At 53.1% G+C, this 143246-nt stretch overlaps 2 protein-coding genes, 2 long non-coding RNA genes and 2 other non-coding genes across 7 annotated transcripts in view; 5 read left to right on the forward strand and 1 right to left on the reverse strand.

Annotated features, from left to right (window-relative positions):
- Window positions 1–617: 617 nt before the first annotated feature.
- Window positions 618–10221, forward strand: LOC119959025. The gene is made up of 3 exons (XR_005459134.1): window positions 618–711; window positions 4654–4902; window positions 9049–10221. It is a non-coding gene; the product is annotated as an uncharacterized LOC119959025 (long non-coding RNA).
- A 39476-nt stretch (window positions 10222–49697) lies between these two features.
- trnap-agg lies at window positions 49698–49788 on the forward strand. The gene is given in 2 exon segments: window positions 49698–49733; window positions 49753–49788. It is a non-coding gene; the product is annotated as a tRNA-Pro (tRNA).
- Window positions 49789–65151: 15363 nt separating this feature from the next.
- LOC119959028 lies at window positions 65152–69349 on the reverse strand. The gene is made up of 3 exons (XR_005459136.1): window positions 69244–69349; window positions 65567–65931; window positions 65152–65298 (listed from the first exon to the last, which is right to left on the reverse strand). It is a non-coding gene; the product is annotated as an uncharacterized LOC119959028 (long non-coding RNA).
- Window positions 69350–69462: 113 nt separating this feature from the next.
- On the forward strand, window positions 69463–113647 carry yif1a (Yip1 interacting factor homolog A (S. cerevisiae)). Of its 2 annotated transcripts, none has more exons than XM_038787453.1 (8): window positions 69463–69614; window positions 74405–74631; window positions 76209–76313; window positions 78241–78325; window positions 89746–89803; window positions 92125–92280; window positions 96661–96754; window positions 113256–113647. In XM_038787453.1, exons 1-8 carry the CDS (start codon window positions 69587–69589, stop codon window positions 113325–113327), a joined length of 825 nt encoding a protein of 274 aa, XP_038643381.1. In that variant the 5' UTR covers window positions 69463–69586; the 3' UTR covers window positions 113328–113647. The 2 variants fall into 2 exon arrangements, with proteins under 2 accessions (XP_038643381.1, XP_038643380.1); XM_038787452.1 differs by lacking the exon at window positions 113256–113647 and adding an exon at window positions 103522–105024.
- LOC119959036 lies at window positions 100444–100589 on the forward strand. The gene has a single exon (XR_005459141.1). It is a non-coding gene; the product is annotated as a small nucleolar RNA SNORA2/SNORA34 family (small nucleolar RNA).
- A 13808-nt stretch (window positions 113648–127455) lies between the features above and the next one.
- naaladl1 (N-acetylated alpha-linked acidic dipeptidase like 1) overlaps window positions 127456–143246 on the forward strand; it is a 38354-nt gene continuing 22563 nt past the window's right edge. The window contains exons 1-6 of the mRNA XM_038787345.1: window positions 127456–128138; window positions 130520–130692; window positions 132960–133081; window positions 135893–136012; window positions 141327–141519; window positions 142263–142356. Of these exons, the coding sequence (XP_038643273.1) occupies window positions 127678–128138; window positions 130520–130692; window positions 132960–133081; window positions 135893–136012; window positions 141327–141519; window positions 142263–142356 (1163 nt within the window). The 5' untranslated portion in view covers window positions 127456–127677. The remainder of the gene's footprint in view (window positions 128139–130519; window positions 130693–132959; window positions 133082–135892; window positions 136013–141326; window positions 141520–142262; window positions 142357–143246) is intronic.

Below are 143246 nucleotides of genomic sequence, written 5' to 3' on the forward strand. Positions count from 1 at the left end.
TGAGGAGCGCTGCACTGTCAGACGGTCAGTACTGAGGGTGTGCTGTCCTGTCGTAGGGCCTCTCAGATGGATGGAGATGATAAGCGGGGCTTCGCCTGCTCAGGTGGATGAACAGAGGCAACATTTGGAACGAGATGTGGCGAGTGTTTGTCCTTCAATCGATAAATGACGAGAAAGATATAAAGAGACGATCTGGGGCCATCACCTCCGTTGCTGCCTCTGGGATCTGTCTGTGCCCTAAAACTTCCCAAAGCGATTGACGCACTTGGGGAGGCCCCAGTGCCCGGGAAAGGCGGTATATAAATGCAAGTGGTTCTTTTCTTAATATGGAGGGGACCAATTACCCCCTATTAAAACATGGAGCTAGCTTGTAGTGAGGAAGGCCCCACGATGGGGAATGTTAATCAGACAGACTTGGTGAACCGTTCCCGTCAGTAAAGAGCTCCGCCCCGGTCTGTCCACGTTGCGGATGCCCATCGAGCCTGGTGCAATGGCAGAGTACTGCAATGTTGGTCGCGGGCGCTGACCCCTCTCCCGCTGGGGAATGAGGGGGTCACAGCGGGATCCTGGGTTGAGGTTTGTTAACTGACACTGTTAAATGTCTCTGGGATTCCTCCAGGAGGTTTGACCTGTCTGCACCTGGCGGTCCACGCTCGGAACGGCAAAATGGTGGATCATCTGCTGTCTTCAGGAGCGAAGGTCGATACCCAGGTCAGACCCAGTTACATCGAGGGTCCACATGGCTAACTATTCACATCCAACAGCACGTCAATCAATCCCTTCATATACCCCATTGCACACCAATATACACCAATATACCCCACTGCACACCAATATACCCCACTGCACACCAATATACCCCACTACACACCAATATACCCCACTGCACACCAATATACCCCACTACACACCAATATACCCCACTACACACCAATATACCCCACTACACACCAATATCCCCACTGTACACCAATATACCCCACTACACACCAATATACCCCACTGTACACCAATATACCCCACTACACACCAATATACCCCACTACACACCAATATACCCCACTACACACCAATATACCCCACTGCACACCAATATACCCCACTACACACCAATATACCCCACTACACACCAATATACCCCACTACACACCAATATACCCCACTGTACACCAATATACCCCACTACACACCAATATACCCCACTGTACACCATATACCCCACTACACACCAATATACCCCACTGCACACCAATATACCCCACTACACACCAATATACCCCACTGTACACCAATATACCCCACTGCACACCAATATACCCCATTGCACACCAATATACCCCACTGCACACCAATATACCCCACTGCACACCAATATACCCCACTGCACACCAATATACCCCACTGCACACCAATATACCCCACTGCACACCAATATACCCCACTGCACACCAATATACCCCACTGCACACCAATATACCCCACTGTACACCAATATACCCCACTACACACCAATATACCCCTCTACACAGCAATATACACCACTACACACCAATATACCCCACTACACACCAATATACCCCACTACACAGCAATATACCCCACTACACACCAATATACCCACTACACACCAATATACCCCACTGCACCCCAATATACCCCACTACACAGCAATATACCCCACTACACACCAATATACCCCACTGCACACCAATATACCCCACTACACACCAATATACCCCACTACACACCAATATACCCCACTACACACCAATATACCCCACTGTACACCAATATACCCCACTGCACACCAATATACCCCACTACACACCAATATACCCCACTGCACACCAATATACCCCACTGCACACCAATATACCCCATTGCACACCAATATACCCCACTGTACACCAATATACCCCACTACACACCAATATACCCCACTGCACACCAATATACCCCATTGCACACCAATATACACCAATATACCCCACTGCACACCAATATACCCCACTGCACACCAATATACCCCACTGCACACCAATATACCCCACTACACACCAATATACCCCACTACACACCAATATACCCCACCTCACACCAATATACCCCATTGTACACCAATATACCCCACTGCACACCAATATACACCAATATACCTCACTGCACACCAATATACCCCACTGCACACCAATATACACCAATATACCTCACTGCACACCAATATACCCCACTGCACAGCAATATACCCCACTACACACCAATATACCCCACTGTACACCAATATACCCCACTACACACCAATATACCCCACTACACACCAATATACCCCACTACACACCAATATACCCCACTGCACACCAATATACCCCACTGCACACCAATATACCCCATTGCACACCAATATACACCAATATACCCCACTACACACCAATATACCCCATTGCACACCAATATACACCAATATACCCCACTGCACAGCAATATACCCCACTACACACCAATATACCCCACTGTACACCAATATACCCCACTACACACCAATATACCCCACTACACACCAATATACCCCACTACACACCAATATACCCCATTGCACACCAATATACCCCACTGCACACCAATATACCCCCATTGCACACCAATATACACCAATATACCCCACTACACACCAATATACCCCATTGCACACCAATATACACCAATATACCCCACTACACACCAATATACCCCATTGCACACCAATATACACCAATATACCCCACTGTACACCAATATACCCCACTGCACACCAATATACCCCACTGCACACCAATATACCCCACTACACACCAATATACCCCATTGCACACCAATATACACCAATATACCCCACTACACACCAATATACCCCACTGTACACCAATATACCCCACTGCACAGCAATATACCCCACTGCACAGCAATATACCCACTACACACCAATATACCACATTGCACACCAATATACCCCACTGCACAGCAATATAACCCACTACACACCAATATACTCCACTGCACCCCAATATACCCCACTACACACCAATATACCCCACTGTACACCAATATACCCCACTGTACACCAATATACCCCACTACGCACCAATATACCCCACAACACAGCAATATACCCCACTACACACCAATATACCCCACTGCACACCAATATACCCCACTACACACCAATATACCCCACAACACAGCAATATACCCCACTACACACCAATATACCCCACTGCACACCAATATACCCCACTACACACCAATATACCCCACTGCACACCAATATACCCCACTGCACACCAATATACCCCACTACACACCAATATACCCCACTACACACCAATATACCCCACTGCACCCCAATATACCCCACTGTACACCAATATACCACATTGCACACCAATATACCCCACTGCACAGCAATGTACCCCACTGCACACCAATATACCCCACTGCACACCAATATACCCCACTGCACACCAATATACCCCACTGCACCCCAATATACCCCACTGCACACCAATATACAGCAATATACCCCACTGCACACCAATATACCCCACTGCACCCCAATATACCCCACTGCACACCAATATACAGCAATATACCCCACTACACAGCAATATACCCCACTACACACCAATATACCCCACTACGCACCAATATACCCCACTACACAGCAATATACCCCACTGTACACCAATATACCCCACTACACCCCAATATACCCCACTACACACCAATATACCCCACTGCACACCAATATACCCCACTGCACAGCAATATACCCCACTACACACCAATATACCCCACTACGCACCAATATACCCCACTACACAGCAATATACCCCACTACACACCAATATACCCCACTGCACACCAATATACCCCACTGCACACCAATATACCCCACTGCACACCAATATACCCCACTGCACACCAATATACCCCACTACACATACCCCACTACACACCAATATACCCCACTGCACACCAATATACCCCACTGCACAGCAATATACCCCACTGCACACCAATATACCCCATTGCACACCAATATACCCCACTGCACAGCAATATACCCCACTACACACCAATATACCCCACTGCACACCAATATATCCCACTACACACCAATATACCCCACTACACACCAATATACCCTACTAAACAGCAATATACCCCACTGCACACCAATATACCCCACTGCACAGCAATATACCCCACTGCACACCAATATACTCCACTGCACACCAATATAGTCCACTGCACACCAATATACCCCACTGCACCCCAATATACCCCACTGCACACCAATATACCCCACTACACCCCAATATACCCCACTGCACCCCAATATACCCCACTGCACACCAATATACCCCACTACACCCCAATATACCCCACTACACACCAATATACCCCACTACACACCAATATACCCTACTAAACAGCAATATACCCCACTGCACACCAATATACCCCACTGCACACCAATATACCCCACTGCACACCAATATACCCCACTACACACCAATATACCCCACTATGTACCAAGATGTAATCTTGTTTTCCATCTAATCTTTGTCCTCCCTCCCTCTCTCCCTCCCTCCCTCTCTCTGGTTTGGTTGGTAGGAGGTGACCAGCGGGCGGACAGCCCTGCACCTTGCGGTGGAGCTGGGCGAGGTGGGGCTGGTGTCGCGTCTACTACGCGCTGGCAGCAACGTGGACGCGCCCATGTACAACGGCTGCACCCCCCTGCACCTGGCCGTGGGGCGGCTGGACGCAAGCATCGCCACCGCCCTCTGCCGGGCAGGAGCCAACCCGACGCTGCCCAACCTGGAGGAAGAGACGCCGCTCGACCTCGCCGGCAACAATTGGAATGTACGTGGCTTCTTCCCGGGGAGGGAGTTGGCGAGGGGTGGAGTGGGGGAGATGGTATGGAGGGGGGGGGGGGGAGAAGGTGTGGAGGGGGGGGGAGAAGGTGTGGAGGGGGGGAGAAGGTATGGAGGGGGGGAGAGAAGGTGTGGAGGGGGGGAGAAGGTGTGGAGGGGGGGAGAAGGTGTGGAGGGGGGGAGAAGGTGTGGAGGGGGGGGAGAAGGTGTGGAGGGGGGGGAGAAGGTGTGGAGGGGGGAGAAGGTGTGGGGGGGGGGAAGGTGTGGAGGGGGGGGAGAAGGTGTGGAGGGGGGAGAAGGTGTGGAGGGGGGAGAAGGTGTGGAGGGGGGTGAGAAGGTGTGGAAGGGGGAGAGAAGGTGTGGAGGGGGGGAGAAGGTGTGGAGGGGGGGGAGAAGGTGTGGAGGGGGGGGAGAAGGTGTGGAGGGGGGGAGAAGGTGTGGAGGGGGGGAGAAGGTGTGGAGGGTGGGAGAAGGTGTGGAGGGGGGGAGAAGGTGTGGAGGGGGGGGAGAAGGTGTGGAGGGGGGAGAAGGTGTGGGGGGGGAGAAGGTGTGGAGGGGGGGGGGAGAAGGTGTGGAGGGGGGGAGAAGGTGTGGAGGGGGGAGAAGGTGTGGAGGGGGGTGAGAAGGTGTGGAGGGGGGGGAGAAGGTGTGGAGGGGGGAGAGAAGGTGTGGAGGGGGGGAGAAGGTGTGGAGGGGGGGAGATGGTGTGGAGGGGGGGAGATGGTGTGGGGGGGGAGAAGGTGTGGAGGGGGGGAGATGGTGTGGAGGGGGGGAGATGGTGTGGGCGGGAGATGGTGTGGAGGGGGGGAGAAGGTGTGGAGGGGGGGAGAAGGTGTGGAGGGGGGGAGATGGTGTGGAGGGGGGGAGAAGGTGTGGAAGGGGGGGGGAGAAGGTGTGGAGGGGGGGAGAAGGTGTGGAGGGGGGAGATGGTGTGGAGGGGGGGATGTGGTGAGGGGGAGGGTGGAGCGAGGTGGTGTGTAGGGTGCAGGATTTGGCATGGGGGGCGGAAAGGAGGAGGCGATGGTGTGGAGGGGAGGGGAAAGCTGGGTGTCTGTTAATGTGAGGGAGGAAGGGAGGTGGTGAGGGAGATCATGGATGGGAGGGAGATGGTGTTGAGGGTTGTGGGAGGGAGGGGAGGGAGGTGGCTAGGTGGGGAGGGAGGTGGCTAGGTGGGGGAGGGGGAGGGAGGTGGCTAGGTGGGGGAGGGGGAGGGAGGTGGCTAGGTGGGGGAGGGGGAGGGAGGTGGCTAGGTGGGGGTGGGGGAGGGAGGTGGAGAGGGCGAGGGAGGTGGAGAGGGCGAGGGAGGTGGAGAGGGCGAGGGAGGTGGCTAGGTGGGGGTGGGGGAGGGAGGTGGCTAGGTGGAGAGGGGAGGGAGGTGGCTAGGTGGGGCAGGGGGAGGGGGAGGGAGGTGGATAGGTGTGGGAGGGGGAGGGAGGTGGAGAGGGGAGGGAGGTGGCTAGGTGGGGCAGGGGGAGGGGGAGGGAGGTGGATAGGTGGGGGAGGGGGAGGGAGGTGGGGAGGGGGAGGGAGGTGGCTAGGTGGGGGAGGGGGAGGGAGGTGGCTAGGTGGGGGAGGGGGAGGGAGGTGGCGAGGTGGGGGAGGGGGAGGGAGGTGGCTAGGTGGGAGAGGGAGGTGGGGGAGGGGGAGCGTGGTGGCTAGGAGGGGGAGGGGTAGGGAGGTGGCTAGGTGGGGAGGGGAGGGAGGTGGCTAGGTGGGGGGGAGGGAGGTGGGGAGGGGGAGGGAGGTGGCTAGGTGGGGGAGGGAGGTGGCTAGGTGGGGGAGGGAGGGGGCATAGGTAGGGAGGGGAGGGAGGTGGCTATGTGGGGCGGGGGGAGGCTAGGTGGGGGAGGGGGTGGCTAGGTGGGGGAGGGGGGTGGCTAGGTGGGGAGGGGAGTGAGGTGGCTAGGTGGGGGAGAGGGAGGGGTGGCTAGGTGGGGGAGGGGGGGTTGGCTAGGTGGGGGAGGGGGGTGGCTAGGTGGGGAGGGGAGGGAGGTGGCTAGGTGGGGAGGGGGTTGGAGGTGGCTAGATGGGGAGGGGGAGGGAGATGGGGGAAGAGGTCACATTTTCTGACATTTAGTTTGAATTCTCTCATGCCCACCAATTAGGAGGCGTGGGTGACGGGCTGGAGGGATCGGCCGGCCGGTGGGGGACGTGGACCTGGTGATGGGCCTGTGGGATGGGCCGGGAGGATGGGCCTGGGGGATGGGCCTGGGGATTGGTCGACGGCGTGGTCCTGGGGATGGGCCTGTGGGATGGGCCTGTGGGATGGGCCGGGCGTATGGGCCTGGGGGATGGGCCTGGGGGATTGGTCGGCAGTGTGGGCCTGGGGATGGGCCTGTGGGATGGGCCTGGGGGATGGGCCTGGGGGATTGGTCGGCGGCGTGGGCCTGGGGATGGGCCTGTGGGATGGGCCGGGCGGATGGGCCTGGGGGATGGGCCTGGGGGATTGGTCGGCAGTGTGGGCCTGGGGATGGGCCTGTGGGATGGGCCTGTGGGATGGGCCTGGGGGATGGGCCTGGGGGATTGGTCGGCGGCGTGGGCCTGGGGATGGGCCTGTGGGATGGGCCGGGCGGATGGGCCTGGGGGATGGGCCTGGGGGATTGGTCGGCAGTGTGGGCCTGGGGATGGGCCTGTGGGATGGGCCGGGGGGGTGGACCTGGGGATGGGCCTGTGGGATGGGCCTGTGGGATGGGCCTGGGGATGTGTCGGCGGGGTGGGCCTGTGGGATGGGTCGGCGGGGTGGGCCTGGGGATGGGTCGGCGGGGTCTCTCCCCAAACCCTTTGATGCTCTTAAAATCTAAAAAGCATCTTTCTCCAATGGGTTGGCGCCCCGCAGCTTTCGGTGGTTGAGAATTCCACAGGTTCACAACCCATTGAGTGAAGAAATTTTTCCTCCTCCTGGTCCCAAATGGTCAAACCCGTATCTCGAGCCTATGGTCCCCGGTTGGGAAAGCATCCTGCCTGAATCCTCTGTCGGGCCCTGTTAGAATTTTATACCTTTCAATCAGACCTCCCCTCATCCTTCCAATTCCTGGGAATCTAGGCTCCTTCCAACCAATCTCTCCTCACAGGGCAGTCCCGCCATCTCCCGGTGAAGGCCGAGAATGGATATTCCTGCAACCTGACAGGAACCGGGATAGATTAAACATTTACTGGGAGAGCTGAGGGTTGGGTAGACAATCGGGAAAGCCAGTAAAAGATACAGGGCGGAATTCTCCGCTCCCCACGCCAGGTGGGAGAATCGCAGGAGGGCCGGGCGACTCACGACACGCCCCCCTGGCGCCCCCCGCGATTCTCCCACCCCCCCGCTCGGATGAATCGCCGCTCGCCGTTTTTCACGGCGACCGGCGATTCTCCGGCCCGGATGGGCCGAGCGGCCTGATGGTCCCGACTGTTCCTGGCCAGCGCCAACCCGCGCATGCGCGGTTGCCGTCCTCCCCGCGGGCGCCCCGCAAGAAATGGAGGAGTGCTCCTGCGGGGCGGCAGAGGAAAGGAGCGCGTCCTTCAGAGACACCGTCCCGCCGATCAGCGGGTACCGACCGCGGGCCCAGGCCCCCGATGCTCGATGCCCCCCCCCCCCCCACAGGCTGCCCCCGCAGCATTCCCACGCTGTTCACGCCGGCAGTGACCAGGTGTCGTTGGCGCCGGTGTGAACCCATCGTATTGGGCGGGCCGCTCGGCCCATCCGGGCCGGAGAATCGCCGCTCGCCCGTTACAAACAGCGAGCGGCGATTCTCCGAGCAGCCAGCCATAAAGCTTGGCGCGCCGTTTTTGGGGAGGGGGGGGAGAATCGCATGCGGGTGCCGGGGCGGCGTGGCGGGACTCGCCCGGCACCCCCGCGATTCTCCCACCCGGCGTGGGGGGGGGGGGGGGGGTAGAATTGCGCCCACAGATACAGAAAATAATTTTAAAAGGCAAATGGAACGTTGTTTTTTTCTCGCGAGGTCTGGAATCTAAAGGGGGGAGAGTTACGGTACAGTTTATATGAAGCTCTAACCAAGACCCCCATGGCGAAAGATATGAAGGGATATGGTGTGTTGGTAAGAGTCAAGATACTGGGTCAGCCCATGAAGGGGCAAAATGGCCGCCTGCCGTTCCTGTGACACTTTTAACATATTGACGTCCCTCGTTTCAGGTTCTCGACTTGTGTCCGTTTGACGACGTGCGGTTGCGAGGACGGCCGGTGGCGGTGTGAAGGGACAGGAGCAGCGGACATCCCGCCTGCACATCACGCAGCCGAAAAGCGAGGGGAGGCGGAGGGGGCGCGGTGAGGCCTTGCCGTCGCTCGGCCTGTGGGAGGCCCAGGCCTGCGTGGGGCCTGCGGACAAGCGCCGCGGTTTGGGGAAACTAGCCGCCGCGCCCGCCTCCTTCCACGCCTGACTCCGTTTCCCCGGCTCTTCCGGACAGTGGGGCCCGCTGAGGACGTTGCTACGGAAACAGAGGGGAGCAGTGTTCTCCTGGCCCCCCCCCACCCCCGCCTTCCCCCTTGCCATCCTCCTCCCCACCTCCCCGAGCCCGTGTGAAGAGGCTCCGTGGGGAGAGGCCGGCCCGTGAAGTATTGTTTTGACAGAATGAACTGAACTTGAGGAGAATGCTTCCGAAGGGAACGTGTGTGCCGGGAGTAGGAGTTGAAAGTTGGGGGCCGTTAATCTGTACATACTGACCGTTTTATTTTAACGTGTGGAGTTTAAAATGTTTTCCACCTCGCTACGATCTCCCTGGCTGAAAATGCTCCCCCCGGCCCCCCCGCCAAGCCCCAACCCTCACCTTGTATCCCTCGCCCCAACCCTGGGGCCATCCGTCAAAACTCTCTGGGCCTCCCTCGACTTTTTAACAACAATAACAGTGATCCCTCAAAACAACCTGACTACCTTGGCCCAACCTTTCAGCCGGCCGCTCCCGCCCACGTGCCACGATCGGGACGACGCCCCCCCACCCCTTCCAGCTGCACTGTCTGAGGTTCGGGGCGAATGGTGGCCCCTCTCGGACTCCTTCTGTGCCGCCAGGACTCTCGGGAGGGGAGCAGTGGGCCGAGGGGAGGGATGGGGGCGGGCGGAGTTTGTTCTCCCCCGGGCCAACATTCACCCCCTCAGCCGCCGTTACAAATAGGCCGCCTGGCTGGCAGGCCAAGGCCGGTTGTGGCATCTGGCGGTGCGGACATTTGGCCGTCGCGCTTTCCGTACTTACGCAGTGATTGCATTGCAGAGTTGGGAAGTTCCCAGAAGACCGAAAGTCGCTATATAAATGCAAATTATTTCTACCTGCTCGATAAGGATTTTCTTACATTAAAAGTGCGGAATGAATTTGACTTCTTGTCTTGCTTGGTTCTTCCTTGATTTGACCCTTTTTGGTTCCCCTGCACACCCCCCCCCCAACATTGGATTTCGGACAACGGACAAGAGATGTGAATGGGTACAATTGTAAAGAGGCACTGGGAGTGGAGAGGCGTCCTGCTGGCTCAGCGATCCTCAAAGGTGGCGGGGCAGGTCGAGAGAGCATTTGAAACAAAAGTCCACGGGATCTCTGGCTTCGTTAACGAGGGGGCTGACACGGTAGCACAGTGGTTAGCACCGCTGCCTCACGGCGCCAGGGACCGAGGTGCCATTCCGGCCTCGGGCGACTGTCTGTGCGGAGTTTGCACATTCTTCCCCGTGTGTGCGTGGGTTTTCTCCGGGTGCTCCAGTTTACTCTCACAGTCCAAAGATGTGAAGGTTAGGTGGATTGGCCGTGCTAAATTGCCCCTTAGTGTCCAAAGATGTGCAGGTTGGGTGGACTGGCCGTGCTAAATTGCCCCTTAGTGTCCAAAGATGTGAAGGTTGGGTGGATTGGCCGTGCTAAATTGCCCCTTAGTGTCCAAAGATGTGCGGGTTAGGTGTGGTTACGGGGTTAGGGCGGGGGTGTGGGCTGAGATTGGCTGCCCTTTTGGAGGGTCAGTGCAGACTCAATGGGCCGAACGGCCTCTTTCTGCACTGTAGGGATTCGATGAACTCGTTGGGCCAAGTATGCAAGCGAGGACCTTACGCTGACCCTTTTTTAAAAACGCCAGTTAGGGGGCAGCAGGGTGGCACAGTGGTTAGCATTGCTGCCTACGACCCTGAGGACCCGGGTTCGAATCCCGGCCCTGGGTCACCGTCCGTGTGGAGTTTGCACGTTCTCCCCGCGTCTGCGTGGGTTTCGCCCCCACAACCCAAAAGATGTGTAGGTTAGGTGGATTGGCCACGCTAAATTGCCCCTTAATTGGGAAAAAATAATTGGGTATTCTAAATTTATTTTTTAAAACGCCAGTTAGGCCGCAGCTGGAGTATAGTGTGCGGGGCCCAGATCGGGCCCACACAGGATTGTCAACGCCTCGGACGGAGACGGGGGGGAGGGGGGGGGGGGAACACGTTCGTCCCCCAGAATTGGGCCAGGAATTGCGGGGCTTGGGTCAATGTAGAGAAGCTGGGTTCGTTCTCCTGGGAGCAGGAGAAGGTTACGGCGCGGAGGGGGGGGGGGGGGGAGATTTAATCGAGGCGGGGTGGTTAGGAGATGAGGAGATTTGTTTGCAACGCAGCGAGTTGCGATCTGTGATCGCCTGAAAGAGCGACGGAAGCAGATTCAACAGAAACTTTCAAAAAGGGGGAACTGAAGAAATACTTAAATAGGAAAAATTTACAAGGCCGGAAATAATATTTAAATCACGGATCAGAGGTGTTGCTAGGATATGGGACAGAAACCCCAATATCTTGGGCGGGATTCTCCGCGAACCGGCGGGGCAACTCCGGCGTGAAGGGGTGGCGTGAACCACTCAGGCGTCGGGCCGCCCCGAACGTGCGGACTCCTCCGCACCCTCAGTGGGTAGGCCGGCACTGGCGTGGTTTGCGCCGGCTGGCGAGGAAGGGGCTTGGCGCCACGCCAACCGGCGCTGAAGGGCCTCCGCCGGCTGGCGCGAGTTGGGGCATGCGCGGGAGCGCCAGCATGTGGTGGCGCCATGCCAGCGCATGCGCAGTGGGGTTCACCTCCGCGTCGGCCATCGCGGACTGTTACAGCGGCCGACGCGGAGGAATGGAGTGGCCCCCACGGCACAGGCCCGCCTGCGGATCGGTGGGCTCCGATCGCGGGCCAAGCCACCGTGGGGACGCCTCCCGGGACCAGATCCCCCTGTTGTAATTTACGCCGGCGGGACCGGCCGTAAACGGGCGGCCGCTCGGCCCATCGCGGGCCGGAGAATCGCCGGGTGTGCCGCTGCCAGCGGCCGCCGACTGGTGCGGCGCAATCCCCCCCCCCCCCCGCCAAATCCCCGGCGCCGGAGAATGCGGCAGCTGGCGGGGGCGGGATTCACGCCGTGCCCCCCCCCCGGCGATTCTCTGACTCAGAGGGGGGGGGGGGGGGTCGGAGAATCCTGGCCCTTATTTTAATTTTGTAAGAGTGTCAGGAAAGTATACCTCGCTCCAGGAGTGATTTCACTTGGAAATAGGGATATGGCAACACGGTACTGACACGGTCTTAAAATATCTTCAACATCACACAAGAAAATAGCTAACAATTACCCCTTAAATAATGCTATTCAATGAGTTAATACGGTAACCCTTAACTGCTATCTTTACTTTCACTCAAACAGCAACAAATAAACCATCTCTGCTCTGGATCCACTGTTAAATACAGTTAGCACTCAGGAATATCTGCTTTGCAGAGATCTTTGGCTACTTGACTTTAAGACAAAGAGATATTTCGACACTGCGTTAAAGAAAAGATCTGACTCCTGTCAGAACCAGGCAGAAACTCTCGCTGTATTTCTTCAGGAGCTGCTCCAGCTGATTTGTGCCCACCTTCTCAGCATACTCTACTGAACTGCTTGGGAGGAAACTGCTAATCTAGCTTCAGATGTATCCTTTAACCGAACTGGGGTGCTTGACTTCTGCTCACACCTCCAGCTAACACTCAACTAAAACTGCCTTCCTGCAAAATGCCTGTTACCTTGGCTACTGCCAGTAATGACAAAACTGAAATCTCATTAACTCCACAGGGAATCCCCTTAATCCAAACAACATTCCATTAGCCCAAGCTTTTTAGGAGGCTTTAATTACACCTCTGGCTCCCAAACTCTTTCAAGCAGGATTTCTATGAAACCATGACTGCGGCAGTCGCACGCGCACACACTAACCCACAGTTTTAACACTTACTGCAACAAATACCTACAATGGCCGGGATTCTCCAGGGTGGGCGCGAGAACGTGCCACGCCGCCCCGACGACGGCTCACCAATCTCGGCGCCGATTTTTCGGGCGGCCCGTTGAAAGCCCCCCCCCCCCCCCCCGGCGATCTCGGGCCGATTGCTGCCGAGTCAGCCGAGTCCCGGCGGCGTGAGTCACGTATGGACCCACCCAGCGGGACCTCTGAGTTCTGTCCGCGGGGGCGTCTGGTATGGGGAGGGGGGGGCGGGGGGGATCCGACCTCGGCGGGGGCCTCCACGGTGGCCTGGCCGCCATCGGGGCCTACCGATCGGCAGGCGGGCTGGTTCCCGTGGGGGCCTATATCCCCTAGCTGGGCCACGGTAGGGCTCCTCCATATTGCCCGGGGTGGAGACGGGAACCCTCGCACATGTACGAACTCGGGTGCCGGAGCTGCAGAGACCACTCCGGCTCCGTACTAGCCCCCTGGGAAGGGGTGGATAGCTACCAGGTGAGGCCCAGGCGTCAGATCTTGGCCGCAGGATTGGAGAATCTCGTCCATTATATCTGAAATTCCTAAAGTCATCACACTAATGGGCCCACAAAGAGCCAGCCTCGGTACAGTGGGGCCGAATGGCCTCTTTCTGTGCAGTCATGATTCTATCACAGGCGCTGGGAAGGAGTTGGGCCACGGGGGTGTGTGTGTGGAGGGGGGGGGCACAAACAGTCTCTCAACGGGGACATGGGACTGTCAGAGGAGAGGATCATGAAAGGTCGCGCGTCATTGGGCGATCCATCCCCCAATCCGTGGCTAGATTTTGTATAAATCTGGCCTGGGAACAGCCGTAGGCCAGGGTAATGGGGGAGGGGTTAACCAGCCGAGATCGCCCCCCACCCGCACCCCCCCCAGCCAAATTGGAACGCGCATGCATCCGATGGGCAGGTTTTGGGCTCAGCTGCGAAGACCCCCCCCCCCTTCGTCAAAAAGCTCACCATCATGGGCCTGGTGAGGTACCAAAGGACTGACGTCAAGGCACTGGACAATGGTCCCTGAGGGATCGAGAGACCTAGAGGAGAAGGACACACCCCCCCCCTCCACATCCGCCCCAGACTCGATGGGCCAAATGGCCTCCTTCTGCATGTAAATTCTACCGCGGGGGGTGTCGCACTGGTTAATGCCTGGGCAGACTTACCGCCTTGGCCCCAAGACCTGACTACCCGCTCGCTCAACCGCCACCTCACTAACCCACCGACCCAGACCCTCAAAACCCACCCTTGGATTTATTGCCGCCTGCTTTCCCGAGTGCAGGGACGCTGTGTGGCCCGCCAAGGTGGTTCTTCCACGCCAGGTAAAGTAGACGAGCTAAAATGGAGGCCGAGGTGGGCCAAAGGGCGTGCCTGAAAATGTCGGGCGGCCCCTCCCCAGCCCTCTAGCCCTCATCCCACCGCCTCACGCTGGCGCAATTCATTTCCAACCACCGCCCTCCTGTTGCCACAGGGGTCGATCCTCTCTTCTGAGTGAAACTGCTCTTCTTAAAGCCGCAGCCAGCTTTATAGTTTCACTCCATTGCCTCAATCCGAAGACCCATTGCAGCCCAGAGGTTGTTTTTTTTTGTCAATGAATCGTGCCAGAGATGACGGGCTCCCCGCCTGCGGGAGCCTCGCTCCCCCCCCCCCCCCCCCCCCCCCCCCCCCCCCCCACCCCCCACCGCCTTGTCACCCGGCTCCTGTCGCTCACACGGAGAGCGGGCAAAGCCGGCCGGGCGTTGTCCAGACCCCGTTTGCTTCCCCGTCCATCCGTTCTGCTCTCCCAATCGGGTCAGAGTCAGACAGCTATTTGACTGCAGGGGGCATCACACAGAGGAAGCCAGTGCGGGACGCCCCGGGCAAGCGTCCCGGCTTCCTGGGACCCCCCCCCCCGACCGACCTCTGTATCCTGGAACCCCTGAGCTCTCTACCCGAGGACCCTCGGAGTTTACACCCTGCGACTTTGACAGGGCAGCACAGTGGTTAGCACAGTTGCTTCGCCGCTCCAGGGTCCCGGGTTCCATTCCCGCCTCGGGTCACTGTCTGTGCAGAGTCTGCACGTTCTCCCCCCCCCCCCCCGTGTGTCTGCGTGGGTTTCCTCCGGGCGCTCCGGTTTCCTCTCACAGTCCGAAGACGTGCGCGTTAGGCGGATTGGCCGTGATAAATTGCCCCTTCGTATCCAAAAAGGCTAGGTGGGGTCATGGGGATAGGGTGGAGGTGTGGGCTTAAGCGGGGTGCTCTTTCCAAGGGCCGGGTGCAGACTCGATGGGCCGAATGGCCTCCTTCTGCACTGTTCCAGTTACACACGTTACACACTGGATTTGCCCAGGCATTAACCAGTGCGGCACCTCCGGGGTAAATCATAGAATTTACAGTGCAGAAGGAGGCCATTCAGCCCATCGAGTCTGCACCGGCCCTTGGAAAGAGCACTTAAATATGTTGGTAAGTCCCGCTTACTGAGCTTCAGGTCGGACACATTCGAGGAGGGGCCAGGGACGAGGGAATTGGCCCATCGGAGGCTTAAACTCACCGGACAATTACACGCTCGCGTCTCCCAACTCCAGGCCGATCTCCGAGGACCCGGACACCAAAAGATTTTAAATCTTCTCAACAAACTCTCCTCTGAGAGTCAGGACATGGGGTGGAGAGCAGTTTCTTTCTTTTGGAAAATTTTAATCAATAAATCCACAGATACAAATATAGCACCTTCTCCATATATCCCATAGAATCCGTACAGTGCAGAAGGAGGCCATTCGGCCCATTGAGTCTGCACTGACCCTCTGAAAGAGCACCCAACGTGGGCCCACTCCATCCCCTTAACCCCACCTAACCTGCACATCTTTGGACACTAAGGGGCAATCCACCTAACCTGCACATCTTTGGACACTAAGGGGCAATCCACCTAACCTGCGTGTCTTTGGAGGAAACCGGAGCACCCGGAGGAAACCCACGCAGACACGGGGAGGACGTGCAAACCCCTCACAGAGTCAACCGAGGCCGGAATCAAATCCGGGTCCCTGGCGCCATGAGACATCAGCTCTGACCACTGCGTCCGTCAATGTTTTCCATGATATATTCACATTTGAATTGGCAATGGTAATTGCCTATGTAAACATGTCACGCGCTAATTCCACTCAGTTTCCTGTGTTGGTGAAGCAGCGCCTTCCCTGGTATCAATGGTCACTTAAGGACCTCCTCCAATCCGCCACTGAGATCTCACTGGTGCTGAGGGAGGCCAATGCCAAGGCGCCCAATAAAAGCTGCTGAGCTCTGTGAGCGACCTTGAGCAACCGGTGCCCACTGGAGCCCACCCCCTCCCTGCCTCCCGACAGGGTATACCCCCTGCCCTGGCTGCCCTGCACCCCCCCCATCTCGTCGGGGCCTGGCAACCAGGCCCCGGCGAGACCATGAACTCGCCGGGAGTCTGGTTCCTCTTCGTGACTGCTTGCACTTCCAGCAGTGGCCACCTCTTGTGGCGGCGCTCTCGGGCAAGGGTCAACTGATTGTCCAGCAGCTCTCGGAGTCAGGACCTCCTCGTGGATGTGGAGGGGTGGGGGTGGGGGGGGCAAATATCGGCTGCATGGTCAAGCCAGGCGGGCCTGGCCCTGTTTTACAACAGAGTCCCGCCCCGTGTAAAATTCAGCCCCCCCGTGTGCAACATTCCAGGAAGGGGGATCTGGGTCATTCGTCATGAGTATTGCTCGCTGAAACCGTGGCTTCTTCATCGGAAACTTCGAATGTCCCTCATTTCCCCCATTGGTACAGTTCACCAAGGGCGGGCTAGGGGGTGCTTACTGTCCACACCCTTGGCCATCTTTTTCAAACCCCCCCCCCCCCCCCCCCCCCCCCCCATCAAAATCATCTTCATTCGCCTGCCATTCATGCGGGCACCAGCTCCTACACCGGGGCCTCAACTGAGCGACCCGTCCAGTATGCGCGGGTGTCGGCAGCTATTCAACCATGGCAGGAATCATCGGCAAGACATCTACATGGGACCGTAATGGAATACTATCTCCACTCGCCTGGATGAGCGCGGCTCCCAACAACACTTGAGAAGCTCAACACCATCCAGGACAAAGCAGCCCCGCTCGATCGACACGCTAACCACAAACATTCACTCCCTCCACCCCCCCCCCCCCCCCCCCCCGACGCACAGCGGCAGCCGTGCGCGCCGTCTACAAGGTACCCCCAGCGTTCCAGCCGGCATGTATCCCCCGACGAACGTTGCTGGAACAGGTTATGTGGTTGTTCTGTTTGTGGAGCTGGGCTGTGCAATAATTGACTGCCACGTTTCCTACAACTGCGGGGGAGGGCAGTAGGGGAGAGAGTCCTTCCTTTGGCTGCCAAAGCCTTTGGGTTGTCCTGAAGTTGTAGGGGGTCAGCGGGGGAAGGGTCGGGGGGGGGGGGGGGTAGCTAAAGAAACGCAAAGGCCTCTCGCTCTTCCGAAAGGGTGGTTTGGCCAGCAGCCAGCCACTTCCCGGGCGTGAGCAGCGAAGGTGGTTGACTGTTCCAGGAAATCAAAGGAAGAGGTTCAGACAGGAAACGTGTCTTCAGCCGGAGGCCGTGTCCTGGATGTTGTAACTCCGTAACGCAGGCCCGCCTCGCAGGCCCGCCCGTCACCCTCCCGCACGACGACCCCACCGCAGGCCCACACGTCACCCTACCGTGCTAAATTGTCCCTTAGTGTCCAAAGATGTGCAGGTTAGTTGGATTGGCCGTGCTAAATTGTCTCTTAGTGTCCAAAGATGTGCAGGTTAGATGGATTGGCCGTGCTAAATTGTCCCTTAGTGTCTAAAGATGTGCAGGTTAGGTGGATTGGCCGTGCTAAATTGTCCCTTAGTGTCCAAAGATGTGCAGGTTAAGTGGATTGGCCATGCTAAATTGTCCCTTAGTGTCCAAAGATGTGCAGGTTAGATGGATTGGCCGTGCTAAATTGTCCCTTAGTGTCCAAAGATGTGCAGGTTAGGTGGATTGGCCGTGCTAAATTGTCCCTTAGTGTCCAAAGACGTGCAGGTTAGTTGGATTGGCCGTGCTAAATTGTCTCTTAGTGTCCAAAGATGTGCAGGTTAGGTGGATTGGCCGTGCTAAATTGTCCCTTAGTGTCTAAAGATGTGCGGGTTAGGTGAATTGGCCGTGCTAAATTGCCCCTTAGTGTCCAAAGATGTGCGGGTTAGGTGGATTGGCCGTGCTAAATTGCCCCTTAGTGTCCAAAGATGTGCAGGTTAGGTGGATTGGCCGTGCTAAATTGCCCCTTAGTGCCCAAAGATGTGCAGGTTAGGTGGATTGGCCATGCTAAATTGCCCCTTAGTGTCCAAAGATGTGCAGGTTAGGTGGATTGGCCGCGCTAAATTGTCCCTTAGTGTCCAAAGATGTGCACGTTAGCTGGATTGGCCGTGCTAAATTGCCCCTTAGTGTCCAAAGATGTGCAGGTTAGGTGGATTGGCCGTGCTAAATTGCCCCTTAGTGTCCAAAGATGTGGGGGTTAGGTGGGGTTGCTGGGATAGGCCGGGGGAGTGGGCCTGGGTAGACTGCTCTTTCAGAGGGTCGGTGCAGACATGATTGGCCGAATGGCCTCCTTCTGTGCTGTAGGAACTCAACGATTCTATGGTTCTGTCTCCCCTGGGCGCCCTGTCCTCCAACGACCAAGGGTGGTCCCGATTCTCAGCGGGAGGTCGCAACCCGGCCACTTGAGGGTCAGTGGCCGGGGTTGTGGTTGGTGATTTCACCCTGAACCTCCAGATGGCGCTGCCGGGAGGTGGTCAGTTTTTAGCAGGGGAGGGGGTGCGCAGTGGGGGGGGGGGCTTATGCTCCAGTCCGGATTGACAGGATTCCGGACGGGTGGGTAGGGTTTTTGTCCTGAAGCCCCATGTCGTTAGTGTTTGCACCCCCCCCCACTCTGCAGGAGTTGAGTGTGGGGGGGGGGGGGTCAATGTGTGCTAACGCAGGCCACCACTCAAGTAATGCTGATCTCCACCACCCCCTCACCACCACCCGGAAATAATCCTCATGTCTTCCCGGGGGGGGGGGGGGATATTGATGGAACCATCAATTCATGAGACACGTGCTTTCCGATAAGAATTGCGGTTTTAATCTACTTACTTCAGAGCCAGCCTGTTACCCGTTGAACTCACGATGAACTCAGGCTGGCGCTGGACACGGTTATTTATACAGCAGTCTAGGGGGAGGAGTCGAGGGCGGAGCCAAGGGTGGAGCCCTGTACAAACTCCTGAGCATTCCCAGAGCTACTCCCCCAAGTGGTCAGATAACGCTACTGCGCCTGCAATAGTATTGGTAAATACAGTGTGAATGACCAAGTTACATTCGCCACAGATATCTACCACGTTTGCGCGTCCCGTCAGCTCCTGTTGCCACCAATTCAACTTTAAAGAACAATGCTAATTGTTCCTTTCGCTTTGAGGTAAGTCGCATGGAACTAGGCGTTTGGAAGGATGAGCTGAATAACTTTGCAGCGTTTTTAAGGGGAAGCTGGATCGGTCAATGACGGGCAGCTGGGTGTGTCGATGGCCTGAGAGGCGGCTTGTATGGAATATAAACGCCAGCAGGAGCCAAATGGTCCCTTCCTGTGCCTCGGTGACGTCTCGGTAACCTAATCTTCTTAAACTGAGTCCCACGATTAAGCACCGATTTCTCACTCTCCGCCGAACAACAGCTGTTCTCGATCTCGGACCCAGCCGACTGAAGTGTTGGCTCGTGTAGACTTGAGAGATGAACAGACATTTCCAACACTGATGAAGGTTCAACTCAACTTTATTAACTAACTTCTAACTAACTAACACACGAGGACTGTGGGTCTAAATGATGCTAACTTAAACTAGAGACCTAAGCCTTGTCCGAACCAGTTGATTCTCTCAGCACGTGGTGTGAGTCTGTGCTGGGCTGGATGAGTTCTTGTTACGCTCAGAGGCAGCACCCAGAATGAGCAGGAACCGTGGTGCCCTCTGCCTTTATAGTGCGTGTATTCTAACTGGTGATTGGCTGCGGTGTTTGTACATGTTGATTGGTCCCTGTGTGTGTCCATCAGTGTGTGTCTGCACCTTGATATACTGGTATATATTATGACACCAACAGCGAAGGAACGGCCGATATATTTCCGAATCGGGATGGCGAGCGGCTCGGAGGGGGGGAACTTGCAGGCGGGGGCGTTCCCCGTGCGTCTGCTGCTGCCCTCGTCCTTCTAGACGGTAGAGGTGGCGGGTTTGGAAGGTGCTGTCGAAGGAGCGAGTGGCTGTGGCGCGTCTTGTAGACGGTGCGCATGGCTGCCGCTGTGTGTTGGTGGTGGAGGGTATTCCGATCCCAGACCCCAACAGTGGTTAGGATCCTGGATCAAACCCCCAATATTTTAGTTTATTTGGAAGACTGTGCGGAAAGAATGATTCGCTCCGGGACTGATTGCAAGAAAAAAATAGGGCTTGGTTATTGTTAAAGCAAAACTTTATTATGAATACAATATTAAACTCTTCAACTTCACATTGAAAAGAACGGCTGACAATTACTCCTTAAACAATACTACTCAATTTCCTATTAAACAACCAGAAAATAAACATACAGCTCTCAATCTATCTTACTGTGCGGGGATTGCGTAAACATACAGCTCTCAATCTGTATTGAGATTGCGGCTCAGCATCAGGCAGGTCAGAATTCAACTCCTCTCTCCAAAGTTCCTCCAAAAACCGCCTCTCCTTTTCTAAACGTCTCACTGCCCTCCTTGGCTCCGCCCAGCAGTGGCATCATCTCCCCAAGCTTGACAACAAATTAGCTCTGCAGGCAGCAAAGCACATTAACTCCCCCAGGAGCTTTCCCAGTCAAATCACAGTCCGTTAGCCCAGACTGAAAAACACATTGCTTTGTCAATTTCACCTTCTGGCTGCTGAACACACCTCGACACTGCAAAACTGAATTCCTTTTTTGAGAAAAAAAACATGACCACTGCAGTCGAACACAGTCGAACCCCCTGCTTTTAACCCTTAAATTTCCCAATACCTCGAATCCAATATTCCTAAAGTCTTCCGGTCATCGCAAGGGAGTGGATGTTTGTGGATGTGTGCCAAACAAACGGGGCTGTTTTGTCCTGGACGGTGTCGAGGTTCTTGAGCGTCGTTGGGAGCCGCTTTCATGCAGGCGAGTGGGGAGTATTCCCTCACACTCCTGACTTGTAGATGGTGGGCAGGCCTTGGGAAGTCAGGAGGCGACTTACCTGCTGCAGGAGGCACGTGGAGTTTGCACTTTCTCCCCCTGTGTCTGTGTGGGTTTCCTCCGGGTGATCCGGACTCCTCCCACAGTCGAAAGAGTGCAGGTTAGGTGGGATTATGGAGATAGGGCGGGGAGTGGGCCGAGGTAGGGTGTTCTTTCGGAGGGTCGGTGCAGACTCGTTGGGCCGAATGGCCTCCCTCTACACTGCAGGGAATCTACGGTGAGTTGCTCTCCGCAGGATTCCCAGCCCCTGACCTCCTCTTGTGGCCACAGAATTTAGATGGCTGGATCCAGTTCAGTTTCTGGGTCCCCCAGGATGTTGATAGTGTTGGGGGGGGGAGGAGGGGGCGGGGGATTCAGCGACGGTGATGTTGTTCAACATCAAGGGGAGAGGGCTCGATTTTCTCTTGTTGGCGATGGTCATTGGCACTTGTCGGGCTGAGTCTGGATGTTGTCCGGGTCTGGATGTTGGACATGGGCTGCTTCAGCGATTGGAGTCGCGAATGATACGGGACACTGTGCGGTCATCAGCGAATAACCCCACTCCTGACCTCCCGACGAAGGGAAGATTATTGACGATGACGATATGGGGCCTCAGACGCTACCCTGAGGGGCACCTGCGGTGACGTCCCAGGACAAAGGCGCCAGGCCGTTCGCATCCCCGGGGAGGACGTCCCAAAGTGCAAAGGCTTCAGCCAATCTGCGCGCAGCGGGATCCCACCGGCCAGCAACGGGGTCAAGCATCCCGTTCATCTCCTTCTGGGTGGTGGCAGGTCGGGGGGGGGGGAGGAATCTGGCAGCTTGCTTGAGCTCTTGCGTCATCCTGAGCTGGCGCCAGCACGCTGGTTCCGAAATATAAATAGCTCCCAGTTGCGGTTAGCCAGCGTTTAATTTAAGAAAAGGGTTTTGACAAGGGGGTTTTCACCTACTGCCGAGAGTCAATCTCGCTTTGCATGGGATCCGTGAGCAGCCTTTTCTGAAACTTTCTGACTGGTGTGGCCTGCAATTCCTCGAACGGTTGAAGGAATTTACAGTCAGATTTATTTCTGTCACGCATTGTGGACAGGCTGCGTCTACCAGCACTTTATATTACGGTTGACTGATTTCTCCCAGCTAGCGTCTCCACCGTAGGCATTGTTGTGCTGCGGAACCACACCTCCTATTGCTTCTCGCCGCGCTGCTTCCTGAAGGGCAAGGTTAACTCGACAATTTTCAATCTACCAGCCTCGGCAGGGGGTTCAGCAATTCCATCGACTCCCTACAGCGCAGAAGGAGGCCATTCAGCCCATTGGGTCAGCACTGACCCTCTGAAAGAGCACCCTACCTCGGCCCACCCCAGGCCCTCACCCCCCCCCCCCATCCCAGACCTGCACACGAAGGGACAATTTAGCACGGCTAATCCACCTGACCTGCACATCTTTGGACACTATTAAGGGGCAATTTAGCACGGCCAATCCACCTGACCTGCACATCTTTGGACACTATTAAGGGGCAATTTAACACGGCCAATCCACCTAACCTGCATATCTTTGGACACTAAGGGGCAATTTAGCACGGCCAATCCACGTGACCTGCACATCTTTGGACACTAAGGGGCAATTTAGCACAGCCAATCCACCTAACCTGCACATCTTTGGACACTAAGGGGCAATTTAGCACGGCCAATTCACCTGACCGGCACATCTTTGGACACTATTAAGGGGCAATTTAGCACAGCCAATCCACCTGACCTGCACATCTTTGGACACTAAGGGACAATTTAGCACAGCCAATCCACCTAACCTGCACATCTTTGGACACTAAGGGGCAATTTAGCACGGCCAATCCACCTGACCTGCACATCTTTGGACACTATTAAGGGGCAATTTAGCACGGCCAATCCACCTAACCTGCACATCTTTGGACACTATTAAGGGGCAATTTATCGCGGCCAATCCACCTAACCTGCACATCTTTGGACACTAAGGGACAATTTAGCACGGCCATTCCACCTGACCTGCACATCATTGGACACTAAGGGACAATTTAGCACAGCCAATCCACCTAACCTGAACATCTTTGGACACTAAGGGGCAATTTAGCACGGCCAATCCACCTGACCTGCACATCTTTGGACACTATTAAGGGGCAATTTAGCACGGCCAATCCACCTAACCTGCACATCTTTGGACACTATTAAGGGGCAATTTATCGCGGCCAATCCACCTAACCTGCACATCTTTGGACACTAAGGGGCAATTTAGCACAGCCAATCCACCCGACCTGCACTTCTTTGGACACTAAGGGGCAATTTATCACGGCCAATCCACCCGACCTGCACATCTTTGGACTGTGGGAGGAAACCGGAGCACCCGGAGGAAACCCACGCAGACACGGGGGGAGAACGTGCAAACTCCACACAGACAGTGACCCAAGGCCGGAATTGGACCCGGGTCCCTGGCGACGTGAGGCATCGGCACTAACCGCGGTGCCGCCGTGCGGACCGTCCTTTATCAGCGCCATTTTCCTTTCTCGACAGCGGGTGCTGTTGCTGTTTTCACCTCCTTTACCCGCGGCCCTCAGCCTCACCAGCTCCCGCTGTCTTTCACCCTTGTCCACTTTGTGTTCTCTCTCCTGCGTTCCACCCAACTGTGCACCTCCAACGTCCCTGATTTCCTCCGCTCGCTTTTCCCGCCACTCGGCTAGGCTGCGGCCTACCCAGGTTTGCAGTGGCCAGCAGCCTGACTGGATTCGCAGACCCTGGCGACGGCCAACAAACGCAACATAGCCTCGAGCCCGCGGCCCGGAATGGATCTGCTTTCTTCGGTGCGCCCGGATTTGCGGAGACAGGGGAGGGACGGGACTTGCCTGTCGCCTCAGGCAACCGCGTGGGCCACGTTCCAGTGAATGAAACCTGCTCCTGCAAAGGCGGGTTTTCCAGTTTCAGCCTGCAAGTGCTGGGGGAATCGCCAAGACAAATCTGCGGCTGTCGGAGGGTGTGTCACCTGCGTCGATAAGCTGTCAGCGAACCGAGGCCTGGTTGGGAGGCGAGGCCGATTTCTTTCCACCGGGACAGTTACCAGAAAGGCCGGTCCGCAGGGGGCCGGGTGTGAGGTAGTGTAGCAGTGGATGGGTCTTGACGCATTACTGGGGGGGGGGTTAAGATGCAGCACTGAGGGGGGGGGGGTTAAGACGTAGCACCGAGGGGGGATTAAGACACAGCACTGAGTGGGGGTTAAGGCACAGCACCAAGGGGGGTTTAAGATGCAGCACTGAAGGGGGGGTGTTAAGACGCAGCTCTGAGGGGGCGTTAAGACACAGCACTGAGGGGGGGTTAAGGCACAGCACCAAGGGGGGTTTAAGATGCAGCACTGAGGTGTGTTAAGACACAGCACTGAGGGGGTTGAATCGCAGAACTTGGGTGGGTTAAGGCACAGCATTGGAATGGGTTAAGATGCAGCACTGGGATGGGTTAAGATGCAGCACTGGGATGGGTTAAGATGCAGCACTGGGATGGGTTAAGATGAAGCACTGTTGGTGTTGAGTGCAGCACTGGGGTGGGTTAAGACACAGCACTGATGGGGTCGAAATGCAGAACTTGGGTGGATTAAAACACAGCATTGGAGTGGGTTAAGGCGGAGCACTGGGGGGGGGGGTTAAGGTGCAGCACGGGGGGCGGGGGCGATCAAGGCACAGCACGGAGGGAGGGTTGAGACGCAGCACGGAGGGTGGGTTGAGACACAGCACGGAGGGTGGGTTGAGACACATCACGGAGGGTTGGTTGAGACACAGCACGGAGGGTGGGTTGAGACACAGCACGGAGGGTGGGTTGAGACACAGCACGGAGGGTGGGTTGAGACACAGCACGGAGGGTGGGTTGAGACACAGCACGGAGGGTGGGTTGAGACACAGCACGGAGGGTGGGTTGAGACACAGCACGGAGGGTGGGTTGAGACACAGCACGGAGGGTGGGTTGAGACACAGCACGGAGGGTGGGTTGAGACACAGCACGGAGGGTGGGTTGAGACACAGCACGGAGGGTGGGTTGAGACACAGCACGGAGGGTGGGTTGAGACACAGCACGGAGGGTGGGTTGAGACACAGCACGGAGGGTGGGTTGAGACACAGCACGGAGGGTGGGTTGAGACACAGCACGGAGGGTGGGTTGAGATGCAGCACTGAGGGTGAGTTATGATGCAGCATGGGGGGGGGTGAAGACACAGAACTGGGTGGGGTTAAGATGCAGCAATGAGGTGGAGTTAAGACAGCACAGGGGGGTTATAGCACAGCACTGAAGGTGGGTTAAGACACAGCACTGGGGGGTTAAGACACAGCACTGGGGGTGGGTTAAGACACAACACTAGAGTGGGTTAAGACGCAGCACTGGGGGGGGTTGAAACGCAGCACTGGGGAGGGGTTAAGGCACAGTACTCGGGGAGGGGGGGGTTGAAACACAGAACTGGGGTGGGTTAGGACACAGCATTGGAGTGGGTTAAGATGGAGCACCGTTGGGGTTACGATACAGCACTGGGCGGTGAAATCTAGCATGGGGTGGTGGTGGGGTGACCCTGCCTTGTGGAGTGAGATGCTGCATGTACGTACAAATATAGGAATTAGGAGCAGGAGGAGGCCATTTGGCCCCTCGAGCCTACCCCACCCCAGAAAACATGATCATAATTGATCTACTTGTAGCCTCAAACCTCCAATACCCCGATACCCTTTAGCTCCCTCATCAATCAACAAACTATGTACCTCCTCCTTACGAATGGTCGCTGATCCTGACCCCATCACTCATTCGGGGTGGGCAATAAATGCTGGCCCAGCCAGCGAGGCCCACATCGGGAGGGAAGGAATTCTCTTCATTCCTCCGGAGAACCACCAGGAAGAATCCAGCACCGCGCGTGGATGCCACAACTGGGAGCTGAGCAAGCCGGCTGGGAGTCTTGGGATGGAGGTGGGATTGGACGGAATCAAGTGGGCGGCTCGCCCCCCCAGCTGCTCCCCCCCCCTCCCACCCGTGCACAGGGCACGTACGTCGGCACCAGGGGCCCAGAGGGACTGGGGCTGACCTGCGATGCTGCCTCGTTCAAGCATCTGAAAGATGGGCGCACGGGGCGAAGTAAGGGGCGGGGTGATGACGGAACTAGCTGCCGGGGGGGGGGCTGGGGGGCTGAAAATGGAACTGAAGGCCCAATATGATGGGGAGTGGGAGCCATGTTGCCACCAAAAGAGGCATCGGGGGCTGATATAAGACCATCAGGAACAGGAGGAGGCCATTCGGCCCTTCGAGCCGGCTCCGCCATTTAATAAGATCATGTCTGATCTGACACTGATTGGTGAGACCATCAATTCACGCGACACGTGGTTAGAAGCGAACAGTGGTTTTAATCGTCTTACAACAGAGCCTGCCTGTGACAAGGTGAACTCCAGGTGAACTGGCAGGCAGGCTCTCAGCATCAACCTTTATACTTCCGGTTAGGGGGAGGAGCCGTGGGTGGAGCCAGGGGTGGAGCCCAGTACAAACTCCCGTACACTCCCAGTGCATCTCCCCCTAGTGGCAGAGCAGCGCAACTGCTCGTGTGCCGAGCTTACAGAGACATAGTACAACATGTGTAATACAGTGTGAATTACGCTACTGTGATTCACCACACTCACTAAGGCCACGTTCCCGCATTCTCTCCGTAACTCTTAATTCACCCCCCCCCCCGACTGATTAAAAACCAATCGATCGCGGGCTTTAAAATGTTCAAGGTCTCGGCCTCCACACCTTCCAAAGAATTCCAAACTTCCGCCACTCATCAAGAGAAGAAATGGGGCGGGGTTCTCCCCTACCCGGCAGGGCGGGCGGTCCCGGCACCTTCAGGGGCTAGGCTGGTGCCGGCGGGATTGGCGCCATGGCAGCGTATGCGCAAGGGGGGGGGGGGGGGGGTTCGTCTCCGCACCGGCCATGGCGGAGGTCCACAGCAGCCGGTGCGGAGGGAAAGAGTGCCCCCCACGGTACACAGGCCCGCCCGCGGATCAGTGGGCCCCGATCGCGGGCCAGGCCACCGTGCAGGCACCCCCCCCCCCGGGGGCCAGATCCCCCCATGCCCCCCCCCCCCCCCCCACCCGAGGACCCCGGAGGCCGCCCGCAGAGCCAGGTCCCGCTGGCTAATTTACGCCGGCGGGACCGGCCTAAAACGGGCGGCCGCTCGGCCCATCGCGGTGGGGGGGGGGGGGGGGGGGGGGAGGGGGGATTCACGCCGCCCCCGGCGATTCTCCGGCCCGGCCGGGGGGGGGGGGGGGGTCCGGAGAATCCCACCCGTGTTTCCTAAAATAGAATTTACAGTGCAGAAGGAGGCCACTCGGCCCATCGAGTCTGCATCCTACCCGAGGTCAACACCTCCACCCTATCCCCATTACCCCACCCAACACTAAGGGCAATCTGTCTAAAATGAGCCCCCCTTTATTCTGCGATGGTGCTCTCTGGTGCTACTCTCCCGTGTAGTGGAAACGTGCCCCTGAACATTGACCCTGTCTGAATCCCCCCCCAGCCCACCGAGAATATATGTTCCAATCCTATCACCTCTCATTCATCTGAACTCCAAGAAGGACAGACACGACCTGTCCAATCTTCCCTCGTACTGCAGTTCCTCCGTGCCCGGGATCATCCTCGTAAACCTCCTCCGCACTGCCTCCAACGATAAGGTATCTTTCCTTCAATAAAGGGGGCCAAAAGTGTATTCGGTATTTATAATAATTTACCTCTCCGCCCCTTACCTGGGGAGCTCGTACTCAATGAGCCCCATTGGGAGATCAATGATTGTTTTCTCATGGGGTTTATAACAATATTCTAAATGTGGCCTCACTAGAATATACAGCATACAGTACAGAAGGAGGCCATTCGGCCCATCGGAGTCTGCAGCGTGACCCGCTTAAGCCCTCACTTCCACCCTATCCCCGTAACCCAATAACCCTTCCCGACATTTTTGGTCACTAAGGGCAATTTATCGTGGCCAATCCACCTAACCTGCGCGTCTTTAGACTGGGGGTGGAAACCGGAGAACCCGGAGGAAACCCACGCAGACACGGGGGAGAACGTGCAGACTCCGCACAGACAGTGACCCAGCGGGGAATCGAACCTGGGACCCTGGCGCTGTGAAGCCACAGTGCTAGCCACTTGTGCTGCCGTGCTGCCCCACTAATACCTCTCTCACACCAACGTCCCCTCCAACTAACACCACCTTGCCCCCCCCAGGCCTTCCTCCCCTCCCCCATCCGACCCCCCCCCCCCCCCCCCACCCACCCCCCCCACAGTTCCCCACCTCACTGTGCCACAGGACTGCCTACTTCCGCAGGGTGAGGAAAGTTTGCACTCTGCGTGCATTACCTTCAGCCACATCATTCAGCGTGGAAACAGCAAGCAGCCGGTTGCAGGAGCCCAGGGAACAGGTGACAGGAAGCCCTCTGCACCTGAAACCACAGGGCAGGCAAGCTGAGATGTTGCAGCCGGTCCCGGCAAACGCTACAGCAAAAAAAGCACTTTGCCTAACACAGAAACAGGCTGTTCGCCGCCCCCCCCCCCCCCCCCCCCCCCCCCCCCCCCCCAACTGCTCCCCTGCTGGTGTTCCTGATCCACACGGGCCTCCTTCCAACCCCCACCCCCACTCCCTCTCCCCCCACCCCCCCTCTTATCAGCCTATCCTTCAATTCCTCTCTCCCTAATGCGTTTATCCAGCTTCCCCCCTTAAATGTATCAACGTTTTCCACACTCTTCCCATTCCCTGCGGGAGCAATTTCCATTCTCCCCGCTCGCTACGGGAGTGAGTCCCACATTCTCCCCCACTCCCTGTAGGAGTGAGTCCCACATTCTCCCCCACTCCCTGTGGGAGCGAGTCCCACATTCTCCCCCACTCCCTGTGGGAGCGAGTCCCACATTCTCCCCCACTCCCTGTGGGAGCGAGTCCCACATTCTCCCCCACTCCCTGTGGGAGCGAGTTCCACACTCTCCCCCACTCCCCGTGGGAGCGAGTCCCACATTCTCCCCCACTCCCTGTGGGAGCGAGTTCCACACTCTCCCCCACTCCCCGCGGGAGCGAGTCCCACATTCTCCCTCACTCCTGTGAGAGCAAGTTCCACATTCTCCCCCACCCCCTGTGGGAGCGAGACCCACATTCTCCCCCACTCCCTGTGGGAGCGAGTCCCACATTCTCCCCCACTCCCTGTGGGAGCGAGTTCCACACTCTCCCCCACTCCCCGTGGGAGCGAGTCCCACATTCTCCCCCACTCCCTGTGGGAGCGAGTTCCACACTCTCCCCCACTCCCCGCGGGAGCGAGTCCCACATTCTCCCTCACTCCTGTGAGAGCAAGTTCCACATTCTCCCCCACCCCCTGTGGGAGCGAGACCCACATTCTCCCCCACTCCCTGTGGGAGCGAGTCCCACATTCTCCCCCACTCCCCGTGGGAGCGAGTCCCACATTCTCCCCCACTCCCTGTGGGAGTGAGTCCCACATTCACCCCCACTCACTGTGGGAGCGAGTCCCACATTTTCTCCACTCCCTGTGGGAGCGAGACCCACATTCTCCCCACTCCCTGTGGGAGCGAGTCCCACATTCTCCCCCACTCCCCGTGGGAGCGAGTCCCACATTCACCCCCACCCCCTGTGGGAGCGAGACCCACATTCTCCCCCACTCCCTGTGGGAGCGAGTCCCACATTCTCCCCCACCCCCTGTGGGAGCGAGTTCCACATTCTCCCCCATTCCCTGTGGGAGCGATTCCCCCCCCCCCCCCCCACTCCCTGTGGGAGCGAGTTCCACATTCTCCCCCATTCCCTGTGGGAGCGAGTCCCCCCCCCCCCCACTCCCTGTGGGAGCGAGTTCCACATTGGAGCGTTCATCCACTTTTGGAGTGGCAGTTAAGAGTTGACTGTCTAGGTGGGACTGGAGTCACATCGCAGCCCAGGGAGGTTGGGTCGGCAGGAAGAGAACCACTGGATTATCGTACCCTTTTCATCATTTCCAATTGTAGATTCCCACCTCCACACTCATGGGGGGGAGGGGGGGGGGGGGGTGGGAGGACAAGAACTGGCTGCTGCAATCGCATCCAGCGCCACCACTTGTGGGAGGGCGTAATCGCAGCGTTACGCGTTAACATGTCCATCATTTTTCTTTGCCAATTTAGCGTGGTCAATCCACCTAACACGCACATCTTTGGGTTGTTATGGGTGTGACCCACGCAGACACGGGGAGAATGTGCAAACTCCACACGGACCGTGACCAGGAACGAACCCGGGTCCTCGGCGCCGTGAGGCAGCAGTGCTGACCACTGCGCCACCGAACAGTTTCCATCATAAGTGACCGTGCCCAGGTACCAGCTGCATCGCCGCTCAAAGGCTAATCGATTGAGCCAATTCACCAAGAGGCTATTCCACCACAGACGCCATCGCAGTTGAGATCACACTCCAGTCCTGAAGTAACACGCCAACGGACAGCAAAATGGAGGTTGCAAATTAGCGGCCTGGTGTGGCTGACTTTTCCCCTCCCTTATCCCAAGGAGGTACTAAGGCCAAGAGTATTCACCCCAATTCCCCCCTGTGGTAGTATGACTAGGGGTATTACGGTACCTGGAAGTGTGGGCTGCCATTGGTGCAGAGGACTCACTGCCCATTGGCCCAGGTATGTCATGTGCCTCTCAGCCGATTGGCTGAGGTAGGTAGCTCCGCCTACGAGGCGGGGTATAAGAACTCATGTTCCCCGGCAGTCTGCCATTCTTCTGTACGTCTGCTGCCGGGTACACTTCTTGTGTATTAAAGCCTATAGTTCGGACTTTATCTACGTTTCGTGTCCATTGATTGTGCATCACCCCCCTCCCCACCACCACCAGCGAACCCCGGGAGGAGCTAGACAATGCTGGTCCGTGGGGGTGGGGGGGCGAAGTGCCTGAATGGGGACTCTGTTAACGGGATAAAGGATTAAACTGCAGACACCCCCCCCCCCAAAAAAAAGCAAGGACTTGGTGCACGAGGTAGCAAAGGACACAGGGGCTGGGCGCTGGTAGGGAGTGGGCACCAAATATATCCTGGTGGGGTGCACACCGAGATCTGGGGTCAAGCGAGTGTGGAGCAGGTCAGAGTGAAAGCGAGAGAAAGTTCATGCTGTGGGCGAGCGGATGTCTGAAAGTGTGTCAGCTTCTTCGTCATCCAGTCAGAAGGTAGAGAGAGAGAGAGGGGGGAAAAAATCCCTTGAAAGAGCAAACGTCTGAGCAGAAATTTCTGAGAATTGACTTTCTGGTTTCTCTTAGCGATGCGTTTCCTGTTGTCTCTTTCTCTCTCTTGTGAACTAGTTTCTTCTGAGGCTTTGAGAGGCCTGTGCAGCCTCAAGACTGTCTCCTGTTCTCCAAACAACATAATAATAATCTTTATTGTCACAAGTGTCATAATTAGGGACTGGTTTAGCTCACTGGGCTAAATCGCTGGCTTTTAAAGCAGACCAAGGCAGGCCAGCAGCACGGTTCGATTCCCGTACCAGCCTCCCCGGACAGGCGCTGGAATGTGGCGACTAGGGGCTTTTCACAGTAACTTCATTGAAGCCTACTCGTGACAATAAGCGATTTTCATTTTCAACATGAACTCACACACATCATGACAGGCAGTGACAGACTCCCAGTTTAGCCAATCAACACGCAGGACAGAACACAACCAATCACTAGACAGAACACTAGAGGGGGGGGGGGGCGTCCTACTATAAAACACACGAGGCATCAGCACTCCACCTCTTTCCACTGGTGACAACTGTAGTGACAGTCAGGGTGTATATATCAGTTAGCACCTTCTACACGTGGCTCAGAGCTAGTCTGGTCTAGTTAGTTAGAGTTAGCACACTTAGAGTAGTAGAGAGTCAACCCACAGCGAGCTGTGTGCCTTGTTACAGAAGTTCAATAAATCGTATTGAACCAACGTCTTAGTTTGGTGTCTGCTTTCCAGTCTAACTGCATCCAATTGCAGTCTGTGTTACCCCAGGGTGAATAACACGACGACAAGTAGGCTGACATTAACGCCGCAATGAAGTTACTGTGAAAATCCCCTCGTCGCCACACTCCGGCGCCTGTTCGGGTACACGGAGGGGGAATTCAGAATGTCCAATTCACCCAACAAGCACGTCTTTCGGGGACTTTGTGGGAGGAAACCGGAGCGCCCGGAGGAAACCCACGCAGACACGGGGGAGAAGGTGCAGACTACGCTGCATGGGGCCATTTATTCGAGCAGGGAGTACGAATTCTGGCTGACTTTTCCGCTCTGACCCAGTGGTGCTGAGGTCATCGAATCCAGTTTTAGGCCCAGGGCGGAGCCTGGCTGGGCCGGCCCTGCTAAGTCTGTGTGCGTGTGTGTGTGAGGTGGGGGGGGGGGGGTCACTCAGACATGCCGCACCAGTTGAGACCAGCGAACCGAGCGCTGAAGAGGGAGTCCTGGCGGGTGTCCGAACACAGGAAGCATAGCTGTGAGAGGCGCAAACGGGAGAAAGTCGCCCTCCACTAAATAAACCATCCAGCCTCGCTTCGCGGTGTTGCGAGTCTGAGCTCGGTTGTCCCTGGGTCAGGATGGGGAACGGGAGTCAGTGTTTTTTGCCCCTTTAACACTGCGCAGTGACAGCTGAAGGGGCACACACGGCGGTGAGAACCGAATCAAGCAGCGGCATGATGCCCGCCGCAGTTGAATAGTCAACAGAGCCCCACAGCACAGAAAAAAGGCCCTTCGGCCCTCTAATTCAATTTTCCAGCACCTGATCCAATTGTAGGCCTTAAATGTCACGGTCCATGCACTGATAACGATTTGCTAGGTCTGAATGGATTGCAAAGGGCTGTTCATCGCATTGTTCCCCGTCGGGAATACATTCCGAATCAAACTCTGGCCCCTGTTACTCCGAACAACCCGAGGCAGCTGAAAATTTCAGAGTTTCTGGATCCAACCTCCGACTGTAAAAGTCAGAAGCTTAGTTACCCGGTCCCTCCAGGGTGGCACGTTGGTGCAGTGGTTAGCACCGCTGCCTCACGGCGCCAGGGACCCGGGTTCGATTCCGGCCTCCGCCGACTGTCTGTGTGGAGTTTGCACGTTCTCCCCGTGTCTGTGTGGGTCCGGTTTCCTCCCACAGTCCAAAGATGTGCGAGTGAGGTGGAATGGCCGTGCTAAATTGCCAATTAGTGTCCACACGTTATGTGGGGTTATGGGGATCGGGAGCCGAGGTTAGGGTGCTCTTTCAGAGGGATGGTGCGGACTCGATGGGCCGAATGTCCCCCTTCTGCACTGTAGGGATTCTATGCCCTCTCTGCTCTGTGGCCTGCAAGACGGGAGGCTGATGGAATCCTCTCCACTTGCCTGGATGAGCGTGGCTCCAACAACGCCCCTCAGAAAGCTCGACACCATCAAGGGCAGAGCAACCCCGCTCGATCGGCACCCGTCCACCACCCTAACCATTCTCTCCCTCCAACGCCTGGTATGCGAATGGGAAAAGCTCCGTCTCCAAGGCCCTATCTCCGTACCTTCAGGCCTGGGCGGTTATATCGCCGTTCCTTCAACATCACTGGGTCAAGATGCTGCCACTCCAACGAGTTGTATTGCAGAGCACCTTGAACAGGGTGGATTAATGGGCAGCACGGTAGCATTGTGGATAGCACAATCCCCCACAATCAGCATCCTGAGGGCCACCATTGATCAGAAACTGACCTGGACTGCACTGCAGCACAGTAGCATTGTGGATAGCACAATCGCTTCACAGCTCCAGGGTCCCAGGTTCGATTCCGGCTCGGGTCACTGTCTGTGCGGAGTCTGCACATTCTCCCCCGTGTGTGCGTGGGTTTCCTCCGGGTGCTCCGGTTTCCTCCCACAGTCCAAAGATGTGCAGGTTAGGGTGGATTGGCCGTGATAAATTGCCCTTAGTATCCAAAATTGCCCTTAGTGTTGAGTGGGGTTACTGGGTTATGGGGATAGGGTGGAGGTGTTGACCGTGGGTAGGCTGCTCTTTCCAAGAGCCGGTGCAGACTCGATGGGCCGAATGGCCTCCTTCTACACTGTAAATTCTATGAATCATTGAAAGGCACTTCACAAGAGTTGTTATCAATCAATATTTCACACCAAGATACTTCAGGAGAGAATAAGGAAGATTCTTGCAGGAAACTGGCATGATTCTCAGTGTCTCCCATGCCTTCCTGTTTGGTAACGTTGGCAGATTTTAAAATTGCATTTGAGTTCCAGGATCCGAGTATTTTATTTCACTCGTTCATGGGCATTTGGCGCCTATCCCGAATTGCCCTGGATGGCCATTTCAGAGGGCGTTTAGAGTCAACTGCATTACTGCGGCGTTGTGTGTGGGCCAGACCAGGTAAGGATGGCAGATTTCCTTCCGTACAGAAGACAGAGAAGCAGTTGGGTTTTAATGACGATCGACAATGCCCTTAGTGTTGGGTGGGCCCATTAGGGGCAGCAGGGTAGCATGGTGGTTAGCATAAATGCTTCACAGCTCCAGGGTCCCAGGTTCGATTCCCGGCTGGGTCACTGTCTGTGTGGAGTCTGCACGTCCTCCCCCTGTGTGCGTGGGTTTCCTCCGGGTGCTCCGGTTTCCTCCCACATTCCAAAGATGTGCGGGTTAGGTGGATTGGCCATGCTAAATTGCCTGTAGTGTCCTAATAAGTAAGGTTAAGGGGGGGTTGTTGGGTTACGGGTATAGGGTGGATATGTGGGTTTGAGTAGGGTGATCATTGCTCGGCACAACATTGAGGGCCGAAGGGCCTGTTCTGTGCTGTACTGTTCTATGTTCTAATGGGTTCATGGTCGCTGTTAAATTTTTAATTCCAACTTTTTATTCAATTCGAATCCGGGTCCTCAGCGCCGTGAGGCACCAGTGCTAGCCACTGCGCCGGCATGCCCCCCCCCCCCCCCCCCACCCCCCCACTAGCGGGCAATGTTTAGAGGAGATGTGCGAGGGACGTTTTTTTTTTACACAGGGGGTCCTGGAACTCGCTGCCGGAGGAGACGGCGGAAGCCGGGACGATAGCAACGTTTAAGGAGCGTCTTGACAAATACATGAATAGGATGTGGGAGCAGGGGGATACGGACCCCGGAAGTGTCGACGTTTTGAAGGTTAAGACGGGCAACATGGTCGGCACGGGCTTGGAGGGCTGAAGGGCCTGTTCCTGTGCTGTACTTTTCTTTATTCTTTCTTCTATGAGTAGCAAATAGAACATAGAACAGTACAGCACAGAACAGGCCCTTCGGCCCTCAATGTTGTGCCGAGCCATGGTCACACTACTCAAACCCACATATCCACCCTATACCCGTAACCCAACAACTCCCCCCCCTTAACCTTACTATTTTTATTAGGACACTACGGGCAATTTAGCATGGCCAATCCACCTAACCCGCACATCTTTGGACTGTGGGAGGAAACCGGAGCACCCGGAGGAAACCCACGCACACACGGGGAGGACGTGCAGACTCCGCACAGACAGTGACCCAGCCGGGAATCGAACCTGGGACCCTGGAGCTGTGAAGCATTTATGCTAACCACCATGCTACCCTGCTGCCCCTAAATGTTACAGGAAGCATTGGCCAACAGCAGGCATCGCATCAAGAACTGTCTTAAAAGGCGGGGGGGGGGGGGGGGGGGTGGCTTAGCGGAGGAATTGCAGAGATCAGGCCCCCCCCTCAGGCAGCTGGAGGCACGGTCGCCAAAGGCAGAGCGATGCCAATCAGGAGATGTGCAAGAGGCCAGATCTGCAGGATGCAGAGATCGTGGGAGGGTGAGGGGTGTCGGGGGGGCCGCAGGAGATTAAAGATTTGGGGAGGGGGTGAAGCCATAGAGGGGTTCAAAAACAAGGGTGGGGGTTTTAAGAGCACCGACCTTCCGAAAGAGCTAGAAAAGTATAGGACTGAACGTAAACTTTCTGCTGAAGGCCCAGTGTGGTAATAAATAAACGTTTCTCCAGAAAGCCGCTGCCTGCAACTGAATGAATGACTCTGTAAGGAAGACCATTACCAGCTGTAAACCGAAGACTTTCATCTATAAACTTGCTGTGAGGAAAATGAGTGAAAGTGCCACCATCTGAAGCAAAGGTTCTTATCTTTTGACCTTCATCCTTATTATTTTCACCCCTTTCCACCCCTCTGTGTTTGTCTGTCTTGTGTGTGTGGGGAGAGGGTGGGACATTTAAAGGGGGTAGTAGGTTGGCTTGTTGTTATTCAGTTGTATTTATTGCATATTTCATGATCATTCTTGGTATTAAAAAAGGTTATTGTATTTCAACTTGTAAATCTGGAGCGAAATTCTCCCCTACCCGGCGGGGCGGCGGGTCCCGGCGTAGCGGAGTGGGGCCAACCAGTCCGGCGTCGGGGCTCCCCAAAGGTGCAGAATTCTCCGCACCTTTAGGGGCCAAGCCCTCACATTGAGGGGCTAGGCCCGCGCCGGAGCGGTTGGCACCACGCCGACTGGCGCCAAAACCGGCAACAACGGCCTTTGACGCCCGCCGCTGGCCGAAAGGCCTTTGCCGGTTCGCGCATGCGCCGGTGCGTCAGCTGCTGCCACCACCGGCGCATGCCGCTGGGGGATTCTCTTCCGCCTCTGCCATGGTGGAGGCCGTGGCGGCGGCGGAAGAAAAAGAGTGCCCCCACGGCACAGGCCCGCCCACTGATCGGTGGGCCCCGATCGCGGGCCTGGCCACCGTGGGGGCGGGCCTGACCACCGTGGGGGTACCCCCCGGGGTCCGATCACCCCGCACCCCCCTGTAGGAACCCGGGGGCCTGCTCGCGCCGCCGATCCTGCCGGCACAGAGGTGGTTCAAACCACGGCGGCGGGAGAGGCCTCTCAGCGGCGGGACTTCGGCCCGTCCGGGCCGGAGAATAATGGCAGCACAGAGACCCGTAGCCTCCCGCCGGCCCCCGCCATTCTCCGAGGCGGGCGGCGGGATTGGCGGCACGCTGACTTTTTCCGGGTGGGAGAATTCTGGACATGGCGGGGGCGGGATTTTCGGCGGCCCCGGGCGATTCTCTGACCCTGCTGGGGGTCAGAGAATTTCGCCCCTGGTGTCTGTAATTATCGGGCAAGCAAGGGCCAAAGATGTTGGGTATTTTTGTCAGAATTATTGGTTAATTCGCTTGTGTTCTGGCTCTGGGGCCTGTGGGGCTGCAATTGATCGTCCATTTGGCCAGGGTGTGATTAACAACAGCGAGAATGTGCAAACTCCACACAGGCAGCCACCCAAGGCGGGAATCGAACCCGGGTCCCTGGCGCGGTGAGGCAGCGGTGCTGACCACCCGGCCACCCTTTTCCCTTTCCGGATGACCCTCTACCAGGCTACAGCAGCCTGACCCGGTGGCTTTGCTCCTTGTTGTCAGCTTTTCCCTCTCCGCGCCTTTCTGGTATTGTGGGCAGATCTATTTCGACCAGATTGCTTCCAGGCAGCCAAGGTGAGCTCCGTGGTTGCTCGGTTAAGCTCTTACCGACATGCCCAAGAGGAAGCGCGGGTCCGTGGGCACTGATCCCTCCTCAATGCTCCTCGCTGCGGCTGTGTGTGACAGCCAAGTGAGTGTGGGAGGTCGTCGATGAACTGCACTGGACCCCGCAGATAATGAGTGGCTTTGAGCGTCAGGTAGAAATACGAAAAGGCATCGTGCATTTCTATAGCACCTTGCACAACCTCAACAAGTCCCGAAGGGCCTTTCCTGCCAGTGATATACTATTGAGATGTACTCACTGTGTTAATGTAGGAAATGCACCAGCAAATTATGGCAAGCAAGGAACCAGAAAATCAATGTGACAATGACCAGGTTATTTGTTTTCAGGGATGTTAATTGAAAGATAGAGATTGAGCCCATGACACCCAAGAGATCTCCCCTGCTCCTTTACTGAAATAGCATCATGTAAACAGGGGTTATTCGCTCTGGGGGCAATTCACAGCCGGCATCACTTAGACTGGGTGTCACTTACACTCGGCGTCATTAATGCCGTGTATCACTTACACCGACTTTATTTAACACTGGGTGGCACTTACTCTGGAATCACTAACACAATGTTTAATTCACTCCAGGTTTAATTTACACTGGGTTTCATTTACACTGGGTTTCATTTACACTGGGAATCATTTACACTGGGTATCATTTACACTGGGAATCATTTACACTGGGAATCATTTACACTGGGTTTCATTTACACTGGGAATCATTTACACTGGGTTTCATTTACACTGGGAATCATTTACACTGGGAATCATTTACACTGGGTAGCATTTACACTGGGTAGCATTTACACTGGGAATCATTTACACTGGGTGTCATTTACACTGGGTTTCATTTACACTGGGTTTCATTTACACTGGGTTTCATTTACACTGGGTTTCATTTACACTGGGTATCATTTACACTGGGTAGCATTTACACTGGGAATCATTTACACTGGGTGTCATTTACACTGGGTTTCATTTACACTGGGTTTCATTTACACTGGGTTTCATTTACACTGGGTTTCATTTACACTGGGTATCATTTACACTGGGAATCATTTACACTGGGTTTCATTTACACTGGGTTTCATTTACACTGGGTATCATTTACACTGGGTATCACTTACACTGGGAATCATTTACACTGGGAGTCATTTACACTGGGAATCATTTACACTGGGAATCATTTACACTGGGTTTCATTTACACTGGGAATCATTTACACTGGGAGTCATTTACACTGGGAATCATTTACACTGGGAATCATTTACACTGGGTACCATTTACACTGGGAATCATTTACACTGGGAATCATTTACACTGGGAATCATTTACACTGGGAATCATTTACACTGGGTACCATTTACACTGGGAATCATTTACACTGGGTTTCATTTACACTGGGAGTCATTTACACTGGGTATCATTTACACTGGGAATCATTTACACTGGGAATCATTTACACTGGGTTTCATTTACACTGGGAATCATTTACACTGGGTTTCATTTACACTGGGTTTCATTTACACTGGGTTTCATTTACACTGGGAATCATTTACACTGGGAATCATTTACACTGGGAATCATTTACACTGGGTATCATTTACACTGGGAATCATTTACACTGGGTATCATTTACACTGGGTATCATTTACACTGGGTATCATTTACACTGGGAATCATTTACACTGGGTTTCATTTACACTGGGTTTCATTTACACTGGGTATCATTTACACTGGGAGTCATTTACACTGGGAATCATTTACACTGGGTTTCATTTACACTGGGAATCATTTACACTGGGTTTCATTTACACTGGGAATCATTTACACTGGGAATCATTTACACTGGGTATCATTTACACTGGGAATCATTTACACTGGGTATCATTTACACTGGGAATCATTTACACTGGGAATCATTTACACTGGGAATCATTTACACTGGGAATCATTTACACTGGGTATCATTTACACTGGGTAGCATTTACACTGGGTATCATTTACACTGGGTATCATTTACACTGGATGTCATTTACACTGGGTTTCATTTACACTGGGAATCATTTACACTGGGTTTCATTTACACTGGGAATCATTTACACTGGGAATCATTTACACTGGGTTTCGTTTACACTGGGAATCATTTACACTGGGCTTCATTTACACTGGGAATCATTTACACTGGGTTTCATTTATACTGGGTTTCATTTACACTGGGAATCATTTACACTGGGTGTCATTTACACTGGGAATCATTTACACTGGGAATCATTTACACTGGGTATCATTTACACTGGGAATCATTTATACTGGGAATCATTTACACTGGGAATCATTTACAATGGGAATCAATTACACTGGGTTTCATTTACACTGGGAATCATTTACACTGGGATTCATTTACACTGGGAATCATTTACACTGGGAATCACTTACACTGGGAATCATTTACACTGGGAATCATTTACAATGGGAATCAATTACACTGGGAATCATTTACACTGGGATTCATTTACACTGGGAATCATTTACACTGGGAATCACTTACACTGGGAATCATTTACACTGGGAATCATTTACAATGGGAATCAATTACACTGGGTTTCATTTACACTGGGTTTCATTTACACTGGGTTTCATTTACACTGGGTAGCATTTACACTGGGTTTCATTTACACTGGGAATCATTTACACTGGGTATCATTTACACTGGGTATCATTTACACTGGGAATCATTTACACTGGGTATCATTTACACTGGGAATCATTTACACTGGGAGTCATTTACACTGGGTGTCATTTACACTGGGTTTCATTTACACTGGGAATCATTTACACTGGGTATCATTTACACTGGGAATCAATTACACTGGGAATCATTTACACTGGGAATCATTTACACTGGGAATCATTTACACTGGGTATCATTTACACTGGGTATCATTTACACTGGGTATCATTTACACTGGGAATCGTTTACACTGGGTATCATTTACACTGGGAACCATTTACACTGGGTATCATTTACACTGGGAATCATTTACACTGGGTTTCATTTACACTGGGTATCATTTACACTGGGTATCACTTACACTGGGAACCATTTACACTGGGTATCATTTACACTGGGAATCATTTACACTGGGTTTCATTTACACTGGGAATCATTTACACTGGGAATCATTTACACTGGGAATCATTTACACTGGGAATCATTTACACTGGGTATCATTTACACTGGGAATCATTTACACTGGGTATCATTTACACTGGGAATCATTTACACTGGGAATCATTTACACTGGGTTTCATTTACACTGGGAATCATTTACACTGGGAATCATTTACACTGGGAATCATTTACACTGGGAACCATTTACACTGGGAATCATTTACACTGGGTAGCATTTACACTGGGGAATCATTTACACTGGGAATCATTTACACTGGGAATCATTTACACTGGGAATCATTTACACTGGGTGTCATTTACACTGGGTATCATTTACATTGGGAATCATTTACACTGGGAATCATTTACACTGGGAATCATTTACACTGGGAATCATTTACACTGGGTATCATTTACACTGGGAATCATTTACACTGGGAATCATTTACACTGGGTATCATTTACACTGGGTATCATTTACACTGGGTATCATTTACACTGGGAATCATTTACACTGGGAATCATTTACACTGGGTTTCATTTACACTGGGAATCATTTACACTGGGAATCATTTACACTGGGAATCATTTACACTGGGAATCATTTACACTGGGTATCATTTACACTGGGAATCATTTACACTGGGAATCATTTACACTGGGAATCATTTACACTGGGTTTCATTTACACTGGGTATCATTTACACTGGGTAACATTTACACTGGGAATCATTTACACTGGGAATCATTTACACTGGGAATCATTTACACTGGGCTTCATTTACACTGGGAATCATTTACACTGGGTATCACTTCCACTGGGAATCATTTACACTGGGAATCAATTACACTGGGAATCATTTACACTGGGAATCATTTACACTGGGTGTCATTTACACTGGGAATCATTTACACTGGGAATCATTTACACTGGGTATCATTTACACTGGGTATCACTTACACTGGGTATCATTTACACTGGGTTTCATTTACACTGGGTTTCATTTACACTGGGTATCACTTACACTGGGAATCATTTACACTGGGAATCATTTACACCGGGAATCATTTACACTGGGTTTCATTTACACTGGGTATCACTTACACTGGGTATCACTTACACTGGGAATCATTTACACTGGGTTTCATTTACACTGGGTATCATTTACACTGGGAATCATTTACACTGGGAATCATTTACACTGGGTGTCATTTACACTGGGAATCATTTACACTGGGAATCATTTACACTGGGTGTCATTTACACTGGGAATCATTTACACTGGGAATCGTTTACACTGGGTGTCATTTACACTGGGAATCATTTACACTGGGAATCATTTACACTGGGAATCATTTACACTGGGAATCATTTACACTGGGAATCATTTACACTGGGAATCATTTACACTGGGTATCATTTACACTGGGTTTCATTTACACTGGGTATCATTTACACTGGGAATCATTTACACTGGGAATCATTAACACTGGGAATCATTTACACTGGGTATCATTTACACTGGGTTTAATTTACACTGGGAATCATTTACACTGGGAATCATTTACACTGGGAATCATTAACACTGGGAATCATTTACACTGGGTATCATTTACACTGGGAATCATTTACACTGGGAATCATTTACACTGGGTATCATTTACACTGGGAATCATTTACACTGGGTATCATTTACACTGGGTATCATTTACACTGGGAATCATTTACACTGGGTATCATTTACACTGGGAATCATTTACACTGGGCATCATTTACACTGGGTATCATTTACACTGGGAATCATTTACACTGGGAATCATTTACACTGGGTATCACTTACACTGGGAATCATTTTCACTGGGGAATAATTTACACTGGGAATCATTTACACTGGGAATCATTTACACTGGGAATCACTTACACTGGGAATCATTTCCACTGGGTATCATTTCCACTGGGAATCATTTACACTGGGAATCATTTACACTGGGAATCATTTACACTGGGAATCATTTACACTGGGAATCATTTACACTGGGAATCATTTACACCGGGAATCATTTACACTGGGAATCATTTACACTGGGTATCATTTACACTGGGAATCATTTACACTGGTGAATCATTTACACTGGGTTTCATTTACACTGAGTAGCATTTGCACTGGGTTTCATTTACACTGGGAATCATTTACACTGGGTACCATTTACACTGGGTACCATTTACACTGGGTGTCATTTACACTGGGCTTCACTTACACTGGGTTTCATTTACACTGGGTATCATTTACACTGGGTATCATTTACACTGGGAATCATTTACACTGGGTATCATTTACACTGGGTATCATTTACACTGGGAATCATTTACACTGGGTGTCATTTACACTGGGAATCATTTACACTGGGTGTCATTTACACTGGGAATCATTTACACTGGGAATCATTTACACTGGGAATCATTTACACTGGGAATCATTTACACTGGGAATCAATTACACTGGGTGTCATTTACACTGGGTGTCATTTACACTGGGTGTCATTTACACTGGGTTTAATTTACACTGGGAATCATTTACACTGGGAATCATTTACACTGGGAATCATTTACACTGGGTACCATTTACACTGGGTGTCATTTACACTGGGTACCATTTACACTGGGTGTCATTTACACTGGGAATCATTTACACTGGGTGTCATTAACACTGGGAATCATTTACACTGGGAATCATTTACACTGGGAATCATTTACACTGGGAATCATTTACACTGGGAATCATTTACACTGGGTATCATTTACACTGGGAATCATTTACACTGGGTCTCATTTACACTGGGAATCATTTACACTGGGAATCATTTACACTGGGAATCATTTACACTGGGTACCATTTACACTGGGTGTCATTTACACTGGGTGTCATTTACACTGGGAATCATTTACACTGGGAATCATTTACACTGGGTGTCATTTACACTGGGTACCATTTACACTGGGTGTCATTTACACTGGGAATCATTTACACTGGGAATCATTTACTCTGGGTGTCATTTACACTGGGAATCATTTACACTTGGAATCATTTACACTGGGAATCATTTACACTGGGTTTCATTTCCACTGGGAATCATTTACACTGGGAATCATTTACACTGGGAATCATTTACACTGGGAACAATTTACACTGGGAATCATTTACACTGGGAATCATTTACACTGGGAATCATTTACACTGGGTTTCATTTACACTGGGTTTCATTTACACTGGGTATCACTTACACTGGGAATCATTTACACTGGGCTTCATTTACACTGGGAATCATTTACACTGGGAATCATTTACACTGGGAATCATTTACACTGGGAATCATTTACACTGGGAATCATTTACACTGGGAATCATTTACACTGGGTACCATTTACACTGGGTGTCATTTACACTGAGTACCATTTACACTGGGAATCATTTACACTGGGTGTCATTTACACTGGGTATCATTTACACTGGGAATCATTTACACTGAGTAGCATTTACACTGGGTATCATTTACACTGGGTGTCATTTACACTGGGTATCATTTACACTGGGAATCATTTACCCTGGGAATCATTTACACTGGGTACCATTTACACTGGGTGTCATTTACACTGGGTACCATTTACACTGGGAATCATTTACACTGGGAATCATTTACACTGGGTACCATTTACACTGGGTGTCATTTACACTGAGTACCATTTACACTGGGAATCATTTACACTGGGTGTCATTTATACTGGGTATCATTTACACTGGGAATCATTTACACTGAGTAGCATTTACACTGGGTATCATTTACACTGGGTGTCATTTACACTGGGTATCATTTACACTGGGAATCATTTACCCTGGGAATCATTTACACTGGGTACCATTTACACTGGGTGTCATTTACACTGGGTACCATTTACACTGGGAATCATTTACACTGGGTGTCATTTACACTGGGAGTCATTTACACTGGGTTTCATTTACACTGGGAATCATTTACACTGGGAATCATTTACACTGGGAATCATTTACACTGGGAATCATTTACACTGGGTATCACTTACACTGGGTTTCATTTACACTGGGAATCATTTACACTGGGTATCATTTACACTGGGAATCATTTACACTGGGAATCATTTACACTGGGAATCATTTACACTGGGTATCATTTACACTGGGAATCATTTACACTGGGTTTCATTTATACTGGGTATCACTTACACTGGGAATCATTTACACTGGGCATCATTTACACTGGGAATCATTTACACTGGGAATCATTTACACTGGGTATCACTTACACTGGGAATCATTTACACTGGGAACCATTTACACTGGGCTTCACTTCCACTGGGTTTCATTTACACTGGAAAGTTGTCCTCTCTCCACACTAACCCGTAGGTCCACCCAGTGTTGGGCATGTTCCAACACTGCGATTGCCGAGTACTCAGTATCCACCACCTTCGGTATTAGCGCCCTGCTCAGAACAAAAAACTCGATTCGACAGCATACCTTATGGATATGTGATAAAAAGGAAAACTCCTTCATCCTCCGCCGTGCAAATCTCCATGTGTCTACTCCCCCCATCTGTTCCATAAAACCCTTCAATTTCTTTGCCGCAGCCCGCCTCCTCCCTGTCCTGGATTTTGACCGGTCCAATTCCGGATCAATGACTGTGTTGAAGTCTCCTCGCATGATCAGGTTATGTGAGTCTAAGTCTGGGATCTTACCTAACACCCGCCTCATAAATTCCACGTCATCCCAATTCGGAGCATATATGTTCGCAAGTACCACTCGCACAACCTACAGCTTCCCGCTCACCATTATGTACCTACCCCCCCTTGTCTGACACGATTCTCCCTGCCTTAGAACATATAGAACAGTACAGCACAGAACAGGCCCTTCGGCCCTCGATGTTGTGCCGAGCAATGATCACCCTACTCAAACCCACATATCCACCCTATACCCGTAACCCAACCCCCCTTTAACTTTACCTTTTTTAGGACACTACGGGCAATTTAGCATGGCCAATCCACCTAACCCGCACATCTTTGGACTGTGGGAGGAAACTGGAGCACCCGGAGGAAACCCACGCACACACGGGGAGGACGTGCAGACTCCGCACAGACAGTGACCCAGCCGGGAATCGAACCTGGGACCCTGGAGCTGTGAAGCTAACCACCATGCTACCGTGCTGCCCGTAATGCCACTTGTTTGCTGATCGAGATCGCTACCCCCCAGGTCTTTGAGTCCAGTCTTGAGTGGAACACTTGGCTAACCCACCCCTTCCTCAATCTCGTCTTGTCTGTAACCTTTAGGTGCGTCTCTTGTAGCATTGCCATGTCCGCCTTCAGTTCCCTCAAATGTGCGACCACGCGAGCCCTCTTGACCGGCCCATTCAGTCCTCTCACGTTCCATGTGATCAGCCTGGGCAGGGGGGGCTTCCAACCCCACGCCCCTGCCGACAAGCCATCACCCTTTTTAGGCCAGACTCGAGCCCGCCCCCTCCGCTTCCTCGAGTCCCCACTCGGGTTGTCACCGTTCCCGACCTCCCATTTATCCCCTAGTAACAGTTCCTCGCCTGTCAGCAAAGCAGCTCCCCCCTCCCTCTCCCCCCACCCCCACCCCCCCCCGAGCAACAACACTAAAAACCCAATCCCCCCAACTCAAGCTCCAGCTTAACACCTGCTCACCCCCCACTGCGCTTCCGAGAGTCAGCTGACCCATGCTGACTCGATAGCTCCCGCCCCTGGCACCAAGCAGTCTGTCTCCCTATTGTACTCTCCTATCACCACCCCCCCCCCCCCCTCATGAATAAACATTTCAAAAGCATCATATTCCCCAGTGAACAAACAACAGGAACAAAAACAGTGAAGAAACAATCAGTTTAGAAAAATAGTCACCCAAAAAGCAGAACTAAATTCAAAGCCCATCCCCCCCCCCAACAAGGTCCCTGCAACAGATCAGCCTTTAACCATCCACACAGCCCATTATTTCACATAGAGCTACTTAATTTTTTACAATCCAGCACCGCAAATCGCTGCCACAGTGCTTCTCCAAGGCTAAGTGTCTTTTAATTCGCCTCCAACTTCATTTCTTTGATAAACAACCATACTTGGTCTGGCATTTCAAAGTAGAAGTCCCGTTCCTCATGTGGGACCCAGAGGTGGGCTGCGTACAGCATCCCGAACTTCACCCGCTTCTTAAAGAGGGTCGTTTGTGCCCGATTGAACCCAGCTCGCCTCTTGGCCAAATCCGCGCCCAGGTCCCGATAAATGCGCAACTCACAGTTCTCCCGCTTGCTGCTCCGTTCTTTCTTGGCCCACCGCAAAACGTGTTCCTTGTCAATGAAACGGTACGTACCACCATGGCCCTCGGCGGTTCGTTCGCTCTGGCCTTCCTTGCGACGGCTCTGGGCGCTCTGTCCAATTCCAGGGGTCGAGGGAACGCCCCAGCCCCCATCAACTTCTCCAACGTGTCCGTCACGTCGGCCCTCGCATCCGATCCCTCACTGCCTTTAGGGAGGCCGACTATTCCGAGATTCTGCCTCCTGGACCTATTCTCCAGGTCCTCCAGCTTCTCCTGAATTCTATTCCGGCGGTCTTTCAGCATCCCCACCTTGCTTTCCAGCACGGTTATAAACTCCTTGTGCTTGGACAACTTTTGCTCGACCTCCTGGATCGCTCTCCCGTGGGTTTCCTGACTCTGAACCACTTGGATCAACCGAAGCCTTAATCGGGTCCAGCGTGTCCTTCTTCAGCTTGGCGAAGCAATCCCCGTAAAACTTCACCAGCTGCTCCGTCGACCACTGTGCCCTGTGCCCCTTGCCCTCGCCGTGCTGTCCCGTGTTACTAGCTCTGCTTACGTCTCCCTTATCGGACTTTGTCATCTCACGCGTCCACTTCTGGTCCAATTCTCCATACACCGGAGGGGGATTTCTCCTCACTGTCTCACTCTTCACCGATTTAGCCCATAAAATCCAAAAGAAAACAGGGGGAAAAGGGTCCAAAATTCCATTACAGGCGGGAGCTATCAAATGTGCGACCATGGCCGCCATCGGAAGCAGTCTCAACATGTATTCTTAGAACATAGCAGTAACAAGTATTTAAACTCTTGCTGAAAGCAGTGGCCGCAATGCATGATGGGATTTGAGCTAACTTGACCGAATTCTCACGATAGCAGAATTAGTGTGGTCAGCAATAACACAGTCAGCTCAGTAAAGAGTTCTTATCAGTGGCCCCAACATCCTGTCTCAGGCAATCCATGGTGTAAAGAGGAACCAGCTTCAACATCCTGCACCCAGACAAACAGTGAGATAGGCAGGAACTGGCTGAGATCAGCAACAGGGGAATCGGAGAGAAGAGAGAGAACAGCGGATACAAGGGTACTGGAATACAAGATGGCAGGATGGGGTTAAATCATGAGTTGATCAGTCACCATGTTGCCTAAAGTTAACTTCATTGGTCAAGGTAAAATTGACAGCTCCAAGGATTGGATCGATTCCAACTAGGGGCCTCACGGTAGCATGGTGGTTAGCATCAATGCTTCACAGCTCCAGGGTCCCAGGTTCGATTCCCGGCTGGGTCACTGTCTGTGTGGAGTCTGCACGTCCTCCCCGTGTGCGCGTGGGTTTCCTCCGGGTGCTCCGGTTTCCTCCCACAGTCCAAAGATGTGCGGGTTAGGTGGATTGGCCATGCTAAATTGCCCGTAGTGTAAGGTTAATGGGGGGATTGTTGGGTTACGGGGATACGGGTTACGTGGGTTTAAGTGGGGTGATCATTGCTCGGCACAACATCGAGGGCCGAAGGGCCTGTTCTGTGCTGTACTGTTCTATGTTCTATGTAGGGTGGGATTTTTGGAAAATTGTGTAACAGTTGCACATGTGAAATAGTGTAAAGCAGAGAGGTTTTGGCATTTATCCAAATCACGCTCCCTCGTACGTTGACCAAGCTTGGAAAATAAAGCCGCCTTGACCAGAGATGATGTGTCCGTGCAGGTCTTTTTTGTTTGGCTGAGCTATAACTAAGAGGGAGGAACCCCAGGTAAAAGTAAGCTCACCACTCAGTCCTTGAAAACACTCCTACACTGTTGACCATTTAAAAAACAAAATATCCTCAACTCTCAAGTGCCTCCTCGAAGGTACAGGTGCCATGTCTCAGAAGATGATTAGTGAGTGCATTGCATGTCCTGCAACCTCTGATGACTGAACAATGTACCGGTATTCGGCACCATAGAGGGTCCTGGGATGGAAGCCCTCATGGATTGTGGGTCTCCCACCTTCGCTAATTCCTGCCAGATGGAACTATGTTTGCTGGTGTGGATCCTGCGGAGTCTGCCCCCGCGTTGCTCGCGGCAGCCGAGGCGCCGCAGAAGGCAGCAACGACGACGCAGGCTAGAGACGGCACCCCAGATGTAGGGGGCCACCGCACACAATGAAGACCCGGCCGCCCATCAGGCAGAGGATGGAGCCAGAAGGGGAGGCCAGCGACGGCCCAAGGTGGACAGGGGTCGTTGGGTCATTCCAGCAGAGAGACAGTGCAGCACCCGTGCCACATCCTCGCGGACATGGCGCCCTGTGGAGGACACCCACGCTCGGTTAGCCGTGAAGGTCATCGCAGCCCTCAGCTACTACGTGTCTTGGATTACTCAAAGGGTTCTTTGCGATTTGGGCACGATGTAATTAAGAGAGCAATGACAGAAGTTTGTCTACTCTACTTTATTGATAAGAATCAATAAAGTCGGCTTGTTGGTCTAGGGGTATGATTTTCGCTTAGGGCCTTTCATTTACGGTAAAATGCGAGAGGTCCCGGGTTCAAATCCCGGACGAGCCCAGTTTCGGGGCAGCAGGGTAGCATGGTGGTTAGCATAAATGCTTCACAGCTCCAGGGTCCCAGGTTCGGTTCCCGGCTGGGTCACTGTCTGTGCGGAGTCTGCACGTCCTCCCCGTGTGTGCGTGGGTTTCCTCCGGGTGCTCCGGTTTCCTCCCACAGTCCAAAGATGTGCGGGTTAGGTGGATTGGCCATGCTAAATTGCCCGTAGTGTCCTAAAAAAGTAAGGTTGGGGGGAGGGGGGGGGGGTTGTTGGGTTACGGGTATAGGGTGGATACGTGGGTTTGAGTAGGGTGATCATTGCTCGGCACAACATCGAGGGCTGAAGGGCCTGTTCTGTGCCGTACTGGTCTATGTCTATGTTCTAATAATATGAGATTCACAAGAATCTCTCGCCCATCAGCTCGACGGGGACGCCGGCGTTGCCGGCGGCTTCGAGATTCGGCACCTGTCGCGACTCAGGTCAGAGGTGAAGTCCAACAAACGAGCAAAAAGGGCCTCGTATTTGTACAGTGCAGCAAACAGGTCCGGGAGAGATAAGCGGCTGGTAAAGTCGGCATGATGTATGAGAAAGCACGAGTCTGAACACGTTGCTTTATGTCCCAGTCAACGCCCTGGCCCTGGAAGGCTGCCCGGTATACTAACAGTGGACAGAATTAACCCATCCCTCACCAGCAGACGCACGGGGAACACCACCACCTGCGAGTCCCCCCCCCCCTCCGAGCCGCTCGCCGTCCCGACTGGGAAATATATCGGCCGTTCCTTCACTGTGGCTGTGATCAAAGTCCCTCCCTAACAGCACGGTGGGTGTACCTACACCACACGGGGACTGCGGCGGGTTCAAGATGGCGGCTCCCCCACCACCTTCCCGAGGGGGCAACTAGGCATGCCAATAAATGCTGGGCCGAACCAGTGACGTTCACATCCCGTAAATACATTTTTTTGAAAATCCTTTAATCATCCTAGATTAGATCACTGCTTAATCTGCTATCCTTCAGGGAATACCAGCCTAGCCTGTATAACCTGTTCTCATATGTTAAACATTTTAACTCAAGTATTATCTTGGTTAATCTGAGCAGCTGGGGATCTGCCGGCTGTCTCCTTTGACTCTGTACCAGTTATCGTTTGAGGGGCTAGGAGGGATTGAGAAGCTGATGGTCACAGTGCGGGACACCAACGGGGAAAAGGGGAATGATTGACGTCTCGGATGGAATTAGGTTTTATCGAGAGAGTAGCAGCTCTTTTCCACCCACTGCTCCATTGCCCGCCCCTGTCTGCCTTGCATGCATGTCCCAGATTAAAGATCCTGCCAGGCATGCCCAAAGGGGGCTGTGGCGGGTTGGGCAAGACTTGCACAGATTGCATCCATTAGCTCTAATTAGATAACTAAAGCTGGCATCGGTCCAGCTGCACGTATTAGCACACACACAGACATTCCCTACGTGTTGTTCCTGTCCAGGAGCAGACACTGAGACACACACTCCACACAGAAACACACGCGTATACGTACCCCCCACACACACACATATAAGCACACCCCACACACACGCACCCCCCTACACACACATACGCACCCCCCACACACACACATACGCACCCCCCACACACATACGCACCCCCCACACACACACATACGCACCCCCCACACACATACGCACCCCCCACACATACGCACCCCCCACACACACATACGCACCCCCCACACACACATACGCACCCCCCACACACATACGCACCCCACACACACACATATGCACCCCCCACACACATATGCACCCCCCACACACACATACGCACCCCCCCACACACACACACATACGTACCCCCCACACACATACGCACCCCCCACACACACACATATGCACCCCCCACACACATATGCACCCCCCACACACATACGCACCCCCCACACACACATACGCACCCCCCACACACATACGCACCCCCCACACACATACGCACCCCACACACATATGCACCCCCACACACATACGCACCCCCCACACACACACGCACCCCCCCCACACACACACATACGCACCCCCCCACACACACACCCACCCCTCACACACACGCACCTCCCCCACACACGCACCTCCCCATACACACACACCTCCCCATACGCGCCCCCGCCCACACCATACAGAAACATACACACACTCACAAACTCTCTCACCAACATACACACAGGAAGAACGGTACCAGATGGGAGTGAATCATTCTCTCACCTGCTGTGTAATGAACCTGAACAAGAGCTGACATTGAGAGACAAAGACACACACACACACACACACATGAGCGGCCTGGTTCCCCGTTCCTGAGACTAAGTGTTGAAGCCGGGGCTGATTTGTGGGCTTCCACAACAGCAAAAGTGGCGGCGCACCAGGACCGATTCAGCGTCTGTTAAGGGGGCTAGCACCGGGTGCGCCACGGAGAACACAATCGATTTCAATGAGAAAGGATGCCGGATTTCGGATTGACACTCAGGAAACCGACAGGCTGCGGCCGCACACTCTCCCCCCCCCCCCCCCTGCCCATCCCGCTGATGGGTCGGCTATGGCCAGACCGGGGGGGGGGGGGGGGCATCCATACGACCCGTGGCCCTAGGTTCAGAGCGGGCAGTCAGGGGAGTGCGCAGCTGAATGGCTGCCTTGCCGGCTGCAACAACGGTGTTCCGTTCCCGCCCACTCAGCCCACCTCCTGGCCACCCCCCCTCCCCCCCCCCCGGCCCTGGCAGACGCCCCCCCCCCGGGTCAGCGGCACAGCTGTCAGCACACTCATGCGATGCCGGGCACTTTCCGTAGCCCCTCTCTCTCCCTCTCAGCAGCCACGGCTCCAGTTTCACGACTTTGAAAAGCACAGGTGAACCTCGCTGTCGGGAAGTCTGCCCATTGCCGGCGGAGACCTCGGAGAATTCCGGGTCAGGCCCACTAATGACGTGACAAGGACGTTCACAGGGGCTGGTTTAGCACGGGGCTAAATCGCTGGCTTTTAAAGCAGGCCAGCAGCACGGTTCGATTCCCGTACCAGCCTCCCCGGACAGGCGCCGGAACGTGGCGACTAGGGGCTTTTCACAGTAACTTCATTGAAGCCGACTGATTTTAACATTTTTTTTTACAGTAGGTGTGTTCTGGGACACATTGACGCCGCTGTTGAGGCGGCGGAGAATTGCGATTTGGCGTGCAATCGGCGGCGCCCGCCGTGATTTCGGGGCCGGGACCGACTCTCCGCCCAATCGCGTTTCCCGATTCCGGCTTCGGCCGGCGGAGAATCCCGCCCATGTACGGTGCCAGATGGGAGTAAGCCAGTCTCTTTTGCCTGCTGCGTACGTAGACAGGAGCTGCCACTGATACGCACGTGAGCTGACTGAATAATGAAAGGCTGCTTCCTGAGCTCGGCAACATCTATTCGTAGCTTCCTTGCTGCACGCGGGGGTTGGGTTGCAGTCCCGGCCGATGGTTAGGTCTCTGCTGCCCTCTGCTGCTGCTACTCAGTCAAGTCTTCTGGACCATGCAGTGTTTGATGCAAGAAACCCCATTTGACACAATTGCACCTTTACTGTAGCAAACAAACCAAAATCAACGTCATTCAAGCATCGATTTACAGGCAAACGTGACACTTGAAACAAAAAATTACATTCCAGTTTCGACCCAGAGCAACACTGGAAGATAGGGGGCATCAAGGGCAGGTTCAGAGACTCGCTCATCTCCCCGGTATAATTTCACCACTCGACACACTGGGTGGAAAAGTCCAAGGGCCCCCACCAGCTGCTCCACTCCACCAGAGGGACGCCCTGATGAAACTCAGTCCCGACGCGCACATCTCCAGAGACTCCCTTTGTCCAGAAGCTTGACTGGACCCCGTTGAACTGCCTGGTTGGTTCTGAGACAGCCGCCCTCCGCAGGAAGATTGTTTCCTCTGCCACCCAGAGATGCGACGTCAATGCCTTTTGTTTCCTCCAACCGCCTCGTTGCCAGCCGAGCACCCGCTCCGAACTCAAAATCCCAAATGATTTGGCTGTTTGCCTCTGCTTCAGCCAACCATGGTTTCCACCGCAAGGTGGGCGCGTTGCAAAGATGCCAAGTTGCCAATTCGGGTGATGAATCTATTTCCGAAAACTTGGGTTTCACTCTGGGCTTAAAGGGACCTTCACAAAAAAAAAAGAGGAAAATGCAGGATTTTCTCCCCTCAAAACGCCAGGTTCTTCACAGTAGAACATAGAACAGTACAGCACAGACAGGCCCTTCGGCCCTCGATGTTGTGCCGAGCAATGATCACCCTACTTTAAACCCACGTAACCCGTATACCCGTAACCCAACAATCCCCCCGTTAATCTTACACTACGGGCAATTTAGCATGGCCAATCCACCTAACCCGCACATCTTTGGACTGTGGGAGGAAACCGGAGCACCCGGAGGAAACCCACGCACACACAGGGAGGACGTGCAGACTCCACACAGACAGTGACTCAGCCGGGAATCGAACCTGGGACCCTGGAGCTGTGAAGCATTGATGCTAACCACCATGCTACCGTGAGGCCCCGCTCCGGAATCGCTCCGTTCCGGCGCCGTAGGGCATCAGTTGGAGACAGAACCGCAAGAGGGCCCAAACTCAGCTGGTCAGTGCAGCAGATGTGAACAAGCTAACACTGGCCCGCGAGGAGACAGAGGAGGAACCGGGTGAGAATCCCCGATGGGTGTCGACCATTGGAAGTGAGAATCATAGACTTTACAGTGTAGAAGGAGGCCATTCAGCCCTTCGAGTCTGCTCCGGCCCTTAGAAAGAGCACCCTGCTTAAACACCCGCCTCCACCCTATCCCAGTAACCCCACCACACCTTTTGGACAGTAAGGGACAATTTAGCACGGCCGATCCACCTAACCTGCACATCTTTGGACTGTGGGAGGAAACCGGAGCACCCGGAGGAAACCCACGCACACACACGGGGAGGAGGTGCAGACTCCGCACAGACAGTCAGCCGAGGTTGGAACTGAAATGAAAAATGAAAATCACTTATTGTTTGAAAATCACGAGTGGGCTTGAATGAAGTTATGTGAAAAGCCCCTAGTCGCCACATTCCGGCGCCTGTCCCGGGGAGGCTGGTACGGGAATTGAACCGTGCTGCTGGCCTGCTTTAAAAGCCAGCAATTTAGCCCAGTGTGCTAAACCAGCCCCTCGGGACCCGGGAGCTGTGATTTAGCCACAAATTTAGCACAAATTTAGCCCTTTGGCATCCCAACGCAGGTCCAAAATCAGCTTTGACAAAGAGGCATCCAGACCCAGAAGCTGAGCTCCCGCCCCTGTCCACAGATGCTGCCAGACCTGTTGAGATTGTCCAGCGTTTTCTGCTTCTGTTCAAAAGTCACTTTACAGCCCATTTGGTTCTTCACTGTTGTGACGCGGGGAACCTGGCTGCCCAATATGGGCAAGGGCCCCACACGTAGCAGTGTGGCAGGTTAATACTGATAATATTTGAGGGGTGACTGTTGGCCAGGACGCTGGTGAGCACAGTCTCTGTTCTTCGGATTAGAGGCCAGCGGCATCCAACGAAGCGGTTCAGCCTGTATCACGCGCGATATGGTCTCTGGGATGGGTCTGAAAGCCATGACCTACTGACTCAGCGGAGAGGGAGTGGGCCAGCGCTGACACCTCAGCAGCCCCGCGGCACAGTGGTTAGCACTGCCGCCTCACGGCGCCGGGGGGACCCGGGTTCGATTCCAGCCTCGGGTGACTGTGCAGAGTTTGTACGTTCTCCCCCCCCCCCCCCCCCCCCCACCCCGGTGTCTGCGTGGGTTTCCTCCGGGTGCTCTGGCACCCTCCCGACAGTCCAAAGATGTGCAGGTTAGGGGGGATTGGCGGTGCTAAAGTCGCCCCTCAGTGTCCGGGGACGTGCAGGTTAGGTCACGGGAATAGGGCAGGGTAGACGGGGGGGGGGGGGGGGGGGGGACAAGGGTGGGGTGCTCTTTCGGAGGATCAGTGCAGACTCAGTGGGCCGAATGGCCTCCTTCTGCACTGCAGGGATTCTACGATTCTACAAAAGGCACGCTCCTTCCTTTACCTCTAGGTTAAATATTGTGGCTCCTTCGAACCACAATCGGACCCTGGACATGACCTAATCTCCTGGCTCGTCCACTCCTTGTCGAAAAGGATGACGGTGGCCACACCGTGAGAACCGGGCACCCGCACCCGCACCCAGCCGATGGTACTTGGTACCGGTTTCTGGCCTTTGAAACCGGGAGTGCAAAACCCGTAGCCTCTGCCCCATGTAGCTCCGCGCGTGGCGCCAGTTTCAGCGCGCAGTTCCGCGTTGGGGGGGAGGGGGGGGGGGTGCACGCACGTGGGAAATGTAGGTTTGAACAAGCTATTTGCGGAACTGCAATGCCTAAAACGTGTCGCGACATCCCCGGCCACATGGCAACCTGGGCAGAGGTGGTCGGAGAGATTCTGCTGCCTGTGGAGAAAGTTGACGCCAGTGAGTTGCGTTGCAGTGCGCAGCTCCAGGTACCAACGTGTGAGCAGGTGCGTTAGGAGCAGGCCACTCGGCCCATCGACGCCTGCTCTGCACATCGTGGCCCACCCGATTGTACATTCTTGCCGACCCCCGGTAACCTTTCACCCCCGCCCCCTTGCTTATCAAGAACCTATCAAGCGCTGCCTTAAAGATAGAACATAGAACAGTACAGCACAGTACAGGCCCTTCGGCCCACGATGTTGTGCCAACCATTTATCCTAATCTAAGATCAACCTAACCAGCACCCCTTCAATTTACTGCTGTCCATGTGCCTGTCTAAGAGTCGCTTCAATGTCCCTAATGACTCTGACTCCACCACCTCTGCTGGCAGTGCATTCCACACACCCACCACTCTCTGTGTAAAGAACCGACCTCTGACCTATACCTTCCTCCAATCACCTTAAAATTATGTCCCCTCGTGACAGCCATTTCCGCCCAGGGGAAAAGTCTCTGGCTATCCACTCTATCCAAGCCTCTCATCACCTTGTACACCTCTATCAAGTCACCTCTCTGCCTTCTTCGCTCCAGTGAGAAAAGCCCCAGCTCCCTCAACCTTTCTTCATAAGACGTGCCCCCCCCCAGTCCAGGCAGCATCCTGGGAAATCTGAAATGAAAATCGCTTACTGTCACAAGTTGGCTTAAAATGAAGTTACTGTGAAAAGGCCCCTGGTCGCCACATTCCGGCGCCTGTTCGGGGAGGCTGGTACGGGAATTGAACCGTGCTGCTGGCCTGCCTTGGTCTGCTTTCAAAGCCAGCGATTTAGCCCAGTGTGTTAAACCAGCCCCTCTGTATCTCCTCTGTACCCTCTCCAAAACATCCACATCCTTCCTATAATGAGGCGACCAGAACTGGACACAATATTCCAAGTGTGGTCTAACCAGGGTTTTATAAAGCTGCAGCAAAACCTTGCGGCTCTTAAACTACACCTTAACAATCCTATCAACCTGGGTGGCAACTTTGAGGGATCTATGTACGTGGACCCCGAGATCCCTCTGTTCCTCCACACTTCCAAGAATCCAGCCTTTAACCCTGTATTCAGCATCCAAATTCGACCGTCAGATGCTCAAAGACTCTGCTTCCGCCGTCTTTCGAGGAAGAGAATTCCAGAGAATCGCGGCCCTCTGGGCAGGAAATAATTCTACCACATCCCCACTTCCGAGGGAGGACACACCGGAGAGCAAGTTTACCGGAATAATATCTGGGCTCCGAAGGTCAAACTGAGAGGCGAGATTACGCAAGGTGGGGTCATTTTTTTCACCGGGTTTTCGAAAGTTCAGTGGCGATTTGGTCAAAGTTTTCGAGATAGGAAGGGGAACAGATGGGCTGGTTTAGCACACTGGGCTAAAGAGCTGGCTTTGAAAACAGACCAAGGCAGGCCAGCAGCACGGTTCAATTCCCGTACCGGCCTCCCCGAACAGGGGCCGGAATGTGGCGACTAGGGGCTTTTCACAGTAACTTCATATGAAGCCGACTTGAGCCAATAAGCCATTTTCATTTCTTTTGTTTAGATTGAGAGGGGGAAAAACTGCTGGTTGGAAGTGGGGGTGGGGGGGGGGGGGGGGGGGGGTAAGAGTCTAGGACAGGCTGGGGAGGGGTGGGCAAGGGTAAGAGTCTAAAAGATTAAGAATCAGGGGCGAAATTCTCCCAACGGGAGACAAAGTGCAGACGCCGGTATGAAACCCGGAGTGTTTCACTCCGGCATCGGAGGCCGCTCCTCGCCCCCTATTCCACCCCCCCCCCCCGGGGGGCTAGGAGCTTCGGCGCGTAAATCTCGTGCGCCGGGCCTTGCGCTTGCGTCAAAGCGGCGCCACCTGAATGACGCGGCCGGCGGCGCCTGAATGACGTCACTCACGCATGCGCGGTTGCCGTCTTCCCCTCCGCCGCCCCGCAAGGCATGGAGGATTGATCTTGCGGGGCGGCGGAGGGAAAAGAGTGCGTCTTTCAGAGACGCCGGCCCGACGATCGGTGGGCACCAATCGCGGGCCAGACCCCGCCTGAGCACCCCCTGGTGCTCGATCCTCCCTCCGCCCCCCACAGGCCCCACACGCAGTGTTCGCTCGATGTTCACGCCGGCAGCGACCAGGTGTGGTTGGCGCCGGTGTGAACCGGTCGGATTCGGCAGGGCGCTCGGCCCATCCGGGCCGGAGAATCGCCGCTCGACCGGAGCGGCGATTCTCCGAGTGGCCTATCGCAAAACGCGACACGCCGTTTGGGAGCGGGGGGGGGGGGGGGGAATCGCGTGCGGGTGCCAGGGCGGCGTGGCGTGATTCGCCCGGCACTCCTGCGATTCTCCCACCCGGCGTGGGGGTCGGAGAATCGTGCCCCAGACCTTTCAAAAGTGAGCTGAGGAGACACTTTCACATACCCAAAGGGCAAGAGGGGTCTGGAACTTTGTCCCGCAAACAGCAATCGGTGCTCGCGCGATTGTTAATTTTAAATCTGAGACTGATGGATTTTCGTTAACCAAGGGGATTGAGGGACAAGGGGCAAAGTGGGTACGTGGAGTTAAGCTGCACGTCCGCCATGATCGCACTGAATTACTTCAAATAAACAAGGAATCAGTCAGCGCCTCGAGAGAGAGAGAGAGAGAGAGAGAGAGAGAGAGAGAGAGAGAGAGAATAGATCAGCTACTGAACAAAATGATAAGATCGCAGGAGGATCGTGCTGCCCGTTAAACTGAGTTGGTTTCCGGCAGCATATATTGGTGACATGGAACCGAGTATCCAGGATCCTTGAACTTCTAAGGTTTCGCTTCACGCTCCCGGAGGACGGCCAATCCACCTAGCCTGCACATCTTTGGACACTGAGGGGCAATTTAGCACGGCCAATCCACCTAACCTGCACATCTTTGGACATATGGGGCAATTTAACACGGCCAATCCACCTAACCTGTACATCTTTGGACACTAAGGGACAATTTAGCACGGCCAATCCACCTAACCTGCACATCTTTGGACACTAAGGGACAATTTAGCACGGCCAATCCACCTAACCTGCACATTTTTGGACACTAAGGGGCAATTTATCACGGCCAAGCCACCTAACCTGCACATCTTTGGACACTAAGGGGCAATTTAGCACGGCCAATTCACCTAACCTGCACATCTTTGGACACCAAGGGACAATTTAGCACGACCAATCCACCTAACCTGCACATCTTTGGACACTAAGGGGCAATTTATCATGGCCAATCCACCTAACCTGCACATCTTTGTGCACTAAGGGACAATATAGCACAGCCAATCCACCTAATCCACACATTTTTGGGCCCTAAGGGACAATTTAGCACGGCCAATTCACCTAACCCGCACATCTTTGGGCACTAAGGGACAATTTGAAAAATGAAAAATGCTTATTGTCACGAGTAGGCTTCAATGAAATTATTGTGAAAAGCCCCTAGTCGCCACATTCCGGCGCCTGTTCGAGGAGGCTGTTACGGGAATCGAACCGTGCTGCTGGCCTGCTTTCAAAACCAGTGATTTAGCCCAGTGTGCTAAACAGCCCCCATTTAGCGCGGCCAATCCACCTAACCTGCACATCTTTGGGCACTAAGGGACAATTTAGCACGGCCAATCCACCTAACCCGCACATCTTTGGACTGTAGGAGGAAACCGGAGCACCCGGAGGAAACCCACACACACACGGGGGGAGAACGTGCAGTCACCCAACGCCGGAACTGAACATGGGTGGCTGGCGCCGTGAGGCAGCTGAGCTAACCACTGTGCCGCCCTATTTGGGTGTTTGCTTACTTTTTAGAGCCGGTTACTTGGGGCTGGGCTGCGTCGGTTGCTGGATCGTCTGAAACTGTAACCAGTTTGCACTCACCTTCCCTTTGGAGGTTCCACTGCCTCCCAATTCAGGATACTGTCCCGGCCGTGGGTAGGAAGCAGGAATCGGGAGTGGCCGGAGTGACTCAAATCAGTGCGTTTAAGTGGGAAACTGGATAAACCCCCAAAAGTTAAAGAAGGAGTATGTGGTGAGATGTTGGGGGGGAAGTGTCATGTGAGCAGAAACACCAGTGGCACAGTAGCATAGTGGTTAGCACTGCTGCCTCACAGCGCTAGGGAGTTCAATTCTGAACTCGGGTCACCGTCTGTGTGGAGTTTGCATGTTCTCCCCATGTCTGGGGCAACACAAGTGGTTAGCACTGTGGCCTCATAGCGCCAGGGTCCCAGGTTCGATTCCCCGCTGGGTCACTGTCTGTGCGGAGTCTGCACGCTCCCCCCCCCCCCCCGTGTCAGCGTGGGTTTCCTCCGGGTGCTCCGGTTTCCTCCCACAGTCCAAAGACGTGCAGGTTAGGTAGATTGGCCGCGATAAATTGCCCTGAGTGACCAAACAGGTTAGGAGGGGTTACTGGGTGGAAAAGAGGGCTTACGTGGGTCGGTACAGACTCGATGGGCCGAATGGCCTCCTTCTGCACTGTATGTTCTATGGCTGCGTGGGTTTCCTCCGGGTGCTCCCGTTTCCTCCCACAGCCCAAAGATGTGCAGGTTAGGTGGATTGGCCGTGATAAATTGCCCTTAGTGTCCAAAATTGCCCTTAGTGTTGGGTGGGGGTTACTGGGTTATGGGGATGGGGTGGAGGTGTTAACCTTGGGTAGGGTGCTCTTTCCAAGAGCCGGTGCAGACTCGATGGGCCGAATGGCCTCCTTCTGCACTGTATGTTCTACGTCTGCGTGGGTTTCCTCCGGGTGCTCCCGTTTCCTCCCACAGCCCAAAGATGTGCAGGTTAGGTGGATTGGCCGTGATAGAATTGCCCTTTAGTGTTCGAAAGGTTCGGTTGGGTGACAGGGATAGGGTGGAGGTGTGGGCCTGACTAGAGTCCTCTGTCCAAGTGCTGGTGCGGACTCGATGGGCCGAATGGCCTCCTTCTGCACGGTAAATGCTATAATTCTATGGCCTGTGGGTCTGGATGGGCTGTTTTTGCGTCCCGGTGGAACGTCCAAGTGATTGCCCCCTCCACCCCTCTCCAGTCAAGGTGCGGAATTTTACGGCATGTTTCCACCCGCCCAGCGCCCCCGCCGCAGTCTGGGGGGTCAAGCAGCACCTAAATACCCGGAACGTTCCGGAAATAGGAGATTGGCCCGAGGCGCCGCCAAGGCCGGATCAGTGTTTTCATCCAACCTGGAAGGCCCAGGGCGGGCGAGCGGGCGTTGCGGTCTTGCGAGGGGTGGGGGAGTGGGTTGCGGGGTCTAGCGAGCTGTGCGAGGGGTGGGGGAGTCGGTTGCGGGGTCTAGCGAGCTGTGCGAGGGGTGGGGGAGTGGGTTGCGGGGTCTAGCGGGCTGTGCGAGGGGTGGGGGAGTGGGTTGCGGGGTCTAGCGAGCTGTGCGAGGGGGTGGGGGAGTGGGTTGCGGGGTCTAGCGAGCTGTGCGAGGGGTGGGGGAGTGGGTTGCGGGGTCTAGCGAGCTGTGCGAGGGGTGGGGGAGTGGGTTGCGAGGTCTAGCGAGCTGTGCGAGGGGTGGGGGAGTGGGTTGCGGGGTCTAGCGAGCTGTGCGAGGGGTGGGGGGGTGGGTTGCGGGGTCTAGCGAGCTGTGCGAGGGGGTGGGGGAGTGGGTTGCGGGGTCTAGCGAGCTGTGCGAGGGGTGGGGGAGTGGGTTGCGGGGTCTAGCGAGCTGTGCGAGGGGTGGGGGAGTGGGTTGCGGGGGTGGGTTGCGGGGTCTAGCGAGCTGTGCGAGGGGTGGGGGAGTGGGTTGCGGGGTCTAGCGAGCTGTGCGAGGGGTGGGGGAGTGGGTTGCGGGGTCTAGCGAGCTGTGCGAGGGGTGGTGACCCTGCAGAGCAGCCGGGGAAGGGGGCGGGAGCCGAGAGTGGAGCGAGGACAAGCCTCCGATAACGTCCCAGGTTGCCGAACAACAGCAGTTTCACTGCGGTGCTCCGATTCCATAATTTCCGCGCCCATAGTTTCCCGATGTGCGCTCCGTATCGTGTGCATTCAGCTACCCAGGGTGTCTGCTGTTTGCACGCGGTCATTTAAGGAGACTGAGGTACAGCATGAGAATATCTTGCGTCTGGAGTTAATGGATAAGATGGTATTTTCTCGTTGTTTCAGTGGTACATCAGCGGTAGGCAACCTGTGGTCTGGGGTGGGGGGTTGGGGGGGGGGGCCTCTGGGGGGGGGGCCCATGAGATGGTCCCTTGACATGCGTTGTCGCCACATTCGGCTGATTTCCGCCGGCGTGGTTTTTTTTCCCCGACCGCTGTGACCGACGTGATTCGCGCGCAAAGCAAGGGGTCAAGTGAAGTTCGCTCATAACACCGACCACTTTCCGAGGTGCTGATTGGGTGTGTAGATGAGGGTATTGTGGTCGATGTAGTTTACCTGGATTTCAGCAAAGCCTTTGACAAGGGCCCCGCATGGGAGCCTGATAAAGAAGGTAAAGGCATATGGGAACCGGGGTAACGTGGCAAGTTGGATCCAAAATTGGCTTAGAGGTAGTGAGGAATTGAACAAACGAAAGTGATACGTATAAAATAGGATTATTAGTTAGAATAATGTAGATGATAGAGCCGGTCTGATGGTAGTGAGTTCACAGCCAAAGAACAAAGGAATTGAGCGAAGCATGGCCAGAAAGGGGGGAGGGGAGCCTCGTGCAGAGGATGGTGAAAAGGATGCTGGGTAACAAGAGGCCCAGGGTTGAGGAATGCGAAGTGAGCCAATCAGGATATGTGGCCAGGTCAGGAGGTGTAGAGGATGACCTATGGGAATCTTGTATGTGAAACTTGATGCCATTTGAATGATATGTGCAGAGATCTCTTTGTATTCAACCTCACTCGGTTCTGGGCCTTCAGGAGACTGTCTGTGTCCTGAATCTCTATAGAGCGGGTCAGCCTTGCAAGTTGTTTAAAAATAAATAATACCATACCTACAAATCCCTCTCGAGTTTTGTTGAGGCCAAACTGACAGCAAAAGAATCAGGATTATCAGTAGGAGACAGAGGGTGGCGGTAGAGAGAGGAGGCAGTGGCGTAGTGGTATTATCACTGGACTAGTAATCCAGAAATGCTGGCCGAGCCAACAACGCCCACATCCCATAAACTAATAAAGAAAAAGAAAGAAGGCTGTTTGTGTGATTGAAGGCCGGTGTCCAGCGGCGTACCACAGGGATCAGTGCTGGCTCCCTCATTGTTTGTGACGTATGTAAATCATACAGAATGAGAATGTGGAGGGGATGATAGGCATATTTGTGGATGACACGAAGATTGCCCGGGTGTTTAATAGTTTTTTGTTTGCTCGTTTTACGGGATGTGGGCGTCGCTGGTTAGGCCCAGCATTTATTGTCCATCCCTAGTTGCCCTTCGGAAGGTGGTGGTGAGCAGCCTTCTTGAACCCGCTGCAGTCCTTGAGGTGTAGGTACACCCACTGTGCTGTTAGGAAGAGAGTTCCAGGATGTTGCCCCAGCGACAGTGAAGAACATAGAACATTACAGCGCAGTACGGGCCCTTCGGCCCTCGATGTTGCGCCGACCTGTGAAACCATCTGAAGCCGATCTGACCTACACTCTTCCATTTTCATCCATATGTCTATCCAGTGACCACTTAAATGCCCTTAAAGTTGGCGAGTCTACTACTGTTGCAGGCAGGGCGTTCCACACCTCTACTACTCTCTGAGTAAAGAAACTGCCTCTGACATCTGTCCTATATCTATCACCCCTCAATTTAAAGCTATGTCCCCTCGTGTTGGTCATCACCATCCGAGGAAAGAGACTCTCACTGTCCACCCTATCTAACCCTCTGACTATCTTATATGTCTCTATTAAGTCACCTCTCAGCCTTCTCCTCTCTAACGAAAACAACCTTTCCTCGTAAGACCTTCCCTCCATACCAGGCAACATCCTAGTAAATCTCGGAGTCAGGATGGTGAGTGACTTGGAGGGGAACCTCCAGGTGATGGGGTTCCCTGGTATCTGCTGCCCTCGTCCTTCTAGATGGTAGTGGTTTTGGAAAGTGCTGTCTAAGGAAGCTTGGTGAGTTACTGCAGTGCATCTGGTAGATGGTGCACACGGCAGCCACTGTTCATCGGTGGTGGAGGGTTTGAATGTTTATGGAAGGGGGGAGCAATTAAGCGGGGCTACTTTGTCCTGGATGGTGTCGAGCTTCTTGAGTGTTGTTGGGAGCCGCGCCCATCCAGGCGAGTGGAGAGTCCCTCACACTCCTGACTTGTGCCTTGTAGATGTTGGACAGGCTTTGGGGGGGGTCAGAGGCGAGTTACTCGCCGTAGGTTTCGTAGCCTTTGATCTGCCCTGGTAGCCACAGTATTTATATAGAATCATAGAATTTACAGTGCAGAAGGAGGCCATTCGGGCCATCGAGTCTGCACCAGCTCTTGTAAAGAGCACCCTACCTGAGGTCAACACCTCCACCCTATCCCCATAACCCAGTAACCCCACCCAACACCAAGGGCAATTTTGGACACTAAGGGCAATTTAGCACGGCCAATCCACCTAACCCGCACATCTTTGTGACTGTGGGAGGAAACCGGAGCACCCGGAGGAAACCCACGCAGACACGGGGAGGACGTGCAGACTCCGCACAGACAGTGACCCAGCCGGGAATCGAACCTGGGACCCTGGAGCTGTGAAGCGATTGTGCTATCCACAATGCTACCGTGCTGCAGTGCAGTCCAGGTCAGTTTCTGATCAATGGTGACCCTCAGGATGTTGATTGCGGGGGATTCAGTGACGGTAATGCCATTGAATGTCAAGGGGCCGGTGGTTAGATCCCCTCTTGTCGGAGTTGGTCGTTGTGCCGCGAAGGTTTGAGGTTGCAGGAAGATGAAGAGAGGTGGTCAGATGGATCAGTGGAATTAAACTCTGAAAAGTGTGAGATGATGCAATTTGGAAGGAGTAACAAGACAAGGGAGTACTCAATGAATGCGTCCAAAGTACGAATATTTATCTTGTTTTTTACCATTTGAAGTTGGTGGTAGCTCTATTAATATGTAACTGATTAAGTATTTTCCATAACCAAAAGTGAAAATTCTGGAAAATGTCAGCAGGTCTGGCAGCATCTGTAGGGAGAGAAAAGAGGTAAGTTTGTTTTGAGTCCAGATGAAATGAAATGAAAATCGCTTATTGTCACGAGTAGGCTTCAATGAAGTTACTGTGAAAAGCCCCTAGTCCCTTTGTCAAAGTATTTTCTACAGCCCATTATGAAATATTCGGCCTGTATTAAATGTATTTAATCTTATTCACGGCGCCTCGGTTGGTGAACAGAGCCTGATTTCAATCTCGCGACACACCGAGATGAAGGGAGGGCCACTCACGCGGCCCACTCACCGGCCCAGGTTGCTCATCGTTAGTCTAGGTTCACCCCTGCAGGGAAGGTAGCAGCAGGACTTTTGAGGTGAGGGGCGGCACAGTGGCTAGCATTGCTGCCTCACAGTGCCAGGGAGCCAGGTTCGTGGCGTTTGCATGTTCTCCCTCGTGCCTGCATGCGTTTCCTCCGGGTGCTCCGGTTTCCGCTCCAGTCTCGCTCTCCTGTTTTTGTTTGGTTCGGTCACGAGCCTCATTTCACAAAAGGTCCCCCCGTTCATTTAGGCAGTGGGTTTGTGCCTGTCAGCATCTCTCAGCAGCATTAGGCGAATGTCAGCTACCTGGCAACGGGCTGAGGAGACTGTCATCCACGGGTCATGTGAGAGTACCTTTAAGAAATGGATGTTTAAGCAATGTACCTTTAAGAAATGGAGCAGCTCATATTACTGTAGTGATGTCAGAGGGTGGGGGGAGCTGAGCAGAGCTCACTTCTGCTTTTTGGGTATTTAGGTTTCAGTTTTGAGGAAAAGAGCTTGGGTGTGTCTGTGTTTGCAGTGAGCTGGATCTGCTGTGATCGCTGCCATGAAAGACTATCTCTGAATCATTTGGGTGATTTAAACTCAAAATAGTAATGTCTTTAACCTGAAGTGTTTCTGTTTAAAGTTGTTAAGTCTTTTGGAGGTTTGAAGGAACATTTTGAGGGATTATTTAGTGTATTATTTTTTAGGTTATCTTTGAAGTAACGGGATCCAATGTTTATTTAAAACGGTTAAGTTGAATTCATGGAATAAACATTGTATTGTGTTTAAAAACCCACGTGTCCATAATTGTAATACCACATCTGGAAACCAAGCCGTGTGCTTCGAAAGCAACAATCCATTAAAGGGAGAGGTTGGTTGAATTTCCTGATACATTTGGGGTTCTGAAAATGCCGCTCCCATAACAATGGGTCAAACTCCAAAGGCTAATGCATCCAGTACAACTGGCAATAACAAGATCCCTTTCCCTGGATCCCGTCATGCATTGAGCTGTCCCGTGCAGATGAGGAGAAAAAAAAGGGCCATCCTCCATTACTCTGTGTTACCTAGCAGGAGGGGCGTCTGAAATTGGTTGGGTCGGACATCAATCATCCATTGTTATTCAGTGGCTTCTACAACAAAGGTGCCTTTGTTGCTTTTTTCCTCTCTTGAGTTCTCTCTTCCATCACTGCCATTCCGTTCTTTCTCTCCCTGTGCTAATCCTTTCTCACTCTCTTTCTGCGTTTTCCTGACACACTGGAGAGCAGCCGAGACGAAATGGACCTGCTGAGGTCTCGGGGGGGGGGGGGGGGGGGGGGGGGGGGGGACATTTTTAGAGGCGGGGATGAGGGTCTTACAAACCAAAGTCAATACGGCTGCTGCAGGGTCCAGGGACGTGCAGGTTAGATTATGGGATAGGGCAGGGTGAGCGGGTGAGTGGGTCTGGGTAGGGTGCTCTTTCGGAGGGTGGGTGTCGATTCGCAGGGCCAAATGGCCCCCTCCAGCCCTGTCGGGATTCTATGATTCTGTTCTGAGGCTGTCTCTTCAATACAGGGTCAATACAGTGGGTCACAGGGCAGCACGGTGGCCTAGTGGTTAGCACAACCGCCTCACGGCGCTGAGGTCCCAGGTTCGATCCCGGCTCTGGTTCACTGTCCGTGTGGAGTTTGCACATTCTCCCCGTGTCTGCGTGGGTTTCGCCCCTACAACCCCAAAGATGTGCAGAGTAGGTGGATTGGCCATGCTAAATTGCCCCTTAATTGGAAAAAATAATTGGGTAATCTAAATTAAAAAAATTAAATAAATTTTTTTTGCTCTGATGCCGGCCTGGTGCCGAGCTCGGGCGGTCGTTCTTGCCAAAGGTTAAAGCGGGGTCCGGATTGTACCACGAGGGAGAGGATGCAAGATGCTTGCGCCGGTAGACAACAGTAAGAGCATCAGAGCCGGTGGACCTTTGGGTCTCCAAATATCACAGGGAGCTGTTAAAAGTGTCAGGTTTTGCGAATGGTTACACCTTAAACTGTCTATTTAATTCCAAGATGGAACGGAGTTGGGGGGGTGCATGTAAAGGACAGCTAATCAGTATTTCTACCTGGATACAAGGCCCATGTGATTTACTTGGAAATGGTCTTGGAGAGGGGAAGAGGCATAGAATCATAGAATCCCTACAGTGCTGAAGGAGGCCATTCGGCCCATCGAGTCTGCACCGGCCCTCTGAAAGAGCACCCTCGTAGGATTGGGTTGCAGGTTTGCCAAAGACCCTCACAGATGTGGTCAGTCAGGGAGCGAGAACGAGAGAGAGAGAGAGGGAGAGAAACGAGCAGTGGGTCTTGCTTCGCCACACAGAACGTGGCGAGTGTTCGACGCGGATTGAAGAGACCAAATTGATTTGAAGATTTAAAACAGGGCTGGAAAATTGACCTAGCTTTTCCCAGGAGGAATCACGAGGGTAACCTCGTGAAAGTCAGTTTGGGGATTCGGAGCCACCAGCTGAAGAAGGTAAAGGAACTAAGCCATCAGGAGGCGAGAGTAGTTATGGTCTGCTCCTTGCGCAAGGTCCAATGAAGGGACAGAGTAAAGCATAACAATGGAGGGGATGTTTGATTCATAGAATTTACAGTGCAGGAGGCCATTCGGCCCATCGAGTCTGCACCGGCTCTTGGAAAGAGCAGCCTACCCAAGGTCCACATCTCCACCCTATCCCCATAACCTAGTAACCCCACCCAACACTAAGGGCAATTTTGGACACTAAGGGCAATTTATCATGGCTAATCCACCTAACCTGCACATCTTTGTGACTGTGGGAGGAAACCGGAGCACCCGGAGGAAACCCACGCACACACGGGGAGGATGTGCAGACTCCGCACAGACAGTGACCCAGCGGGGAATCGAACCTGGGACCCTGGAGCTGTGAAGCGATTGTGCTATCCACAATGCTACCGTGCAGGTTAGATTACGGGATAGGACAGGGTGAACGGGGGAGTGGGTCTGGATACAAGGCCCATGTGATTTACCTGGAAATGGTCTTTGAGAGGGGCAGAGGCATAGAATCATAGAACAGGGGAGGGTGGGCAGTGGGTCCGGGTGAGGTTGGGAACGGGATTCAATCACGCCCTCCGGGGGGGGGGGATGATTTGCGCGGACTTTGCACGTCCTCCTCCCCCCTCCCCTGTTGTCCAACCCGACGGGGACTGAAGTGCCTCTTCCCTCACCGGCGGGATTCTACAGACCCGGCCAAGTTGAACGAAAAGATCCTTTTGGCCCCAAAAAGAAAAAAACTGGGGGAAAAAATGTGGCGGCCGGGGGTGGGGGGGAGGACAGTGAAAGAGCATAGCTCAATCGCACTTCTGCCTGGATACGGGGCTCGTGCGATTCACGCGGCAAGGGGCTCAAATCCGCCAAAGATATATAAATGGGCTGGGGTGCGCGGTTCCCGTCTGTGTGGGACCCCTTCCCAGTGAGGACCCTTAGTCGACAGGATGACCCCCCCCACCCCGTGCATCTTTAAAGTTGCATCATCCATTTTGCCACGGGGGCCAAAATAAAATGGCCACCTCCCCTTTAAGAGAGGGTCGCCCCCCCCCCAACATGTTTTTTTGGGCTGAAAGTGGGACAGATCGACGTTTGGTGAGGAAACATGAGGTAAAATGTGTATTTTTAATCCCTCCCCCTCATCCCCCTCACCTGCTCCGTCGACTTTGAGTTCGTGGCAACGGACGGACGGCCCGGGAGGCGGGGAGAGCCACTGCGCACGCGCACGGGATCAACCTACCCTGCTGTACCCATCTCCAGTGACGTAGGTTTGACGGACGTGGCCCCCCGACCAATGGGAGGGGAGACGTGCGGCAGAGGGGGGGGCGGGACGCTGACGTGGCGGCGGGCAGGCAGCAGGTTCGGGTGAGAGTGCGGGCGAGGCGGGAGCGAGTGGAAGCCGCGTCCAGACCCCTCACCGCCGCCAACTACACCCCCCCCCCCCCCGGAGACAGGGAGAGGGTCCGAGGGCCCCCGGGTCAAACATCTCCCCTCCATGGCTCAACACGTCAGCTACCGGCAGCGTGAGTGTGGATTTCATACCGTTCATCACCCCTCCCCCACCCCGTACAGGGGACCCCCCCACGGGGGTGAGAGGGACCCCCCGGTGAGGGGTCAGGGTGCAGTCGGACGAGGGGTCAGGGTGGAGGGGTCAGGGTGCTGTCGGACGAGGGGGTCAGGGTCGAGGGGTCAGGGTGCTGTCGGACATGGGGTCAGGGTGCAGTCGGACGAGGGGTCAGGGTGGAGGGGTCAGGGTGCTGTCGGACGAGGGGGTCAGGGTCGAGGGGTCAGGGTGCTGTCGGACGAGGGGTGAGGGTGCTGTCGGACGAGGGGTCAGGGTGCAGTCGGACGAGGGGTCAGGGTGCAGTCGGACGAGGGGTCAGGGTGCAGTCGGACGAGGGGTCAGGGTGCAGTCGGACGAGGGGTCAGGGTCGAGGGGTCAGGGTGCTGTCGGACGAGGGGTCAGGGTGCTGTCGGACGAGGGGTCAGGGTCGAGGGGTCAGGGTGCTGTCGGACGAGGGGTCAGGGTGCTGTCGGACGAGGGGTCAGGGTGCAGTCGGACGAGGGGTCAGGGTGCAGTCGGACGAGGGGTCAGGGTGCAGTCGGACGAGGGGTCAGGGTGGAGGGGTCAGGGTGCTGTCGGACGAGGGGGTCAGGGTCGAGGGGTCAGGGTGCTGTCGGACGAGGGGTCAGGGTGCTGTCGGACGAGGGGTCAGGGTCGAGGGGTCAGGGTGCTGTCGGACGAGGGGTCAGGGTGCTGTCGGACGAGGGGTCAGGGTGCTGTCGGACGAGGGGGTCAGGGTGCTGTCGGCCATGGGGTCAGGGAGCTGTTGGACGAGGGGTCAGGGTCGAGGGTTCAGGGTGCTGTCGGACGAGGGGTCAGGGTGCTGTCGGACGAGGGGTCAGGGTGCTGTCGGACGAGGGGTCAGGGTGCTGTCGGACGAGGGGGTCAGGGTGCTGTCGGCCATGGGGTCAGGGAGCTGTTGGACGAGGGGTCAGGGTCGAGGGTTCAGGGTGCTGTCGGACGAGGGGTCAGGGTGCTGTCGGACGAGGGGTCAGGGTGCAGTCGGACGAGGGGTCAGGGTGCAGTCGGACGAGGGGTCAGGGTGCAGTCGGACGAGGGGTCAGGGTCGAGGGGTCAGGGTGCTGTCGGACAAGGGGTCAGGGTGCAGTCGGACGAGGGGTCAGGGTCGAGGGTTCAGGGTGCTGTCGGACGAGGGGTCAGGGTGCTGTCGGACGAGGGGTCAGGGTGCAGTCGGGTCAGGGGTCAGGGTGCTGTCGGACGAGGGGTCAGGGAGCTGTCGGACGAGGGGTCAGGGAGCTGTCAGACGAGGGGGTCAGGGTGCAGTCGGCCGAGGGGTCAGGGAGCTGTCGGACGAGGGGGTCAGGGTGCTGTCGGACGAGGGGTCAGGGTGCTGTCGGACGAGGGGTCAGGGTGCTGTCGGACGAGGGGTCAGGGAGCTGTCGGCCGAGGGGGTCAGGGTGCAGTCGGCCGAGGGGGCAGGGTCGAGGGGTCAGGGTGCTGTCGGCCGAGGGGTCAGGGTCGAGGGGTCAGGGTGCTGTCGGACGAGGGGTCAGGGTCGAGGGGTCAGGGTGCTGTCGGACGAGGGGTCAGGGTGCTGTCGGACGAGGGGTCAGGGTGCTGTCGGACGAGGGGTCAGGGTGCAGTCGGGTCAGGGGTCAGGGTGCTGTCGGACGAGGGGTCAGGGAGCTGTCGGACGAGGGGTCAGGGTCGAGGGTTCAGGGTGCTGTCGGACGAGGGGTTAGGGTGCTGTCGGCCGAGGGGTCAGGGTGCTGTCGGACGAGGGGTCAGGGTGCAGTCGGACGAGGGGTCAGGGTGCTGTCCGACGAGGGGTCAGGGTGCTGTCGGCCGAGGGGTCAGGGTGCTGTCGGACGAGGGGTCAGGGTGCAGTCGGACGAGGGGGTCAGGGAGCTGTCGGACGAGGGTTCAGGGTGCTGTCGGACGAGGGGGTCAGGGTGCTGTCGGCCATGGGGGTCAGGGTGCTGTCGGCCATGGGGGTCAGGGTGCTGTCGACCGAGGGGTCAGGGTGCTATCGGCCGAGGGGGTCGGTGCTGTCGGCCGAGGGGGTCCGGGTGCTGTCGATCGAGGGGTCAGGGTGCTGTCGGATGAGGAGTCCGGGTGCTGTCGGTCGAGGGGTCAAGGTGCTGTCGGCCATGGGGGTCAGGGTGCTGTCGGACGAGGGGTCAGGGTCGAGGGTTCAGGGTGCAGTCGGCCGAGGGGGCAGGGTGCTGTCGGCCATGGGGGTCAGGGTGCTGTCGGACGAGGGGTTAGGGTGCTGTGGGCCGAGGGGTCAGGGAGCTGTCGGCCGAGGAGTCCGGTTGCTGTCGGATGAGGGAATGTGGCAAGGGGGTCCACGTAAGATTGGGAATGCGGGTGAAGGCATCCGCGTGCAATTGGGCACACGGGCGAGGGGATGTGAGAGGGTATGCAGGCGGGTTGGTCGGCATGCGGTTGGGAATGCGGGCAAGGGAGTGTGTTTGAATGTGGATGTGGGCGAGTGGGGTCTGTGAGTGATATTGCAGGCGGTGAGTGAGGATGCGGATTGTGGGGTTCGTGCCTGGGACGTGATGGGGGTGGGGAGGGGAGGTTGTGTACATTTGGAACATTTTATATTGAGCGATGAGAAAGTGCTTTTTATTCGTGTTTCGCGTCAGCTCAAAGATCCAGAATTGCCTTCAGCCAGTGATTATCCTGAAGTCAGCAGAGGTCCATCGCATCAACCACTCACTGTAGCTCCAGATGGTTTCATTCCATATGTCGCAGAGTTTCACCAGTGTGATCTTGCCAGGGTAGCAGAGGAGCGCCTTGCGATGATCTCCAATCTGGAGTGGATCCGATTTCCCCTGATCTCCGTTGCCCAGGTTTACACGCTCTCCCTCTCCGAGGTGAACCAAAGAGCGATGGGCGACGACCGCGCCGCCTTTCCCGTTGTGGCATCTGTGCTTCGTATGGACTTGCGTTGTTATCTCATTCTCAGCGAAAGCCCTGTGTTGAAATACAGTGGAGCTCTGTGGGCGCCAACCCACAAGTCTTCAGGATCGGGGGCCATGTACTGCGAGGCATTGAGCTCCGGGACCATCGGACCTGTGGCCGATAGCAGAAGCTGTCGCAGGATTCAACAGAGGAAGGAGTCACTCGGCAATGGGCTCAAATCACACGGCACAGACGGCGGCTGTTGTGGGAAGATGAATGATTAGGATTTATTAACAATAATCTATTGGGACAGTCAGCGTTTATTTTGAAGGGTTTTGAATCTATTCAGTAGAGCACAGAATACTAAAGCAATTTCAGCTGAAAGCACCATCTACAGCAGTCTGCAAAAGGGTCAAGCAAGAGATTCAGTGACCTTAAACAGTTTGTTCTTGAGACACAAGCTACATAAAGGTTAACGCATATGTTTTTCTACCTCGACCGAAGGACCAGACGCATTATTGGGTCTGGCACCAAGTAGGGTGGTTAGGGTGGGATCCGTATAAAGGTAGATAACACCCTGCCTGGGTGCTCACATGTAACTTGCTTCATGTAAATTTTGAAGCAGGCGTGATCTAATGTTAACAATACCCTTACACACACACACAACCTACACCACGTGTATAAACGTCACCTGATTCTGTGCGCTAGCAGAGTCAGCTCCGGAGTCTGCACGTCCTCCCCGTGTCTGCGTGGGTTTCCCCGGGTGCTCCGGTTTCCTCCCACAGTCCAAAGATGTGCGGGTTAGGTGGATTGGCCATGCTAAATTGCCCGTAGCGTCCTTAAAAGTAAGGTTAGGGGGTTGTTGGGTTACGGGTATAGGGTGGATACGTGGGTTTGAGTAGGGTGATCATTGCTCGGCACAACATCGAGGGCCGAAGGGCCTGTTCTGTGCTGTACTGTTCTGTGTTCTGTGAATCTGCTTCCACCGCACTTTCAGGCAATGCCTTCCAGATCACAACATTGTTGGTGTGTGTGTGTGTAGTGATTAATTCATTGCTTGTACAGCTCGCGTACGTTTGCGATGACCTGAGTTAAATCGCCCAGACAGCACCCTGGAGGGAGGGTTATCTGAGAGCAAAAAATGTCATATCAGACAGTGAAACATTGTGTTGGCGCTGTTTCTCAGAGGGTTGCCGAAGATATGCTTTGAGATGATGTTTCATGCTTAAATAGCATTTCATTTAAAGGGAGTGTGCATCCAGATGATCTTCCCCATAGCTGCTCAGTGTTTAACACAGGGACGTTTCTTCCTGTCTCTTTTAACAGCCTCGGGTTGCCATTTCGACGTCCCAGGGCAAGTGTTTTGAAAGAGTTCTCTCTTATCTGACACGGTGTCCTGTCCCAGCAGCTTTATGAACGGGCAGCGCACCAGCCCCTGCTGATGATAGCCACGGAAAGGGTAACTGGCAGGGCCGCGGTACCAAATGTTGCATCGAGGGGCAAAGTGGCAGGCAGCGGGAATGGGCGAGTGTCCTGTCGTTCGATATGGGTGGCATCCTTTCTCTTTTTAAGACCTGGAAATCTCTCCGTTCCGCAAGGCAGAGGGAATACTCTGCCTCCTGCTATTATCCAAGAGTCAAAATAGAATTAAGTGTGGGTTTGAGAATGTGCGGCCGATATCCGCTTAACGAGCAATGTTGGGATCGCGACTCTGGGTTAACTCCCTGACTTCTAGAATCATTTGTTCATCCCTCTGCTGTAAGCATGGAACCCAGATATACACCACCTCCTGTAATTGTGCCTGACACGGTCCCTTTTTGATAGATCTGTTGTGTGGACTGGAAACTCCTAACCAGCCTGCTCTGTTTCTTCCTCTAGCTCCCAAACAGAGAGTGCGGCCCCCCGCCCCCAGCACGATGGACCCCAACCAGCTCTTCGACGACACGAGCGCCGCGGCGCAGGCCCCCCAGCCCGGCAGCTACACCGTCCAAGGAATGGACATTGGGCTCCCAATTAACAGCTTCCTGAGCGAGCCCGTGGCAGACTTTGCCATGGCCTACGGCACGACGATCGCCAGCCAAGGAAAAGACATTGTCCATAAAGAGGTAGGTGGGCGCCTGTGTTACGGGGCTCTTGGCTATCACAGTGATGGCGAATTACATTTCGCTCTCTGGCACAATTGCCACCTTGTTTAGAATGAGCAATAGCTTGCCTCGGCCACAAGGCCAGAACTGCGATGCGAATTGGGGAGACGCCAACTCCAATGTCTGTTGCCGTACTCTGAAGCACTCTGGCTTTATTGGACAGGTGCAGCTTGCTTATTCACCCATTCGGAGTTTGTTAACGTGCACTGAATGCTGGAACTAACCTACTAGTACCGTGTTAATGTTGCACTCGAGCTTCCTCACACCTTTCTTCATCTCGCCCTGTCAAACTGCCTGACTCAACGGTGGGCAATCTGCGGCCCACCTGGGTGCAGCCCCCGCGAGACATTTTGTTGACCGCTGCCCGGCCCGCGGGGTCGCCACTGATTTCCGTCCGTGTCGTTTTTCTCCCTCCCGGTCTGACTGAAGCGATTCGCACGTCAAGCGAGGGGCGAGTGAATAGGTAGCACAGTGATTAGCACTGTTGCTTCACAGCGCCAGGGACCCGGGTTCAAGTCCCGGCTTGGGTCACCATCTGTGCGGAGTCTGCACGTTCTCCCTGTGTCTGGGTGGGTTTCCTCCGGGTGCTCCGGTTTCCTCCCACAAGTCCTGAAAGACGTACTCGTTGGGTGAATTGGCCATCTGAATTCTCCCTCTGTGTACCTGAACAGGTGCCGGAGTGTGGCGACGAGGGAATTTTCACAGTAACTTCATTGCAGTGTTAATGTCAGCCTGCTTGTGACGCTAATAAAGAATATTATTATTAAGTGAGGTGCGTGCTGTTTGCTCACAGCATTAACTGTGAGCCGTGCACCCCCTCTGTCCAAAGTGTAAATATTTATTTTGATTGTACCATTTCAAGTTGAATACAGTTCGATTAATATTTAAATGATTCAGCATTTTCAATAATTCATTATGAAATATTAGGCGTGTATTAAATGTATTTAATCTTATTCATGGGGTCGAGGTTAGTGAACAAGCCCAGTTTCAAACTTGCGGCTGACGGAGATGAAGGAGGGCCACTGGTGTGGCCCACTCACGAGCCCAGGTCGATCATCACTGCTCTGACTCCCTCCTCGAGTGGATCTGTACCAATCGCCTCAACCGCTCCCAGTGGGAATGAGTTCCGCATTCCCGCCAATTAATCTGGCCTCCCAATTATATTTATTAGTGACCATCTTTGATGGCAGAGGAGGGGAAGGTGTTGTGAAGAGGTTTATGATGGAGAAACATTTTCCACTGGAGGCACAATGAGAAGTTTTATTTTTTTGCTTTTCACAGCGAGGTGTCGTGAGCTGGAAGGCGCTGCCCGAAAGCAGATTCAGTAGGAACTTTCAAGGGGGGGGGGGAAGAGACGCAGAGTGGGCCTAACTGGATAACTCTCGAGAGCCAGCACGGGCGTAATGGGACCGAATGGCCTCCCTCTGTGCCATATCATTATGTGAGGGGAAGGGGGCACGCACTGGGTACGTGGTGCTCCATCAACCTCCCGGGCTCAGGCCACACTAACCACGTGTTCCTTTCTTCCCTTGTGCCAGCTGAACAGGTTTGTGTCCGTCAACAAGCTGAAATATTTCTTCACGGTCGACACCAGATACGTCAGCAAGAAGCTGGCGCTGCTCATGTTCCCGTACACGCATCAGGTACTGAACCCCCCCCCCCCACCCCGTCGCCGCGGGCAGGAAATAATTATTGCAGCCCCAGAACCCCGAGCCGAATCCACACTTGAACCATGGGCTTTGTCCCCACGCGGGCTGTAGGATTCCAAAGCAGAATCCGACCGGTTGCCTTCACGCCAATCCCAAGCAGGCATGGGGCGCACGCACACCATCGCCTGGCACTCTCTTGCCCGGCTCTCAAGAGAGACAGCAGCACGGAAATGCCAAGGGGCCATCAGACTGGCTCTGTGAGGCGCAGTTGTAAGCTCCGGGTTCGGGGTGACAGTTTGGGGGGATCTTTATGCTGGCCGGTTGGGGGTGGGTTACATCGTGTTAACAGTCATGACAAAATGTTGAAAAAAGATTCCTCCTTCGCCAGCTGAGGTACCTTTCACCCCTCACCCTTTGCCTGTGACGGGAAAATCTGATTTGCTCCAAGTTGCATCTTCCCGTGACTGGGTCGGTATCTCTCCCCATGGAACCAGAGGAGTTGCAGTGCAGAAGGAGGCCATTCGGCCCACCCTGCCCGTGCCAGCCCATTCCAAGTGAGTGTGTGCTGCGGTGCCTCTCTGCGCCAGCCGCTCTTTTTTTTAAGCCCACCTTCCTGCGCCCGGCCCCTCGCCCTGTAGCTTCCAGCACCTTCGGTGCAGATCTCGGTACTTGTAAAAAGAGTTTAGGGTCTCTGCCTCCACCACCAACTCGGCCGGCGGGTTCCAGGCACCCACTACCCTCTGTGTAAAGAAAGTTCTTCCTCTTGTCCCCACTCCACCTTCTGCCACCTATCTTGAATCTGTGACCCCTGGTTCTTCTCCCCGCGTGGGTCCAAACCTCAGTCTGGAGATTTCAGCCCCCAACCCAGGTTGAGACCCCCAATGTAGTATTGAGGAAGCATTTCCCTGCACTGCAACAATAACTGCGCCCCAATAGGACTTTATTGCCTGCCAAGTGCTTTGGGGTGTCCTGAGGGCAGGAAAGGTGCTATAGAAATGCATATTGGCGCCTTTTTACAGTTGTGGGTTGGCCTTGCAGGGCTCCACAGAAGAGCCGTGATTGCGGGCGTCGGGCAGTTTGACTCGGCACAGTTAAGCCCTCGCAAACGTCAATAAGCGAAATGACTCGGCATCTGCCCACCTGAAGGGGAGGCCCTCGTCTGGAAGATGGCGCCCCCGTCGGCGCAGGCCACCCTCAGTGCTGCACTGCAGGGGCAGCAGAGGTTGGCGACCAAGCCTCTGGGGTGAGGTGACATTTAAGGGAAGAAAGGTAGCTGCCTGGCACAGGAGCTCTCAAAGTCTGCTGGCGGGAGATTTCCTGCATGGTGCAGTAGGGGCGGCTCGGTGGCACAGTGATCAGCTTCACAGCTCCAGGGTCCCGGGTTCGATTCCGACCCCGGGCGACTGTCTGTGCGGAGTCTGCACGTTCTCCCCCCGTGTCTGCGTGGGTTTCCTCCGGGTGCTCCGGTTTCCTCCCACAGTCCAAAGATGTGCAGGTCAGGTGGATTGGCCGTGATAAATTGCCCCTTAGTGTCCAACGGGTTATGTGGAGTTACGGGGATAGGGTGGAGGCTTGGGATTAAGTGCGGTGCTCTTTCCAAGAGCCGGTGCAGTCCCGATGGGCGGAATGGCCTCCTTCTGCACTGTAAATATAAATGGACATAACGGTCTTTACAGTCGATGCGTTCTCCGCACTTCAGCCCCACACCACTCTGTCACGGGTTCCACTGTTTAGAACCATATCAAAAGGGGGACTCACCACTCACGTGCAGCGCGGGCTGGGCCGATTGTAAGTAATACTGTGGGCAGCTCTCGCCCATAAGGTTCTGATCCAGCCCCCCCCCCCAAGGCAAAGCAGCAGATTGCAGTTCGAATGGGAATCTCCGGGGCTCACGGGTATTTGTTTTCCTGTCTCGTCTCAGAACTGGGAGCTCGGATACCGCGTCGACTCCCGCCTGACCCCGCGAGAGGACTTCCACGCCAACGCTCCGGACCTGTACATTCCAAGTGAGTGTGTGCTGCGGTGCTTCTCTGCGCCTAAGAACCTTTTACGCGCCTTTGTGAAACCTCAGCGTTCCAGAGCACGTTACAGTTGCTCCGCGCTTTTGGGACTGTCGCAATGTCGGAAGCACGGCAGCCAATCTGCACACCGCAAGTTCCCACTGTTATGGGCCAGGATTTAGAGAACCACAAAGTGTATCATGGAGTTCACCTGACCCACAACTTTTACTAGATTGTGGTATGGGGAGCACACGGCCCACTCTACAGGTGTGGTATAGCAGAAATAGAAAAGTATTTTTAAAAACAAAACAATGTCTATTCTATGAATTTCAAGTTAACCTTTTTAAAACGTACAGTGAACATCTTAGCGACCATCAATTCAAATACAACCCCCAAAGACTACAACACTAAGTTATCCTTAAGCTGTCCTTTTAACATCCATAAGACTTATATAAAAAAAAAGACCTTTGAACAGAAGCACATCAGGTTAAAGTCACTACTGAGAGCAGTTATTAGGATCGATTTACAGTCTTTAGATTACAGAGAGAGATTCATACCCCTTCTGGCTGTGACTGCAGCTATCCAGCTATGAAAATGAAACTAAAACACACCTTGCAGCAAACAGCCTAAAACTAAAGTAAAAAGCTGACACACAGCCCAGCTTCACCCACTCTCTGACATCACTGCAGTAATAAACACCCATTTCTTAAAGGTACATTTCTTAAACACCCATTTCTTAAAGGTACTCTCACATGACACTACCTGCAGCAGCGTAGTAACGAGGAGAGTATTTCGGGTTTTTTTGAGTTGCAGATCAACGACTAAATATTGGCTGGGATGCCGGAAGTGTTTCCGTGCTCCTCTTCCAGATGGTCCATGCAGAATCGCAGAAAATACGGTGCAGAAGAGGCCCTTCGGCCCATCAAGTCCGAAGGACACCTGACCTGCCTACCTAATCCCACTTTCCAGCAGTAGACCACAGCTTTGAATGTTATGACGTGCTCATCCAGGTACGTTTTAAAGAATGTGAGGCAGCCCACCACTTCCACCTTCCCAGGCAGTGCATTCCAGACCGTCACCACCCTCTGGGTAAAAAAAGGTTTTTCCTTGCAACTCCACCTAAACATCCTGCCCCTCACTTTGAACCTGTGTCCCCTCATGACTCACACTTCAACTAAGGGGAACACCCTATCCACGCCCCTCATAGTCTTGTCCACCTCGATCAGGTCGCCCCCTCAGTCTTCTCTGCTCCAGCGAAAACAGCCTATCTAACCTCTCTTCACGATGTGGAGGTGCCGGCGTTGGACTGGGGTGAGCACAGTAAGAAGTCTTACAACACCAGGTTAAAGTCCAACATGTTTAGGGGCAGCAGGGTAGCATGGTGGTTAGCATAAATGCTTCACAGCTCCAGGGTCCCAGGTTCGATTCCCGGCTGGGTCACTGTCTGTGTGGAGTCTGCACGTCCTCCCCCTGTGTGCGTGGGTTTCCTCCGGGTGCTCCGGTTTCCTCCCACAGTCCAAAGATGTGCGGGTTAGGTGGATTGGCCATGCTAAATTGCCCGTAGTGTCCTAATAAAAGTAAGGTTAAGGGGGTAGGGGGGGTTGTTGGGTTACGGGTATAGGGTGGATGCGTGGGTTTGAGTGGGGTGATCATGGCTCGGCACAACATTGAGGGCCGAAGGGCCTGTTCTGTGCTGTACTGTTCTATGTTCTATGTTTGTTTCAAACACTAGCTTTCGGAGCACTGCTCCTTCCTCGGGTGAATGGAAGGTTTTCACCTGAGGAAGGAGCAGTGCTCCGAAAGCTCGTGTTTGAAACAAACATGTTGGACTTTAACCTGGTGTTGTAAGACTTCTTACTGTACTAACCTCTCTTCATACATAGAATATACAGTGCAGAGGGAGGCCATTCGGCCCATCGAGTCTGCACCGACCCATTTAAGCCCTCCCTTCCATCCTATCCCCGTAACCCAATAACCCCATCTAACCTTTTTGGACACTAAGGGCAATTCAGCATGGCCATTCCACCTAACCTGCACGTCTTTGGACTGTGGGAGGAAACCGGGGCACCCGGAGGAAACCCACTCAGACACGGGGAGAACGTGCAGACTCCGCACAGACAGTGACCCAAGCCGGGAATCGAACCTGGGACCCTGGCGCTGTGAAGCCACAGTGCTAGCCACTTGTGCTACCGTGCTGCCCATGAACCTTAAATGTTCCATCCCAGGCAGCATCCTGGTGAATCTCCTCTGCGGTCCTTAACTTCCGTCCCAGTGGGCAGGGTGCCTCTGACAGTGCAGCACTCCCTCAGTGCTGCACTGAAACGTCAACCTGCGTCATATGCTCAGGTCTCTGCCGTGGGGCTCAACAAGACCTTGTGAGTGAGGGCAATGCTGAGCCATGGCTGACACCAGTGAATTGGGCGACGAGGACTTGTTGAATACCCGTTATGGCCTTGTGTTCAGACTAGTTCAGGGATTAAGGGGAAGAAGGCAGGAGAATGGGGATGCGAAAAATATCAGCCACGATTGAATGGCGGAGCAGACTCGATGGGTCAAGTGGCCTAATTCTTCTCTTATGTCTAATGGTGGGGAGGCAAGTGGTTTTTAGCTGTCGACGCAGGACTTCGTTGAGCCAGGAAATTTAAGTCTAAAGTCCATCTTAGCTGTTTTGCCTTTGCCCTGTGATGGAACTGCTTAATTTTAAGCTGCCTCAAAGCGGACCAGGGAAAGTTCCGGACATGGCCTTGGTCTCCCCAGACCTAAGCTGCAGGGAAGTTAAGTTGACTCCAGCAGAGAGAAGAAAATCAACCAGGTTCCGAACAGTTTACAGGAGACTGCAATCTCTCCCAAGCTCTGCCGCAAAACGCGTATTGGCCGAGGGTAGGATCCAGATCAAGCCGTGTGCTGCCCCTCTTAGTTGAACGGCCTGCTGCTACCCGTGGTCCAGCCCCGCACGTTCGACATGGCTGTCGCGTTGAGGCACCCCCCTTGCACGCACACTCGGCGTAACCCAGTTGGGATCCACTGCTTCAGGTTGCGGTACAGAACCTGGCGAACCTTAACCTTTGCAATGCTGCAGTTTGGCAGGGCAGAGAGTCGGTGCTATCTTAGTGCTGCGGTTTACGGCGGCACGGGCAGGCGATATAGGTCTGCAGGCTTCCACTCTGTGGAATTTCAGATTCTCAGCCGTACATCCGAAGGGAGACTAAGCAAAGGGCGTATGTTTTAGAGGGAGAAACATCCTCAACCCTCAGTTTTAGGAGTGGCACTGATGATGCCCTGGGAACCGCTGCCTACCCTTGTGAGATGTGAGGATTCTTTCTTTCGGTTTCGGGGATGCTGGGCATCATACTGCTCTGGAAATGGATTGACCAGGAACCTGCCAGAAGGAAATTACTGTCTGTCTCTCTCTGCCTCGTCTCTCTCTCTTTCTCTCTCTCTCCATTTCACTCTCTCTGCCTCGTCTCTCTCTGCCTCATCTCTCTGCCTTATCTCTCTGTCTGTCTGTCGCTCTCTTTCTCTCACTCCATTTCGGTCTCTGTCTCTCCCTGTCTCTCTCCCTCCCTCTCTGTCAGCCTGTCTCGGCTCTCTCTCTCTCTCTCTCCCTCTCCATTTCGGTTTCTGTCTCTCTCCCTGTCTGTCTCTGTCTCTCTCTCTGCCTCATCTCTCTCTCTCTCTCCATTTCGTTCTCTGTCTCCCTGTCTCTCCCTCCCTGTCTCAGCTCTCTCTCCCTCTCTCTCGGTCTCTTTCTCTCTCTCTGTCTCTTTCTCTCTCTCTCTCTCTCCTCCATTTCGGTTTCTGTCTCTCTCCCTGTCTGTCTCTCGCTCTCCATTTCGGTCTCTGTCTCCCTGTCTCTCCCTCCCTGTCTCCCTCTCTCTCTGCCTCGTCTCTCTCTCTCTCTCAAGTTCGGTTTTTGCCTCTATCCCTCTCTATCTCTCTCTCTGAGTCTGACTCCGGGGCTCAGAAGGGAAGGGGGGAGCATAGAAAAGCAATAGTAATAGGAGATTCAATGGTTAGGGGAATAGATAGGAGATTCTGTGGTCGCGAGCGAGACTCCCGAAAGGTATGTTGCCTCCCGGGTGCCAGGGCCAGGGATGTCTCGGATCGTGCCTTCAGGATCCTGAAGGGGGAGGGTGAGCAGCCAGAAGTCGTGGTGCACATTGGTACCAATAACGTAGGTAGGACAAGGGGTGTGGAGGTAATAAACAAGTTTAGGGAGTTAGGCTGGAAGTTAAAGGCCAGGACAGACAGAGTTGTCATCTCTGATTTGTTGCCGGTGATAGCGAGGCTAGGAATAGGGAGAGAGTGCAGTTGAACACGTGGCTGCAGGAATGGTGTAGGAGGGAGGGCTTCAGGTATTTGGAAAATTATAGCGCATTCTGGGGAAGGTGGGACCTGTACAAGCAGGACGGGTTGCATCTGAACCGGAGGGGCACCAATATCCTGGGGGGGAGGTTTTCTAGTAGTCTTTGGGAGGGTTTAAACTAATTTGGCAGGGGAATGGGAGCCGGATTTGTAGTCCAGCAACTAAGGAAGCCGATATTCAGGACGCCAAAGCACGTAGTGATGCAGTGAGGAAGGTAACACTGACGAAGGAGAGTACTTGCAGGCAAGGAGATGGGTTGAAGTGTGTATACTTCAATGCAAGACGCATCAGGAATAAGGTGGGTGAACTTAAGGCATTGATCGGTACTTGGGACTACGATGGGGTGGCCATCACGGAAACTTGGATAGAAATGGGGCAGAAATGGTTGTTGGAGGTCCCTGGTTATAGATGTTTCAACAAGGTTAGGGAGGATGGTAAAAGAGGTAGGGGGGGGTGGCATTGTTAATTAGAGATAGTATAACAGCTGCAGAAAGGCAGTTCGAGGGGGATCTGCCTATTGAGGTAATATGGGTTGAAGTCAGAAATAGGAAAGGAGCAGTCACCTTGTTGGGAGTTTTCTATAGCCCCCCCCCCCCCCCAATATCAGCAAGAGATGTGGAGGAACAGATTTTGGAAAGGTGCAGAAGTCACAGGGTAGTGGTCATGGGTGACTTCAACTTCCCAAACATTGAGTGGAAACTCTTTAGATCAAATAGTTTGGATGGGGTAGTGTTTGTGCAGTGTGTCCAGGAAGCTTTTCTAACACAGTATGTAGATTGTCCGGCCAGAGGGGAGACCATATTGGATTTGGTACTTGGTAATGAACCAGGGCAGGTGATAGATTTGTTAGTGGGGGAGCATTTTGGAGGTAGTGTCCACAATTTTGTGACTTTCACTTTAGTTATGGAGAGGGATAGGTGCGTGCAACAGGGCAAGGTTTACAATTGGGGGAAGGGAAAATACAATGCTGTCAGACAAGAACTGAAGTGCATAAGTTGGGAACATAGGCTGTCAGCGAAGGACACAAGTGAAATGTGGAACTTGTTCAAGGAACAGGTACTGCGTGTTTTTGATATGCATGTCCCTGTCAGGCAGGGAAGAGATGGTCGAGTGAGGGAACCATGGTTGACAAGAGAGGTTGAATGTCTTGTTAAGAGGAAGAAGGAGACTTATGTAAGGCTGAGGAAACAAGGTTCAGACAGGGCGCTGGAGGGATACAAGATACCCAGGAGGGAACTGAAGAAAGGGATTAGGAGAGCTAAGAGAGGGCATGAAAAATCTTTGGCGGGTAGGATCAAGGAAAACCCCAAGGCCTTTTACACATATGTGAGAAATATGAGAATGACTAGAGCGAGGGTAGGTCCGATCAAGGACAGTAGCGGGAGGTTGTGTATTGAGTCTGAAGAGATAGGAGAGGTCTTGAACAAGTATTTTTCTTCAGTATTTACAAACGAGAGGGGCCATATTGTTGGAGAGGACAGTGTGAAACAGACTGGTAAGCTCGAGGAGATGCTTGTTAGGAAGGAAGATGTGTTGGGCATTTTGAAAAACTTGAGGATAGACAAGTCCCCCGGGCCTGACGGGATATATCCAAGGATTCTATGGGAGGCAAGAAATAAAAGTGCAGAGCCGTTGGCAATGATCTTTTCATCCTCGCTGTCAACAGGGGTGGTACCAGAGGATTGGAGAGTAGCGAATGTCATGCCCCTGTTCAAAAAAGGGAATTACAGGCCAGTTAGTCTTTCTTCGGTGGTAGGCAAAGTAATGGAAAGGGTACTGAGGGGTAGTATTTCTGAGCATCTGGAAAGACACTGCTTGATTAGGGATAGTCAGCACGGATTTGTGAGGGGTAGGTCTTGCCTTACAAGTCTTATTGACTTCTTTGAGGAGGTGACCAAGCATGTGGATGAAGGTAAAGCAGTGGATGTGGTGTACATGGATTTTAGTAAGGCATTTGATAAGGTTCCCCATGGTAGGCTTATGCAGAAAGTAAGGAGGCATGCGATAGTGGGAAATTTGGCCAGTTGGATAACGAACTGGCTAACCGATAGAAGACAGAAAGTGGTGGTGGATGGCAAATATTCAGCCTGGAGCCCAGTTACCAGTGGCATACCACAGGGGTCAGTTCTGGGTCCTCTTCTGCTGTTTGTGATTTTCATTAACGACTTGGATGAAGGGTGGGTCAGTAGATTTGCAGATGATACGAAGATTGTTGGAGTTGTGGATAGTGAGGAGGGCTGTTGTCGGCTTTAAAGAGACATAGATAGGATGCAGAGCTGGGCTGAGAAGTGGCAGATGGAGTTTAACCCTGACAAGTGTGAGGTTGTCCATTTTGGAAGGACAAAAATGAATGCGGAATACAAGGTTAACGGTAGGGTTCTTGGCAATGTGGAGGAGCAGAGAGATCTTGGGGTCTATGTTCATAGATCTTTGAAAGTTGCCACTCAAGTGGATAGAGCTGTGAAGAAGGCCTATGGTGTGCTAGCGTTCATTAGCAGAGGGATTGAATTTAAGAGTCGTGAGGTGATGATGCAGCTGTACAAAACCTTGGTCAGGCCACATTTGGAGTACTGTGTGCAGTTCTGGTCACCTCATTTTAGGAAGGATGTGGAAGCTTTGGAAAAGGTGCATAGGAGATTTACCAGGATGTTGCCTGGAATGGAGAGTAGGTCTTACGAGGAAAGGTTGAGGGTGCTAGGCCTTTTCTCATTAGAACGGAGAAGGATGAGGGGCGACTTGAAAGAGGTTTATAAGATGATCAGGGGAATAGATAGAGTAGACAGTCAGAGACTTTTTCCCCGGGTGGAACACAACATTACAAGGGGACATAAATTTAAGATAAATGGTGGAAGATATAGGGGGGATGTCAGAGGTAGGTTCTTTACCCAGAGAGTAATGGGGGCATGGAATGCACTGCCTGTGGAAGTAGTTGAGTCGGAAACGTTAGGGACCTTCAAGCGGCTATTGGATAGGTACATGGATTAGGGTAGAATAATGGAGTGTAGATTAATTTCTCCTTAAGGGCAGCACGGTAGCATTGTGGATAGCACAATTGCTTCACAGCTCCAGGGTCCCAAGTTCGATTTCGACTTGGGTCACTGTCTGTGTGGAGTCTGCACATCCTCCCCGTGTGTGCGTTGGTTTCCTCCGGGTGCTTCGGTTTCCTCCCACAGTCCAAAGATGTGCAGGTTGAGTGGATTGGCCGTGATAAATTGCCCTTAGTGTCCAAAATTCTATGATTAACCTAGGATAAAAGTTCGGCACAACATCGTGGGCCGAAGGGCCTGTTCTGTGCTGTATTTCTCTCTCTCTCTCTCTCTCCCTCTGTCCCTCTCTTTGTCTGTCTCTCTCTCTCTATCTTATCTCTCTCTCTCTCTCTAGCCCCCCCCCCCCCTACCTGAGGAAAAGGATAGAGGGTACTTCCGTCAATAATTTTTTTAAAGGATTGAAGGTTTTCAGTTCCATAAACCGTCCGGGGTTTGAGCCAATGCCCGGCTACTGATTTGTCACAAGCCCTTTCGTTCCCATTGCCTTCAGCTAGCGAGGAATTATCAGAGTTTGATACTTGGGTTGCAAACTCCATCATGTAGAATGGGCAGCACAGAAATAATCCTGTCAGCCCAACCCGTTAATGTTTGTGTTCCACGAGAGATTCCTCCTCACCCTAATTTAGTTGACATTTGTATAAACACGCACACTGAGGATTTTTATCAACTACAAACATAAAGACCCCACACAGCTACAATAATCTATGTACAACCCTTAATGAACTCCCCCTTAACTGTTCCAATTCAATAACAAGATCCCATAAACTAAAAACCTCTTTTTACCAAAGCAGCAGGTAACTATAACCATTGGGTTTCTTCCTTGGAATAACTCTTTAAAATTGAAAATAGAGAGGCCGAGTCTGCAGCAGCCAAATGTGAAAACGAAAGTAAAAACTCACAGAGCCACAGCCCAGCTCCACCCACAAAATGACATCACTGAAGCCATGTGATAAGACAAAAACCTTGCTTAAAGGGACTCTCCCATGACAGGCTATCTTTAACTTGACCCCTTCATACAAGGCACCGGCCGCAGGTGCCTTCGCTCCTTGTCTTTAATCGACGACCTTCAAAACAAAGCTGGCACCCCGACTATGCAGAATCTACAGCCCGACTCATCAACGGACAGGCTTTCCGGCCCTGTCACTGACCTCGTCCCTTTGATTTTACATCAAGTTAAATCTGCTCCCTCCTCACGTGAAACGGGTCAGAGTGATCTTGTGCATCGTTTGCACACCGCCCTGACTCGGGAATATATCGGCCGTTCCTTCGCTGTAGCTGGGGTCAAAATGCTGGAGCTCCCTCCCTAACAGCACTGTGGGTGTCCCTACACCGCGCGGGACTGCTGCGGGTTCACGATGGCGGCTCACCCGTCACCTTCTCGAGGGGCAGTTAGGGATGGGCAATAAATGCTGGGCCCGGCCAGCGAGGCTCACATCCCATGAATGAATAAAAAAATCTATTTAACTTTTTAGAAAGTCAAGAAAGTATCAAGAGGTCTTGCATTAGGTACTCACATCCTCACCGCCAAACTTACTTCCGAGAGTTTAGTCACACATCTGTCGACATCTGTGGGCAGCACGGTAGCACTGTGGTTAGCACAATTGCTTCACAGCTCCAGGGTCCCAGGTTCGATTCCCGGCTTGGGTCACTGTCTGTGCGGAGTCTGCACGTCCTCCCCGTGTGTGCGTGGGTTTCCTCCGGGTGCTCCGGTTTCCTCCCACAGTCCAAAGATGTGCAGGTTAGGGTGGATTGGCCGTGATAAATTGCCCTTAGTGTCCTAAAAAGTAAGGTTGGGGGGGGGGGGGGTTTGTTGGGTTACGGGTACAGGGGGGATACGTGGGTTTGAGTAGGGTGATCATGGCTCGGCACAACATCGAGGGCCGAAGGGCCTGTTCTGTGCTGTACTGTTCTATGTTCTAAGGACTGACAGACTGGGTCTCTTTTTGTGTGGTGAGCCAATAAAGGTGTTTAAAATTCTGAATGATGTGGAGATGCCGGCGTTGGACTGGGGTGAGCACAGTAAGAAGTCTTACAACACCAGGTTAAAGTCCCAACAGGTTTGCTTCAAACACTAACTTTCGGGGCGCTGCTCCTTCACCTGAGGAAGTGAAACAAACCTGTTGGACTTTGACCTGGCGTTGTAAGGCTTCTTACCGTAAAATTCTGAAGATAGAGAGATTTGGGGAGAAAACATTCTCTCTCTTGTGGGGGAGCACGCACCTGGAGGCCGTTAATACGGGATGGTCCCCCCCGTCGGGAATTCAGGAGAAACCTGGTTCACCCAGAGAGCGGTGAGAATGTGGAACTCAATACCACACATCCTCTGTGCTATTTCCCATGCAATCTTCCTATGTCAACTGTCACGATGTAATTGCTTGTTCTGACCAGTAGTTGGCTCTGTGGGGCGTGTGTCTGAAGTGCCTCTCCCAGCCGTGTCGCCGCCGTTTATATCCAAAAATAAATAATAGCTCCCTGGAAAGCACGAAAGTCAGTTTGCACATATGCCACATATTGTGATCGAAGCTGATAGAACGGGTTGCTGATCACTCACAAGTTTCACTACCCCATAGCTGATAGAATATCAGAGTCTCAGTGACGCATAGCCCACGGGTGATGGTCGCCGCAATTCAACAGAAACGCAACTTGTTTTACTCTGTGACCTTGGATCGCAGTTCAGGATGTGGTGTTTTCTCACCCACAGTTTGGCGGCTCTCTGACGGCCAATCCACAACCCCATGACCATCTGCACAATGTAGCATCACGGCACAATGCTTAGCACCGGAAGGATCACAATGGGGGGGGGTGTTGTTGGGTTACGGGTATAGGGTGGATACGTGGGTTTGAGTAGGGTGATCATGGCTCGGCACAACATCGAGGGCCGAAGGGCCTGTTCTGTGCTGTACTGTTCTATGTTCTATGATCACAGCACCAGGGACCCGGGTTCGATCCCGACGTCGGGTGACAGCCGGTGTGGAGTTTGCACTTCCTCCCCCCGGTGTCTGCGTGGGTTTCCTCCCCCGGTCCAAAGATGTGCGCGTTAGGCGGATTGGCCATTGATAAATTGCCCCCCCCCCTCCGCCTTGGTGAGGTGGGATAGGGGCAGAGGAGTGGGCCTGGACGGGGTGCTCTTTCAGAGGGGCGGTGCAGACTCGATGGGCCGAATGGCCTCCTTTTGCACTGTAGAGATTCTATGATCGGCCTCGCTCTGGTTATGGTAAATGGTACATTGCGTGTCCACAGTGAACAGTTTGCGGTACAGGGTCCAACTCCCCAGCACTTTTAGCACTACACCACTGGCGGCCCTGCCTTCAGCTGCCCGGGCTTTCAGCTCCCCAAACCTCTCTGCCTCCTCTCCCCCAAGGCGGTCCTTAAAATCTACCTCTTTGAACAGGCTTTTGGACATCAGCACAATTGGCTGTATTGTCGTATTTTAACAAAGAAAAGTACAGCACAGGAACAGGCCCTTCGGCCCTCCAAGCCTGTGCCTACCATGCTGCCCGTCTAAACTAAAATCTTCTACACTTCCGGAGTCCATATCCCTCTATTCCCATCCTATTCATGTATTTGTCAAGATGCCCCTTAAATGTCACTATCGTCCCTGCTTCCACCACCTCCTCCGGCAGCGAATTCCAGGCACCCACTACCCTCTGTGTAAAAAAAACTTACCTCATACATCTCCTCTAAACCTTGCCCCTCGCACCTTAAACCTATGCCCCCGAGTAATTGGCCCCTCTACCCTGGGGAAAAGCCTCTGACTATCCACTCTGTCTATGCCCCTCATAATTTTGTCGACCTCTATCAGGTCGCCCCTCAACCTCCGTCGTTCCAGTGAGAACAAACCGAGTTTATTCAACTCTCTCCTCCTAGCTAATGCCCTGCATACCAGGCATTTTGTTTAAAAGCGCTCCTGTGAAGTGCCTTAAGAATGTTTTAATACATAAAAGGCGCCATATAAATGCTAGGTGTTGCTTTAGAGCCAGGATTGACTGCTGTCTTTGGTTCTCTTGTTTCAGCCATGGCATTTATTACATACATCCTGTTGGCCGGGGTGGCACTGGGCATCCAGCAGAGGTTAGTATGGCAAAGGGCCAGCTGGAGGCATGGGGGGTGGGGGTGGGGGGTAGTGTTACAGAAGCAGAATACTGCAGGTGCGGAAAATCTGAAACCAAGACAGAAAAGTGCTGGAAATACACAGCAGGCCAGGCAGCACCTGTGATGTGAGAAAAGTAGCATTCGTCCATTGAGGTTGGGGGTGAAGATCAAAGGGAAATTAGTGTGATTAGAAGGAAGGAGAGACAATGGGGTTGGCAAAGTTGCGCGGCTGGAAGGTGCGGTGACGACAGTAAAGGAAGAAAAGATTGTACGTGACAACGGCAACACATTTTCTCTGAAACTTTTTTTTTGGATCCATTTTTACGGGATGTGGGCTTCGCTGGTGAGGCCTGCATTTGGTGTCCATCCCTAGTTGGCCCTTGAGAAGGTGGTGGTGAGCTGCCTTCTTGAAGCCGCTCCAGTCAACGAGGTGTAGGTGCAGCCAATGTACTGTTGGGGAGGGTGTTTCAGGATTTTGACCACAGCCGTAGTGAAGGAACGGGTGATATATTTCCGAGTCGTGATGGCGAGCGGCTCGGAGGGGGGGAAATTGCAGGTGGTGGTGTTCCCCGTGTGTCTGCTGCCCTCGTCCTTCTAGATGGTAGAGGTGGCGGATGTGGAGGGTGCTGTCGAAGGTGCCTTGGTGAGTTGCTTGAAGACGGTGCACACGGCTGCCGCTGTGCGTCGGGGGTGGAGGGAGGGAATGTTTGTGCTTGGGGTGCCGATCAAGCGGGGCAGCTTTGTTCTGGATGGTGTTGAGCTTCTCGAGTGTTGTTGGGAGCCGCGCTCATCCAGGCGAGTGGAGAGTATTCCCTCACACTCCTAACTTGTGCTATGTAGATGGTGCACAGGCTTTGGGGGAGTCAGGAGGTGAGTTACTCTCCGCAGGATTCCCAGCCACTGACCTGCTCTGGTAACCACAGTGGCTATATGGCTAGGTCAGTTCAGTTTCTGGTCAATGGTAACCCCCAGGATGTTGATAGTGGGGCTTTCAGAGATAGTCATGCCATAGAATGTCAAAATGTGATGGTTTGATTCTCACTTATTAGAGATGGGCATTGCCTGGCACTTGTGAGGCGCGATTGTTACTGAAGGGGTTTGGCTCCATTGACTGATCCATTGTGATTGTGTATAGCAAGAATGAATGGGAATGGGTTTGGATCCATTGGGATTGTGTTCAGTGTGAGTGAATGGGAAGGGGTTTGGATCCATTGGGATTGTGCTCAGTGGGAATGAATAGGAAGGGATTTGGGTCCATTGGGATTGTGTACAATGGAAGTGAATGGGAGGGGGTTTGGGTCCATTGGGACTGTGTACAATGGAAGTGAATGGGAAGTGGTTTGGATCCTTTAGGATTGTGTACAATAGAAGTGAAGGGAAAGGGGTTTGGGTCCATTGGCATTGTGTAAGTGGGATTGAATGCAAAGGGGTTTGGGTCCATTGGGATTGTGTACAATGGAAGTGAATGGGAAGGGGTTTGGGTCCATTGGGATTGTGCACAATGGGAGTGAATGGGAAGGGGTTGGGTCCATTGGGATTGTGTACAATGGAAGTGAATGGGAAGGGGTTTGGGTCCATTGGGATTGTGTACAATGGGAGTGAATGGGAAGGGGTTTGGGTCCATTGGGATTGTGCACAATGGGAGTGAATGGGAAGGGGTTTGATCCATTGGGATTGTTGACAATAGGAGTGAATGGGAAGGGGTTTGATCCATTGGGATTGTGCACAATGGGAGTGAATGGGAAGGGGTTTGGGTCCATTGGGATTGTCCACAATGGGAGTGAATGGGAAGGGGTTGGGTCAATTGGGATTGTGCACAATGGGAGTGAATGGGAAGGGGTTTGGGTCCATTGGGATTGTGCACAAAGGGAGTGAATGGGAAGGGGTTTGGGTCCATTGGGATTGTGCACAATGGGAGTGAATGGGAAGGGGTTTGATCCATTGGGATTGTTGACAATAGGAGTGAATGGGAAGGGGTTTGATCCATTGGGATTGTGCACAATGGGAGTGAATGGGAAGGGGTTTGGGTCCATTGGGATTGTCCACAATGGGAGTGAATGGGAAGGGGTTGGGTCAATTGGGATTGTGCACAATGGGAGTGAATGGGAAGGGGTTTGGGTCCATTGGGATTGTGCACAAAGGGAGTGAATGGGAAGGGGTTTGAGTCCATTGGGATTGTGTACAATGGGAGGGAATGGGAAGGAGTCTAGGTCCATTGGGATTGTTTACAATAGGAATAAATTAGATGTTCTATCGCAATGCGGTTGCCTGGTAACATGGCCTGTGTATTTGTGTTTCAGATTTTCTCCTGAGGTGCTGGGAATGTGTGCGAGCACTGCTCTCGTGTGGATTATTATTGAGGTTTTGGTCCTCGTCCTCGCACTCTACCTGATATCAGTACACACTGATCTTACTACGTTTGATCTTATTGCCTACAGCGGATATAAATATGTGGGGTAAGTGCCAGCGAGGTGAAGCTGTTCCCCTGTCTGTCTGTACCTGCCTGCGTACAGGAGCTATGTGTCAGAGTAATGGAGCCCGGCAAGGTGAGGTATAACAGGGGTGTCATAGCACCTGCCCTTCTGGATATACCACCCTGCCGTGGGGGTCTCATGTCACAGCGCAGGTTGCAGTATTGTAGGGTCTGGCGGCATGGCGCAGAGCAGGGAGGCTGCTGCAGTTACAGGGTGGTGGTGTGGGCCAGAGGTAAGTGCCAAAACAGAATGGGCAAGGAGCCTCCAAGATGCCACCTGGCTCACAGCCCCTTTGCTGGCTGCCAGCCTCGAAGCCGAAGTGCCCTCTGGCCGTCGAGAGACGAGTAAAAATGAAAATCGCTTATTGTCACGAGTCGGCTTCAATGAAGTTACTGTGAAAAGCCCCTAGTCGCCACATTCCGGCGCCTGTCCGGGGAGGCTGGTACGGGAACGAGTGGTTCTCCTTTCTGAAAGTATTCGGGGAGCGAACCTCGAAACGCGAAGCTCACGCTCCTGCTTGTTCACGGCAGCGGCCAGGGGTGCTGAAAAATGCACTTGCGCAAGTTTACTGAGCTACAAGTGTTCAGACAAAGCAGAAACGGAATTTCGCCCGTATTTGGCAGAGTGCGACGGCAGGCGGGCACAGCACCAAACGGCTGCTTTCTTCCCCGTATTGTTGGGAGCATGGGGGAATAAAAACTTCAAGGTGAGTCACCCACCCTGACATACGTGTACACACACCTGGCACTACAGTGCCCAGGCATGCCTCTCTCCCTGGGAACGATGCGCCCACCCGAGTTCCTCCTGGATGCCTGCTCGCCAGCTGCACGCCGCGGAAGACTTGTCGGGTTGACGTTGGGCGGGGGTGGGGTCACCATCCCGCCGTAGAGGTCTGGTAATGAGATTTAAATGTATTATAATGAACACGGATTCCCATGATGGCGCTGGCGGGCAGAATCACGTCACATTTTGGCGTGGTGTTAATGTCACCGGGTGCGTCGCCCAAAGACCCTGGGCGGATCCTCTGGTGTTGGGGGGGGGGGGGGGGGGGGGGGGGGGGGGGGGGAGATACGACACGGGTTCAAATGATTGAGTTTAAATTCAATTAATAAATCAGGAATGGAGAGTGAGTCTCATGATGGTGACCGTGGAACAATCACTTTTTCGCTATTAAAAACCCACCTAGTTCACTGATGCCCCTTTATTGAAGGAAATCTGCCGTCCTTACCGGGTCTGGCCTACAAATCCTCGCAAGTCACTTCGGGGACGAGTAACAAATGGTGACCTTGCCCACCCACCTACCTAAAAATCCCCGGCTCCCTCCTCAGTCCCTGCACGTCTCAGCGGGGTTGCGATGCTCAAATTGGCCAGAAGGCCGGGAATTCCGGCAGAGCTTCCGGCTCCTGACTAGTGTCCAGCAACGACCCCGCTGCCCCCCCCCCCCCCCCCCCCCCAACGCCCCTGACTGAAAGTTACCAGCAGCCACGGTTTTGAACCCCACCCCCTCTAAAGGAGGAGACGGAGGGAGGGACGACTACACAGGCAGAGGAAGCACATCAGCTCGAAAGACGATGGCGAGTGAATGGTTGTGGGAGGCTCATCCGCGTCCTCCAGCCGCCACCGCAGTCGGTCAACAGATGGCGCTGAACAACGTGTGTGTGGTGTGTCTCGTGGTGCGTGTGAGAGATAGAGAGACACGGGCTGCAATCTAATCGTGAGAACAAAGCTCGAGTGATTTATTGCCATCATCTGACACTGTGGATTGGGCTGCAGCCTTGAACCCCCCCTTGGACCTGCAGGATGTAGGTCGTAACTGTACAGGGCGGGGGCTGCCCGAACTTTCCATTCACACCGTGTACTTTGTGAACAATAGAACGGAGAGAGTAAAGGCAACTGGTACAAACGCGGCAGACCAAGGGGTGGAGAGTGGCTGTGGGGCCAAGGGCAGGTGATGGATGAAAGACCAAGAGTCCAGTGGCAGTAGAGCGAGGTGGCGGATATTGTCAGGGGGACATGTGGAAGCTGACCTGCAGATGGTGGGGCCGATCTAGGGTTTATTTAATAATGTGTTGCAGGAGAACAAGTTCAAATGTCACCCTGGCTAGGGTGCGAACTGGGCAACGGGCTGGGATCTGTCTGGCGCGATCCTGCCCACGGTGGAAAAGCACCCTTACCCAGAGAGTGCTCAGTGTTTTCTCATTACTGGAGGACTCCTGTACAGTGGAAACTTATCTGCTGGTGCCACGTAGATTACAGGGAGGCTTCACGATGCGTCTGAAGAAGGCTGAGATCTTGTATTGAACCACCCGAGCCGCGCAGATCCCACAGTCACTATCGTAGTATCCTCTCCGATATCACAGCGCTGGGTGCCAAAATTAACCAACGCCCGGCGAAAGCTAGCCCTAAGTTTGACCGGCTCAGTCAGACTTTGTAAAAGAGCAGGGTTTGCCTCAGAATGCATCGCTTCTTTATGGGTGCAAGGCCTGGGGCCACCTACCTGCATCGCGTAAAACAACAGGGGCATTCCATCTCCGCTGTCTGAGGCCTATTCGCGACGTCAATGCCCAGCGCCGAGGTCCCTGCAAAGCGCTGCGTGCCCGGCGTTGGGAGCACGCTTGTCGCAGCCCAGCTTCGCTGGGTCGCCCGCGTGGTTTGGATGGAGGATTGCCGCACACCCATGCCGGCACTCTGCAGCCAGCTGCGCACGGGAACCCGCACCACGGGACGTGGCGAGCTTGGATATAAAGATGGTGTCCGAACGCTGACCTCGCAGCCTGAAATCTAGTCATTTTGACCTTGAAGGGGAACAGAGTGCAAGTGCCTTCAGGGTAAATTGAGCGAGGCGCAAAGCTAATCCCTCAATCCATACCGCCAGCATTGACCTCGTCTGCAGCATTTCTTTTAATTCTTTCGCTGGCTGCACCAACATTCGTTGCCCATCCCTGATTTCCTTTGAGCTGAGTAGCTGGCTAGGCCATTTCAACTGTGTGGCTGGAGTCACATGTAGGCCAGACAGGGAAAAGACGGCAGATTTCCTTCCCTGAAGGATATGAGTGAACCAGATGGATTTTTACGACAATCGACAATGGTTTCATGGTCATCATTAGACTTATGATTCCAGATTTTTATTGAATTCGAATTTCACCGTCTGCCGTGGTGGGTTTCGAACCCAGGTCCCTAGGTCATTACCCTGGGTCTCTGGTTTGCTAGTCCAGTGATAATACCACCGCGCCACTGCAATGGGTTATGCAAACCAAGACGCGGTCTAACATCACACATGAGATGACATTAACCTCGACTGTGGCGGCACGGTGGCGCAGTGGTTAGCACTGCTGCCTCGCGGCGCCATGGACCCGGGTTCGATCCCGGCCCTGGGTCACAGTCCTTGTGGAGTTTGCACATTCTCCTCGTGTGTGCGTGGGTCTCATCTGCGCAACTCAAAAGATGTGCCGGTTAGGGCAGCACGGTGGCGCAGTGGGTTAGCACTGCAGCCTCACACCGCCGAGGTCCCAGCTTTGATCCCGGCTCTGGATCACTGTCCGTGTGGGGTTTGCACATTCTCCCCGTGTCTGCGTGGGTTTCGCCCCCACAACCCAAAGATGTGCAGGGCAGGTGAATTGAACATGCTAAATTGCCCCTTAATTGCAATAAATGAATAGGTTACTCTAAATTTATATTTTAAAAAAGATGTGCAGGTTAGGTGGATTGTCACGCTAAATTGCCCCTTTAATTGGAAAAAAATGAATTGGGTGCTCTAAATTTATTTTTTAACAACCTGGACTGTGCGAACTAATTTTCTCTCTACCATCGTCCCGACAGGCGAACCCTTTCATACGTTTCCACGGTGTTAGAGGTTGGTATGCACCTTCTAAAAATGAAATGAAATGAAAATCGCTTGTCACAAGTAGGCTTCAAATGCACTTACTGTGAAAAGCTCCTAGTCGCCACATTCCGGCCCCTGTTCGGGGAGGCTGGTACGGGAAGTGGTTCTGAAGGGGGTCAGTCTGGCCTAGCGCGCAACGCCCACATCCCATAAATTAATCTTTAAATAAAACCAACAAATTGGCTGCACTGTTTGCTGCAACAGTGATTATAATTAAATAAGAACTTCATTGGCCGTAGGATGCCCTACGGTTGTTTTGTTTTTTTTCTTTAAAGGCGCTAGCCTTTCTTTTACTGGCACTAAGTCACGCTCTCTACTTTTCCCTCCCCCGGTAATGCTGATGATGCGGGAGCCTAACCTGCTTGCGAGTTCAGACGTATCTCAATCTGGTCTTTTGTGTCGGGTGTGAATTTCCTGTCGCGCTATGCCTATCCTGTGACAGAGCGGCTAACAGCGATCTCTTCCCGTTTCTTTCTCAGGATGATAATCACCATTTTGGGCGGCTTGCTCTTTGGGCGGGATGGTTACTACGTGGCACTGGCTTGGACCTCCTGTGCTATTATGTTCTTCCTGGTAAGTGTGACTCACTCCCATTCTCCTCCGCCAGGACTGAAGCAGAAAATCAGGGCCCGGGTTCCTCACCCCCACAACCCAAAGATGAGCAGGTTAGGTGGAACGCTAAATTGCCCCTTAATTGGAAAAATAAATAATTGGGTGCTCTAAATTTAAAAACAAAATTGTACATTAGTGTACAGGGTGGGACCTCCCGAGCTGTGCAAAATATTATAGATAGCAGGGCGGCATGGTAGCGCAGTGGTTAGCACTATTCCTTCACAGCGCCAGAGCCCCAGGTTCGATTCCCGGCTTGGGTCACTGTCTGTGCGGAGTCTGCACGTTCTCCCCCGTGTCTGCGTGGGTTTCCTCCGGGTGCTCCGGTTTCCTCCCACAAGTCCCGAAAGACGAGCGTGTCAGGTGAATTGGACATTCTGAATTCTCCCTCTGTGACCCGAACAGGCGCTGGAATGTGGCGACGAGAGGATTTTCTGTAACCTCTACAGTCCGCATTCTTGGGACGTTTTCCAGATTATGGAATGACGTTGGAATGCCTTACCACTGTTTGAATCAGGAAGCGCTGCAGGTACATAACATTTACCTAAAACACAAAACGGCGATAAAGTATTATAAAGGCGGTGATTTTAAAAAATTGTTTGACATATCCACAACGCCCTATATTCTGCAATAAAAACAAAGAGGTACAGCTGGTCTGACAAACCTCTGGGGAGAGAGAAGCGAGAGCTACATTTAGAAATGCGGTGAGTTTTTTACTTTCGAAAAAGGGTGTGGTGGGGTGCCAGGCAGAATGAAAGGGGAAGGTCAAGGATAGAGGGCAGGGGAGATTAAACATAAAAATGTTCCAGCTAGGTGGATTGGCCATGCTAAATTGCCCCTTCGTGTCCAAAGGTTAGGTGGGGTTACAGGGGAAGTGGGTTGAGGTGGGGTGCTCTTTCGGAGGGTCGGTGCAGACTCGATGGGCCGAGTGGCCTCCCTCGGCATTATAGGCATTCCATGTCATGGAGCAAAAGAGAAACGTTTGGGGTAAAGGAATAAATCATGAGTCCAGAGTAAGAATTAGTAGCGGAATAAAGGACAGCTCTGCCTGTGAACGAGAAACATGAAAACACCCGGTGCGCTCCTCTGTCTGTCCTGACACTTCATCCCCCCCTTCCCACAGCACCTTCCCCGTGCCATCACAGAAGGTGGCAGCACCTGGCCCTTTTAGCCCCCTCCCCTCACTGTCCCCGTGCCTCGAAACAGTCGTTCCTGGTGAATCAGCGAGTTAGAAACATAGAAGATAGGAGCAGGTGGAGGTCATTCGGCCCTTCGAGCCCGCTCGGCCATTCATGATGATCGTGGCTGATCATCCAACTCAAAAACCTAATCCCGTCTTCCGCCCCATATCCTTTGCCCCCCAAGTGCTATATCGAACTTAAAAACATGCAATGTTCTGGCCTCGACTCCTTCCTGTGATTACGGATTCCACAAGCCGACCACTCTCTGGGTGAAGAAATGCCCCCTCGTCCCTGCCCTAAATGGTCCGCCTACCCGTATCTGCTTGCATTCCTTTCAATTTGACCCACTGTATTTGCTGCCCCTCCCCCTCTACGTTGCGGAGGCAGACCGGGTGGTGACCGCTTTGCGGAGTGACCCTGCTCAGTCCGCGGGACGCGCCGACTGCTCGCCGTTTTAATCCGCCGCCTGGCTCTCCGGCTCGCCTTTCTTTCCTCGGCTGCTGCCTTGTCCCACTAAAGCCCAGGGCAAGCTCGAGGAACGGTAGCTCGCCTCCCAATTACAGCCCTCTGATTCAACACCGAGTTCGACAACTTCAGACCGCGATCCCTGTCCTCCATTTTGATTTATTTTGTTTCACCGAGTGTATTCATGGTTTTGGTTTTTTTGCTTCCGGGCAGAGCTGTCCCTTCATTCTGCCGCTGTTGACACTTACTCTGGACCAGTGTTTCGTTTCCTTATTGCAAACACTAGAACATAGAACATTACAGCGCAGTACGGGCCCTTCGGCCCTCGATGTTGCGCCGACCTGTGAAACCATCTGAAGCCTATCTGACCTACACTATTCCATTTTCATCCATATGTCTATCCAGTGACCACTTAAATGCCCTTAAAGTTGGCGAGTCTACTACTGTTGCAGGCAGGGGCGTTCCACACCCCTACTACTCTCTGAGTAAAGAAACTGCCTCTGACAATCTGTCCTATATCTATCACCCCCTCAATTTAAAGCTATGTCCCCTCGTGTTGGTCATCATCATCCGAGGAAAGAGGCTCTCACTGTCCACCCTATCTAACCCTCTGACTATCTTATATGTCTCTATTAAGTCACCTCTCAGCCTTCTCCTCTCTAACGAAAACAACCTCAAGTCCCTGAACCTTTCCTCGTAAGACCTTCCTTCCATACCAGGCGACATCCTAGTAAATCTCCTCTGAACCCTTTCCAAAGCTTCCACATCCTTCCTATAATGTGGTGACCTTATATAATCCCGTCCGTCCTCTCACCCCATCCCCGATCCTGCTTGTTCTGCCTGCCCGTCCCCCACTTCTTCAGCAGCATGAAACCCATCGCGTTTCTGCCCCTCTTCAGTTCCGAAGGGTCACATTGGACTCGAGGCATTAACTCCGGGTCTCTCTCCACAGGTGCTGCCGGGTTTATCCGGCACTTTGCGCTTTTATCTTGCATTTAATAACAATAACCGCTTATTGTCACAAGTAGGCTTCTGTTTAGCACAGGGCTAAATCGCTGGCTTTGAAAGCAGGCCAGCAGCACGGTTCGATTCCCGTAACAGCCTTCCCGAACAGTCGCCGGAGTGTGGCGACTAGGGGCATTTCACAGTAACTTCATTAGAAGCCTACTCGTGACAATAAGTGATTTTCATTTCATTTTCATTTCAATGAAGTTACTGTGAAAAGCCCCAACTCTCCACATTCCGGAGCATCCGCCGCAGTCTGTCGCTGTTACCCTATCTTAGAAACATAGAAAATAGGAGCCACTCGGCCCCTCGAGCCTGCTCCATAGAACATAGAACAGTACAGCACAGAACAGGCCCTTCGGCCCTCAATGTTGTGCCGAGCCATGACCACCCTACTCAAACCCACGTATCCACCCTATACCCGTAACCCAACAACCCCCCCTTACCTTACTTTTATTAGGACACTACGGGCAATTTAGCATGGCCAATCCATCTAACCTGCACATCTTTGGACTGTGGGAGGAAACCGGAGCACCCGGAGGAAACCCACGCACACAGGGGGAGGACGTGCAGACTCCACACAGACAGTGACCCAGACTCGAAGGAGTTCCGGGCAGCTGGACTGGAGAGGTTCCTGTGTGTGTATCCAGTTCCCTGTCGGGAGGTTATTACCGAATCTGTTTCTCCCACCCTTTCTGGCAGCACGTTACAGATCGTCGTGGCTCGGTTCACTTCTAAAGCTAAATTCTTCGCATCTAATAACCTTGAGGAGAGCTTCTGGGGCCACATAAGTAAAAAACTATCTGTGGTAATTTTACCGGGCTACACGCATCACACACCGTGCTTCAAATCGTTCACGTACTGTATTCAAAAACGTTAGTATTTAAATAGATCAAAATCGTCTCTCTAGAACAAGGGGTCGCAGTCTCAGGGTACGTGGTAGACCATTGAGGACTGAGAATCGGAGAAGGAGGTTATTCGGCCCATTGAGTCTGCACTTGGGAGGCCCTGAATCAAGACCCGCGGCTTGGCTGTAGCCCAGGGTTTCAAATAGGAGCCCAAAGGAATAACCTGTGTCTTCCTGAGGTCTGTTGGCTTTCCCGGGTTCGCCCGCTGTGGGACTGCCAATTCATCAGGAAGAGACACGGCGCTTCATCTCCAAGGGCCCTCTCGCACTGCCTCCCTCACCTCTCTCGTTGCCTCCCTCTCATTGCCTCCCTCCCTCCCCCCTCATCTCCCCTCCCCCCTCTCATTGCCTCCCTCCCTCCCCCCTCATCTCCCTCCCCCCTCATCTCCCTCCCCCCTCATCTCCCTCCCCCCTCATCTCCCTCCCCCCCATCTCCCTCCCCCCGCCGTTGCCTCCCTCAACCCCTCGTTGCCCTCCCTCACCCCCTCTTGTTGCCTCCCTCACCCCCTCTTGTTGCCTCCCTCACCCCCTCTTGTTGCCTCCCTCACCCCCCTCTCGTTGCCTCCCTCCCCCCTCTCGTCGCTTCCCCTCCCCCCTCTCGTCGCCTCCCTCCCCCTCTCCTTGCCTCCCTCCTCCCCTCTCCTTGCCTCCCTCCTCCCCTCTCCTTGCCTCCCTCCTCCCCTCTCGTTGCCTCCCTCACCCCCTCTTGTTGCCTCCCTCACCCCCTCTTGTTGCCTCCCTCACCCCCCTCTCGTTGCCTCCCTCCCCCCTCTCGTCGCTTCCCTCCCCCCTCTCGTCGCCTCCCTCCCCCCTCTCGTCGCCTCCCTCCCCCTCTCCTTGCCTCCCTCCTCCCCTCTCCTTGCCTCCCTCCTCCCCTCTCCTTGCCTCCCTCCTCCCCTCTCGTTGCCTCCCTCCCCCCTCTCGTTGCCTCCCTCCCCCCTCTCGTTGCCTCCCTCCCCCCTCTCGTTGCCTCCCTCCCCCCTCTCGTTGCCCTCCCTCCCCCCTCTCGTTGCCTCCCTCCCCCCTCCCGTTGCCTCCCTCCCCCCTCCCGTTGCCTCCCTCCCCCCCTCCCGTTGCCTCCCTCCCCCCTCCCGTTGCCTCCCTCCTCCCTCTCCCGTTGCCTCCCTCCTCCCCTCCCGTTGCCTCCTCCTCCCCTCCCGTTGCCTCCCTCCTCCCCTCCCGTTGCCTCCCTCCTCCCCCTTGCCCGTGCCTCCCTCCTCCCCTCCCGTTGCCTCCTCCTCCCTCCCGTTGCCTCCCTCCTCCCCTCCCGTTGCCTCCCTCCTCCCCCCCGTTGCCTCCCTCCTCCCCTCCCGTTGCCTCCCTCCTCCCCTCCCGTTGCCTCCCTCCTCCCCTCCCGTTGCCTCCCTCCTCCCCTCCCGTTGCCTCCCTCCTCCCCTCCCGTTGCCTCCCTCCTCCCCTCCCGTTGCCTCCCTTCCCCCTCTCGTTGCCTGCAAGAGTCTGCACCTAGGCCCAACCCCCACCCTATCCCAGTAACCCCACCCAAACTTTGGACACGACAGAACAATTTTAGCATCACCAATCCACCTGCAGATGTTTGGACCGGAGGAAACCCATTCAGGTAAGGGGGAGTTTGTGCAGATTCCACACAGTCACCCGAGACCAGAATCGAACCCGGGTCCCTGGCGCCGTGAGGCAGCGGTGCTAACCCCTGTGCTGTCCTCCGGTGCGTTGAAACCTCTTCTCTCAGAGGGTGGCGGACCTGCGGAATCCTCTACCACAGCAGGCTGTAGAGGTTAAGTCGCTGAACATATTTAAGAAGTAGATAGGTGTACTGAACTATGCAAATCTTTACAAATGTTGATGCAAATGCCAATCAGTCGCTCCCCACAGAATGCGAACTGTTTGAGAATTTATCAGCTGCAAGAATGAGACACAGTTGAGAGATTTTATAACTTAAATGTAAGCTTTTACCTTGTTTTTCCTCTTAATCTAAATGGTTATGGGATGGATTCTTGGCCTCGTCATTCATTAAGACCCTAGATTACCCTGTCTCCACGCTGTCATCGGTCCGCACTTCAGGTCAAGAATATTCTGGCACCGAAGGAAGAGGCCTAACCGATATGACCTGGCGCGAAATGCCGCCACTCCTACCAACGCTGCGCCATTAAGATGTAAAGTGAGCAGATGGCGAGGCCGGCTCTTTCAGGCCGCGGCTGTGCTTTACCAGCCGATTGTTGTTATCCACCAACTGGATGCTCCCATCATGCCAAAAAGACACGCGCACATCAGCAATGTGGTACGTTAATTTCAGTGCCAGTGGGATGCTGGGGTATGCGGACCGTACATCCCAGTAACTGGCAGGTCGTATCGAACTGCACATCCCATGGTTTGCAGTCGGCCGCGTGCTGGCCACACTTTGGCTTGCCAAACGCGGAGCACGGTGTCTGAAGTGTTAGATGTGATTCCGTCATTGGACAGCACTTGCGGAAGACGTTTGCGCGACCATAGAATCCCCACAGTGCAGAAGGAAGGTCGTTTGGCCCATCGAGTCTGCACCTCTCAAAGAGCACTCTACCTAGGCCAATCCCCCCCACCCCGTAACCCCAACTAGGGGCAGTTTAGCGCGGCCAATCCACCTTACCTGCACATCTTTGAACTGTGGGAGGAAACCCACGCAGTCAACAAGCAAACTCCACACAGTCACCAGAGGCCGGAATCGAAACCAGGTCTTTGACGCTGTGAGGCAGCGGTGCTAACCACTGAGCCACCATGCCACCTAATTTGAGGGTAGCTGAGCTCGCAATTCAGCTTATTTATATTCGTACACAGGCACCTGTCCACTGCAGGCAAACATGTCCAGGCATTGCACGTTTTTGAATTAAATGAAAACCCGGGATACAAAAGTTCCCTATTGCGTTCTCCATGACAACACCACGAACCAATCAGCATCCCCTTTCTCGTGCATTATAAACGTTGCTCCTTTGAAATTTGGTATTCTTGCATCTGTCCTGATGATTCCAAGATGAAAAGCTTTGACGGCACGTTTCTTTTCCAGCTGTTCGATATGCTTGCACCCACCCTCTCCGCCCACTAGCGTGCCGTATCCGATTGACTCTTCCGTGCTCGCGTAACCGTCCTCCCAGAAGGCTGCCGGTGCTACCTTGCTCGCTCTGACTCTCTTTCCCCCCTTCTCTCCCCTTCAATCCTCACAGGTCCGCTCCTTGAGAATGAAAGTCCTGTCCTCCACCTCCGATGGCGTTACCAGCCACAGCTCCAGGAACCAGCTACGGATGTACGTCACCCTGGCGGTCGCCGCCTTTCAACCTCTCATTATTTACTGGCTGACTGTTCACCTGATTCGGTGAGGGCCGGGTTGGGGGGGGGGGGGGGGGGCATCCGGAGACGTATCGGTGGCCGGGGGGGGTGGGGGCGGCCACCACCAAAAGACTGCCGAGCTTTGGGGTCCTGTCATTCTCCCTCTCCCCCCCCCCCCCCCGGCTGTGTTTTTTGCACGAGGTTAGGCCGCTCCCCCACCCCTTTCGGAAGTGCTGCCACTAGCCGTTCTTCCTTTCTTCAAGGTGTGCCAAAAAGTTCCAGTTGTTTAGTTCGAAACCTAGTCCTGCAGCCTCAGACAGAGCTGAATAATATGTTCATGATTCACGACAGCCCCATCGTCTCTTATGCGGTCACGGTGAGTCGAGTGCGAGCTCACTGCGGTGACGACCCGGTGCCTTCCCCGTGATTTGCGCGGATCGGGGAGCTGCCTTGGCATTTTGTCAAGAGGGGTGCCATGGTGTATGGGGCAGCGTGAGAGGGCTGCCGCACTGTCAGGTCGTGCGTCATCGCTCGCCCACATTTCGGACCAGAGCTGAGAATACCAAAGACCCGAGAATCGGGGGGGGGGGGGGGGGGGAGTCCCTTCAGCCGGTATCCCGCTCTCCCCGCAGAAGGTCGCGGGTTCGAGCCCCGGCGCGGGACACCAAATCCCGGCTGATCTTTCAGCGCTGCACCGTCGGGGAACCCGTCTTTGAGTCGATGCATTAAACCCAAGGCTGCATCGGCCCTGGATATTCATTGCCCTACCCACTGCCCCCCCCCCCCCCCCCCCCCCCCCCCCATTATGATCTAAGTGCAGCTTCCGCAGAAGAAATAATAGACACTACATCGATACCACACCGTCACAGTGTGTTTATAAATCACGGATTGCCAAACGTGCGACGATTTGACTCAATTCTGAGTCACGGCAACAATCCCCCCCGCCCCTCCTCTTCCCCCAGTCATCAGTTTCTGCATCAGCCCGTTCCCTCCCGACGCCCGGGTCCCCTCCCACACCCTGCATTCTCCATGGAGGAGGATTGCAGCAAGACGGAAGTGCCTTAAAAATGGATCCTCGCTTCACTCCCAACCCTAACCATACGCACCGTATCCGGCTTTCAAACTGAACCACCAGACTTTTGTTTTTATCAGTTCGCAGGATGTGGCCGTCGCTGGCTTTGGGCCCAGCCTTTGTTGCCCATCCCTAATTGCCCCTCGAGAAGGTGGCGGGCATTGAGCCACCAGCGCCTTTCACCCCTATTTAATTGTCGTGGGATGGGGCGGCAGGGTGGCGCAGTGGTTAGTGCTGCTGCCTCTGGGTCACTGTCCGTGCGGAGTTTGCACATTCTCCCCGTGTCTGCTTGGGCCTCACCCCCACAACCCCCCAAAAAGATGTGCAGAGTAGGCGGATTGGCCACGCTAAACTCTAGCCCCTTAATTGGAAAGAAAATAACTGGGTACTCTAAATGAAAGAAAAATAATAATAATTGGAGTGAAATTTTAGTTCATAGAACATAGAACAGTACAGCACAGAACAGGCCCTTCAGCCCTCAATGTTGTGCCGAGCCATGATCACCCTACTCAAACCCACGTATCCACCCTATACCCGTAACCCAACAACCCCCCCCCCCCCCCCAACCTTACTTTTTTATTTAGGACACTACGGGCAATTTAGCATGGCCAATCCACCTAACCCGCACATCTTTGGACTGTGGGAGGAAACCGGAGCACCCGGAGGAAACCCACGCACACAGGGGGAGGACGTGCAGACTCCACACAGACAGTGAAGTCTGCACGTCCTCCCCCTGTGTGCAATTCCAAAAAACGGAGCCAGCGACACCTCGATTATCGATTACTGTGCCCTCTCGCTTGCAAGTGCCCCCACCACCACCACTACCACCCCCGTGAAGCAGTGTTCACTGTAACTGCAGGGCTGTTTGTAGGCACATTAAGAAATGTATTCTGTGATTATCGGGGTGGGGGGGGGGAATGAATCAGACCTGGATTCTCACCCAGGAATGCTCCTTGGCACCCAGAACCCATTATTAGATCCTTTGGAACAGCCAGTTCCCAAAGCTGCCAGCCTCTGGCAATGAACAGAGAGTCCCTACCCACCCCCGACAGTGTGTCCTGGAGCAACATTCCTGAACATTTCTCCCTGCACGCAGGTGTAGGAACAGTATTGAGAATGAGTGGACACCAGTCCCCGCGGCCCGGCGGGGGGGGGGGGGGGGGGGGGGGGGGGAACCCTCTAAGTGATAGACGTGGAACGTCAGGCGGTGTTGAACCACCTGTGATTTCTTGTTGGCCGTTTGGAAGGTGGAGCCCCCCTCCCACAGATTGATTTGCCGTGGTTCCCGACGCGACCCGTTCTAAGCCCTCGCCTTGCTGTGTTGCCTCTGTAAATAATAAATAGAATGGATAACACGTTGGGACGGCTGCCGTTTGTGTTCTTCATTACCTGGATTTTGGGCCCAGCTCCATCTGGGCTCGCTCTGTGGATCTTCAGGCCTGCCCAGGGCCGGTCACCATTTTCCCTGTGTCTCGTACGGGATGGAATTCCACGGACTCCCCTTTAGATAGCCTCGCCGCTCTGATCCTCGCCTTTCGCCCGGCCGACCATGAGTGGAATGGACCAAAATGTGAAATTGAATTCAATAAAACACTTCTGGGCAGGCGTCAGATAAAATGGCCATAAAAGCCGATTTTTAGGGGGAATAGTTTTTCACGGGGTGGCTGGGCCCAGAGTCTGATGTCCATCTGTAATTAGCCCTCGGGAATGGGGTGGGTGAGCCGGCAGCTTAAACCCACTGCAGTCCCGTGTGGTGTAGGTGCACCCACTGTGCTGTTAGGGTGGGGTTCCAGGCGTTGACCCCAGCGACAGTGAAGGAACAGGCGATAGATTTCATAGAATCCTGACAGTGCAGAAGGAGGCCATTCAGCCCATTGAGTCTGCACCCACCCTCAGAAAGAGTACTCTACCCAGGTCCTCTTTCCCCCCCCCCCCCCCCCCCCCAAATCCCCGCAACCAAACCTGCTCATTGCTGGACACTAAGGGGCAATTTATTCTGGCCAATCCACCTCACCTGCACATCTTTGGACTGTGGTGGACAGGCTTTGGGGCGCCAGGAGGTGGTTTACTTGCCACACAATTCTCAGTCTCTCACTTGTCCTTGTAGCCGCAGTATTAAGGGCGGCACGGTAGCACAGTGGGTAGCACTGTTGCTTCACAGCTCCAGGGGCACAGGTTCAATTCCCGGCTTGGGTCACTGTCTGTGCGGAATCTGCACGTTCTCCCCCCGTGTCTGCGTGGGTTTCCTCCGGGTGTTCCGGTTTCCTCCCGCAAGTCCCGAAAGACGTGCTTGTTGGGTAATTTGGACATTCTGAATTCTCCCTCTGTGACCCGAACAGGCGCCGGAATGTGGCGACTAGAAGCTTTTCACGGTAACTTCATTGCAGCGTTAATGTAAGCCTACTTGTGACAATAAAAAGATTATTATTATATGGTAGGTCCAGTTCAGTTTCTGATCAATGGTAACCCCCAGGATGTTGATAGTTGGGGATTCAACGATGGTAATGCCATTGAATGTCAAGGGGCGATGGTTTGATTTGCTTTTGTTGGAGATGGCGCTCGTGTGGCACAAATGTTACTTGCCACTTATTGGTCCATTCCTGAATGTAACCCATGTCTTGCTGCATGGTTGGACCAGGTCTGCTTCGGTACCTGAGGAGTTGGGAATGGTGCTGAACATTGCGCAATCATTAGCGAACATTCCCTCCCCTCCCCAACTTCTGACTTTATGATGGATCATTGATGAAGCAGCCGAAGGTGGTTGGGCTGGGGACACTACCCCGAGGAACTCCAGCAGTGATGTCCTGGGACTGCGATGACTGATCTCCAACAACCACCGCGCCAGGTCTGACTCCAACCAGCGGAGAGTTTTCCTGCAATTTTTCTGTCTCTGTCCCTTCGCCGCGTCGAGTGCATTGGTTCAAGAAGGTGGCTTTCAGCACCTTCTCAACAAGCAATAAATGCTGTTTCCCCCATTTCTAAAAATGATTTTGACTCGGGAATGGGAAATGCAATATCAAAATTCGAATACGACAGCACGTGGCCAGGCATATTTAATACTGGGGAAGAAGGTGGCGCAGTATAAGAATTGACAGGCTTGCCCAGTTGGCAAACAAATATTTACTAATTCCATACCACATTATAGGAAGGATGTGGAAGCTTTGGCAAGGGTTCAGAGGAGATTTACTAGGATGTTGCCTGGTATGGAGGGAAGGTCTTACGAGGAAAGGCTCAGGGACTTGAGGTTGTTTTTGTTAGAGAGGAGAAGGCTGAGAGGTGACTTAATAGAGACATATAAGATAGTCAGAGGGTTAGATAGGGTGGACAGTGAGAGTCTTTCCTTGGATGGAGATGACCAACATGAGGGGACATAGCTTTAAATTGAGGGGTGGTAGATGTCAGAGGCAGTTTCTTTACTCAGAGAGTAGTAGGGGTGTGGAACGCCCTGCCTGCAACAGTAGTAGACTCGCCAACTTTAAGGGCATTTAAGTGGTCACTGGATAGACATATGGATGAAAATGGAATAGTGTAGGTCAGATAGGCTTCAGATGGTTTCACAGGTCGGCGCAACATCGAGGGCCGCAGGGCCCCTACTGCGCTTCTATGTTCTAATGCACACACAATGATTGCGATCACGACAATTGCAAAATTCAAATACATCAGCATGTGTGGGTTGACGTGACGTTTGTAGCGAAGGAGAAGTCATAAGCGTAAAAATAAATGTCGCCCCAGCCGGCTCTCCCCTTTAAAAGCTAGAGCTGACCGGCGGTGATTTAACCTGAGGGTCACCACGCCTCGGGCCAAGTTGAGAAGGCGGGGCCTTAATGGGTAACCTCAGCCGGTACGGGCATTGAACCCGCGCTGTTGGCCTCGCTCCGCATCACGAACCAGCCGTCCAGCCAACGTACCTGGCAAGCACTTGCTGAAGCTCGCCTCCACTCAATGTAGATATAGGCGAGCTGCTGCGGTTGGCGGAGATCGCACGCTGCTTGGGAAGGTAAAACCCTGAATGGGCTGGAGGTCCAGGATGCAGATGGGGGCATAACACTTGGGAGTAGGCCATTCCGCCCTTCGAGCCTCCTCTGCCATTCAACAAGGTCGTGGCCGATCTGGTTCTGCTCTCAACTCCACTTTCCGGTTTGCGCACCCCCGCCCCCATTACCCTTGACTCCATAGCCCAGCAAAGACCTGTCTAATGCGGCCTTGCATATATTCAATGACCCGCAGCCTCCATGCTCTTGGGGGGAGGGTGCGGATCAGGATTCCACTGGACGACCACTGCACGATCCTCGGAGAAAGGAAACATTTCTCCTGAACTCCGTCTTCAACTGGGAAACCTCTTACTCTTAAAATGAATCACCTAGTCCTCACGTCTGCCACCAAGGGGGAAACATCCCGGTTTCCACCCCACCGGGATCGTGCAGGTTTCAGTTAGACCAGCTCTCATTATTCTAAACCCCAGTGGGTATCGGCCCAGCCTGCTCAACGTTCCTTCATAAGATCTAGTGTCAAAAGTAGTGATGCAAGGGCAGCACGGGGTGGCACAGTGGGTTAGCCCTGTTTCCTCACGGCGCTGAGGTCCCAGGTTCGATCCCGGCCCTGGGTCACTGTCCGTGTGGAGTTTGCACATTCTCCCCGTGTTTGCATGTGTTTCGCCCCCACAGCCCAAAGAGGTGCAGGGTAGGTGGATTGACCATGCTAAATTGCCCCTTAATTGGAAAAAAGAATTGGGTACACTAATTTATTTTTTTTTAAAAAGTAGCGATGCCGGGTAGAAAAAGGACTCGGGTTTAATTCTGAAGGGAATAGAATTGGGGGAGGGGGGCGGGAAACATGGGTGCACCAAGCCTTGAAAAGGGAATCCGATCTTTAATTCTTTTAATCCATTGGATGTGGATGTTGCTGGCTGGACCAGCAATTTTTTCCCCATCCCTGATTGCCCTTGAATCCAGGTGGCTACTTCAGAGGGCCTTTAACAGTCAACCACATTGCTGTGGTCCTGGAGTCACGTGGAGGCCAGACTAGGTAAGGACATTCACAACAATTGATGATGGTTGGGTGGATGGATGACGGTGGGTGATCGCTTTGCTGAGCATCTTCGGTCTGTGCGCATTCAGGACCCCCCGACCTTCCCGTTGCTTGCCATTTTAACACAAGACCCTGCTCCCATGCCCACGTGTCTGTTCCTTGGCCTGTCGCAATGTTCCAGTGAAGCGCAACATAAACTGGAGGAACAACATCTCGTCTTCCGGTTAGGCACGCTACAGCCTTCCGGCCTGAACATCGAATTCAACAACTTCAGATGATCAGCCCCACCTCGATCCATTTGTTTTCATTTCATTTTAACTGCCTTTTACCATTTCTTTCTTAATATACATTTAATCCCCCTCCCCCCCCCCATCTTATCCACCATTCCTGCGCCTTTCTCCTCTTTGCTTTCCCCTTCCCCTCCCCCCACACCTACAGTTCATCCTCTGATGTTCGTTTCCCTGCTGTTTGACCTTTCACATCTTTTTTCCTCTCTGGGGACTGCCATTAACACTCTTTCCCCTTGGTTTCTGTGGCCATTAGCACCAAGTTTCTGTGGCTATGACTCATCTTTCATTCTCACTCCACCGTACAAATATTATCCACTCTGTTAGCTTTGACAAAGAGTCATCAGACTCAAAACGTTAGCTCTTTCCTCTCCTTACAGATGCTGCCAGACTTGCTGAGATTTTCCAGCATTTTCCCTTTCGTTTCAGATTCCAGCATCCGCAGTAATTTGCTTTTATTAATTGATGACAGTTTCATGGTCACCATTAGATTTGAAATTCCAGATTTTTGTTTTTAAATTGGACTCGTATTTCACCCGTTCCGCCGTGGTGGGATTCGAAACCAGGTCCCCGCAGCAGCTTTGATTTTAAGAGTCGTCCAGACTCGAAACGTCAGCTCTGTTCTCCCTCCATCGCTGCTGTCAGACCTGCTGAGATTGTCCAGCATTTTCTGTTGATATTAGAACATAGAACAGTACAGCACAGAACAGGCCCTTCGGCCCTCAATGTCCGCCATTCGGTTGGATCACTGGCGAATCATCTATCCCAAATCCACTTTCCCACGCTGACCGCATTATTAGGACCAGGATGGGAGGAGTGTGCAGGTTATCAAGCCCACGCGTCGTACCATTTAATTTAAAAGTTTAATTTACTCATCAAAATGGCCAACTGGTACCCAGAATCAAAGAGACTTTAACCAGAATGTAATCAATAAACTGAGAAGGATTAATTTATTGTTAAACAAATTGTTATGGGCCAGGGTTTAGAGAACACCAAAGTATATCATGGAGTTCACCTGACCCACAACTTTTAATAGATTTTGGTTATGGGGACACAAGGCCCACTCTACAGGTGTGATGCAACAGAGATCTAAAGTAGTTTTAAGCAAAAACAATGTTTATTCTATGAATAAACTATGGATAGTGTTCAATTCTGGTCGCCACACTTTAGAGAGGGTGCAGAAGAGATTTACCAGGATGTTGCCTGGTATGGAGGGCATTAGCTATGAGGAGCGGTTGAATAAACTCGGTTTGTTCTCACTGGAACGACGGAGGTTGAGGGGTGACCTGATAGAGGTCTTCAAAATTATGAGGGGCATAGACAGAGCGGATCGTCAGAGGCTTTTTCCCAGGGTAGAGGGGTCAATTACTAGGGGGCATAGATTTAAGGTGTGAGGGGCAAGGTTTAGAGGAGATGTACGGGGCAAGAATTTTTACACAGAGGGTAGTGGGTGCCTGGAACTCGCTGCCGGAGGAGATGGTGGAAGCAGGGACGATAGTGACATTTAAGGGGCATCTTGACAAATACATGAATAGGATGGGAATAGAGGGATACGGATCCCGGAAGGGTAGAAGATTTTAGTTTAGTCGGGCAGCATGGTCGGCACAAACTTGGAGGGCTGAAGGGCCTGTTCCTGTGCTGTACTTTTCTTTGTTCTTTGTTTTTGAATCCAGTTTACATTTTATAAACCCACAGTAAACATCTTACCAACTACCAACACTGATAACCCCCAAAAAGATACAGTACTCTATAGGTAATCCTTAGTAACTTTCCTAACAACATCCATAAGCCAAAACATTTATTAACAAGGACACTAGGTTTGAATTCTCAACAGAGAACAGTTATCACTTTTAAATTATCAAGTGATCTAAACACCTTGTTTAACATACAGAGAGAGACCAGTATACATCTGCTTGGTTTGAATGCAGCTTTCCAACTGGTAGCAAAAGTAAAACACAGTCAAAAAGAGCTTCCAGTTCAAAAATGCAAGTAAAAAGCAGAATCACGTTTTAGCTCCGTGCACACATCTACAAATCTCATCTCCAAACTCTGTGGCCTTGGCCTCGGCTCCTCCCTCTGTGACTGGATGCTGAACTTTCTAACCCACAGGCCACAATCAGTAAGGATAGGCAACAACACCTCCTCCATGATCATCCTCAACACAGGTGCCCCACAAGACTGTGTCCTCAGCCCCCTACTGTACTCTTTATACACCTCTGACTGTGTGGCCAAATTCCCCTCCAACTCGATTTTCAAATTTGCTGATGACACTACCGTAGTGGGTCGGATTTCAAACAATGACGAGACAGAGTACAGGAATGAGATAGAGAATCTGGTGAACTGGTGCGACGACAATAATCTCTCCCTCAATGTCAACAAAACAAAGGAGATTGCCATCGACTTCAGGAAACGTTAGTGGAGAACATGCCCCTGTCTACATCAATGGGAACGAAGTAGAAAGGGTCGAGAGCTTCAAGTTTTGTGGTGTCCAGATCACCAACAACCTGTCCTGGTCCCCCCCATGCCGACACTATAGTTAAGAAAGCCCACCAACGACTACTTTCTCAGAAGACTAAAGAAATTTGGCATGTCAGCTACGACTCTCACCAACCTCTGCAGCTGCACCATAGAAAGCATTCTTTCTGGTTGTATCACAGCTTGGTATGGAGCCTGCTCTGCCCAAGACCGCAGGAAACTACAAATGATCATGAATTTAGCTCAATCCATCATGCAAACCAGCCTCCCATCCATTGACTCTTATCTATAATTCCCGCTGCCTCAGAAAGGCAGCCAGCATAATTAAGGGCCCCACGCACCCCGGACATGCTCTCTTCCACCTTCTTCCGTCAGGAAAGAGATACCAAATTTTGAGGTCACGTACCAACCGACTCAAGAACAGCTTCTTCCCTACTGCCATCAGACTTTTGAATAGATCTACATCGTATTAAGTTGATCTTTTTTCTACACCTTGCTATAATTAACATTATATTCTGCAGTCTCTCCTTCCTTTCCTATTTACGATAGGCGTTGTTTGTACAGTGTGCAAGAAATAATACTTTTCACTGTATACTAATACATGTGGCAATAATAAATCAAATCACAATGACATCACTGCAACCATTTGATAAAACACACTTTTCTTAAAGGGACTCCCTTGACAAAAAATTTTAACAATTTGCAAGAACTGATGTGAACACAAGTGTAATCTGGAATATTACTATCTTTCCCTTTTAAAATTCCCCAGCGTGCGCGTGCAAACAATGAACACGCAAGTAGCCTGCAGTGTTTCGGAAGAAACTTTACGCAAAGAGGATAAAGTTTGCATGGTGCGAAGCCGTCGATCTGGAACTCCCTCATGTGAAGCTGCACCTCTGGTCCCCGTAGATGTCTGGAGGTTCTCACCAGAGGACCTTCGGCGTGGAGGAATGTGTAAAGCTGGATCATTTATTTTTGTCTCAGTTTGCAGGTTTCCAAATGCAGACAAGTTTACACTCCAATGAGGATTCCTTCAAAACTCAAAAGCTCGTCTCCATCATAGGATTTCTACTAAGTCATGACTTTTTTTCGATTTCCCGTTCGATTGCAGCTCAAAATAAACAGCTCTTCCCCCTCAAGTACCATGCAGGTCAGGTGCTTTGTTAAAGGTGTCACGGTGGTGTAGTAGTTAGCACTGCTGCCTCACGGTGCTGAGGATGCGGGTTCGATCCTGGTCCCGTGTGGAGTTTGCACGTTCTCCCCGTGTCTGCGTTGGTCTTGCCCCCGCCCCAACCCAAAAGATGTGCAGGGTAGGTGGATTGGCCACGCTAAATTGCCCCTTAATTGGAAACATTTTTTAAAACAAGAAAAGACAGTGTTATCTCAGTCCAAATGTGAACTTATGACCTTTCTGTTAAATTAAAAGTTCAAATAATACGTTGTTCCAAATTTTAAAAGAAAAATCCAGCTCGTGCATCTCTGGTTTCTTCAACACCATGGCCCTCGATGTCATGAGTCTCCAGAAATCTCAACCATAAGGGCAGCACGGTAGCATTGTGGATAGCACAATTGCTTCACAGCTCCAGGGTCCCAGGTTCGATTCCGGCTTGGGTCTGTGCGGAGTCTGCACATCCTCCCCGTGTGTGCGTGGGTTTCCTCAGGGTGCTCCGGTTTCCTCCCACAGTCCAAAGATGTGCAGGTTAGGTGGATTGGCCATGGTAAAATTGCCCTTAGTGTCCAAAATTGCCCTTAGTGTTGGGTGGGGTTGCTGGGTTATGGGGATAGGGTGGAGGTGTTGACCTTGGGTGGGGTGCTCTTTCCAAGAGCCGGTGCAGACTCGATGGGCTGAATGGCCTCCTTCTGCACTGTACATTCTATGAATTTCTGTTTTGAACATGCTCAGCAATTGAACCTCCACAACCCTCCGAGGTAGAGAAATCCAAAGATTCACCACCCTCCCAGCAAAGAAATTCCTCCTCATCCCACTCAAGCGGCCTACCCCTTATTCTCAAATCACGTCCCTCGGCCTGATTATCCTGGTCAGCCTCCATTGCATTCCCTCTCTGGCACGTATATATTTCCTAAGAGCGAAAGTGTACACAGTACTCCAGGTGAGGTCTCGCCAAAATGCCATACAATTGCAGCAAAGACATCTGTACTCCTCTACTCAAATCCTCTTGTGTTGAAGGACAACATAGCACTTGCTCCCCCTTGTTTAAAAAAAATATTTTTGTTAAAAAGTTTTCCATTCATAGCCAACACGGTATCAACACAAGAGAGTGGATGTTACATCATGCAATCTTAGAAAAACACAGCCAACCACATAAATCCCACCCAGGAAATAAACACCCTTTCCCCAACAATAAGAATTAATCCCAGCCCCCAACAGTTGATGGTGGCTAATTCTTTCAAATCATAGATGAATGGCTGCCAACCTCGAGGGGTAGAACCCCTCGATTGATCCCCCGACAGAGTACCATGTTATGGGCCAGGGTTGAGAGAACCCCAAGGTGTATCATGGAGTTCACCTGACCCACAACTTTCAATAGATTGTGGTATGGGGAGCACACGGCCCACTCTACAGGTGTGGCACAGCAGAAATGGAAAAGTATTTTTTAAAGCAAAACAATGTTTATTCTATGAACTCAAGTTGACCTTTTTAAAACATACAGTGAACATCTTAGCAATCATTAATTCAAATACAACCCCCAAAGAATACAACACTAAGTAATCCTTTAAGCTTTCCTTTTAACATCCATACAACTTAAAACGCCTTTTACCAGAAGCACATCAGGTTAAAGTCACTACTGAGAGCAGTTATGAGTTTTAAATCACCAAAGGATCGGTTTACGGTCTTTAGATTACAGAGAGATTCATACATCTTCTGGCTGTGACTGCAGCTATCCAGCTCTGAAAACAAAACTAAAACACACCCTGCCCAAACAGCCTAAAACGAAAGTAAAAAGCTGACAGACAGCCCAGCTCCAGCCACTCTGACATCACTGCAGTAGTAAACATCCATTTCTTAAAGGTACTCTCACTACAGATACTTATATACACACCCATTTATAAACACCCATTTCTTAAAGGTACTCTCACATGACACTGATCATCTCCAGATGTAAACGCCGGCGCAGCCCCCGCCGCTTTCTCCACGGAAGAGCTGCGCGATGCCTCCAAATCGGTCGCCGGATTACCTTCTGTGGGGTTGGTTACTGCCTTTTTTCCGGGCATTGCAATGGCACAGGGTATCCTGTGTACTTAATCAAAGACGTTTTTCTGCAGGTTTCGTGGCGGGAGCTGCCTCGTGAGCGACCTCTCCTCACAGGCCAGCGCTGGAAGCCGCCATCTTCTCTCCTTATTGATCGTTGCGCCTGCATGCTAGCCTTTAGTGACTCACAAACGAGGGCACCCCTGGTTTTCTCTAGAAAGATCGCCCTGACAGAAGTCTTTGAAATTATGAGGGGGTTTGCGAGGGTAGACATTGAGAAAACGAGACTGAAACTAGAGACCATCGATTTAAGACTGTCACTGATGGATACAATGGGAAATTCCAGAGGAACGTCATTACCCAGAGAGTGTGCGACCCGCTATCGCAGGTATGCTGGGTAGCCACATGAAGGAGAAAGGGATAGAGGGGCGCATCATTAGGGAAAACCGAGAAGTGGAGGAAAGCGCGTGATGGCTTCCATGAACTGATTTCCATGCTGTAAAATTCTGTGTATCAGCAGTGTGGGTGTTCCTCCATCACATGGCATGTAATGGTTCCAGAAGATCCACCACGACCTTCCCACGGGCAACTAGAGATGGATGATTAGTGCCAGCCATGCCCACCTCCCAAGAACGAGTCATTTAAAGAACAGCCCGGGATGAGCTGGTGACCAGGTCGGAGGTGGTGAAGTGCCCCATGCAGCTCTGCTGGGCAGCAACTCGGGCAGTGGGAGAAAAGGCCCCATAGGTCAAAGTGCCTGTATTGACTTAACCAATAGCACCCTCATTTCAGAGTTACAAAGCCGTGGGATCAAGTCAAGTCCCCACTTGAGCCCAAAACTCAGGGCAACACTCCCAGTGCAACACTGAGGGAACGCTGTGCCGTCGGAGGTGCCATGTTTCAGATGAGGCCTGCATTGGGATCCACTTTGCCCTGTTATAATGTGGCCTTGATCTTGTGGAATTCCCAATTGTGCCTTGGCATTCTGGAATTCCTGCCGCTTGTGGTGTGCTCCTCCTGTGTATGCTTCCTGAAGAATAAACCTTCATGACATGTGGACAAGGGGCAATCTCTGAAGGTAGTGGGTGAATGCTGGGTTTTACTTTTCAAGGCCAGCATTTGTTGCGCCTCCCTTGTGGCCCTTGAACGGAGCGGGCAGACCATTTCAGAGGGCAGTGGGTCTGGAGTCTGCACCGCACCGGGAAGATTTATCCCGCGGGAGGTCCAGTGTCCCAGGAAACGGTAGACCAGTGAGCCCGATGCCCCATTGTGGGCGAAGCCATGAACTTCAACTTAAAGGGAAAGACGATGGGCATCTGAGAAGAGGCAAAAATGTAACATTGGCAAGAGGACGTAGAAAATAGGAGCAGGAGTAAGCCATTCGGCCCATCGAGCCTGCTCCGCCATTCACCGCGATCATGGCTGATCTCAACGCCATACTCCCGCTCTTCACACATTTCAAGTCTCAAAATATTAGAACATAGAACAGTACAGCACAGAACAGGCCCTTCGGCCCTCGATGTTGTGCTGAGCTTTGTCTGAAACCAAGATCAAGCTATCCCACTCCCTGTCATTCTGGTGTGCTCCATGTGCCTATCCAATAACCGCTTGAAATTTCCTAAAGTGTCCGACTCCACTATCACAGCAGGCAGTCCATTCCACACCCTAACCACTCTCTGAGTAAAGAACCTACCTCGGACATCCCTCCTATATCTTCCACCTTGAACCTTACAGTTATGCCCCCTTGTAACAGCTACATCCACCCGAGGAAATAGTCTCTGAACGTCCACTCTATCTATCCCCCTCATCATCTTATAAACCTCTATTAAGTTGCCTCTCATCATCCTCCGCTCCAATGAGAAAAGCCATAGCTCCCTCAACCTTTCCTCATAAGACTTACCCTCCAACCCAGGCAGCATCCTGGTAAATCTCCTCTGCACCCTTTCCAGTGCTTCCACATCCTTCCTATAATGAGGTGACCAGAACAGCACACAATACTCCAAATGTCGTCTCACCAGGGTCCTGTACAGTTGCAGCATAACCCCACGGCTCTTAAACTCAAGCCCCCTGTTAATAAACGCAAACACAATATAGGCCTTCTTCACGGCTCTATCCACTTGAGTGGCAACCTTCAGAGATCTGTGGACATGAACCCCAAGATCTCTCTGTTCCTCCACATTCCTCAGAACTCTGCCGTTAACCCTGTAATCCGCGTTCAAATTTGTCCTACCAGAATGAATCATCTCGCACTTATCAGGGTTAAGCTCCATTTTCCGGCCCAGCTCTGCATCCTGTCAATGTCTCTTTGCAGCCGACAACAGCCCTCCACCTCATCCACTACTCCACCAATCTTGGTGTCATCAGCAAGTTTACTGACCCACCCTTCAGCCCCCTCCTCCAAGTCATTTATTACCTCCTACTTTCTTAAAAATATTCAGTGATTTGGCCTCCGCCGCCTTCTGTGGTGGAGAATTCCACGGGTTCCCCACCCTCTGAGTGAAGACATTTCTCCTACCCCACATCCTGAGACTGCGACCCATCGTTCGAGATTCCCCTCCACCCCCTCTCCCCCACACCCCCGGCCCAGCCAGAGAGAAACAACATCCCTGCACCCAGTCTGTCCGTCAGAATTTCACGCGTCTCAATTCGATCCCCTCCCATTCCTCTGAATTCCAGTGAAGACACACCAGGTCGACCCAATCGCTCGCTCCTCGTGCGACGATCCCGCTATCCCAGGAATCCGTCCGGCGAACCTTCGCCGCACTCCCTCCGTGGTAAGTACATCCTTTCTTGGATAACGATTTGCCTCAGGAGCGAATCTGCCATCCGTTGGACGTGAGTTGCTGGAATTGCACATCACAGAAGGAGACCATTCGGTCCATCATGCCTGTGCTAGCTCGTTGAAAGTTATGCAATTGGTTCCCCCCCCCCCCCCCCCCCCACAGCCCTGCAGAACTTTCATGCAAGCATTTATTCAGTTCTCCCTTTTGAAAGTTCCGCGTGAACCTGCCTCCACCGCCTTTTCAGGCAGCACCTTCCATTTCACGTTCTCCCCGTGTCTGCATGGGTTTCCTCCGGGTGCTCCGGTTTCCTCCCGCAGTCCAAAGACGTGCAGGTTAGGTGGATTGGCCACGATAAATTGCCCTTGGAGACCAAAAAGGTTAGGAGGGGTTATTGGGTTACGGGGATAGGGTAGAAATGAGGGCTTAAGTGGGTCGGTGCAGACTCAATGGGCCGAATGGCCTCCTTCTGCACTGTATGTTCTATGTTCACAACAACTCACTGTCTCCTCATCTCCCTCTCTGGTCCTTTTACTGATTCTGTGTCCATCCTGCCTGGAAACTCCTGCTCATGATTTTGAACGCCTTAATTTGGTGGACTATCGGAAAGTGGCAGACTTATTAAAGACGGGATTTGCAACTGTTTTCACAGTGGAAGGGGAGATGGGTTACCACTGAGACTTGGGAACCTAAAACTACAGCAAGGGGAGGATTTAATTTCAATTATAATAATAATACAATAATCTTTATTAGTGTCACAAGTAGGCTTACATTAACGCTGCAATGAAGTTACTGTGAAAAGCCCCCAGTCGCCTCATTCCGGCGCCTTTTCGGGTACACTGAGGGAGAATTTAGAATGTCCAACTCACCCAACAAGCACGTCTTTCGGGACTCGTGAGATGAAACCGGAGCACCTGGAGGAAACCCACGCAGAGACGGGGAGAACGTGCAGACCCCGCACAGACAGTGACCCAAGCAAATGCAAATGGAGAAAATCATGGGACTTAAAAGTGCGTCAGATTTGGAGGACCTTCGGGCTGTCAACCCCAGCAGTGTGAACGAAACGGGTTAGGAATTTGCAAATGTGTAGTGAATCCAAAGAAAATAAATTTGTGGAATGTCTAAGAGATGGTTTTTTGAAGCAGCTTATGACAGAGCCTACTGGGGAACAATTCTGAATTTGGTGATGAAGCAGACTTAATTAGGGAACTTAAGGTGAAGGAACCCTTCGGGAGCAGCAACCATATAATAGAATTTACTCTGCAGTTTGAGAGGGTGAAGTTAGATGTAATGGTATTACAATTAAATATGGGTAACTACAAAGACATGAGGGAGGAGCTGGCCCGAGTTGATTGGAAAGGGAGCCCAGCAGGGAAGACAGTGGAACAGCAATGGCAGGAGTTTTTGTGGGTTATTCGGGAGGCACAACAGAAATTCATCCCAAGGAGGAGGAAACATGCTAAGGGGAGGACGAGGCATCCATGGCTGACGTGGGAAGTAAAGGACAGCATAAAGGCAAAAGAAGAAGCATACAAAGTGCCGTGAGCTACAGTCCTTGGGGTGTAGGTACACCCACTGTGCAGTTAGGGAGGGGGTTCCAGGATTTTGACCCCAGCGACAGTGAAGGAACGGCCGATATATTTCCGAGTCGGGGTGACGAGCGGCTCGGAGGGGGGGAACTTGCAGGCGGTGGTGTTCCCCGTGCGTCTGCTGCTGCCCTCGTCCTTCTAGACGGTAGAGGTGGCGGGTTTGGAAGTTGCTGTCGAAGGAGCGAGTGGCTGCGGGGCGTGTTGTAGACGGTGCACACGGCTGCCACCGTGCGTCGGGGGTGGGGGGAGTGAATGTTTGTGGAAGGGGTGCCGATCGAGAACTTAAGAACTAGGAGCAGGATTGGGACAATTCGGCCCCTCGAGTCTGCTGTGCCATTCAATGCGAATCAACGTGCTAAACATGTAACTTGCCTATCCTTGTATCAGACAGCTGCCAGGCCATCAGAGAGTGCGGTAGATGGACCGTTGATCTTTCTCTGTCTTGGCAGTTTCAATGCTCCGATGATACTGAATCGCCCTCCAGTGCGACCTGCAGTCTGGGAGGTTTATTGCTCATCAGGATCACAGTGTTAATGGAAAGGACTACATACCCAAGGCTGGGCAGATCCCTTTGGCCTTGCGACACGGCCAAGCCATCATCAAGGGATTTAAAAAGTGAGCAATCATTTTTATTTCCCTTATAAAGTGCTCTGCTGGGAATGCACTCCGGCAGAAAGATCTTGAGACACAGGCAGAGAGCCACAAAACACTCGCAGTGTAACCGGTCGCTTCATGGCCATGGTACTTGTTAAATCTCCATCCCATGGCACTCCTCTCATGCCATGACAATCCCATTGCTCTCATCCATCTCGTAGACCTCCCATGCATTACCCCTTATGTTCCCCGAAAGTTTTGCCCCCCCCCCCGCCCTCAACCGGCCCATTCGTCTTGCGAACTGCATTACGTTCGATTAGGTTGTTCTGGAGAGCTCTGCTGTTCTGGATTATCAGTTGGAAAGAAAGAAAATAGGAACAGGAAGTAGGCCATTCGGCCCCTCGAGCCTGCTGCGCCGATCACGGCTGATCCTCCAACTCAACGTCACACTCCCGCGCTCTCCCCCCTACCCCTTGACGCCCTTAGAGAGTCTAGAAGCCTTTCCTTTTTGAATTGGGTGACTTGACCTCCCAACGCCTTCTGGCGTGGAGAATCCCACAGGTTCACCACCCTCCGAGTGAAGAGGTCTCTCCTCATCTCAGTCCTCAATGGCCTTTTGGGTTAATCGCGGGGGGGGGGGGGGGGGGGGGGGGTCGCTGGACTAATAATCTAGAAGCCCAGAGAAATGGTCTGGGGTCCCGGGTTCCAATCTCACCACGGCAGATGGTGAGATTTGAATTCAATACAAATCTGGAATTCGAAGTCCATTGAGGACCATGAAGCCATCGTCAGTTGTCGCGAAACCCCATTGATGGAACCATCAATTCACGAGACACGTGCTTTCAGATATGAACAGTGGTTTTAATCTACTTACTTCAGAGCCAGCCTGTTACCCGTTGAACTCTCGATGAACTCAGGCTGGCTCTGGACAAGGTTATTTATACTCTGACAGTGCAGCGCTCCCTCAGTACTGACCCTCTGACAGTGCAGCGCTCCCTCAGTACTGACCCTCTGACAGTGCGGCACTCCCTCAGTACTGACCCTCTGACAGTGCGGCACTCCCTCAGTATTGACCCTCTGACAGTGCAGCACTCTCTCAGTACTGACCCTCGGACAGTGCAGCACTCCCTCAATACTGACCCTCTGACAGTGCAGCACTCCCTCAGTACTGACCCTCTGACAGTGCAGCACTCCCTCAGTACTGACCCTCTGACATTGCAGCACTCCCTCAGTACTGACCCTCTGACAGTGCAGCACTCCCTCAGCACTGACCCTCTGACAGTGCGGCACCCCCTCAGTACTGACCCACTGACAGTGCGGCACTCCCTCAGTACTGACCCTCTGACAGTGCAGCGCTCCCTCAGTACTGACCCTCTGACAGTGCGGCACTCCCTCAGTACTGACCCTCTGACAGTGCAGCACTCCCTCAGTACTGACCATCTGACAGTGCGGCGCTCCCTCAGTACTGACCCTCTGACAGTGCAGCACTCCCTCAGTACTGACCCTCTGACAGTGCAGCATTCCCTCAGTACTAACCCTCTGACAGTGCAGCGCTCCCTCAGTACTGACCCTCTGACAGTGCAGCACTCCCTCAGTACTGACCCTCTGACAGTGCGGCACTCCCTCAGTACTGACCCTCTGACAGTGCAGCACTCCCTCAGTACTGACCCTCTGACAGTGCGGCGCTCCCTCAGTACTGACCCTCTGACAGTGCAGCACTCGCTCAGCACTGACCCTCTGACAGTGCGGCGCTCCCTCAGTACTGACCCTCTGACAGTGCAGCACTCGCTCAGCACTGACCCTCTGACAGTGCGGCGCTCCCTCAGTACTGACCCTCTGACAGTGCGGCGCTCCCTCAGTACTGACCCTCTGGCAGTGCAGCACTCGCTCAGCACTCTGCCCCTGAATAATCCAGTGTTTTTGATTTGCTGCCACCATCAAGATGATTGGTGAGTGCTCTGTCATACTCTGGGCGCAAGGCCCATGGGCAGTGGGTCGAATTTTGGGAGGGGGGTGTCAGTGTACCCAGTTACTGCCTTGCTCTGATGTCATCTACGAGCCGCAAGCTGTTGACGGAGGGGATCCAGGTGATAACGATGCGATTGAAGGACGTGGAGTGTCAACTGCTTCTCAGCAGCAGCAGGGCCTGTGCAGACTCGATGGGCTGAATGGCCTCCTTCTGCACTGTAAGTTCTATGATTCCATGAATGTTGTCTGCTGTATTATCCAGCTCTTCCGGTAGGTAGATTTTGGGCAACTTCCTGATCAGACGAACATCTGAAGATGGACAAGTCGATGGGGCTGCCATGACCTGGGATAAAAAATTAATTCAGGGGCTGTGGGCATCGCTGATTACACCAGTTTTTATTGTCCACCCCTAGTTGCCCTTCAGAAGGTGGTGGTGAGCTGCCCTCTTGAACCGCTGCAGTCTCTGAGGTGTAGGTATACCCACTGTGCTGTTGGGGAGGGGGTCCAAAATTTTGCCCCAGTGACAGCGAAGGAACGGCTGATATATTTCCCAGTCAGGGCGGTGAGTGAGTTGGAGGGGAACCTCCAGGCGGTGGGGTTCCCAGGTATCTGCTGCTCTTCTCCTTCTAGATGGCAGTGGTCCTGGGTTTGGAAGGTGCTGCCTAAGGAGCCTTGGTGGGTTATTGCAGTGCATCCCGTAGACGGTGCACACGGCTGCCAGTGTTTGTCGGTGGTGGAGGGTTTGAATGTTTGTGGATGGAGCGCCGATCAAGCGGGGCTGCTTTGCCCTGGATGGTGTCGAGCGTCTTGAGTGTTGTCGGAGCCGCGCTCATCCAGGCGAGTGGAGAGTATTCCCTCACACTCCTGACTTGTGCCTTGTAGATGGTGGTCAGGCTTTGGGAGGGGGTCAGGAGGTGAGTTACTCTCCGCAAGATTCCCAGCCTCTGACCTGCCCTGGTAGCCACAGTATTAATGTGGCTGGGTCCAGTTCAGTTTCTGATCAATGGTAATCCCCAGGATGTTGATTGTGGGGGATTCAGCGATGGTAACGCCATTGAATGTCAAGAGGCGATGGTTAGATTCGCTGTTGTAGGAGATGGTCATTGCCTGGCACTTGTGTGGTGTGAATGTAACTTGCCCCTTGTCAGCCCCGAGCCTGGATATTGTCCAGGTCTGGCTGCATTTGGACACGGACTGCTTCATTATCTGAGGAGTCGTGAATGGTGCTGAACATTGTGCAGTCATCCGCAAACATCCCCACTTCTGACCTTACGATGGAAGGGAGGTCATTGATGAAGCAGCTGAAGATGGTTGGGACCTAGGACACGACCCTGAGGAACTCCTGCAGTGATGTCCTGGAGCTGAGATGATTGGCCTCCAACCACCACAACCATCTTCCTTCTTCCTTTGTGACAGGAATGGCTCCTTGATGCCAAACTCTGTCAAATGCTGCCCTGATGTCAAAGGGCAGTCACTCTCACCTCGCCTCTGGCATTCAGCTCTTTTCCTCCATGTTTGACCCAAGGCTGTAATGAGGTCAGGAGCTGAGTGACCCTGGGCGGAACCCAAACTGAGTGTCCGTGAGCAGGTTATTGCTGAGTCAGTGCCGCTTGATAGCACTGCTGATGACTCTTTCCATCACTTTGCTGATGATGAAGAGCAGACGGATAGGGCGGTAATTGGCTGGGTTGGATTTGTCCTGTTTCTTGTGTACAGGACACACCTGGGCAATTTCCCACAATTGCCGGGTAGATGCCAATGTAGCAGCTGTACTGGAACAGCTTGGCTAGGGGGGGGCGGCAAGTTCTGGAGCACAAGTCTTCAGTGCTATTGCCGGGATATTGTCAAGGCCCAAAGCCTTTGCCGTATCCAGTGCCTTCAGCCGTTTCTTGATATCATGCGGAGTGAATCGTATTGGCTGAAGACTGAACTTTTAGGGCAGCATGGTAGCATGGTGGTTAGCATAAATGCTTCACAGCTCCAGGGTCCCAGGTTCAATTCCCGGCTGGGTCACTGTCTGTGCGGAGTCTGCACGTCCTCCCCATGTGTGTGTGGGTTTCCTCCGGGTGCTCCGGTTTCCTCCCACAGTCCAAAGATGTGCGGATTAGGTGGATTGGCCATGCTAAATTGGCCGTAGTGTCCTAAAAAGTAAGGTTAAGGGGGCGGTTGTTGGGTTACGGGCATAGGGTGGATACGTGGGTTTGAGTAGGGTGATCATTGCTCGGCACAACATCGAGGGCCGAAGGGCCTGTTCTGTGCTGTACTGTTCTATGTCTATGTTCTATGAACTCTGTGATACTGGGGACCTCAGTAAGAAGTCTTACAACACCAGGTTAAAGTCCAACATGTTTGTTTCAAACACTAGCTTTCGGAGCGCAGCTCCTTCCTCAGGTGAATGGAAGGACTTTAACCTGGTGTTGTAAGACTTCTTACTGTGCTCATCCCAATCCAACGCCGGCATCTCCACATGCTGGGGACCTCCGGAGGAGACCGAGACGGATCACCCACTCGGAGCTTCCGGCTGAAGATCGTAGCGAATGCCTCAGCCGTGTCTTTTGCACTGAGGGGCTGGGCTCCTCCATCATTTGAGGATGGGGATATTTGTGGAGCCCCCTCCTCCAGTGACTTGCTTAATCGTCCACCACCATTCACACCTGGATGTGGCAGGACTGCCCTTGCTTTCGATAGGGCTTCAATGTTCACCCTGCCCCAACCCACCTATTAGGGCCCCTCTCGCCATGGGGGCAAACGTGCAGACGTCTAACTTATAGCAGCATTTTCCATTTCTTAAGTGCGTAAGTTCACTCTAATTGCTGCATCTTTGGTTCCTGAGGGAGGGAAAGCTCGAAGAGTTCTGATAGATTTTTCAAGCATGATTTCCCTTTCATAAATCCATGCTGACTCTTTCCCATCCTGCCACTGTTTCCCAAGTGCTCTGCTCTTAAATCTGCTACAATGGACACTGGTATTTTCCCCACTGCTGGCATCAGGCTGACCAGCCGATAATTCCCTGTTTTCTCTCTACCTCCCTTTTTAAATAGCGGGGTTACATTAGCTAACCTCCAATCGGCAGGGACTGCTCCAGAGACTAGAGAACCTTAATGACCACCAGTACATTTCAAACACTGTGTTGTTCTCTATTTTGCTTCACCTGGATGGCTTCGATGCATAGCGTTGAATAAAGAACACAAAGCTTTGTTAACGGACAACAAAACTATAAATTTATTACACTACTAACTAGGATTCGTTCGCTTCCCTAAAGTAGAAGGTTTCTATATTAAACTATACTATCTCTAATTGCAGAACTCTAAAGTACATAACTGCTCCCTCTCCAGTTAATTCCTCACTCCTGCCGCTTCCACCTTCATCTGCCCGTCATCATCTTCGCCTGTCCCACAAGGCTCAGTGTCATCCCTTATATACTCATAGGATTAGCTCCATCTCGTGGCGGTCTGTATACATTTCATTAACCTTTGCATTGCCTTAGAACATAGAACATAGAACAGTACAGCACAGAACAGGCCCTTCGGCCCTCGATGTTGTGCCGAGCAATGATCACCCTACTCAAACCCACGTATCCACCCTATACCCGTAACCCAACAACTGCCCCCCTTAACCTTACTTTTTAGGACACCACGGGCAATTTATCACGGCCAATCCACCTAACCCGCACATTTTTGGACTGTGGGAGGAAACCGGAGCACCCGGAGGAAACCCACGCACACACGGGGAGGATGTGCAGACTCCACACAGACAGTGACCCAGCCGGGAATCGAACCTGGGACCCTGGAGCTGTGAAGCATTTATGCTAACCACTATGCTACCGTGCTGCCTTCATGTATGATAATACCACAACACTCACACACTCACTGTCACCTCACACACTCTCGTCACTCACACACTCACTGTCATCTCACACACTCTCCTCACTCACACACTCACTGTCACCTCACACACTCTCGTCACTCACACTCTCGTCACTCACACTCACTGTCATCTCACACAGACACACTCACACACACACTCTCGTCACTCACACACTCACTGTCATCTCACACACTCTCCTCACTCACACACTCGTCACTCACACACTCACTCACCTCACACAGACACACTCACACAGACACACTCACACACACTCTCCTCACTCACACACTCACTGTCACCTCACACAGACACACTCACACACACACTGTCCTCACTCACACACTCACTGTCACCTCACACACTCTCCTCACTCACACACTCACTGTCACCTCACACAGACACACTCACACACTCATTCTCATCACCCCCCACTAGGGGCTGTCACCCCACACCCCCATTTTGTGTTTATTGATTTTTCTTTCTTTAAAAAATGTTTTCCCCCCCAATTCAGGGGCAATTTAACGTGGCCAGTCCACCTGCACTGCACATCTATAATCTTTATCAGTGTCACAAGTAGGCTTACATTAACGCTGCAATGAAGTTACTGTGAAAATCCCCTCGTCGCCACATTCCGGCGCCTGTTCGGGTACACGGAGGGAGAATTCAGAATGTCCAATTCACCCAACAGGCACGTCTTTCGGGACTTGTGGGAGGAAACCGGAGCACCCGGAGGAAACCCACGCAGACACGGGGAGAACGTGCAGACTCCGCACAGGCAGTGACCCAGCCGGGAATCGAACCCGGGACCCTGACGCTGTGAAGCGACAGTGCTAACCACTGAGCTACCGTGCCGCCCCTTTTCGGGTTGTGGGGGGGGGGGTGAGACCCACGCTGACACCGGGAGAATGTGCAAACTCCACATGGACAGTGGCCCGGGGCCAGGATCGAGCCCGCGTCCTCGACGCCGTGAGGCAGCAGTGCTAACCACTGTGCCCCGTGCTGCCCTTTTGTCTTCTATTTAAGAGTATCAAGCGGGACAGGTGCGGCATTAAATTATTAAACAGAAGGCAGGTATGCAATGCCGCATTCTGCAAATAAACAAACCATCATGAATAGGATTTGTGTCTAGTTTCATACCTCACCTTGGGATGCATTCATCTTGAGGAACTGGTGGCTATCAAGATGGGTCATGGCATCCAAAGTCTGAAACAGCTTTCTGAACATCAAAGGTTTATGCTCCTTATGGCTGAACCTTATCTCAATAAAGATCTCAGATGGTTGCTAATGTATAACTGGGGATTACACATTAGCCTCAGCTCTGTCACCATCAGACGGCATCCTCCCATTGATCCAAGGTCAGCAGATCCACCACGGTTACCCCCCCCCTGGGGATCCTGCCTCCTGGCTTCCCCCCCCGCACTGTGGTTTCAACGGCTCAGGATGAGGACCTGGCAGATCGCTCTGCTCAGCGGAGTGCTCACCGGGACGGCTGCCTTGGTCGTGGGCCTCCTGATTGGCCACTTCGCCATCGCGAAGGATGGGGGCTCGGAGCAGGCACAGGCCCCCGCCCAGGACATCGACGAGTCGCTCATCCGTCGCTTCATGGACCAGATCGACAGCAAGCGGATCGAGGAAAACCTGAGGTACGAGCAGTGCGGGCGTAGGTGGTGGTGGTGGTGGTGGGGGGGGGGGGGGGCTGCATTCCCTCGGGGCTGGGGGGTAACTGTAACCAGGGGTGACTGTAACCAGAGTTGAATTCTGACCACCATACCCCTTCAGGAAGGATGTCAGGGGCTCGGAGAGGTTTGTTAGGAAGGTACCAGGGATGAGGGACTTCGGTTCAGATGGGGAAGACTGGAGAGGCAGGGATTGTTCTCCTCCGAGCAGAGAAGGGTAAGGGGGGAGAGGTGGGCAGAGTAAAAAATGTGTTTTTTCCAAATTAAGGGGCAATTTAGCACATCCAATCCACCTACCTGCACATCTTTGGGTTGTGGGGGCGAAACCCATGCAAACACGGGGAGAATAGGGGCTGGTTTAGCACACTGGGCTAAATCGCTGGCTTTGAAAGCAGGCCAAGGCAGGCCAGCAGCACGGTTCAATTCCCGTACCAGCCTCCCTGAACAGGCGCCGGAATGTGGCGACTAGGGGCTTTTGAAAGCAACTTCATTGGAAGCCTACTCGTGACAATAAGCGATTTTCATTTTGATGTGCAAACTCCACACGGACAGTCACCCAGAGCCGGGATCGAACCTGGGAGCTCGGCGCCGAGGGACGGTAAGGCTAGCCGACTGCGCCACCGTGCTGCCCTGTGGGCGGAGTAAATTGAGGCGTTAAAAATCGTGAGGGATTTCTGATAGAGCAGATGAGGAGAAAGTGTTTCCAGGGGCAGGAAATGAAAATGATATGACATGAAAATCGCTTATTGCCACGAGTAGGCTTCAATGACGTTACTGTGAAAAGCCCCTAGTCGCCACATTCCGGCGCCTGTTCGGGGAGGCGGGATTCTATGATCTGGAGGCTAAGTGTTGACGCCGTCGGAAACGACATCGCCTTTCTCGACGGTGTCAAACACGGCCTCAGGATCAGCAATTCTGGCCCCTACAGGGGGCCAGCACGGCACTGAAGCGACCCACGCCGTTCCAGCTGCCGATCCCGGCATAACCTGGGCGCCGCAGGATCCGCGCATGCGCACTGGCACCGGCGCTGGCCCCGACGCAACATGGCACAGGGCTACAGGGGCCGTCGCGGAAGATAGGAGGGCACCAGCCAGAGAGGCCGGCCCCCCGATCGGTGGGCCCCGATCGCGGGCCAGGCCACATCGGAGGCCCGCCCGGAGTCGGACACCCCCCCCCCCCCCCCCCCCCCCCAGGGTTACGGAGAACGGGCAGGATGGAGGAGTTAAGGCCAGGATGAGATCAGCCACGATCGTATTGAACGGTGGAGCAGGATCCAGAGGCTAAATTGCCGACTCCTGCTCCTAGTTCTGATGTTCTAAGAAGTAACCATTCCGTCTAATTCCACCGACCAGCTCTTGGTTTATAGCTAACAGCACCTCAAGGACAAATCTGGTGTTCTTGATTAATAAGGGGATTTCTGGGCAGCACGGTGGCCTAGTGGTTAGCACAGATGCCTCACGGCGCTGAGGTCCCAGGTCCGATCCCGGCTCTGGGTCACTGTCCGTGTGGAGTTTGCACATTCTCCCTGTGTCTGCATGGGTTTCGCCTCCACAACCCAAAATTGTGCAGGGTAGGTGGATTGGCCACGCTAAATTGCCCCTTAATTGGAAAAAATAATTGGGTACCCTAAATTTATAAAAAAAATATTTTTTTAAAAAAAAGGGGATTTCTTGATTAATCAGGGGATATGGGGCTATGGGGAGAAGACAGGAGAATGGGAATGAGTAACATATCAGCCATGATCGAATGGTGGAGCAGACTCGATGGGCCGAATGACCTAATACTGCTCCTACACCTTATGGTCTTATAGTATGACCCTGAAAACAGAAGTGATGCCGTTGATCAATTTCTTTAAGGATCTATTCGTGGCCAGCAGTTGAGGGGGGGTGAAGGTTTAGAGGGGCAGGGGTGAGGGGGGAGGATGCTTGGGTTGAAGGGGGGGATGGGGTTTAGGGTCGTTACTGTTACTTAATTAAAATAGAAATGGTAAACTGTTTCTTTATATAGTTATGCCTTTGTATGTGAGAAGTTGACAATATTTTGAAGAAAAAAATAGATTTTTTAAAAAAGTAATAAATGAAGCGATTAGTCTCCAGATGTCCACATGCAATCTGCCCATTTCCAGGATTTAGATTTAACTTTAAGGGACAGGTCATAAAACGCACAGCTCCACAGTTAGCAGCATGTTACAATATGCTTTTCTACAATTCAAGGGGATTGTTCTCAGATTTTAACAAAGCAGAGATTGCACTGACCTGTAACGAGCAATGCCGCAGGATATCCACTAATTCGTTGGCTGTATTGATGTTCTCTGCACTCTTATGTGCTGCTGAATTTTCCTCTCGCAGGGAACTCTCTAAAAAGCCTCACATGGCCACGAGCAAAGGGGACATTGATTTGGTCAACCTGATGTTAAACAGATGGCAGAACAAAGAGACTGGTTTGGATGAAGCTAAGAAGGTGACGTACAACGTGTTCCTGTCCTTTCCAGACAAGAACAAACCTAACAGAGTATCTGTAGGTAAGGACACATCATCCACACCCACTACAGCATCCAGACCAAACACTCCCAGGACAGGTACAGCGCGGGGTTAGATACAGAGTACAGCTCCCTCTACACTGTCCCCATCAAACACTCCCAGGACAGGTATAGCACAGGGTTAGATACAGAGTAAAGCTCCCTCTACACTGTCCCCATCAAACACTCCCAGGACAGGTACAGCACGGGGTTAGGTACAGAGTAAAGCTCCCTCTACACTGTCCCCATCAAACATTCCCAGGACAGGTACAGCGCGGGGTTAGATACAGAGTACAGCTCCCTCTACACTGTCCCCATCAAACACTCCCAGGACAGGTATAGCACAGGGTTAGATACAGAGTAAAGCTCCCTCTACACTGTCCCCATCAAATACTCCCAGGACAGGTACAGCGCGTGGTTAAATACAGAGTAAAGCTCCCTCTACACTGTCCCCATCAAACTCTCCCAGGACAGGTACAGCACGGGGTTAGATACAGAGCAAAGCTCCCTCCACACTGTCCCCATCAAACACTCCCAGGACAGGGACAGCACGGGGTTAGATACAGAGTAAAGCCGATCTGTCCCCTGGCCGCCTATAAGGACCCCCCCCCCCCCCCCCTCCGCTGTGTCCGATCCCCCCACCCCTCCACCACGGCGGCCGTGGACTAAGTCCACAGCCGCCACGCAAACACCCCGACCGCCGACAGGTGGTTAGAACCACGCCATCGGGAACTCGGCCGATCGGGAGCGAAGGATCGTTGGGCCTCTGGCAAACCGCCCCCAGCCGCCGACCGGCACCGGGCCCGATTTCGGTGTGAAATTGGATTCTCCGCCCCCGTACCGAACGCGATTTCGGCACAGGACAACGGTGAATCCAGCCCATTATCTTTCAATATTGCAGCAGTATCTTCTTTAATCAACAGTTCAACTCCACCACCTGTTCCTTTCTGTCTCTCCTTCCTAAAAACTGAGTAGTCCTCAATGTTTCGTTCCCATCCTTGATCACCGTGGAGCCATGTCTCCAACTATATCACACCCTTTCACATCTATCTGTGCAACTGATTAATTAATTTAAAAAAAAATAATTTAGCATACCCAATTACTTTTTTCCAATGAAGGAGCACTTTAGCCTGGCCATTCCACCTACCCTGCACATCTTTGGGTTGTTGGGGCGAAACCCACGCAGACACGGGAGAATGTGCAAACTCCACACGGACAGTGACCCAGAGCCGGGATCGAACCTGGGACCTCTGCGCCGTGAGGCTACAGGGCTAACCCACCGCCACCGTGCTGCTCCTGATTCATTAATTTTATCTCGAATGCTCCACGCGTTCAGGTACAAAAGCGTAAGGCTAGTCCTTTTAATGTCCCTTCCCTATTGTTTTTTACAATGTCGTTATCTGATTCAGACCCTTGATTTCTCTGCCTATCTCTTTTCTTAAACTCCTTTCTGTCTTTTTCTCTTGTTCTTGATATCCCCCCTTCTGTGAATCCTTACATAGGTTCCCATTCCCCTGCCATACAAGTTTAAACCCTCCCCAACCACTCTAGCAAGTACCTCCACCCTCCCTAAGGACATCAGTCCCGGTCCTGCCCAGGTGTGACACATCCCGTTTGTACAGGCCCCACCTCCCCCAGAACCGGTTCCAATGCCCCAGGAATCTGAACCCCTCCCCGTCACACCATCTCTTCAGCCACGCATTCATCCAATATATCCTGCTATTTCTACCCTGATCAGCACTGGTAGTAATTCTGAGATCATTATCCTTGAGGTCCCACTTCTCAACATTGTTCTCAACTCCTGATATTCTGCTTTTACGACCTGATTCCTCTTTGTATTTTACCTATTACAGACTCGACCATTCAATTCCCTTCAAACCCGGCCTAATCTGCTCCATCACAATCTCTGCTGCCCTTGACCCTGTAGGTGCTGGAGATCGTGGGTTTGGAAGGTGCTGTCGATGGCGAGTTGCTGCAGTGCATCTTGTAGACGGTACACACGGCAGCCACTGTGCGTCGATGGTGGAGCGAGTGAATGTCGAAGGTGGCGGATGTGGTTGCCAACCAGGCGGGCTTTGAGAAGGACTTTGTTGCCCGTATTCAGGTGGTCCGGGAACAGGAGACTTTTAAGAGAGTCCGAGAAAGCTGATGGCGCAGAAAGAGGCCACTCTGGCCATCACGCCTGTGCTGTCCGCAAAACGAGCCACGTATTTCCAATCCCGCTTTTGAGCTTCTGGACCGTAGCCATGTCAATCCCTTTCTCTCCGCAGTGGCACAAAATGGCACCAAGCTCTTCCAGTCGCGAATTACGGAGCTGAATTACACCAAGGATCAGCTGGACCCGGATGTAGTCCAGCCCTTTGCGGCCTTCTCACCTGCTGGAGTGGTCCAGGTACATCGATCAGAAATGGGTTACCAAGTGGAGGGAAATGTTGCCTAGGATTCTAATTTTTGCCCTCATCCGGACAAACACAGGAATGCCAAATTTCCAAATGACTTGCCGCTCCTGATGAGTGCAAGACAAAAAGCTTCAACAGTGTGTCCCTCTTCCCCACAGTGAGTTAAAATCCCACTCTGTCCACTGACGTAGCTTTATTTTGAAGTACCGTCAACTTTGACATGCCAGGGCAGCACTGTGGCGCAGTGGGTTAGCCCTGCTGCCTCACGACGCCGAGGTCCCAGGTTCGATCCCGGCTCTGGGTCACTGTCCGTGCGGAGTTTGCACATTCTCCCCGAGTCCGTGTGGGTTTTGCCCCCACAACCCAAAAGATGTGAAGGATAGGTGGATTGGCCACGCTAAATTGTCCCTTAATTGGAAAAAATGAATTAAAAAATAAAATCTTTGAAATGTAGAAGACACAGCAGCTGATCTGGGCACAACAAAATCCCACAAAGAGTATTTAAGATCCTGGGAACATCCAATTTCACAATGTTGACTGAGGAATAAAATCTGGTTTCAGGATGCCAGAGATTACTGACCCTCTGACAGTGAGGCACTCCCACAGTACTGACCCTCTGACAGTGAGGCACTCCCTCAGTACTGACCCTCTGACAGTGAGGCACTCCCTCAGTACTGACCCTCTGACAGTGAGGCACTCCCACAGTACTGACCCTCTGACAGTGAGGCACTCCCTCAGTACTGACCCTCTGACAGTGCAGCACTCCCTCAGTACTGACTCTCTGACAGTGCAGCACTCCCTCAGTACTGACCCTCTGACAGTGCAGCACTCCCTCAGTACTGACCCTCTGACAGTGCAGCACTCCCTCAGTACTGACCCTCTGACAGTGCAGCGCTCCCTCAGTACTGACCCTCTGACAGTGCGGCACTCCCTCAGTACTGACCCACTGACACTGCGGCTCTCCCTCAGTACTGACCCTCTGACAGTGCAGCGCTCCTTCAGTACTGACTCTCTGACAGTGCAGCGCTCCCTCAGTGCTGATTCTCTGACAGTGCGGCGCTCCCTCAGTACTGACCCACTGACAGTGCAGCGCTCCCTCAGTACTGACCCTCTGACAGTGCAGCACTCCCTCAGTACAGACCCTCTGACAGTGCAGCGCTCCCTCAGTACTGACCCTCTGACAGTGCAGCACTCCCTCAGTACTGACCCTCCGACAGTGCAGCACCCCCTCAGTACTGACCCTATGACAGTGCAGCGCTCCCTCAGTACTGACCCTCTGACAGTGCAGCGCTCCCTCAGTACTGACTCTCCGACAGTGCAGCGCTCCCTCAGTGCTGACTCTCTGACAGTGCGGCGCTCCCTCAGTACTGACCCTCTGACAGTGCAGCGCTCACTCAGTACTGACTCTCTGACAGTGCAGCACTCTCTCAGTACTGATCCTCTGACAGTGTTCACTCCCTCATTACTGACTCTCTGACAGTGCATCACTCCCTCAGTACTGACCCTCTGACAGTGCGGTGCTCCCTCAGTACTGACCCTCTGACAGTGCGGCACTCCCTCAGTACTGATCCTCTGACAGTGTTCACTCCCTCAGTACTGACTCTCTGACAGTGCAGCACTCCCTCAGTACTGACCCTCTGACAGTGCGGCGCTCCCTCAGTACTGACCCTCTGACAGTGCGGCACTCCCTCTGTACTGACCCTCTGACAGTGCAGTGCTCCCTCAGTACTGACCCTCTGACAGTGCGGCACTCCCTCAGTACTGACCCTCTGACAGTGCAGTGCTCCCTCAGTACTGACCCTCTGACCGTGCAGTGCTCCCTCAGTACTGACTCTCTGACAGTGCAGCACTCCCTCAGTACTGACCCTCTGACAGTGCAGCACTCCCTCAGTACTGACTCTCTGACAGTGCAGCACTCCCTCAGTACTGACCCTCTGACCGTGCAGTGCTCCCTCAGTACTGACTCTCTGACAGTGCAGCACTCCCTCAGTACTGACCCTCTGACAGTGCGGCACTCCCTCAGTACTGACCCTCTGACAGTGCAGCACTCCCTCAGTACATACCCTCTGACAGTGCAGCATTCCCTCAGTACTGACTCTCCGACAGTGAAAAACTGTTCCCATTGGTTGAAGGATCCAGAACGAGAGGGCCAGAGATGTAAAATGATTCTGAGATGAAGCTATGGAAGCTCAAGGAACAACATTCTCACACTGCAAATTTTACAAAAATGAGGGAACGGACAAAATATTTCTGAGTCGGGATGGGCGAGCGGCTCGGAGGGGGGGGAACTTGCAGGCGGGGGTGTTCCCCGTGCGTCTGCTGCTGCCCTCGTCCTTCTAGACGGTAGAGGTGGCGGGTTTGGAAGGTGCTGTCGAAGGAGCGAGTGGCTGCGGGGCGTCTTGTAGACGGTGCGCACGGCTGCCGCTGTGCGTCGGGGGGTGGAGGGGGTGAATGTTTGTGGTTAGCGTGTCGTTTGAGCGGGGCTGCTTTGTCCTGGATCTTGAAGGATCTGCTCGATAGTTTGGTGGTGGCAGGTTCAATCGAGGTTTCCAGAGGGACTTCGATTGCTAGCTGAAAAGGAAGAATGTGCACGGTTACGGGGAGAAGGCACTGTGGAGAATACTGGGCTGTCAGGATGGGCTGAATGGCCTCCAGTGCAGTAAATAAATCTGTGATTGAGGGACAGAGGGGCCGAATAGCCTGTTCCTCTGTTCCTCTTTCTGCAAGGGGATGGTTGCAGGCCATGTCAATGCTCTCGGTTACAGCTATGAGATGGTAACAAGCTCTCGCACCTTCCCATACAGGGCAAGCTGGTGTTCGCCAACTATGGGACAATGGACGACTACCATCATTTGAACCGAAGCATTGACCTGAACAACACAATCGCCATTGTCAAATACGGTGGGACTGGCCGTGCGGACAAGGTAGGATTGGGATATTCTGCCGCGTCGTGATTCAGCTTTCCCAGCGAAGGCGTGTGTGAGAGTGCCGCCCACTGAGGCCAGAGCAGGGCGCTCCAGCCGGAGGGTCCGCTCATAGCTGGGTGACAATAAGCCTTGGGGGAAGGCAGCGTGGTGGGCCCTGCACAACCCGAGTCCCGGTCTCTGCTGCGCTTCTGGCGGTTTCAAGCTCCCCCCCCCCCCCCCCCCCCCCCCTCCCCCCGCCCGGGGCAATGCTGCCAACTCTCCTCAGATCAGGAACGCATGCTGGAGAGGACGTACGGCTCCGTGGCACCTTTGACGAGCTGTAACAAACGGCCATTAGGGAAGCCCAAGTCACTTTCCTCTTCCGATTTGCTGTCTTCCTTGTCAGATTTGGGAGAATTGCTTGCCGTTTGTTCAAGATTAGTTAGTGACGGGTCTACTCAGTAACAGACGTTTGTCATTACAAAGAACAAAGAAAAGTACAGCACAGGAACAGGCCCTTCGGCCCTCCAAGCCCGTGCCGACCATGTTGCCCGTCTAAACTAAAACCTTCTACACTTCCGGGGTGCGTATCCCTCTATTCCCATCCTATTCATGTATTTGTCAAGATGCCCCTTAAATGTCACTATTGTCCCTGCTTCCACCACCTCCTCCGGCAGCGAGTTCCAGTCACCCACTACCCTCTGTGTATAAAACTTGCCTCGTACATCTCCTCTAAACCTTCCCCCTCGCACCTTAAACCTATGCCCCCTAGTAATTGACCCCTCTCCCCTGGGAAAAAGCCTCTGACTATCCACTCTGTCGATGCCCCTCATAATTTTGTAGACCTCTATCAGGTCGCCCCTCAACCTCCGTCATTCCAGTGAGAACAAACCGAGTTTATTCAACCTCTCCTCATAGCTAATGCCCTCCATACCAGGCAACATCCTGGTAAATCCCTTCTGCACCCTCTCTAAAGCCTCCACATCCTTCTGGTAGTGTGGCGACCAGAATTGAACACTATACTCCAAGTGTGGCCTAACTAAGGTTCAATACAGCTGCAACATGACTTGCCAATTCTTATACTCAATGCCCCGGCCAATGAAGGCAAGCATGCCGTATTACCTCTTCATCAGAACCAAAATCGAATTCAAAACTCTTGTCTGACTCTTCAACATTGTCATTACGATTAGATTCAGGCTCCTCTTTCTTATGGTCACCTTCAACCTTAGAATTCACAGAAAGTGGTTCACAACCACTGTCACGAGATACGTGATTAACATCTCACAACATTTCTTTCTTTGAGCCATTTACTGCCCAATGAGTTTTCCTAACTCCCACACGCCCTCCCGTTGGCTTCTCATTGTGTCGTCTGCAGTACGTCCCTCGGACTCATAGGTGAAGCTACCGTCTTCACTCCCGCCAAAACACTCTCCAAAAGTAGGTCTGCTCCTTCCACTGGGAATTCCTCAACCACTCCGACAATTACAGGGCCTGGCACTAAGTCGCACGGCAATTGTGCTTTATACAATGGAACTGCCATATAATCTCCATCTATCCCCTTCACTAATACCTTTGCTTTCATTGAGCTCACTGGAGGGGCAGCACGGTAGCATAGTGGTTAGCACAGTTGCTTCACAGCTCCCGGATCCCAGGTTCGATTCCGGCTTGGGTCACTGCCTGTGCGGAGTCTGCACATTCTCCCCGTGTGTGCGTGGGTTTCCTCCGGGTGCTCCGGTTTCCTCCCACAGTCCAAAGATTTGCAGGTTAGGTGGATTGGCCACGATAAATTGCCCTTAGTGTCCAAAATTGCCCTTAGTGTTGGGTGGGGTTACTGGGTTATGGGGATAGGGTGGAGGTGTTGACCTTGGGTAGGGTGCTCTTTCCAAGAGCCGGTGCAGACTCGATGGGCTGAATGGCCTCCTTCTGCACTATAAATTCTATGATTCTGTGATCTCCAGCATGAGAGTTTGAGTAGCACCTGTGTCCCTCAAAATAGTTATGGGTTTGGCTACCACTGTTGAGGATAATGGGGTGACAGAAACCTGGTATATCTCTTATCTACCTCATTCTTACATCCAGTTAAAGCTGCAATCTGCTCTGCAGTATTCTCCACCGCTGTCCCCTTTTCAGGCTCCTTCTTATGGACTCCCAAAATAGCCACAGGTTTTCCCTGCAACTTCCAACATGCTGGACGAACGTGTCCGTCCTTGTTGCAATGGTAACACCTGGGCTTCCAAGTCTCACCTCCACCCTCGGCACCTTCCTTCCAGGTCTGAGGAGGGGGATCTCGGAGCATTCCGCCAACTATCCATCCCTTAACTTGGCCCCTTGCCTTCCTTTCAATCTCCCACTTCCTGTCCTTCTCAAAAGTATGGGGGGTAACAGAACAAAGGTTTAGATTTATGGATTAGTTCATAATCGTCGGCCATAAATGCCGCTTGACTCGCAGTCTTCGTCCTCTGGTCTTCCACGTGTGTTCTCACTATAGGGGGTAGGGAATTCTTAAATTCCTCCAATAGAATGACCTCTCTCAGAGCTTCATAGGTAATTTCAACTCCCAATGCTCGTACCCGCCTATCGAAATTGTTCCGCTTTACCCTTTCAAATTCTGCATAAGTCTGTCCCGCCTGTCTCCCTAAAGTCCGAAAGTTTTGCCTCTATGCTTCAGGAACCAATTTGTGTGCATCCAGAATAGCCTGTTTGACCTCGTCATAATTCTCAGGCTCGAACTCTGATACAGAAGCATAAACCTCCTGTGCCCGCCCCGTCAATTTACGCTGGATGGGTAACGTCCACTTTTCCCTTGGCCGCTCCATTTGGCTTGGTATTTTCTCAAAAGCCCTAAAGAACGCTTCTACCTCCTCTTCATCAAATCTTGGGAGGGCCTGTAGAAATCTGAACAAATCGCCACTGGCTTCCATTCTAGGATTAAGCTCCCCTCTACTTCCTGGCAGCTTCCCACTAATTTCCAGTCCCTTCATCTGGAACTCTTTCTGTTCTACTTTTTTCTGTCTCTAACTCTAACTTTCTCATTCCCATTTATTTCTCCTTTTCCTTGTGCTTCCGCTGCATTTCTCTTTGCTGCATCTCCATTTCCTTTTGCCTCAGCTCCTTTTCATAGAATTTACAGGGCAGAAGAAGGCCATTAGGCCCATCGAGTCTGCACCAGCCCTTGAAAAGAGCACCCTACCTAAGTACATACCTCCACCCTATCCCTACACCTCCACACTATCTCCTTTTCTATTCTTTTTGATTCCCTTTCATGCTCCATCTGCAACCGGACTCTCCCCATCTCAACCTACCCACCAGAAAATGTCCCTGGTGCTACACTACCTTGTGGGCTCACATGAGTTGCTATTATCTGTTTCAAATGTAAATGTTGATCAATTATCTCCACCTTCTTAGCTTTAGCTGGTACCTCTATCTCTGACGCACCTACCAATTCGACGAACTTGACTTTGCGAAGCTCTTTTAAACAAGCCAGAGATAAGTCTTCCACCTCAAGAAAACTCTGAACAGCTTCCAGAGCCATCCTGTTATAGCATTTACAGTGCAGAAGGAGGCCATTCGGCCCATCGATATCACTACAAACCTGGTGCATCTTTTACTTGACGCTATGAAATGAAAAATGAAAATGAAAATGGCTTATTGTCACGAGTAGGCTTCAAATGAAGTTACTGTGAAAAGCCCCTAGTCGCCACATTCCGGCGCCTGTTCGGGGAGGCTGTTACGGGAATCGAACCGCGCTGCTGGCCTGCTTTCAAAGCCAGCGATTTAGCCCAGTGTGCTAAACAGCCCCTACCATTCCAAAGATCCCGGACGTGCCCCAAAATCATGTTACGCCACCCTGGGCAAGCACGCGGTCAATTCCAGCCCCTCGTACCCTGGAGTCAACACAAGTGTATGAACCAATAATTTTTATAAAAATACCCAACGTCTTTGGCCCTTGGCTGTCCAGTAATTACAGTCACCAGGATTGTAACTTGAAACAATTTCTGTTTGTTTATAACAAGAATGATGATGAAATATGTAGTAAGTACAACTGGATAACAACAAGCTAGCCTACCACTGACTTTAAATGCCCCATCCAATACCCCCACACACACAAGACAGACAAACACAGAGGGGTGGAAAGGGGTGAAAATAATAAGCATGAAGGTCAAAAGATAAGAACCTTTGCTTCAGATGGTGGATCTTTAGCTCATTTTCCTCACAGCGAGCTTGTAGATTAAAGTCTCTGGTTTACAGCTGGCAATGGTCTTCCTTGCAGAGTCATTCATATAACACAGCGCTTACAGGCAGCAGGCTTTCTGGAGAGCCGCCTTATTTCTTATCAAACTGGGCCTTCAGCTCTTGGTTCACATCCAGGCCGCCATTGTTCTGTAGAGACACTTTATCTCACACCAAACCTTGCTTCCAGCTCGTGGTCTGACTTCAGGCCTCTGCGGTCTCGAGAGAACGATAGCCGGTCCTGCAGGAGAGCGGGTCAACCCTCACGGTGGCCTTGCGGAAAGGAGTAGTTCGCTCATTTTGGAGAGAGTTAGTTAGATTCTTCCATCCAGGCCGCTGAATCAAAAGTGAAACCAAACTGAAGCCTCGTGGCTCTAAAAACATTCCAGTGGGATCAGATTCGTCGCCACCTGTTACGGGGCAGAGTACAGCCCTTTGGGCCAATTCACTGCTGCCCCCTCGCCCCCCCTGCCCCCAAGCCAAATCAATCAAACTGAGTCATCGCTGATGTCATCTAGTCTGCAATCGCCCACCTGAAACAGCACAGCACCTTGGGATCCTTTCCTTTGAATTAAAGTCACAGGTTCATTAAACATTCATGGATCGAAAATGTCACACAAAAATGTTTTAAAAGGCAATAAACGGGGAATAAACAGGAACAATCGGGAAGGACTTTACAACTGACATCTCCTTACTGGGAAAATCGGTGTATTGAGATGCACTCAAATGCGCCCTCCCCCCCCCCCCCCCCCCCCCCCCCAGACACAGGTGGGTTGGAATCGGATCGGATGTCAACATTTCCGTTTAAATGGTGTCGGGACAGTGGGGAACGAGCAACCAATCATGTCCCGGGTGGCAGATTGGCCTTCAGGATATGATAATAAAATTGCACAGCCTTGGATTGTACCCGCCGTCCAGGTTTCAACCTCGGCCGGCCTGGCTTCCCCAGGGTGCCTGGGGGAAACCAGGAGCTAAAGGGAGGCAAGGTCTCCAGCTTGGAAATATAAGTCCCTTCCCAGTCTTGCTTGTGGGGCGGGAGGAGCAGGAATCAAGTTTTTAATCAGTGTGCGTTTATGACCGACGCATCTGCTTCTATCAACAGGGTATAAATGGAGCACAATTCGGGGTGATTGGAGTCATTGTTTACACCGATCCCGCTGATATCAATGATGGAAAATTAAGCGACAAGAATGAGACCTACCCTCACTCCTGGTACCTGCCCCCCTCTGGGGTCGAGCGTGGCTCCTACCAAAACGATTTTGGTGACCTGCTGACACCTTATTACCCTGCTAAAGGTACAATGGACCCTACGTCTCCCCCCTCCTCCCTAGCCCAGCTCAGGGTCTCACCTCAGGTCGAATCTCAGAGCCTCGGCTCAGGGTCTGGTTCCCAGGGCCTCTGCGCAGGGCCTAGTCCCCAGCTCAGGACCGTACCTCAGGGGAAACCTCAGGATCTCATCTCTAAGGTCATATCTCAGGGCCTAGATCCAGGGCCTCTTTTCTGGGGCCTAGCCACATACCTCAGGGCCTAGCCTCAGGCTCCGGGCCTTGCCTGAGGGGCTTTACTATCAGGATCTTGTCTCAGGAGATAATTCTCAGCGCCCAGACCCAGAGCCTCTACTAGGGGCCTAAACACATACCTCAGGGCCTAGCCTCAGGCTCCGGGCCTTGCCTGAGGGGCTTTAATCTCAGGATCTTGTCTCAGTAGATAATCTCAGGGCCCAGACCCAGAGCCTCTACTCGGGGCCCAAACACATACCTCAGGGCCTAGTCCCAGGCCCAGGGCCTCGCCTGAGGATCTTGTCTCAGGGGCCAATCTCAGGGCCTGGGCCCTGGACCTCTACTCAGGGGACTAGTCCCAAGGCCTCATCTCAGGGCCTAGTCCAGAGCCTCTGCTCAGGGCCTGTTATCCCGAATAGCTTCAAATGTGCGAAGGGTTAAGTGCAGGGCACAGCGGAATCCTTCTCTGACGGCTCAGGAGCTCTCCCTGAACCAGTCTGAAACCGTACTCTCATGTCATTGTATTCAATCCTTTACAGATTATACCTTCAGACAGGCTGAATCCAACATCAAAGGTTTATCACCCATTCCAGCGCAGCCTATTGGGTTTGAAGATGCTAATCGACTCATATGGTAAGTAACTGTCTCAAGCGGCTCAAAACCTCTCACCAGAACTGATTGGAAAGCACTGAAGTATCTGTACCTACAGGGGGCTGAGGAAAGTGCCCGCACTGTGGGCCTGTCCCTGTCCCTCCGCACTGTGGGCCTGTCCCTGTCCCTCCGCACTGTGGGCCTGTCCCTGTCCCTCCGCACTGTGGGCCTGCCCCTGTCCCTCCGCACTGTGGGCCTGTCCCTGGCCCTCCGCACTGTGGGCCTGTCCCTCCGCACTGTGGGCCTGTCCCTGTCCCTCCGCACTGTGGGCCTGTCCCTGTCCCTCCGCACTGTGGGCCTGTCCCTGTCCCTCCACACTGTGGGCCTGTCCCTGTCCCTCTGCACTGTGGGCCTGGCCCTGGCCCTCTGCACTGTGGGCATGTCCCTCCGCACTGTGGGCCTGTCCTGTCCCCTCCGCACTGTGGGCCTGTCCCTCCGCACTGTGGGCCTGTCCCTGTCCCTCCGCACTGTGGGCCTGTCCCTCCGCACTGTGGGCCTGTCCCTGTCCCTCCGCACTGTGGGCCTGTCCCTCCGCACTGTGGGCCTGTCCCTGTCCCTCCGCACTGTGGGCCTGTCCCTCCGCACTGTGGGCCTGTCCCTGTCCCTCCGCACTGTGGGGCCTGTCCCTCCGCACTGTGGGCCTGGCCCTGTCCCTCCGCACTGTGGGCAGGTCCCTGTCCCTCCGCACTGTGGGGCCTGTCCCTGTCCCTCCGCACTGTGGGCCTGTTCCTGGCCCTCCGCACTGTGGGCCTGGCCCTGTCCCTCCGCACTGTGGGCCTGTCCCTGTCCCTCCGCACTGTGGGCCTGTCCCTGTCCCTCCGCACTGTGGGCCTGTCCCTGTCCCTCCGCACTGTGGGCCTGTCCCTGTCCCC

Source organism: Scyliorhinus canicula, chromosome 31 (genome assembly GCF_902713615.1).
Source record: "Scyliorhinus canicula chromosome 31, sScyCan1.1, whole genome shotgun sequence".
Lineage (NCBI taxonomy): Eukaryota > Metazoa > Chordata > Chondrichthyes > Carcharhiniformes > Scyliorhinidae > Scyliorhinus > Scyliorhinus canicula.

What these genes read in the sequence shown, in the direction of transcription:
- yif1a (XM_038787452.1), top strand. Translation starts at nt 69,587, where the DNA reads ATGGCTCAACACGTCAGCTACCGGCAGC. An exon ending in TCCGGACCTGTACATTCCAA is followed by an intron (nt 78,326 to 89,745) that starts GTGAGTGTGTGC and finishes CTCTTGTTTCAG; the next exon opens with CCATGGCATTTATTACATAC. An exon ending in GTGCTATTATGTTCTTCCTG is followed by an intron (nt 96,755 to 103,521) that starts GTAAGTGTGACT and finishes CAATCCTCACAG; the next exon opens with GTCCGCTCCTTGAGAATGAA.